This window comes from Pseudophryne corroboree, chromosome 3 (genome assembly GCF_028390025.1).
Source record: "Pseudophryne corroboree isolate aPseCor3 chromosome 3, aPseCor3.hap2, whole genome shotgun sequence".
Lineage (NCBI taxonomy): Eukaryota > Metazoa > Chordata > Amphibia > Anura > Myobatrachidae > Pseudophryne > Pseudophryne corroboree.
In genome coordinates, this window is record NC_086446.1 from 476638306 (window position 1) to 476782484 (window position 144179).

The 144179-nt window shown below is 46.3% G+C and overlaps 1 protein-coding gene and 2 long non-coding RNA genes across 4 annotated transcripts; 2 read left to right on the forward strand and 1 right to left on the reverse strand.

Moving 5' to 3' along the window:
- Positions 1–13558: 13558 nt before the first annotated feature.
- On the forward strand, positions 13559–113939 carry PSMD12 (proteasome 26S subunit, non-ATPase 12). Its single transcript, XM_063960826.1, has 11 exons — positions 13559–13817; positions 17986–18045; positions 43092–43220; positions 52467–52574; positions 73479–73583; positions 82890–83039; positions 111235–111369; positions 111532–111644; positions 111833–112007; positions 112703–112780; positions 113491–113939. The coding sequence occupies exons 1-11, from the start codon at positions 13713–13715 to the stop codon at positions 113698–113700; spliced, it is 1368 nt and encodes a 455-aa protein (XP_063816896.1). The 5' UTR covers positions 13559–13712; the 3' UTR covers positions 113701–113939.
- LOC135057918 (uncharacterized) lies at positions 57467–59732 on the reverse strand. 2 transcript variants are annotated; one of them, XR_010244461.1, is made up of 5 exons: positions 59627–59732; positions 58744–58847; positions 58276–58335; positions 57859–57954; positions 57467–57749 (listed from the first exon to the last, which is right to left on the reverse strand). It is a non-coding gene; the product is annotated as an uncharacterized LOC135057918 (long non-coding RNA). The 2 variants fall into 2 exon arrangements; XR_010244462.1 differs by lacking the exon at positions 58276–58335 and having other exon boundaries at positions 59627–59729.
- Positions 62915–65186, forward strand: LOC135057919 (uncharacterized). Its single transcript, XR_010244463.1, has 5 exons — positions 62915–63026; positions 63806–63909; positions 64318–64377; positions 64699–64794; positions 64904–65186. It is a non-coding gene; the product is annotated as an uncharacterized LOC135057919 (long non-coding RNA).
- Positions 113940–144179: the final 30240 nt, after the last annotated feature.

The following is a 144179-nucleotide window of genomic DNA, read 5'->3' on the forward strand; positions in this document are numbered from 1 at the left end:
TGAAAAATCTCAATTCCCCAATCCAAACATGAAAACGGTCAGGATTAACAAATCGGGAATATCTAACATGAAGAATTCCCCAACTCCCTAACAGATCACCTATCAATGCATACCCTCCAACTGTACCTTTTTGGCAGGTGCAGTACCTTGGGGCAGATGTATAAGAAGTGCAGAAGTGATAAGTGCAAGGTGATAACACACAAGACAATCATTACGGATTTGAAAAGTGACAGGAGCTGACTGGCTGGTGCTTTATCACCTTGCACTTATCACTGGTTTATCACTTCTTTATCCCTTCTCCGGGCTTAATACATCTGACCCATTTTCTTTATGGTCTGTACCTGCCAAAAAGGGCTTTACACAGATTTTTGACTTTCCAAATTTCCATTGAAAGTACCAGGAAGGGGGCGTGGCCACGCTCACTTTCCTAATTTGTACCTTTTTTATGTGTAAAATGTTGGAGGGTATTATTTATTTATGAACAGTTTCTTATAAAGTGCAGCAAATTCTGTTGCGCTTTACAATTGGAAATAACAATGATATAACAAAACTGGGTGATAACAAACAGTCATAGAGGTAGGAAGGCCCTGCTCGCAAGCTTACAAGCTATAGGGAAAGAGGCATGGAAACCTTTAGAATGTAAGCTCTCACGAGCAGGGCCCTTTTCCCTCATGTGCTTATTCTTTTCTTACTTTAATAATCTTCAACTGCATCAAATCCAGTAGTCTTCTGCCACCTGATACTTATTCCAGTGTCATCTGCTGATGTAACTGTTTATTTACCCTGTACTTGTCCTATACTGTCATCAACTGTAAGTTGCTGTTTTCCTGTTTTGATTATTTGTTTATGTACTCTGAAATTGGGCACTGCGGAACCCTTTTGGCGCCATATAAAGGATAATAATAATAATAATAATAATAATACTACACAAGAATAGGTGCTATCTATTGCAGAGTCGTCCACCAGATTCCAAAGGTTCTTGATGGGCTGTATGATATGGTCATACAGCAATGATGAACCGGGGTCGAGAGGAAGGCAAAGTGAAGAATGAGAAGACATGTGAGGATATGTGTGGACTGTGAAGAGTGGATGCAATTTGATAGGAAAGTTTATGAAAGTTATGTGGGCGTTTCTGGAATTTGATACGTTTGCCTGAAGATGTGAGTTTTCAGGAACGCTTGAGTTTAGTCCTACTGTGTGCAATGTTAATGCTATCTGTAAATAATGTACAAAGTGTGGTTGTGGTTTTCCATATATAATTAGTGTGTATGAAAATAAAGGTGCCGTTGTACCTTGCTATTGTGTGCTTACTGTGTGATCTCAGAACCCGATAGTGCAGGGGTGCTTTAAGAAAGGAGGAGGCCCATGTTCAGCCTCTTCCGTTCAGGCCCCCTCCTCTCTGCCGGCAGCGCTGAGAATCTGAGCACTAGTGGTCTCGAGTGAGGATGGCCAGTTCCAGTCGGGTCAGGGAATTGGGGAAACGGCCGCCTGATGTAGCCAGACCAGTCTTCTTCCAGCACTTATTACATACTTGCCTACTCTCCCGGAATGGCGGGGAGGCTCCCGAAAATCGGGTGACCCTCCCGGCCCCCTGGAAGAGCAGGCAAGTCTCCCGGAATCAGGGGTCCCCCTGCCCGTCCGCCGACTTAGTGTGTAAAGTGGGCGGTCTGGGCAGTTGATGACGCGATTCTTGCTGAATCGCGTCATCATAGCAACGCCCCCTGAAGTGTAATGCCGGGGATCGCGGCATTACAGAGCGGGGGCATGGCTTAAAGGATGTGCCGCCGAAACTCCGCCCCCGCCCCTGCTCCACCCCCGTCCCGCCTCCGGTCCACCTCCTCCCCACCTCCCCTGCCCCCTTGCTGAGCGGTTGGTTCTATATTGGAGTGGGAGAAGGGACCTTCTGACGTACCTAGGGGAGGAGACCCGTCACCAGGGGGAGGAGCTGCAGCCGAACAAGGTACCCGAAAAGTACCCTCGCGGGCTCGCTTCGCTCGCCACGCTTCGGGCACGGTGGCTCGCTCCGTTCCGCTCGCCACCTAATTACTAAAAGGTAATAGTTGGTGGTGTGGATACTAGACCAACTGTACCGCTGGCGTAGCTCCTCCCCCTTGTGCCGTGGCTCCTCCCCCTGATGGAAAAGGTCCCTTAGGCCACTTGGATCTAGCCTCTACCCTTGCTGAGCCGACCTGGCTGCTCTCTCCCGCAGAGAGCAGCCAGAATGTCGGCAAGTATGACTTATTATCATGTTCGGGATGCATCCCATCTGCCGTTATTCCAGCTGTGAGTCCCCTCGCGGGCTCGCCATGCATTGGGCCCATTGGCACATTTGCTCGCCATAGGTTCTATTCCCATTTGGTTGGTGGCGTGGACCCACCAACCGAGTGGAAAATAAGAATTTACTTACCGATAATTCTATTTCTCGTAGTCCGTAGTGGATGCTGGGAACTCCGTAAGGACCATGGGGAATAGCGGCTCCGCAGGAGACTGGGCACAAAAGTAAAAGCTTTAGGACTACCTGGTGTGCACTGGCTCCTCCCCCTATGACCCTCCTCCAAGCCTCAGTTAGGATACTGTGCCCGGACGAGCGTACATAATAAGGAAGGATATTGAATCCCGGGTAAGACTCATACCAACCACACCAATCACACCGTACAACCTGTGATCTGAACCCAGTTAACAGCATGATAACAGGGGAGCCTCTGAAAAGATGGCTCACAACAATAATAACCCGATTTTTTGTAACAATAACTATGTACAAGTATTGCAGACAATCCGCACTTGGGATGGGCGCCCAGCATCCACTACGGACTACGAGAAATAGAATTATCGGTAAGTAAATTCTTATTTTCTCTGACGTCCTAGTGGATGCTGGGAACTCCGTAAGGACCATGGGGATTATACCAAAGCTCCCAAACGGGCGGGAGAGTGCGGATGACTCTGCAGCACCGAATGAGAGAACTCCAGGTCCTCCTCAGCCAGGGTATCAAATTTGTAGAATTTAGCAAACGTGTTTGCCCCTGACCAAGTAGCTGCTCGGCAAAGTTGTAAAGCCGAGACCCCTCGGGCAGCCGCCCAAGATGAGCCCACTTTCCTTGTGGAATGGGCTTTTACAGATTTTGGCTGTGGCAGGCCTGCCACAGAATGTGCAAGCTGAATTGTACTACAAATCCAACGAGCAATAGTCTGCTTAGAAGCAGGAGCACCCAGCTTGTTGGGTGCATACAGGATAAACAGCGAGTCAGATTTTCTGACTCCAGCCGTCCTGGAAACATATATTTTCAGGGCCCTGACTACGTCCAGCAACTTGGAGTCCTCCAAGTCCCTAGTAGCCGCAGGCACCACAATAGGCTGGTTCAAGTGAAATGCTGACACCACCTTAGGGAGAAATTGAGGACGAGTCCTCAATTCTGCCCTGTCCGTATGAAAAATTAGGTAAGGGCTTTTATAGGATAAAGCCGCCAATTCTGAGACACGCCTGGCTGAAGCCAGGGCTAACAGCATTACCACCTTCCATGTGAGATATTTTAAGTCCACAGTGGAAAGTGGTTCAAACCAATGTGATTTTAGGAATCCCAAAACTAAATTGAGATCCCAAGGTGCCACTGGAGGCACAAAAGGAGGTTGTATATGCAGTACCCCCTTGACAAACGTCTGTACTTCAGGAACTGAAGCCAGTTCTTTTTGGAAGAAAATCGACAGGGCCGAAATTTGAACCTTAATGGACCCTAATTTTAGGCCCATAGACAGTCCTGTTTGCAGGAAATGCAGGAAACGACCCAGTTGAAATTCCTCTGTAGGGGCCTTCCTGGCCTCGCACCACGCAACATATTTACGCCAAATACGGTGATAATGTTGTACAGTTACATCCTTCCTGGCTTTGATCAGGGTAGGGATGACTTCATCCGGAATGCCTTTTTCCTTCAGGATCCGGCGTTCAACCGCCATGCCGTCAAACGCAGCCGCGGTAAGTCTTGGAAGAGACAGGGTCCCTGCTGGAGCAGGTCCTTTCTTAGAGGCAGAGGCCACGGGTCCTCTGTGAGCATCTCTTGAAGTTCCGGGTACCAAGTCCTTCTTGGCCAATCCGGAGCCACGAGTATAGTCCTTACTCCTCTCCTTCTTATGATCCTCAGTACCTTGGGTATGAGAGGCAGAGGAGGGAACACATACACTGACTGGTACACCCATGGTGTTACCAGAGAGTCCACAGCTATTGCCTGAGGGTCCCTTGACCTGGCGCAATACCTGTCTAGTTTTTTGTTGAGGCGGGACGCCATCATGTCCACCTTTGGTTTTTCCCAACGGTTCACAATCATGTGGAAGACTTCTGGGTGAAGTCCCCACTCCCCCGGGTGGAGGTCGTGTCTGCTGAGGAAGTCTGCTTCCCAGTTGTCCACTCCCGGAATGAACACTGCTGACAGTGCTATCACATGATTTTCTGCCCAGCGAAGAATCCTTGCAACTTCTGCCATTGCCCTCCTGCTTCTTGTGCCGCCCTGTCTGTTTACGTGGGCGACTGCCGTGATGTTGTCCGACTGGATCAGCACCGGCTGACCTTGAAGCAGAGGTCTTGCTAGGCTCAGAGCATTGTAGATGGCTCTTAGCTCCAGGATATTTATGTGAAGTGATGTCTCCAGGCTTGACCACAAGCCCTGGAAATTTCTTCCCTGTGTGACTGCTCCCCAGCCTCTCAGGCTGGCATCCGTGGTTACCAGGACCCAGTCCTGAATGCCGAATCTGCGGCCCTCTAGAAGATGAGCACTCTGCAACCACCACAGGAGAGACACTCTTGTCCTTGGAGACAAGATTATCCGTTGATGCATCTGAAGATGCGACCCGGACCATTTGTCTAGCAGATCCCACTGGAAGGTTCTTGCGTGGAATCTGCCGAATGGGATTGCTTCGTAAGAAGCCACCATTTTTCCCAGAACCCTTGTGCATTGATGCACTGAGACTTGGCCTGGTTTTAGGAGCTTTCTGACTAGTTCGGATAACTCCCTGGCTTTCTCCTCCGGGAGAAACACCTTTTTCTGGACTGTGTCCAGGATCATCCCTAGGAATAGAAGTCGTGTCGTCGGGATCAGCTGCGATTTTGGAAAATTGAGAATCCAACCGTGCTGGCGCAGCACTATCTGAGATAGTGCTACCCCGACTTCCAACTGTTCCCTGGATCTTGCCCTTATCAGGAGATCGTCCAAGTAAGGGATAACTAAAACTCCCTTCCTTCGAAGGAGTATCATCATTTCGGCCATTACCTTGGTAAAGACCCGGGGTGCCGTGGACAATCCAAACGGCAGCATCTGAAACTGATAGTGACAGTTCTGTACCACAAACCTGAGGTACCCTTGGTGAGAAGGGTAAATTGGGACGTGTAGGTAAGCATCTTTGATGTCCAGAGACACCATATAGTCCCCTTCTTCCAGGTTTGCAATCACTGCTCTGAGTGACTCCATCTTGAATTTGAACCTTTGTATGTAAGTGTTCAAGGATTTTAGGTTTAAAATTGGTCTTACCGAGCCGTCCGGCTTCGGTACCACAAATAGTGTGGAATAGTACCCCTTTCCCTGTTGTAGGAGGGGTACCTTGATTATCACCTGCTGGGAATACAGCTTGTGAATGGCTTCCAATACTGCCTCCCTGTCTGAGGGAGACGTCGGTAAAGCAGACTTTAGAAAACGGCGAGGGGGAGACGTCTCGAATTCCAATTTGTACCCCTGAGATACCACCTGAAGGATCCAGGGGTCCACTTGCGAGTGGGCCCACTGCGCACTGAACTTCTTGAGACGGGCCCCCACCGTGCCTGAGTCCGCTTGTAAAGCCCCAGCGTCATGCTGAGGACTTTGCGGAGGCGGGAGAGGGCTTTTGTTCCTGGGAACTGGCTGTTTGTTGCAGCCTTTTTCCTCTCCCTCTGCCACGGGGCAAAAATGAGGCGCCTTTTGCCCGCTTGCCCTTATGGGGCCGAAAGGACTGCGCCTGATAGTATGGCGTCTTCTTAGGTTGAGAAGCTACCTGGGGTAAAAATGTGGATTTTCCAGCAGTTGCTGTGGCTACCAGGTCTGATAGACCTACCCCAAATAACTCCTCCCCCTTTAAAGGCAATACTTCCATGTGCCTTTTAGAATCCGCATCACCTGACCACTGCCGCGTCCATAAACCTCTTCTTGCAGAAATGGACAGCGCGCTAACTCTTGATGCCAGTCGGCAAATATCCCTCTGTGCATCACGCATATATAGAAATGCATCCTTCAAATGCTCTACAGTCAATAATATACTGTCCCTATCAAGGGTATCGATATTTTCAGTCAGGGAATCCGACCACGCCAGGCCCGCACTGCACATCCAGGCTGAGGCTATTGCTCGTCGCAGTATAACACCCGTGTGAGAGTATATACATTTTAGGATATTCTCCAGCTTTCTATCGGCAGGTTCCTTAAGGGCGGCCGTATCAGGAGAGGGTAGTGCTACCTGTTTAGACAAGCGTGTGAGCGCTTTATCCACCCTTGGGGGTGTTTCCCAACGTGCCCTATCCTCTGGCGGGAAAGGGTATGATGCCAATAACCTTTTAGGAATTATCAGTTTTTTATCGGGGGAAACCCACGCCTCATCACACACTTCATTTAATTCCTCGGATACAGGAAAAACTACAGGCAGTTTTTTCTCACCAAACATAATACCCTTCTTAGTGGTACTTGTATTATCAGATATATGCAATACATTTTTCATTGCTTCAATCATGTAACGTGTGGCCCTAGTGGAAGTCACGTTTGTCTTCCACTCAGGTGTCGACTCCCCAGGGGGTGACAACTGTATAATAGGCAATTGCTCCGCTTCCATCTCATTTTCCTCCTCAAACATGTCGACACAATCGTACCGACACACCGCACACACACAGGGAATGCTCTGATAGAGGACAGGACCCCACTAGCCCTTTGGGGAGACAGAGGGAGAGTATGCCAGCACACACCAGAGCGCTATATATATACAGGAATACCACTATCAAGTGTGCTTTTCCTTATATAGCTGCTGTTTATATAAAACTGCGCCATATTAGTGCCCCCCCTCTCTTTTTTACCCTTTTCTGTAGTGCAGGACTGCAGGGGAGAGTCAGGGAGACGTCCTTCCAGTGGAGCTGAGATGGAAAATGGCGCCCGTGTGCTGAGGAGATAGGCTCCGCCCCCTTCTCGGCGGCCTTTTCTCCCGCTTTTTTGGTAATTCTGGCAGGGGTTAAAATACACCCATATAGCCCTGGGGGTTATATGTGGTGTATTTATGCCAGCCAAGGTGTTTTACATTGCTGATCAGGGCGCCCCCCCCTAGCGCCCTGCACCCTCAGTGACCGGAGTGTGAAGTGTGCCTGAGTAACAATGGCGCATAGCTGCAGTGCTGTGCGCTACCTTGTTGAAGACTGATGTCTTCTGCCGCCGATTTTTCCGGACCTTTTCTTGCTTCTGGCTCTGTAAGGGGGCCGGCGGTGCGGCTCCGGGACCGAGCTCCGAGGCTGGGCCTGTGTTCGGTCCCTCTGGAGCTAATGGTGTCCAGTAGCCTAAGAAGCCCAATCAACTCTGCACGCAGGTGAGTTCGCTTCTTCTCCCCTTAGTCCCTCGAAGCAGTGAGCCTGTTGCCAGCAGGTCTCACTGAAAATAAAAAAACCTAAACTTAAACTTTTCACTAAGAAGCTCAGGAGAGCCCCTAGTGTGCACCCTTCTCGGCCGGGCACAAAAATCTAACTGAGGCTTGGAGGAGGGTCATAGGGGGAGGAGCCAGTGCACACCAGGTAGTCCTAAAGCTTTTACTTTTGTGCCCAGTCTCCTGCGGAGCCGCTATTCCCCATGGTCCTTACGGAGTTCCCAGCATCCACTAGGACGTCAGAGAAATACCCAGTGGGTATCGGGATTCTGGGCGTCGGGATTTGACAGATGTGCAGTGTATGTTTTGTTTCCTCTTCACACCAAAGACCCAAATATAAACAAAGGGAATAATAAGAATTTACTTACCGATAATTCTATTTCTCGGAGTCCGTAGTGGATGCTGGGGTTCCTGAAAGGACCATGGGGGAATAGCGGCTCCGCAGGAGACAGGGCACAAAAAGTAAAGCTTTAGGATCAGGTGGTGTGCACTGGCTCCTCCCCCTATGACCCTCCTCCAAGCCTCAGTTAGGATACTGTGCCCGGACGAGCGTACACAATAAGGAAGGATTTTGAATCCCGGGTAAGACTCATACCAGCCACACCAATCACACTGTACAACCTGTGATCTGAACCCAGTTAACAGTATGATAACAGCGGAGCCTCTGAAAAGATGGCTCACAACAATAATAACCCGATTTTTGTAACTATGTACAAGTAATGCAGATATTCCGCACTTGGGATGGGCGCCCAGCATCCACTACGGACTCCGAGAAATAGAATTATCGGTAAGTAAATTCTTATTTTCTCTATCGTCCTAGTGGATGCTGGGGTTCCTGAAAGGACCATGGGGATTATACCAAAGCTCCCAAACGGGCGGGAGAGTGCGGATGACTCTGCAGCACCGAATGAGAGAACTCCAGGTCCTCCTTAGCCAGGGTATCAAATTTGTAGGATTTTACAAACGTGTTTGCCCCTGACTAAATAGCCGTTCGGCAAAGTTGTAAAGCCGAGACCCCTCGGGCAGCCGCCCAAGATGAGCCCACCTTCCTTGTGGAATGGGCATTTACATATTTTGGCTGTGGCAGGCCTGCCACAGAATGTGCAAGCTGAATTGTATTACACATCCAACTAGCAATAGTCTGCTTAGAAGCAAGAGCACCCAGTTTGTTGGGTGCATACAGGATAACAGCAAGTCAGTTTTCCTGACTCCAGCCGTCCTGGAACCTATACTTTCAGGGCCCTGACAACATCCAGCAACTTGGAGTCCTCCAAGTCCCTAGTAGGCGCAAGGCACCACAATAAGCTGGTTCAGGTGAAACACTGACACCACCTTAGGGAGAGAACTGGGGACGAGTCCGCAGCTCTGCCCTGTCCGAATGGACAAACAGATATGGGCTTTTTTGAGAAAAAACCCACCAATTTGACACTCGCCTGGCCCAGGCCAGGGCCAAGAGCATGGTCACTTTTCATGTGAGATGCTTCAAATCCACAGATTTGACTGGTTTTAAACCAATGTGATTTGAGGAATCCCAGAACTACGTTGAGATCCCACAGTGCCACTGGAGGCACCAAAGGGGGTTGTATATGCAATACTCCCTTGACAAACTTCTGGACTTCAGGAACTGAAGCCAATTCTTTCTGGAAGAAAATCGACAGGGCCGAAATTTGAACCTTAATGGGCCCCAATTTGAGGCCCATAGACACTCCTGTTTGCAGGAAATGCAGGAATCGACCGAGTTGAAATTTCTTCGTGGGGCCTTCCTGGCCTCACACCACGCAACATATTTTCGCCACATGTGGTGATAATGTTGTGCGGTCACCTCCTTCCTGGCTTTGACCAGGGTAGGAATGACCTCTTCCGGAATGCCTTTTTCCCTTAGGATCCGGCGTTCCACCGCCATGCCGTCAAACGCAGCTGCGGTAAGTCTTGGAACAGACATGGTACTTGCTGAAGCAAGTCCCTTCTTAGCGGCAGAGGCCATAAGTCCTCTGTGAGCATCTCTTGAAGTTCCGGGTACCAAGTCCTTCTTGGCCAATCCGGAGCCATGAGTATAGTTCTTACTCCTCTACGTCTTATAATTCTCAGTACCTTAGGTATGAGAAGCAGAGGAGGGAACACATACACCGACTGGTACACCCACGGTGTTACCAGAACGTCCACAGCTATTGCCTGAGGGTCTCTTGACCTGGCGCAATACCTGTCCCGTTTTTTGTTCAGACGGGACGCTTTTGCCATTGCCCTCCTGCTTCTTGTGCCGCCCTGTCTGTTTACGTGGGCGACTGCCGTGATGTTTTTCCCACTGGATCAATACCGGCTGACCTTGAAGCAGAGGTCTTGCTAAGCTTAGAGCATTATAAATTTACCCTTAGCTCCAGTATATTTATGTGGAGAAAAGTCTCCAGACTTGATCACACTCCCTGGAAATTTTTTCCTTGTGTGACTGCTCCCCAGCCTCTCGGGCTGGCCTCCGTGGTCACCAGCATCCAATCCTGAATGCCGAATCTGCGGCCCTCTAGAAGATGAGCACTCTGTAACCACCACAGGAGAGACACCCTTGTCCTTGGATATAGGGTTATCCGCTGATGCATCTGAAGATGCGATCCGGACCATTTGTCCAGCAGATCCCACTGAAAAGTTCTTGCGTGAAATCTGCCGAATGGAATTGCTTCGTAGGAAGCCACCATTTTTACCAGGACCCTTGTGCAATGATGCACTGACACTTTTCCTGGTTTTAGGAGGTTCTTGACTAGCTTGGATAACTCCCTGGCTTTCTCTTCCGGGAGAAACACCTTTTTCTGGACTGTGTCCAGAATCATCCCTAGGCACAGCAGACGTGTCGTCAGGATCAGCTGCGATTTTGGAATATTTAGAATCCATCCGTGCTGTTGTAGCAGTATCCGAGATAGTGCTACTCCGACCTCCAACTGTTCCCTGGACTTTGCCCTTATCAGGAGATCGTCCAAGTAAGGGGTAATTAAGACGCCTTTTCTTCGAAGAAGAATCATCATTTCGGCCATTACCTTGGTAAAGACCCGGGGTGCCGTGGACAATCCAAACGGCAGCGTCTGAAACTGACAGTGACAGTTCTATACCACGAACCTGAGGTACCCTTAGTGAGAAGGGCAAATTTGGGACATGGAGGTAAGCATCCCTGATGTCCCGGGACACTATATAGTCCCCTTCTTCCTGGTTCGTTATCACTGCTCTGAGTGACTCCATCTTGATTTGAACCTTTGTAAGTGTTCAAATTTTTTTAGATTTAGAATAGGTCTCACCTAGCCTTCTGGCTTCAGTACCACAATATAGTGTGGAATAATACCCCTTTCCTTGTTGTAGGAGGGGTAATTTGATTATCACCTGCTGGGAATACAGCTTGTGAATTTTTTCCCATACTGCCTCCTTGTCGGAGGGATACCTTGGTAAAGCAGACTTCAGGAGCCTGCGAGGGGGAAACGTTTCGACATTCCAATCTGTACCCCTGGGATACTACTTGTAGGATCCAGGGGTCCTGTACGGTCCCAGCGTCATGCTGAGAGCTTGGCAGAAGCGGTGGAAGGCTTCTGTTCCTGGGAATGGGCTGCCTGCTGCAGTCTTCTTCCCTTTCCACTATCCCTGGGCAAATATGACTCTTATAGGGACGAAAGGACTGAGGCTGAAAAGACGGTGTCTTTTTCTGCAGAGATGTGACTTAGGGTAAAAACGGTGGATTTTCCAGCAGTTGCCGTGGCCACCAGGTCCGATGGACCGACCCCAAATAACTCCTCTTCCTTTATACGGCAATACACCTTTGTGCCGTTTGGAATCTGCATCACCTGACCACTGTCGTGTCCATAAACATCTTCTGGCAGATATGGACATCGCACTTACTCTTGATGCCAGAGTGCAAATATCCCTCTGTGCATCTCGCATATATAGAAATGCATCCTTTAAATGCTCTATAGTCAATAAAATACTGTCCCTGTCAAGGGTATCAATATTTTTAGTCAGGGAATCCGACCAAGCCACCCCAGCTCTGCACATCCAGGCTGAGGCGATCGCTGGTCGCAGTATAACACCAGTATGTGTGTATATACTTTTATATGATATTTTCCAGCCTCCTGTCAGCTGGCTCCTTGAGGACGGCCCTATCTATAGACGGTACCGCCACTTGTTTTGATAAGCGTGTGAGCGCCTTATCCACCCTAAGGGGTGTTTCCCAACGCGCCCTAACTTCTGGCGGGAAAGGGTATACCGCCAATAATTTTCTATCGGGGGGAACCCACGCATCATCACACACTTCATTTAATTTATCTGATTCAGGAAAAACTACAGGTAGTTTTTTCACATCCCACATAATACCCTCTTTTGTGGTACTTGTAGTATCAGAAATATGTAACACCTCCTTCATTGCCCTTAACGTGTGGCCCTAATAAGGAATACGTTTGTTTATTCACCGTCGACACTGGATTCAGTGTCCGTGTCTGTGTCGACCGACTAAGGTAAACGGGCGTTTTAAAACCCCTGACGGTGTTTTTGAGACGTCTGGACCGGTACTAATTGTTTGTCGGCCGTCTCATGTCGTCAACCGACCTTGCAGCGTGTTGACATTATCACGTAATTCCCTAAATAAGCCATCCATTCCGGTGTCGACTCCCTAGAGAGTGACATCACCATTACAGGCAATTGCTCCGCCTCCTCACCAACATCGTCCTCATACATGTCGACACACACGTACCGACACACAGCACACACACAGGGAATGCTCTGATAGAGGACAGGACCCACTAGCCCTTTGGAGAGACAGAGGGAGAGTTTGCCAGCACACACCAAAAAACGCTATAATTATATAGGGACAACCTTATATAAGTGTTTTCCCTTATAGCATCTTTTTATATATTTCTAACGCCAAATTAGTGCCCCCCCTCTCTGTTTTAACCCTGTTTCTGTAGTGCAGTGCAGGGGAGAGCCTGGGAGCCTTCCCTCCAGCCTTTCTGTGAGGGAAAATGGCGCTGTGTGCTGAGGAGATAGGCCCCGCCCCTTTTTCGGCGGGCTCGTCTCCCGCTCTTCAACGGATTCTGGCAGGGGTTAAATATCTCCATATAGCCCCCGGAGGCTATATGTGAGGTATTTTTTGCCAAAAAATAGGTTTACATTGCCTCCCAGGGCGCCCCCCTCCCAGCGCCCTGCACCCTCAGTGACTGCCGTGTGAAGTGTGCTGAGAGCAATGGCGCACAGCTGCAGTGCTGTGCGCTACCTTAAGAAGACTGAGGAGTCTTCTGCCGCCGATTCTGGACCTTCTTCTCTTTTCAGCATCTGCAAGGGGGCCGGCGGCGAGGCTCCGGTGACCATCCAGGCTGTACCTGTGATCGTCCCTCTGGAGCTAATGTCCAGTAGCCAAAGAAGCCAATCCATCCTGCACGCAGGTGAGTTCACTTCTTCTCCCCTAAGTCCCTCGTTGCAGTGATCCTGTTGCCAGCAGGACTCACTGTAAAATAAAAAACCTAAGCTAAACTTTTCTAAGCAGCTCTTTAGGAGAGCCACCTAGATTGCACCCTTCTCGGCCGGGCACAAAAATCTAACTGAGGCTTGGAGGAGGGTCATAGGGGGAGGAGCCAGTGCACACCACCTGATCCTAAAGCTTTACTTTTTGTGCCCTGTCTCCTGCGGAGCCGCTATTCCCCCATGGTCCTTTCAGGAACCCCAGCATCCACTAGGACGATAGAGAAATGGGAATTCATCCTGTTGTTGGTATAAAGCGGACTAAGGAGTAACCATGATGACACTCCAGCCCACGGGTGGGACAGTGTCCTAATAGCGGAACTGACCGCTGTAATCGGGATCGTTAGGAGATCTCCTTAACCAGAAAATCACAGCTTCCAACATTGTCATGGTTACCGTTTCTGTCAATAAAGTTTAAAGGGAAAAAAAAACCCATAGGGAAGACGCGTGACGTAATTAAGGCTGCCTTGGCGTATGCCTGTCTCTTTGTCTTTCTACAGTGTCATCGAGGTCCTGGCAGATTTTAGGTGTCTTCGGCCCTCGCCTGCTAGTCTGCTTTCCTCGGTGCTGTCAGCTTACTGCTGGGTCTCTGCTCCGTTCCTGACATGGCTGATGACACGGAGCGATCTGATGGCCGCATCGTCAAGATGGATGTGGACTACAGCGCCACGGTGGACCAGCGGCTGCCGGAGTGCGAGAAGCTGGTGGCGGTGAGAGAGGGAGCGGGGGCTGAGTCACGCCGTCCTGGGGATGTAGGCCTCAGCCTGGAGGGAGCTTTGGAGTTCAGTCCCTTCCATGTTTGTGTGTGCGGAGAGCCCTGCTCCTGTGCAGCACACGCCGACTGGAAGCCACTGGCCCCCAACTAGCGTGTGGAACCTTTCCCTTCCCCACCTCATGGCTTCTCAGTTGGGTTTCTGGAAGCTCTGACCAGTGCCTAGCAGCCCACAATGGCAGATCACCACAGCTCTGCACATGTGTATCATTTACATAGGCTGAGCATGGTTGTCACATTATTAATTCCCATGCAATTTGGGGACCTGCTGCTTCTCCTTAGCTGCCATCCATCCCCAGGATAATACAATATTATTAGTTATTATTATTAGTTGGCAGGGCACAACGGGTCTTGTAGCTGCACAATATCTGGAGAAACACAGGTTGCCCCAGCCTGACATGTGGTTGAGCCTTTTCAGCAATGGATGTTTGCCGGTGTAAAAATGACCAGTTATGCCGGTTTTAGACATGTGACCCAGGAATTCGCTGGGTCTAGCAAGCCGGCAAACACCTGGGTCTCAGGTGGAAGAAATCCCAGGTTGATGCACGTTCACATGCAGAAACCCGGTATATAGCTGCGTTTGTGTGGGGTATTCGTGCACAAGTACATTTGTACAGAGAAGACTACTTGTATTAATTTGGTGGTTCTTGACTTCACCATCGGGTTTTCAGGATGGCTGTCTGTGAGCAGGTGGGAACTCGCCTGTGCGCGTATGCAGCCGGTGGAACACATTTCAGCTCAAAGCCTCCTGAGATGCGCGTTGTTTGGCCTAACCTGGACTTCAGATGGGCTTAACTTTGCATGGCTAAATCTAGTACTAATGGGTGCGCACACGTGGCATGTGTGCTCAACTGGGGGAGGTGGGCATTTGAATAGCTCCGGTGGGTGCCCTTTTTACGCTTAGGAACCCACAAAACAATTGAGTTGTCCCCTCTGTTGAAAGAAAGTATAATGCCCACTGTTTGTATTTGTAATATAAGTACATCAGTCTCTCAGGCATCTTTTGGATTATAAATAGTGTTCACGCTAGGCTGTTTAAGCCGCTCCCTGCCCGATTTTTAAAGGGCAAAATGTGCCCTGCCCCTTTTGTGGTGCCCTGCTAAAACAGCATGCCCGATGCTGCCGTGTGAATAGGTGCTGCATGCATGCGCATTAAATTTATTCACATTCAAGGGAGAGCTTGGGGGAAGCCCAGCTCCGCAAGTGCTGGACACACCCTAATGAGTGACGCAACGGGCTGGACATGCTCCCCACTAGTGACGTCAAGGGGGCCAGCCTACCCCCAATAGTACCGACGCCCTGCCCCTAAAATATCCTGGAGGACACACTTAAATACTTCTGTCATGTGTTTAAGTCCTATCCCACTTTTTTTTATTAAAGAGACAGAACCACACTCAAGCATATCGGTTAATAAACACCTGGGCAATGTCTTAACATTTGATTTACATATGGAAAATAGTGGTGCAAGAAAGAGCTGTTTGGCCTAACCTGGACTTTAGACAGGTGTAGCTTCGCACGGCTAAATCTAGTACTAATGGGTGTGCACATGGGGCATGTGTGTCCAAATGGGGGGAGGGCAATTGAATAGCTTCAGTGGGGGCCCTTTATGTTTGGTAACCCACAAAACAATTGAATCACCACCTCTGTTGTAAGAAAGTATAATGCCCACTTTTAGTTTTTGTAATGGAAGTACATCTATGTATATATATATATGTATATGTATATGTATATATATATATATATATATATATATATATATATATATATATATATATATATATATATATATATATATAATATTTCCAGAACAGTCCACACTCTGGCTTTATCCACATATGCTGGGGTAGCTTCCATAAATTGATAAATCGCCATGATCCATCAATTCCAATTTAAATCCAGTAAACAGGAGCACTCACCAGTCTTCAAAACAATCTTTACTTTGTTTTATATATATATATATATATATATATACACACACACACACACCAGAAATTAATGATTATTATTTATTTATACATTTTAGCCACTCTCAAATAACTCCATTTGATAACATCTATTCCATTGTGAAAAATATTTTTGAACTTCTTCACTGATGCCTTTTAGTACTTTCGCCTTTTTTTGTTTCACCTCTTCAGTAGCAGCAAAATGTTTTACTTTTAAGGTCTCTTTTGATCCGAGGAAATAAAAAATAAATAAAAAAATTGCATGGCCCAAAATCAGGTGAATACGGTGGGTGAAGCAAAGGTTTCATGTCGCTGTTGGTTAAAAATTGCTGAACACTCTGTGTGGGCTACTGTGTTGTCATGTCACCTGTTCATCACAAATTGGGACGTTTTTCCCTCAAATCGTGATGCAGCCTTTTAAAATTTTTCACATAAAAACTTTGGTTGACAGTTTGACCCTGGGGTACAATTCTGTGTGCACCATCCCTCTCGCATCAAATGATTAATGTGAATGGCCATCACAAAAATAGGCGAAAGAGTGAGTAACTCGTTTGGAAAAAATAACTAAATCACTGCAATCAAATGCTACCTTCAGCCTCAACTTCAGCAGGGATATTTGCTGAGAAGGGTTCCGCAAACATTCACCTAGCGGTGGAAACCCGTAGTGCAAGCGCCTGCCCTCTAGAATATGATTCCTTTTTCTTTTGGGTATCTCCTTGTGTGTGTTTGTGTATATACATACATAATACACCCCCTCCCCGTATATATTGTGTGTGAAATCATGCTTCTCAATTGATGGTAGGCACACACCGATTGCCATACACTATAATATAATATAGCGGTGGACATGGTTTTAATTTTATTTGCCTGCTTCTTTTATTATCGGCAGCTGGCAGTTCTAGTTTTGTTGATCACATCGACCATATTTAATTTGATTTTGTCCTTGACTACCAATTAATGGCACCGCGGCACCCAGTTTGCAGGGGATTATTTGTAGTGTTACTGTATTACAGTAGAACGATTACCATATCAGGGTATACGTAAGCTCTTTTTACTCAACTCCTAAAAAAACCTTTTAGGATCACTCCACTTTATGTGACTGAATCAGATTACCCATTCCTCTATTATATACTGAGGTTGCAAGTTGCAACCAGCTTTATCTGTGGAGCCTACTGTGTGGACTGCCACCACCACCTCAGTGTTTGTATAATCTCACTGACTTTTTAGTCTTCAGAGCAAGCAGCTTCCACAGGGAGATTTAATACCTAATAATGCCTGCTTGGAATGACCATCGGAAACCAAGTTTGGCAACCATACGTTCTGATCCGGGTGATCGTTAGGGTAGGGGAGGGTAAAAATACTTAACCCCCCGATGTAAGTAACTTCAGTGTCGGGATGCCACGGACGGTCATGTGACCGCCGGCATCCCGATAACCGGTATATCCTCCTGGTCCCCTTTGTTTCGTGATTGGTACAGCATATGCTAGATCCATAGTAGAGCTGCTTTATACATGAGTAAACTATTCATGTCCACTGTGCATGTGTACAAGCACACCATTGATGATTTAAACCAGGGGTAGGCAACGTATGGAACTATATATCCCAGCATGCCCAGCCACTTGTTTGCTGTTAGGGCATTCTAAGTCTGTGGCAGGACATGCTGGGATGTGTGGTTTCATAGCAACTGGAATGCCTCATGTTGGCTATTCTACTGGCGATGGTTAATGCTATTATATTGCATGTAAAAATGGTGGCAAACATGCATCAAAATGAAGCTGCTCGTCCAGTGGCCAGCCCTAATTCCTGGTAAATACGTTTTGCCTTTTTGTATATGTAAATAAATAAATTTGCTTCATAAATCCCTCGTTATGTATAGGCTTTAATCTTGTCAGCCACGTGTATTTAAATTTAGAATAAAATGTTTGTCCTCTTTAGAAAAAAAAAAAAAAAAAAAAAAAAAAAAAAATAATATATATATATATATATATATATATATATATATATATATATATATATATATATAAATTACATTTATTATTGCATGACTGTTTTATGTGATTTTTTTTTTTTGCTGGAAATCTATAAAATGTTAAGTGTTTGTTCAGTTCTAAATAGTTTTTCTGTATTATAAGGATAACTGATTCAATTATATGCTTTTTCCAGGAAGGTAAACTCCAGGAGGTGATTGAAATACTTCTGTCCTTGGAAAAACAGACTCGAACAGTATGTACACAAACAACCAGCTTATCTTTATTTGTTGTAGTGAAAGCCAATATAATTATGTTGCAGTGTTTGTCTGTAATGTATAGATCTACTGTGATATTGGATAAGTGATGTGCCAGAGTCTGTTTGTGTTCCTATGGATTGACCAGTGTACTTACCAGTATATAATTTTATGTATAGATTATGACGCAAGCCACCAGTAATTCATTTTCTTAGTTAAATGGTAATGGTCATTGACTTGTGTGAGCCCTTATCAAGGCATTAGCCTGTGTATGCACGTTGTTGTTTGCCAGTTTCATTTGGGTGTACCATTTGCACTAAACAAGTGCAACCAATTTGGATATTTGGTTTTGTGGTGTAATGGGCCCTACACACCTGCCGATTGCTGGACGAGGTGCCTGACGGCCGATACGGACGCCCCGGCGGCGGGGTGTGTGTGTGTGACGGGGTTGTGGAGCTTCTTCACCTGGCCCCATATCCCTGCATGCTAATATGGACGAGATTGTCCATACTGGTTTGCATGTTGAAACGAGCCAGAACCAACGATGAATGAGCGCGGGGCCTCGCATCATTGGTGCAAACACACTGAAAGATATCTCGTTCATTAATGAAATTTTGTTATCTGATTGGATGTTTTGAGTTGCACCTATAAGCTGAATATTTGTATTTATTTGCTAATTGTCTCTCAAACTTGTTTATGGTACTTGTCTACCGTGTGTACCATTTGGTTGTAGTCTGATGCTAATATTCAATTTGTCTCTAGTCCAAAATTGACCACCACTTTTGTTGCTATAAAAGGTAAAAATGCGGAGTCTTGAGGATCTCCATGTAGACTGACTAATATGCAGAGGTTTACAGACTGATTATAGCAATCCGTTTCAGTGATATCTGAAAATTGTACACATTTTATGGCGAATGCAATTGTTCCCCGCGGCTACCAAAATGGAGCAATTCAATTGTTGCTCCATCTAGACGCCCATTAGCCGCGGGGGTGACATTTCTCACAGCTACCTATGATGCGAGAAGAAAGCGTGCAGTCGGTGGTTAGGTGCCCAAATATGAGTTTAGACTGGATAAACCATTTTCTTTTTCATCCACTAGGGGTCACTGGAGTACTCTAGGGATATGGACGGTTCCATAGGAACTAGGCACTGAATAGTTAAACTTTGACTATACCTCCCCTCCATATCCCAGAGTACCTCAGTGTTTTTTTCGGTGCTCACCGAGACTAGGCTTGTGGAACTTGATCCACAATTACTTAATTTTTTGATTATTTTTTTTTTGGAATCCCTTTCCCCCTTCCAAGAAGGCGAGGGTCTGGAATAGTGAAAGCTGCTGAAGTAGCTGTGGGTGTCGGACCTCTCTAGAAGAGCTCCCTCACTACCACGTGCAGGACTCCTGCAGTAAAAGGCTGACAGTGCTTACAGAGAAGCCCCGTCATTGCCCTCACCACAGGGTCCAGGTATGTTGAACGGGGCGGTCAGTTCACGCTGCCGCCCCGCTGTGTGGGATACTGTGTGTGTATGTGGCCGCTGGCCGCTGTCTTCAGCCGCCCGCCGCCGCTTCTAGCGCCGCTGTTTATGCTGTGTCCCCCGCCGCTCTGAGCCGCGCCGGCCACGTTTATTTATGCATAGGCCGCTCCACGGCTCTATGCAGCGCGCTCCCCGGCCCTCGATGCGGCTTCCGGCTCTCTCTCCACCATAGCCCGGCTCCGTGTATAGAGACGGTACACGGAGCACGGGGGGGGGGGGGCACACAAATGAGAGTTTTTAAAAGGCAGGCTCCATAGCCTAGTGAGTAACTTTGCTGCCACGGTGATGTTCCCTGCACACACAAATGTCAGGGTCACTGGATAAAATCTCATGTTCCACTCTTGTTGATAAAAGAAGTATGTTTCTAGAATACAGCAGCGCTGCATATGTGTTACAATAGGCTATTAAGTCTTTGTTAAACAGGATACATGTTATATGTGCAGGTTTGAACATAGTATGTTTATTAAATCTGCTTACATAATTATAAATCTGCACTTTTAACCATGCTTCCTGTTGTTTTTCCTGTTGTATTTCCAGAATTTCCTGTATTACATCTCTCCTCCATTGAAGGCGCAGGGGTGTTAAGGGGAATTTGGGATGAGGTATTACTGGCGTGCACTGCACTTCGCCAGATATATATTTATAGAGACACCTTAGTGCTATTTACTGAGTCGCGCAAGTTGTATTTTGTATTGTCTGTCTGCATAATGAGTAAGACACCAGCAAAGACTAAAAAGCAGTTTTCCTACCATGTCTGTAACAGTGTATTACATGGATCTACACTCGCTTACTATTATTTTTATCACAACTGTTTATAATGATATTATCCCAAAGACTGCAAATTTGAATCATGGCTGTGGTCAGCCAAATACTGGCTTTGTTCACTGTTGTAAAGTAAGATGTGTTATACAATTGGTCAGCACATGGTGATTATAAAACAGTATCTGTGGAGCACTACAAGCATTGTGAGTTCAGGCTCACCTGCAGCAGCTTTGCTTAATTCACTTAGCCACACCACAATTGGATACGCCCGATCTCATCTGATCTTAGAAGCTAAGCAGTGTTGGGCCTGGTTAGCCACCTGGGAATACAAGGTGCTGTAGTTATTTTTAAATCTACAGCCACACCACACTGGATTCGGGACCCATTAACTAAGCTGCGGTTAAGCAGCAGATTTCTCAGGTTTTTAAGCCTGTGAGTGGTCACATTTAGTTTCAGACTTCTAAGAATTATTATACCTCTGAATCAGGATATATCGGGATATGTATATGGGTATATAATATATATGTGTATGTATGCATATATGAAATGTGTGTGTGTGTGTGTATGTATGTATATGTGTGTATATATATATATTTATTTATTTTTAAGGTCTGAGTATGTGTGAATATACATTGGTGTGTGTGTGTGTGTATATATGTATATATATATATATATATATATATATATATATATATATATATATATATATATGTATGTATGTATGTAGAACAATAGAGGATAGCGCCTAGGTAAATTCAGTAAGACCCCCTAAAGCAGAGGAATATAATGACTATATAGTCAGACCTAACACTCCTCACAGGTACGTAAGTGGCAGCTTTTAAACAATATAAAGATAAATATAAAAAAATGAAGTATAAAAAGCGCCTAATAGTGTTGGTGAATCACTCTTCGTGAAAAATTGTGATAATAAAACAGACAAAGTATAAAAACTTAGCTGCGGATATTTCTGGTAGATGACTCTTAGAAACCGGACATGTAAAGGAGAGATAAAATTGACATAGTGTGTACTGTTTTTAAATTTCCACAGGTGTTTAAAAAGCAGTTTATAGGAACTGTGCAGGTTCCAAATTTATAGTATAAAACTGTTAGTTAAAAACAATAGTTTAATAAACACACTCCTGCCATACATGCAGGTTAACAAACATAGATAAAACAGCACAAAAGTTTTAAGGACATATATAGCAGCTGATTTCAATTCTAAAATGCAGGTATTAATCGTACAATATTCAGAAGTATAGCAGGCTTATCTGTCCACATATATAGTTTTTGGATTAAATTTCATCCGTAAATGCAAGTATCAAACGTACAAGATAAAAGGTAAAAACATGGCTTATCTGTCCACGTTAAGCGTTGCGTTCCAACACATCGCTCAATACTGTCTTAACACTTGTTTTCTCCACTATAAATATATATATATGTTCCATTTATATAATCCTCGCTATCTATAGATTAAAAACGATATATATTTAAATTCTTATACTCCACTAAAATCCGGAAGGATACACAGGAAGTGAGGTCATTTCCTTACATGTGACCACATGTTTTAGTATAAAAATCCCAGGACTCCCACAGTATGTCATCCCCTTGAAGAAGTCCTCACACTAGGACGAAACGCGTTGGGACAGGGACTGGATGCTCATCCCTTTGACTTCCCATTCGTGGACAGATAAGCCATGTTTTTACCTTTTATCTTGTACGTTTGATACTTGCATTTACGGATGAAATTTAATCCAAAAACTATATATGTGGACAGATAAGCCTGCTATACTTCTGAATATTGTACGATTAATACCTGCATTTTAGAATTGAAATCAGCTGCTATATATGTCCTTAAAACTTTTGTGCTGTTTTATCTATGTTTGTTAACCTGCATGTATGGCAGGAGTGTGTTTATTAAACTATTGTTTTTAACTAACATAGTTTTATACTATAAATTTGGAACCTGCACAGTTCCTATAAACTGCTTTTTAAACACCTGTGGAAATTTAAAAACAGTACACACTATGTCAATTTTATCTCTCCTTTACATGTCCGGTTTCTAAGAGTCATCTACCAGAAATATCCGCAGCTAAGTTTTTATACTTTGTCTGTTTTATTATCACAATTTTTCACGAAGAGTGATTCACCAACACTATTAGGCGCTTTTTATACTTCATTTTTTTATATTTATCTTTATATTGTTTAAAAGCTGCCACTTACGTACCTGTGAGGAGTGTTAGGTCTGACTATATAGTCATTATATTCCTCTGCTTTAGGGGGTCTTACTGAATTTACCTAGGCGCTATCCTCTATTGTTCTACATAAATCACTTATTACTGTTTAGCTACCGGTTATTCCCTAGACCCTCCCTGCCATGTTGAAACATAGAGGCCTAGATAAAAGAAATAATCTATGGCAAAAAATCTTCAATGAAGACAACCAAACAGCCCAACAGGCGGCCTTACCAACAGATGACATAGACGAATTGTTTTGGGAAACAGAGAGATTATTAACCAAAGAAATTAAAACTTGGTGGGAAATAAAAGGACTAGAACACTATATTGCAGCCAACAGAGTTCCTAGGGGTCTCCGGATACAAAAAAACCCCACTTTTGGTATTGAAGATCAGGAATTTATATCCAGTTGGGACAAAATTCTACACGAGTGTTCTACTAATTTAATGAAATTAATTATTTCTGAAAAATCTAAGACTCTCCAGAAATTGGAAGAAGAATTACTACTGAAAGAAACACTCTTGCTACCCCATAAAGATAAAGAAATCTTCAAGGCCAATGATCTGACCCTCACTAAGAAACTTGAAAAAAATCGAAGAAGAAGTCATAAAAGGGAAGGAGAAAAAATTTCAACGAGATAAACAGGATTATCTCAACAACAGAGTAAAAAACTGGAGTAGATTTATCACCAACAGAACGGAAAAAATTCCGATTTACCAAGATCCAAGAAAGCGAGGCTGGAAAATCACACCCCGCCAACCCAGAATGAGACAAAATCTGGGAATACAGAGAACATATACACCGCAACACAAGAGACTCACTATGACCAACAGATTCACTGCCCTTCAATGACAGGATTCAAACAGTGACTCGGATTTTTTATCCCCCGATCCATATACCACCAACCCAGAGTCACAGAAAAAATCTTTTTTCCGAGAACGGTTCAAGAAACCATCACCATTAAAAAGGACCTTCGTAGAAGAAGAGGCACCCGAGGCAGCGGGCGGACAAAATGCGAAAAGAAAATACCAACAGAACTAGAAAATACGTCCAATGGAATCTTTAACCTTTCGCAACACAAACTTAACAAATCTGAAATTTCATTACTGAGCAAAGGACTAAAATTCGCACCATTAAATCAGATGAATAAGTTCAACACCTTCATAGACCTTAACAAATTTACTAGAAACCTCACATTGAAAAGACACTTTGCAAAAAAGGAAACTGACAAGAACCCCATTCCTGAATCGAAATCAGGCTTAAAAAGAAAATCAAAATACTACCCGCTGGAATCCAAAGGACACCATATCGCTATATTTCAAGACTTAGTTAAGAAAGACTTATGTGAGCAAGATCTTCCACCCATAAAACAGAATAATTTGAAGAATCATGAGAAGCAAGCCTTGAAAAACCTGAAGACCAATCCTGAAATTGTAATCAAGCAGGCTGATAAAGGAGGAGGAGTAGTCATTTTAGACAGATCAGCGTATGAGAAAGAAGCTACTCGTCTCCTAAGTGACATCAACTCCTATAAACAACTGTCTCAAGACCCCACACAACAGTACACCGAAGACCTGAGAATTTTGCTGATACATTACCTACACTGCTATGTCCTGGAGAAAGAAGAGTATCAGTTCTTGATGATAACATCCCCAATTATTCCAATTTTCTATTATCTTCCTAAGATACATAAAAATATGACAAATCCCCCGGGCAGACCAATTATTGCGGGCATTGACTCCCTAACTTCACACCTATCTGAATACATCGACCTCTTCTTGAAAAAATATGTAATTGGATTACCTTCCTACCTAAAGGACACAAACAGTGTACTGGAAACTGTGAAAAATACAACTTGGAAAGAAACATACTTATGGGTTACTATCGACGTAGAAAGCTTGGACACTTGCATTATACACGAAACTGGAATTACTGCTTGTAAAAAATTCCTGGATAGGGATACTGGTCTAACTAATGTACACAAAAAAGCCATTTGAGTCACAATTATTTTAAATTCAAAGAATCTTTTTACTTGCAAACACGCGGAACAGCCATGGGGACTATTTTTGCCCCCAGTTTCGCCAATCTCCTAATGGGCAGCTGGGAAGAAGAAAACATTTTTTCGAATAATGCATTTGCCGACCAACTGGTGATCTACAAAAGGTATATTGATGATATACTCATCATCTGGGAAGGGACAGAATCCTCGTTCCTAGACTTCTTTCAGAAGATATCCCTAAACCAATACAATCTGAAATTCACAGAAAAGCATAACAAAGATAAGATCGAATTCCTGGATCTAGTACTGTCATCAAAAGAAACAGAAATCATCACTTGCAACTTCGTGAAAAAGGTTGATACAAACAGCTACCTGCATTATAAAAGCTGTCACCAAAAAAACTGGAAGCAAAACATCCCTTATTCACAATTCCATCGGATAAAAAGAAACTGTAGCCAAAAGGAAAAGGAAGACCAGGACTGCCAACTACAGCTGTACGCCAGGAGATTTGAGGAAAGGGAATATCCGGAAGAAATTATTTCAAAAGCCCTGGAGAAAACCAGAAAAAACTCAACACAGAATGCTCAAATCAAAACTGAACAGGCTCTCCAACGGCCCTTCGTTCCTTTTGTCACAACCTATAGTTGTCATGAAACAGCCATCAAACAATCACTGAGTAAACATTGGAATATACTTATGATGGACCCTATTCTTAAAGATATTCTCCCCCCTCAACCACAGATTGTATATAGGAAAAGCAATAACCTGAAAGAAATCTTAGCACCAAGTCTACTGAAAACGACAAAACCTGCGTCGACATTGAAATGTCAAGGAAGCTATAAATGCGGCAATTGCATAATTTGCAAACTAGTCCATAGAAACAGAAAAACTTTCTCTAACAGCGACAATACACGAGAATATACCATTAAAAGTTTCATTAACTGCAACTCCACTATGGTGATTTATCTGTTGGAATGCACGTGCGGCCAGAGATATGTCGGAAAGACTAAAAGATGCTTAAAAATACGCATCCAAGAACATGTAAGAAATATAAAAAATAAAATTTCAACGCACGCGATTTATAGACATTTCCAAGAAGTACACAACTCCAACCCCGATAACCTCACCTTTAAAGGTATAGAAAACGTAACCTTGGGTGAAAGGGGCGGAGATATCCTGAATAAACTGTCACAAAGAGAAATGTTCTGGATTTTCGAGCTGAGAACTATGGCACCCCTAGGATTCAACGAGGGATTCGAAATTGCTCCTTTTCTATAAAAACCCTCACCAACTGCTCCTCCTTCTAAAAAACCCTCACTTATTTCCTTCCCCTCCTTATCATCTTACTTAATAATATATATTACACCTTTGGCACTTAATCTTCACTATCAAACAATGAATATATCATAAATATAACACGGTTTCCTTATTAGTTCCCTATTAGTCACTTTTAGCATAATCAACACTTATAAACTAAAATATTTAAATAAGGTTTTCTCTATCGTCCTAGTGGATGCTGGGGTTCCTGAAAGGACCATGGGGAATAGCGGCTCCGCAGGAGACAGGGCACAAAAAGTAAAGCTTTAGGATCAGGTGGTGTGCACTGGCTCCTCCCCCTATGACCCTCCTCCAAGCCTCAGTTAGATTTTTGTGCCCGGCCGAGAAGGGTGCAATCTAGGTGGCTCTCCTAAAGAGCTGCTTAGAAAAGTTTAGCTTAGGTTTTTTATTTTACAGTGAGTCCTGCTGGCAACAGGATCACTGCAACGAGGGACTTAGGGGAGAAGAAGTGAACTCACCTGCGTGCAGGATGGATTGGCTTCTTTGGCTACTGGACATTAGCTCCAGAGGGACGATCACAGGTACAGCCTGGATAGTCACCGGAGCCTCGCCGCCGGCCCCCTTGCAGATGCTGAAACGAGAAGAGGTCCAGAATCGGCGGCAGAAGACTCCTCAGTCTTCTTAAGGTAGCGCACAGCACTGCAGCTGTGCGCCATTTCCTCTCAGCACACTTCACACGGCAGTCACTGAGGGTGCAGGGCGCTGGGAGGGGGGCGCCCTGGGAGGCAAATGAAAACCTTTTTTGGCTAAAAATACCTCACATATAGCCTCCGGGGGCTATATGGAGATATTTAACCCCTGCCAGAATCCATTAAAGAGCGGGAGACGAGCCCGCCGAAAAAGGGGCGGGGCCTATCTCCTCAGCACACAGCGCCATTTTCCCTCACAGAAAGGCTGGAGGGAAGGCTCCCAGGCTCTCCCCTGCACTGCACTACAGAAACAGGGTTAAAACAGAGAGGGGGGGCACTAATTTGGCGTTAGAAATATATAAAAGATGCTATAAGGGAAAACACTTATATAAGGTTGTCCCTATATAATTATAGCGTTTTTGGTGTGTGCTGGCAAACTCTCCCTCTGTCTCTCCAAAGGGCTAGTGGGTCCTGTCCTCTATCAGAGCATTCCCTGTGTGTGTGCTGTGTGTCGGTACGTGTGTGTCGACGTGTATGAGGACGATGTTGGTGAGGAGGCGGAGCAATTGCCTGTAATGGTGATGTCACTCTCTAGGGAGTCGACACCGGAATGGATGGCTTATTTAGGGAATTACGTGATAATGTCAACACGCTGCAAGGTCGGTTGACGACATGAGACGGCCGACAAACAATTAGTACCGGTCCAGACGTCTCAGAAACACCGTCAGGGGTTTTAAAACGCCCGTTTACTTTAGTCGGTCGACACAGACACAGACACGGACACTGAATCCAGTGTCGACGGTGAATAAACAAACGTATTCCTTATTAGGGCCACACGTTAAGGGCAATGAAGGAGGTGTTACATATTTCTGATACTACAAGTACCACAAAAGAGGGTATTATGTGGGATGTGAAAAAACTACCGTAGTTTTTCCTGAATCAGATAAATTAAATGAAGTGTGTGATGATGCGTGGGTTCCCCCCGATAGAAAATTATGGGCGGTATACCCTTTCCCGCCAGAAGTTAGGGCGCGTTGGGAAACACCCCTTAGGGTGGATAAGGCGCTCACACGCTTACCAAAACAAGTGGCGGTACCGTCTATAGATAGGGCCGTCCTCAAGGAGCCAGCTGACAGGAGGCTGGAAAATATCATAAAAAGTATATACACACATACTGGTGTTATACTGCGACCAGCGATCGCCTCAGCCTGGATGTGCAGAGCTGGGGTGGCTTGGTCGGATTCCCTGACTAAAAATATTGATACCCTTGACAGGGACAGTATTTTATTGACTATAGAGCATTTAAAGGATGCATTTTCTATATATGCGAGATGCACAGAGGGATATTTGCACTCTGGCATCAAGAGTAAGTGCGATGTCCATATCTGCCAGAAGATGTTTATGGACACGACAGTGGTCAGGTGATGCAGATTCCAAACGGCACAAAGGTGTATTGCCGTATAAAGGAAGAGGAGTTATTTGGGGTCGGTCCATCGGACCTGGTGGCCACGGCAACTGCTGGAAAATCCACCGTTTTTACCCTAAGTCACATCTCTGCAGAAAAAGACACCGTCTTTTCAGCCTCAGTCCTTTCGTCCCTATAAGAGTCATATCTGCCCAGGGATAGAGGAAAGGGAAGAAGACTGCAGCAGGCAGCCCATTCCCAGGAACAGAAGCGTTCCACCGCTTCTGCCAAGCTCTCAGCATGACGCTGGGACCGTACAGGACCCCTGGATCCTACATGTAGTATCCCAGGGGTACAGATTGGAATGTCGAGACGTTTCCCCTTCGCAGGCTCCTGAAGTCTGGTTTACCAAGGTCTCCCTCCGACAAGGAGGCAGTATGGGAAACCATTCACAAGCTGTATTCCCAGCAGGTGATAATCAAATTACCCCTCCTACAACAAGAAAAGGGGTATTATTCCACATTATATTGTGGTACTGAAGCCAGAAGGCTAGGTGAGACCTATTCTAAATCTAAAAAAATTTGAACACTTACAAAGGTTCAAATCAAGATGGAGTCACTCAGAGCAGTGATAACGAACCAGGAAGAAGGGGACTATATAGTGTCCCGAGACATCAGGGATGCTTACCTCCATGTCCAAAATTTGCCCTTCTCACTAAGGGTACCTCAGGTTCGTGGTACAGAACTGTCACTATCAGTTTCAGACGCTGCCGTTTGGATTGTCCACGGCACCCCGGGTCTTTACCAAGGTAATGGCCGAAATGATGATTCTTCTTCGAAGAAAAGGCGTCTTAATTATCCCTTACTTGGACGATCTCCTGATAAGGGCAAAGTCCAGGGAACAGTTGGAGGTCGGAGTAGCACTATCTCGGATACTGCTACAACAGCACGGGTGGATTCTAAATATTCCAAAATCGCAGCTGATCCCGACGACAAGTCTGCTGTGCCTAGGGATGATTCTGGACACAGTCCAGAAAAAGGTGTTTCTCCCGGAAGAGAAAGCCAGGGAGTTATCCGAGCTAGTCAGGAACCTCCTAAAATCAGTGCATCATTGCACAAGGGTCCTGGTAAAGATGGTGACTTCCTACGAAGCAATTCCATTCGGCAGATTTCACGCAAGAATTTTTCAGTGGGATCTGCTGGACAAATGGTCCGGATCGCATCTTCAGATGCATCAGCGGATAACCCTATATCCAAGGACAAGGGTGTCTCTCCTGTGGTGGTTACAGAGTGCTCATCTTCTAGAGGGCCGCAGATTCGGCATTCAGGATTGGATGCTGGTGACCACGGAGGCCAGCCCGAGAGGCTGGGGAGCAGTCACACAAGGAAAAAATTTCCAGGGAGTGTGATCAAGTCTGGAGACTTTTCTCCACATAAATATACTGGAGCTAAGGGTAAATTTATAATACTCTAAGCTTAGCAAGACCTCTGCTTCAAGGTCAGCCGGTATTGATCCAGTGGGAAAAACATCACGGCAGTCGCCCACGTAAATAGACAGGGCGGCACAAGAAGCAGGAGGGCAATGGCAAAAACTGCAAGAACTTTTCGCTGGGCGGAAAATCATGTGATAGCACTGTCAGCAGTGTTTCATTCCGGGAATGGAAACTGGGAAGCAGACTTCCTCAGCAGGCACGACCTCCACCCGGCAGAGTGAAAACTTCATCGGGAAGTTTTCCACATGATTGTAAACCGTTGGGAAATACCAAAGGTGGACATGATGGCGTCCCGTCTGAACAAAAAACGGGACAGGTATTGCGCCAGGTTAAGAGACCCTCAGGCAATAGCTGTGGACGTTCTGGTAACACCATGGATGTACCAGTCGGTGTATGTGTTCCATCCTCTGCTTCTCATACCTAAGGTACTGAGACTTATAAGACGTAGAGGAGTAAGAACTATACTCATGGCTCCGGATTAGCCAAGAAGAACTTGGTACCCGGAACTTCAAGAGATGCTCACAGAGGACTTATGGCCTCTGCCGCTAAGAAGGGACTTGTTTCAGCAAGTACCATGTCTGTTCCAAGACTTACCGCAGCTGCGTTTGACGGCATGGCGGTGGAACGCCGGATCCTAAGGGAAAAAGGCATTCCGGAAGAGGTCATTCCTACCCTGGTCAAAGCCAGAAAGGAGGTGACCGCACAACATTATCACCACATGTGGCAAAAATATGTTGCGTGGTGTGAGGCCAGAAAGGCCCCACGAAGAAATTTCAACTCGGTCGATTCCTGCATTTCCTGCAAACAGGAGTGTCTATGGGCCTCAAATTGGGGTCCATTAAGGTTCAAATTTCGGCCCTGTCGATTTTCTTCCAGAAAGAAGTGGCTTCAGTTCCTGAAGTCCAGGAGTTTGTCAAGGGAGTATTGCATATACAACCCCCTTTTGTGCCTCCTGTGGCACTGTGGGATCTCAACGTAGTTCTGGGATTCCTCAAATCACATTGGTTTAAAACCAGTCAAATCTGTGGATTTGAAGCATCTCACATGAAAAGTGACCATGCTCTTGGCCCTGGCCTGGACCAGGCGAGTGTCAAATTGGTGTTTTTTTTTTTTTTCTCAAAAAAAGCCCATATCTGGTTGTCCATTTGGACAGGGCAGAGCTGCGGACTCGTCCCCAGTTCTCTCCCTAAGGTGGTGTCAGTGTTTCACCTGAACCAGCTTATTTTGGTGCCTTGCGCCTACTAGGGACTTGGAGGACTCCAGGTTGCTAGATGTTGTCAGGGCCCTGTAAATATAGGTTCCAGGACGGCTGGAGTCAGGAAAACTGACTTGCTGTTATCCTGTATGCACCCAACAAACTGGGTGCTCTTGCTTCTAAGCAGACTATTGCTAGTTGGATGTGTAATACAATTCAGCTTGCACATTCTGTGGCACAAGGAAGGTGGGCTTATCTTGGGCGGCTGCCCGAGGGGTCTCGGCTTTACAACTTTGCCGAGCGGTTATTTACTCAGGGGCAAACACGTTGGTAAAATCCTACAAATTTGATACCCTGGCTAAGGAGGACCTGGAGTTCTCTCATTCGGTGCTGCAGAGTCATCCGCACTCTCCCGCCCGTTTGGGAGCTTTGGTATTATCCCCATGGTCCTTTCAGGAACCCCAGCATCCACTAGGACGATAGAGAAAATAAGAATTTACTTACCGATAATTCTATTTCTCGGAGTCCGTAGTGGATGCTGGGCGCCCATCCCAAGTGCGGATTATCTGCAATACTTGTACATAGTTACAAAAATCGGGTTATTATTGTTGTGAGCCATCTTTTCAGAGGCTCCGCTGTTATCATACTGTTAACTGGGTTCAGATCACAGGTTGTACAGTGTGATTGGTGTGGCTGGTATGAGTCTTACCCGGGATTCAAAATCCTTCCTTATTGTGTACGCTCGTCCGGGCACAGTATCCTAACTGAGGCTTGGAGGAGGGTCATAGGGGGAGGAGCCAGTGCACACCACCTGATCCTAAAGCTTTACTTTTTGTGCCCTGTCTCCTGCGGAGCCGCTATTCCCCATGGTCCTTTCAGGAACCCCAGCATCCACTACGGACTCCGAGAAATAGAATTATCGGTAAGTAAATTCTTATTTTATTAAGCATCTATGAACATTTGCGTTCCAACATTTACAGATTAAATCCATTCATCAAAGATGGCCGTGCGTTCCAACAACCGGATATGATGTCGGCGGAAATGGAGTGTCCGTTTTCTGTTTACCCTCTAAGCCGGAAGTGACGTCGCGCTACAGCGGTTTATGTAAAACAACATACTACGGAACATTGAGCCATAATGAACCTCTCCTGTGTTCATATTAAAGATTGCGCCGTCTCTTCCGTCCTCTATGACTTGAACCGAACATTACCGCTAACGGAAATGACGCGATGCGTTCCACGGCGAGAACCGGAAGTGACGTTTTTGCGTTCCAACACATCGCTCAATACTGTCTTAACACTTGTTTTCTCCACTATAAATAGATATATATGTTCCATTTATATAATCCTCGCTATCTATAGATTAAAAACGATATATATTTAAATTCTTATACTCCACTAAAATCCGGAAGGATACACAGGAAGTGAGGTCACTTCCTTACATGTGACCACATGTTTTAGTATAAAAATCCCAGGACTCCCACAGTATGTCATCCCCTTGAAGAAGTCCTCACACTAGGACGAAACGCGTTGGGACAGGGACTGGATGCTCATCCCTTTGACTTCCCATTCGTGGACAGATAAGCCATGTTTTTACCTTTTATCTTGTACGTTTGATACTTGCATTTACGGATGAAATTTAATCCAAAAACTATATATGTGGACAGATAAGCCTGCTATACTTCTGAATATTGTACGATTAATACCTGCATTTTAGAATTGAAATCAGCTGCTATATATGTCCTTAAAACTTTTGTGCTGTTTTATCTATGTTTGTTAACCTGCATGTATGGCAGGAGTGTGTTTATTAAACTATTGTTTTTAACTAACATAGTTTTATACTATAAATTTGGAACCTGCACAGTTCCTATAAACTGCTTTTTAAACACCTGTGGAAATTTAAAAACAGTACACACTATGTCAATTTTATCTCTCCTTTACATGTCCGGTTTCTAAGAGTCATCTACCAGAAATATCCGCAGCTAAGTTTTTATACTTTGTCTGTTTTATTATCACAATTTTTCACGAAGAGTGATTCACCAACACTATTAGGCGCTTTTTATACTTCATTTTTTTATATATATATATATATATATATATATATATATATATATATATATATATATATATATATATATATATATATTATATAATATATTTCTCTGACGTCCTAAGTGGATGCTGGGGACTCCGTAAGGACCATGGGGAATAGCGGCTCCGCAGGAGACAGGGCACAAAAGTAATAGCTTTAGGATCAGGTGGTGTGCACTGGCTCCTCCCCCTATGACCCTCCTCCAAGCCTCAGTTAGGTTTTTGTGCCCGGCCGAGAAGGGTGCAATCTAGGTGGCTCTCCTAAAGAGCTGCTTAGAGTAAAAGTTTTGTTAGGTTTTTTATTTTCAGTGAGTCCTGCTGGCAACAGGCTCACTGCAACGAGGGACTTAGGGGAGAAGAAGTGAACTCACCTGCGTGCAGGATGGATTGGCTTCTTAGGCTACTGGACACTAGCTCCAGAGGGACGATCACAGGTACAGCCTGGATGGGTCACCGGAGCCGCGCCGCCGACCCCCTTGCAGATGCTGAAGAGAGAAGAGGTCCAGAAATCGGCGGCTGAAGACTTCCCAGTCTTCTTAAGGTAGCGCACAGCACTGCAGCTGTGCGCCATTGCTCTCAGCACACTTCACACCAACGGTCACTGAGGGTGCAGGGCGCTGGGGGGGGCGCCCTGGGCAGCAATGAAAGTACCTATGCTGGCTAAATATACATCACATATAGCCTCTGGGGCTATATGGATGTATTTAAACCCTGCCAGGTTGTCAGAAAAACGGGAGAAGAAGCCCGCCGAAAAGGGGGCGGGGCCTATTCTCCTCAGCACACAGCGCCATTTTCCCTCACAGAACTGCTGGTGGGAAGGCTCCCAGGCTCTCCCCTGCACTGCACTACAGAAACAGGGTTAAAACAGAGAGGGGGGGCATTTTTGTGGCGATATTATTACATATTAAGATGCTATAAGGGAAAACACTTATATAAGGTTGTCCCTGTAAAATTATAGCGTTTTGGTGTGTGCTGGCAAACTCTCCCTCTGTCTCCCCAAAGGGCTAGTGGGGTCCTGTCCTCTATCAGAGCATTCCCTGTGTGTGTGCTGTGTGTCGGTACGTGTGTGTCGACATGTATGAGGACGATGTTGGTGAGGAGGCGGAGCAATTGCCTGTAATGGTGATGTCACTCTCTAGGGAGTCGACACCGGAATGGATGGCTTATTTAGGGAATTACGTGATAATGTCAACACGCTGCAAGGTCGGTTGACGACATGAGACGGCCGGCAAACCAATTAGTACCTGTCCAGGCGTCTCAAACACCGTCAGGGGCTTTAAAACGCCCATTACCTCAGTCGGTCGACACAGACACGGACACTGACTCCAGTGTCGACGGTGAAGAAACAAACGTATTTTCCTTTAGGGCCACACGTTACATGTTAAGGGCAATGAAGGAGGTGTTACATATTTCTGATACTACAAGTACCACAAAAAAGGGTATTATGTGGGGTGTGAAAAAACTACCTGTAGTTTTTCCTGAATCAGATAAATTAAATGAAGTGTGTGATGATGCGTGGGTTTCCCCCGATAGAAAATTATTGGCGTTATACCCTTTTCCGCCAGAAGTTAGGGCGCGTTGGGAAACACCCCCTAGGGTGGATAAGGCGCTCACATGCTTATCAAAAAAAGTGGCGTTACCGTCTCCAGATACGGCCGCCCTCAAGGAGCCAGCTAATAGGAGGCTGGAAAATATCCTAAAAAGTATATACACACATACTGGTGTTATACTGCGACCAGCGATCGCCTCAGCCTGGATGTGCAGCGCTGGGGTGGCTTGGTCGGATTCCCTGACTGAAAATATTGATACCCTTGACAGGGACAGTATTTTATTGACTATAGAGCATTTAAAGGATGCATTACTATATATGAGAGATGCACAGAGGGATATTTGCACTCTGGCATCAAGAGTAAGTGCGATGTCCATGTCTGCCAGAAGATGTTTATGGACACGACAGTGGTCCGGTGATGCAGATTCCAAACGGCACATGGAAGTATTGCCGTATAAAGAAAAAGACACCGTCTTTCAGCCTCAGTCCTTTCGTCCCCATAAGGGCAAGGGGGCAAAAGGCCAGTCATATCTGCCCAGGGGTAGAGGAAAGGGAAGAAGACTGCAGCAGGCAGCCCCTTCCCAGGAACAGAAGCCCTCCACCGCTTCTGCCAAGTCCTCAGCATGACGCTGGGGCCGTACAAGCGGACTCAGGTGCGGTGGGGGGTCGTCTCAAGAGTTTCAGCGCGCAGTGGGCTCATTTGCAAGTGGACCCCTGGATCCTACAAGTAGTATCCCAGGGGTACAGATTGGAAATTCGAGACGTCTCCCCCTCGCAGGTTCCTGAAGTCTGCTTTACCAACGTCTCCCTCCGACAGGGTGGCAGTATTGGAAACAATTCACAAGCTGTATTCCCAGCAGGTGATAATCAAAGTACCCCTCCTACACCAAGGAAAGGGGTATTATTCCACACTATTTGTGGTACTGAAGCCAGACGGCTCGGTGAGATCTATTCTAAATCTGAAATCTTTGAACACTTAATACAAAGGTTCAAATCAAGATGGAGTCACTCAGAGCAGTGATAGCGAACCAGGAAGAAGGGGACTATATGGTGTCCCTGGACATCAAGGATGCTTACCTCCATGTCCCAAATTGCCCTTCTCACCAAGGGTACCTCAGGTTCGTGGTACAGAACTGTCACTATCAGTTTCAGACGCTGCCGGGTCTTTACCAAGGTAATGGCCGAAATGATGATTCTTCTTCAAAGAAAAGGCGTCTTAATTATCCCTTACTTGGACGATCTCCTGATAAGGGCAAGGTCCAGAGAACAGTTGGAGGTCGGAGTAGCACTATCTCAAGTAGTTCTACGACAGCACGGATGGATTCTAAATATTCCAAAATCGCAGCTGATTCCGACGACACGTCTGCTGTTCCTAGGGATGATTCTGGACACAGTCCAGAAAAAGGTGTTTCTCCCGGAGGAGAAAGCCAGGGAGTTATCCGAGCTAGTTAGGAACCTCCTAGAACCAGGCCAAGTGTCAGTGCATCAATGCACAAGAGTCCTGGGAAAAATGGTGGGAAAAAATTCTTACGAAGCGATTCCATTCGGCAGATTTCACACAAGAATTTTTCAGTGGGATCTGCTGGACGAATGGTCCGGATCGCATCTTCAGATGCATCAGCGGATAATCCTGTCTCCAAGGACAAGGGTGTCTCTTCTGTGGTGGCTGCAGAGTGCTCATCTACTAGAGGGCAGCAGATTCGGCATTCAGGACTGGGTCCTGGTGACCACGGATGCCAGCCTGAGAGGCTGGGGAGCAGTCACACAGGGAAGAAATTTCCAAGGAGTGTGGTCAAGTCTGGAGACTTCTCTCCACATAAATATACTGGAGCTAAGGGCAAGTTACAATGCTCTGAGCCTAGGAAGACCTCTGCTTCAAAGTCAACTGGTGCTGATCCAGTCGGACAACATCACGGCAGTCGCCCACGTAAACAGACAGGGCGGCACAAGAAGCAGGAGGGCAATGGCAGCAAGGATTCTTCGCTGGGCGAAAAATCATGTGATAACACTGTCAGCGGTGTTCATTCCGGGAGTGGACAACTGGGAAGCAGACTTCCTCAGCAGGAACGACCTCCACCCGGGAGAGTGGGGACTTCATCTGGAAGTCTTCCACATGATTGTGAACCGTTGGGAAAGACCAAAGGTGGACATGATGGCGTCCCGTCTGAACAAAAAACTGGACAGGTATTGCGCCAGGTCAAGAGACCCTCAGGCAATAGCTGGGACGCTCTGGTAACACCGTGGGTGTACCAGTCGGTGTATGTGTTCCCTCCTCTGCCTCTCATACCCAAGGTACTGAGAATTATAAGACGGAGAGGAGTAAGAACTATACTCGTGGCTCCGGATTGGCCAAGAAGGACTTGGTACCCGGAACTTCAAGAGATACTAAGAAGGGACTTGCTTCAGCAAGGATCATGTCTGTTCCAAGACTTACCGCGGCTGCGTTTGACGGCATGGCGGTTGAACGCCGGATCCTAAGGGAAAAAGGCATTCCGGAAGAGGTCATCCCTACCCTGGTCAGAGCCAGGAAGGAGGTGACCGCACAACATTATCACCGCATTTGGCGAAAATATGTTGCATGGTGTGAGGCCAGGAAGGCCCCCACGGAGGAATTTCAGCTCGGTCGATTCCTGCATTTCCTGCAAACAGGAGTGTCTATGGGCCTCAAATTGGGGTCCATTAAGGTTCAAATTTCGGCCCTGTCGATTTTCTTCCAGAAAGAATTGGCTTCAGTTCCTGAAGTCCAGAAGTTTGTCAAGGGAGTACTGCATATACAACCCCTTTTTGTGCCTCCAGTGGCACTGTGGGATCTCAACGTAGTTCTGGGATTCCTCAAATCACATTGGTTTAAACCGCTCAAATCTGTGGATTTGAAATATCTCACATGGAAAGTGACCATGCTGTTGGCCCTGGCCTCGGCCAGGCGAGTGTCAGAATTGGCGGCTTTGTCTCACAAAAGCCCATATCTGATTGTCCATTCGGACAGGGCAGAGCTGCGGACTCGTCCCCAGTTTCTCCCTAAGGTGGTGTCAGCGTTTCACCTGAACCAGCTTATTGTGGTACCTGCGGCTACTAGGGACTTGGAGGACTCCAAGTTGCTAGATGTTGTCAGGGCCCTGAAAATATGTTTCCAGGACGGCTGGAGTCGGGAAAACTGACTTGCTGTTATCCTGTATGCACCCAACAAACGGGGTGCTCTTGCTTCTAAGCAGACGATTGCTAGTTGGATGTGTAGTACAATTCAGCTTGCACATTCTGTGGCAGGCCTGCCACAGCCAAAATATGTAAATGCCCATTCCACAAGGAAGGTGGGCTCATCTTGGGCGGCTGCCCGAGGGGTCTCGGCTTTACAACTTTGCCGAGCTGCTACTTGGTCAGGGGCAAACACGTTTGCAAAATTCTACAAATTTGATACCCTGGCTGAGGAGGACCTGGAGTTCTCTCATTCGGTGCTGCAGAGTCATCCGCACTCTCCCGCCCGTTTGGGAGCTTTGGTATAATCCCCATGGTCCTTACGGAGTCCCCAGCATCCACTTAGGACGTCAGAGAAAATAAGAATTTACTTACCGATAATTCTATTTCTCGTAGTCCGTAGTGGATGCTGGGCGCCCATCCCAAGTGCGGATTGTCTGCAATACTTGTACATAGTTATTGTTACAAAAATCGGGTTATTATTGTTGTGAGCCATCTTTTCAGAGGCTCCGCTGTTATCATGCTGTTAACTGGGTTCAGATCACAGGTTGTACAGTGTGATTGGTGTGGCTGGTATGAGTCTTACCCGGGATTCAAAATCCTTCCTTATTGTGTACGCTCGTCCGGGCACAGTATCCTAACTGAGGCTTGGAGGAGGGTCATAGGGGGAGGAGCCAGTGCACACCACCTGATCCTAAAGCTTTTACTTTTGTGCCCTGTCTCCTGCGGAGCCGCTATTCCCCATGGTCCTTACGGAGTCCCCAGCATCCACTACGGACTACGAGAAATAGAATTATCGGTAAGTAAATTCTTATTATATATATAATATGCTGACATTAAAAATCTATTTTGCAATAAGCAAGACTACAGTGGTGCAGTTGGTCGGCACACAGTGCTTATTTAGCAGTATCTGTTGAGCACTGCAAACATTGTGAGTTCAGGCCTCACCTTCCCAGATCACCAGTGGCCTAATGGATAGGACACTGCCCTCCTAAACCAGGGATTGTGGGTTCAGGTACCATCTGGATTGCAAGTCACTACAACAACCATTTCATCACCAGAGTTGATGTTTAAACAGCAGCTTTTGCTTATTATTTTTACAGGTGGCTCTGTAGCCAAGTGGTTAGGCTTCCCGCCCACAGTGAACATTGTGATTGCATGGACACTGGTTCAGATCCTGGTTTAACAGGTGTAATATATAGATATAATAAAAAAAACAAAAAAACATGGTAGGACACCATTTTTAACGTTACTTTCTGGGTCTTTGCTGGAGGTTGCTGCCCTACACCACTCAGCTTCTGGGGGAGCGGGGGGTTGTTAGGAATTTAATTTATTAATTGTTTTTGACAGCATGTCTCTACAGGAAGATTCACTATTGCTGGAAACCACATGCACTATAATGCAGGTTTATACACAGATTACTTCCGTGGTGTACTTACTGGTCGGGGTACATGATCCCTAAGTCTAATGCATAATCAAACAAGCAGCTTCGCTGCAGAGTTGGTCACACAGTGTATCGGACAAATTCGACTGCGCAGACAGACCCTTACCGGTCCTCTTTGGGGGGAATGCGGGCGCATGTACTGCCTGAGAGGAAAAAAATTTACTGTTTCAGCTAGATTGTTGCGGTCGATTCGCCGCGAGCCCTCATAGCACCAGGCCAGTACGTCAGGTTCTCAGCGAAGGCTGAACAATTTCCAATGAGAGACAATAGCAATTATTGGACGTTTAACTACCTATCGGAGTGTACCCTACACAGCAGTAGGGCTGTTGCTTAGCCCTGCTTTGGTAAGGGTTTGAGGTAACAAGGCTGTAGTGGCAGGGCGCTCCAGTTCAGGTTTGCCCTAAATAAAGACCACCTTACACTTCTTGCTGCCTACAGCTTCTGTGAAGTTGGCAGTTGGTTCTTGCGTCTCAGCTTCGCTAGTGGTGCACAACGTCCACTTTGGCTTCGTTCCAAACGAGAATAGATCGCAGACCGAGTGGGGGGGGAAATCTGATTTCCTACCATTGTCTACGCAAATTCCTGAATGATTCCGTCTCAACGATTTCAATTCCTAGGTATGATTCTCGATACGGTAAATCAAAGAATTTACCTACCCAAACAGAAGTACAGGTCATTCGTCATCTGGTACAATTAGTGCTCAAGCCTCGCACAGTCTCGGTTCATTTGTACATTCGCTTATTAGACACAATGGTGGCAGCTTTTGAAGCGCTTCAGTTCGGAAGACTTCACTCACGTCCTTTTTAACTGGATGTGCTCGCAATGGTTGGCTGTGGCCTAACGAGTACAGTGTCTGCCTGCAATGCATGCCAAAAACAATGGTCGGGCTCGCTTCTGCAGATTCACCGCAGGGTGAGGTGGTCTCCAAGGGCCAGGGTGTCTCTACTCTGGTGGCTCAAAGTACAGAATCTAACCGCAGGGAAACGGTTCGGCGCCTGGAATTGGATAATTCTCACGGCGGACGCGAGTCTCAGAAGTTGGGGAGCTGTAGTTCAAAATTTTCAGCTTCAGGGTCTCTGGGCGGATCACGAAAGATTGCTGTCTATAAATGTCCTGGAACTCCGGGCAATTTACAATGCGCTACGACAAGCAGTGCACATGCTGCAGGCTCAGGCTGTTCAGGTGCAGTCAGACAATGCGACGGTGGTCGCATACATCAACAAACAAGGAGGAACGAAAAGCCGCATGGCAATGCGGGAAGTAGCTCGAGTCCTCAATTGGGCAGAGGTGATTTTGTCGTCCGTATTCATTTCGGGAGTGGACAACTGGGAGGCGGATTATCTCAGCTGCCGGGATTTTTATCCAGGATGTGTATTAAATCCAGAAGTGTTTCACATGCTGGTCCAGAAGTAGGGTTACCCGCAAGTGGACCTGATGGCATCTCGCCACAATTATCAAACGCCCCAGTACGTGTCCAGAACGAGAGATCCAAAGGCAGTGGCGGTGGATGCTCTCACAATCAAGTGGCCATACAGTCTCGTGTATCTGTTTCCACCGTTTTCCGCTGCTCCCACTGTTGCTAAAACGGATCAAAAGAGAGTCCGTCACAGTCATACTAGTGGCGCCTCATTGGCCTCGGAGAGCTTGGTTTTCGGATCTCCGCGGTCTACTCACGGACGTTCCTTGGCCGCTCCCACTGCGTCCGGACCTGTTACAACAGGGTCCGTTCTTTTTCTCCGATTTAGCGCGGCTGCGTTTGACGGAGTGGCTGTTGAGACAGCCCTCTTAAAAGGAGATGGCATTCCAGAATAGGTTATACCAACCATGTTACGAGCTAGGAAGCTGGTTACGGCAGCTCATTATTACAGAATTTTGGCGTGCCTATATAGGTTGGTGTGAAGTTCGGAAGTTTCCGACATCATCTATCAAGTTATCCTGTCTTTTGTTATGTCTACAGATGGGGTTAGATGGAGGTCGGCGTTTATCCACACTAAAGGTGCAGATATCTGCGTTGTCAATTTATTTTCAAAGAAGATTGGCTCTATTGCCGTCGGTACACACCTTTATGCAGGGTGTCTTCAAAGTACAGCCTCCATTTCACTCCACTTACTGCGCCATGGGACTTGAATCTGGGTTTAGATTTCTTATAGTCTTTTTGTTTCGAACCCTTACAACAAGTGGATATTAAGTTTCTCACTTGGGAAACAATTTCTCTCCTAGCCTTAGCTTCGGCAGGGCGGGTTTCAGTTTTGAGTGCCTTGTCATGCAAGCCACCGTATTTAGTGTTTCATAATGACAGAACGGAATTTTAGACGAATCCTGCTTTCCTGCCAAAAGTAGGGTCCTCTTTTCGCATCAATCATCCAATAGTAGTTCCTGTATTAACAGGAGATTCTGGAATTTTGGTTGTGGTACGCGCATTACGAGTTTATGTATTCCGAACGTCTACAGTTCCTAAGACGGATACGTTGTTATTCTCTATGATGCGGCCAAGATAGGTTGGCCACCTTCTAAGCAGACCTTATCCAGATTTATAAAACTGACCATACGTCAGGCTTACCTTCATGTTAGATTACAGCCGCCTACATCAGTAACAGCTCATTCCACACGTTCTCCGGGAATGTCATGGGCAGCTGGTCGTGGAGTTCTACGACACAGCTTTGCAGTGCGGCTACATGGTCTTCAGTGCACATGTTTGTGCGCTTTTACAGGTTTGATATTTTTGCGGCATCAGCATCTAGCTTTGGTAGTCTAGTGTTACAGGTGCCAAACAGCTCTCCCGCCCAGGGGGGAAACTTTGGTACGTCCCTAGAGTACTCCAGTGACCCCTAGTGGATGAAAAAGAAAATAGGATTTTGGTACTCACCAGGTAAATCCTTTTCTTTGAATCCATAGGGGGCACTGGACGCCCACCCAGAGCAGTTGTTTACCTGGTTGTGGTAAGTGCAGGGAATTTTATGGTAACACACTCTTACCGACTGTTTCAAATTAGAAATTCTATCGGGTTGGTGTCAACTGTTAGTTGTCAGTTTCGTTTTGTGTCAACTTTATTGTTGTCCGTTTTTGGTTATATGTATTTCTCCATTGTCAACCTCTATAGCTCCAGTTCGGCTCAGTTAAAAACACTGAGGTACTCTGGGATATGGAGGGGAGGTATAGTCAAAGTTTAACTATTCAGTGCCTAGTTCCTGTGGAACCGTCCATATCCCTAGAGTACTCCAGTGCCCCCTATGGATTCAAAGAAAAGGATTTACCTGGTAAGTACCAAAATCCTATTATTTGCACTAAACCTTTTCTATTTGGGCAAGATCAGCGTAATACAAAACAAAAGACCAATTGCATTGAAATGCCTTATCTCCCAACACTTTAGATGGGAGATCGGACAAGCAAAAACAATTGAATCGCCCCTTTTGTGTTATGCAAACCACTGCACTTTTGACATCATATGGTGAAAGAAATTGCCTTCCTTTTGTGCTCCACTGTCTGACACATAACTGGTAGATTCTCTGACCATGTATTAATGACTGTACACAAGCTGGGGGGTTGGGTATGGGTGACCTGCGTTTGGGATCCTGCCGGTCACCATACTGACGCCGGGATCCCGGGGGTTAGAATGCCGGCGGGCGGGGGCGGGAGGCGAGCGCAACAAAGCACCTTGCGGGCTCGCCATGCAGCGGTCTCTGTGGCAAGCTGCACTCTCCACAGGTTCCATACCCACTCTATATTCAATTAAAACCGGATCCGTTCCGACATGATTTTGTCGGAATGGATCCAACAGAACCTATTCAATGCAGACATCTCTCGTTCCTGACCTCTCAATCCGTCTTTAAAAAAAAGTCTGATTGAGATGAGGATGCTGAGGGTGAGCAGGGGGTAGACGGGGGTGAGCAGCAGCTTAACCGGAGGGTGGGGCACGTCCGCCAGACCTCACGGCACCGTCCACCCGACTCCAGCAAGTGGGACCTCGCTTGCTGGAGCCGGGAGGATGCTGCCGTGAGGTCTGGCGGCGGTTCCCCATCCTCCGGCTACGCCGCTATATCCGCTGCTCACCGCCGTCTCCCCGCTGCTCTCCTCAGCACCCTCATCTCAATCCGACTTTTTTTAAAGTCTTGATTTTATATTTTTTAAAAGGTTTATTTTATTTTTTTTGTGTGCAGCTCATGCAATTGATCTTTTCTCCCACAGGCTTCTGACATGTTGTCAACGTCGCGTATTTTGGTGGCCATAGTGAAAATGTGCTATGAAGCCAAAGAGTGGGACCTGCTGAATGAAAATGTTATGCTGCTTTCCAAGAGGAGAAGTCAACTTAAACAGGTAAGTGATCTGTGCCATTTGTTTAGGAGGCATTCCTAATAACTATAATAGAGTCTCCTTAATGGATCAGTTGCTGCTGCTCTTCTCTGTAGGATAAAGAGCTGCTATTGTTTATAAGGCATGTATGATAATTTGGTGTTCCATAATAGATCTTTTGTCTTTGAATGTTGAGAATAAAATGTCCGGTTCTACGGCAAGCGACTATCATCCATTTGTGCTGATCTCTGGGGAGATGTGCAGTCCCTTTGCGCCTACCTCCCTAGTGTGGGTTTTACATGGCAAGACCAGCAGAATGAATCCTACAACCATGTTCTGGGAATTGCAGTCGCTCTTTCTTCCCACATGCCCCCTCATCTAGAGGGAAGTAGTAGTGCGATGTAGGGATAATTAGCTTTTTTTTTTTTTTAGCATTTTCTGCTCTTCCTGTCTCTAGTTGGGTTTTGTGCAACTCCACATTCTCCAGAGTTGTGCAACTGTAGCCGTTCTGTCCTTCTTCCTTTTTTATTTTTTGGTCTACTCCAAATTGCTTTGTGACTTGTCTAGGGTGAATGTCCGGTGTACAGCATTTGAGAACAGGACCAAAGGGTGAGCTTGCCTGCAAAATACCGGTACATCCAGCAAAATGACAGAGCCAGCCTATTGCAGAGCTCACCCAGCTCAGCACATGGGCTTACAGGGATCCCATAAATGGATCCCTCCATAGGAGTTATGATATCCATGTGCCTCCCCCTGGTCCCTTTTGGCCTGCATGTGACGGCCTGACTTGACCTCAGGTGCTAACACACCATTTTTTAAACACTAGCTTTCAGTGACCGGAATCAACGAACCACCTAAGGAGGATGATTCACAGCTGGCCACCATTTATTTGAACACTGGATACCTTACTGGGATAACATTTGAATGAAAATTGAGATCTCTGGATTATACCATGGGGTCGATCTCCCTTAGGTACAGTTTACCTTCTGCATGGGTTAATAAGGCTGGGGTGAGGTGGTCAGACCAAATCCGGTCTACTTACGCTTGTGGGGCATATTAGTGAAGCCTGAGTTTGAGGCAAGTTGACAAAGATCTGGAACTCATTAAGGCTAGAATATCAGTGACAGAATGCTTTGCACTTTGTCAGCTTCCGAATAATGCAGACAAAGTTCATGTTCTGGAGATGTCCAATTTGATCATGTACTGGATAAGATGACAATTTTCTAGGCTACATTGGGTGAGTCCTTTTATAACTGTATGCCACTAGATATAAGGATCCTAGATTTCATCAATTTTATCCCTGTAGGAAGTTGTAGAAAAGTGTGAAATCAGACCTCTGGCACTACTGTGATGGAGCCGGTCTTCTCTTTTGTTACGTATGGTTTGATTCCACCACTGATGCCTTGGAGAGAGTCATTGTAAGCCGAGAATTCATCATAGACCTCCTGAAGTTCCTGCTCAGTATATTATACCACTACAGACACCTTAGTGAGTGTCACTGTAAGCTTTTGATTCTTCATAGTCCTACTGAAGTCCCTGCCCAGGCCCCTTTTCATCACTAGTGAACAGGAGTGTTTTGCTTTGATGAAAGCCATTCAGGGCCAAATGTAATAAGAGTGTGAGTTTCAGAATGTGAGAGCTTTGGTAAGGTTTTTCAGGTTTTTTTTAAAGTGGCAATCATTTACACTGCAAAACCAGGTTGACCTTGCTGTGTAAATAATTACCACTTTAAAAAAAACTGCAAAACCTTACCAAATCGCACTTTCTGAAACTCTCACTGTATTACATTTGGCCCTCAGTCTTCATATGGTACAAAAACAAGACCGTTCCGTTCAACTTATTCTGAAAATTAAATCCCTAAAGGTACTATTAAAGGCTGACAGGTTCAAGATGGAGTCCTTGAGAATGGTTATCAATAGCATGGATTGGGACGAGTTCATGGCGTTCTTGAAAAGCAGATTTACATATTCCAAACTTAGAGAAAAACCAGTGCTGCCTCATATGTGCTGTTCAGGTCTGTCATTTTAAGTAGTTATAGCAATGTGACCAGGTCTAATTGCTGAGAGTGTTTACAGAAATCATGATAATGCACTTTTCAAATCCATGAGGGTGACAGCTCTCCTTACCTAACAATCTACCTATCAAGGCAAACTCTCCAGCTTTGCTGTACCCTTTTTCTGGAGACAGCCTGGATATTGGATTCATTCATTTCCTTCCATGTGTATGTTCTTCCTGGGACTTCTGTGAGACACCTGTTAGCATAGGACAGTCCTTACCGGAGGATAAATCTGGTCTACGGATGACTGTTCTTGGCCATCAAGTTCCAAACTGACAATGCCACTGCTGTGGCTTGCATAACTCACCAAGAGTGTACCAAGAATACCTTGGCAATGAAAGAGACACACAATGAATTGTGTGGAGTAAAACCTCAAAGCCATTTTCAGCTGTTTTTCACCTTTTGGAGTGAAAAACAGGGAAACTGGCTTCCTCAGCAGGTAAGCCCTTCGCCTGGAGGAAGGTATACATTCAGGATCCCAGCAGCTGTAATAATGACACCGGAATCCCGACAGCAGTCAGAATACAGAAAACGGCATCCCGAAGAGATCAGGATCCCGACGACGAAATCCTGATGCCGACTGTCAGGATTTCGTCGTCTGGATCCTGATAGTCGGCATCCCGAAGGTAAGTATAAACTGCCAGGATAGGTATAGGCTGGGGAGGGGGGGGTGTAGGTGTAGGCACACTCTGGGGGGTGGGGGTGTTAGGCTGCAGGGTGGGGAGGATAGGGTTAGGCTGCACAGAGGGGGCAATAGGGTTAGGCACTAAAGGGTGAGGGTTAGGTTAACTGCGAACATCTATTTCAACTGTGCATATTTTACGCAGCATGTGTAACAATTGTTTGGCTTTTGTTTCACAAATACAATTTTTTTATTTCTCTAACGTCCTAGTGGATGCTGGGAACTCCGAAAGGACCATGGGGAATAGCGGGCTCCGAAGGAGGCTGGGCACTCTAGAAAGATTTAGGACTACCTGGTGTGCACTGGCTCCTCCCACTATGACCCTCCTCCAAGCCTCAGTTAGATTTTGTGCCCGGCCGAGGTTGGATGCACACTAGGGGCTCTCCTGAGCTCTTAGAAGAAAGATAGTCTTAGGTTTATTATTTTCAGTGAGACCTGCTGGCAACAGGCTCACTGCAGCGAGGGACTAAGGGGAGAAGAAGCGAACTCGCCTGCTTGCAGCCGGATTGGGCTTCTTAGGCTACTGGACACCATTAGCTCCAGAGGGATCGACCGCAGGCCCAGCCTTGATGTTCGGTCCCGGAGCCGCGCCGCCATCCCCCTTACAGAGCCAGAAGCAAGAAGATGGTCCGGAAAATCGGCGGCATGAAGACATCAGTCTTCACCAAGGTAGCGCACAGCACTGCAGCTGTGCGCCATTGCTCCTCTCACACTTCACACTCCGGTCACTGAGGGTGCAGGGCGCTGGGGGGGGGGGCGCCCTGAGGCAGCAATAAAAACACCTTGGCTGGCAAAAATACCTCAATATATAGCCCCAGGGGCTATATATGAGGTAAATACCCCTGCCAGAATCCAGAAAAAAGCGGGAGAATAGACCGCGGAAAAGGGGCGGAGCTATCTCCCTCAGCACACTGGGCGCCATTTTTCCCTCACAGTTCCGCTGGAAGGAAGCTCCCTGGCTCTCCCCTGCAGACTACTCTACAGAAAAGGGTAAAAAAGAGAGAGGGGGGGCATTTAATTTGGCGCAGTATATAGTTTATATTAAAAAGCAGCTATAAGGGACATAACTCAGTTAGTCCCTGCCTTATATAGCGCTCTGGTGTGTGCTGGCATACTCTCACTCTGTCCCCCCAAAGGGCTTTTGTGGGTCCTGTCCTCTATATTGAGCATTCCCTGTGTGTGTGGAGTGTCGGTACGGCTGTGTCGACATGTTGGATGAGGATAATGAGGTGGAGGCGGAGCAGATGCCTTTAGAAGGGATGTCACCCCCTGGGGGGCAGACACCTGAGTGGATGTGCTTATGGAAAGAAATGAGGGCACGTATAGACTCATTACATAAGAAATTTGACGACATGCCGACTGCGGGACAGCCGAGTTCTCAGCTCGTGCCTGTCCAGGTGTCTCAAAAGTCATCAGGGGCTCTGAAACGCCCGCTATCTCAGATGGCACAAGTAGATGTCGACACGGATACTGACACCAGTGTCGACGACGAGGAGTCAAATTTAATGCCCATTAAGGCCATTCACTGCATGATTGAGGCAATGAAAGAGGTGTTAAATATCTCTGATTTACATCCAGGTACCACAAAAAAGGGTATTATGTTTGGGGAGAAAAAACTACCTGTAGTTTTTCCCCCGTCAGATGAATTAAATAAATTGTGTGAAGAAGCGTGGGCTTCCCCTGATAAGAAACTGGTAATTCCTAAGAAGGTACTAATGGCGTTCCCTTTCCCGCCAGAGGATAGGTTACGTTGGGAAACACCTCCTACAGTGGATAAAGCGCTCACACGTTTGTCTAAATAGGTGGCACTACCGTCTCAGGATACGGCCGCCCTTAAGGAACCTGCTGATAGAAAGCAGGAGGCGATCCTGAAGTCTGTATATACACACTCAGGCATTATACTTAGACCAGCTATTGCGTCAGCATGGATGTGCAGTGCTGCCGCTGCGTGGTCGGATAAACTGTCAGAAAATATTGACACGATTCTGCTAACAATTGACCATATCAAAGACTCAGTCTTATATATGAGAGATGCACAGAGGGAAGTCTGCCGGCTGGCATCTAAAATAAGTGCATTGTCCATCTCTGCTAGGAGATGCTTATGGACTCGCCAGTGGACTGGAGATGCAGATTCCAAAAGGCACATGGAAGTTTTGCCTTATAAGGGGGAGGAATTATTTGGGGATGGTCTCTCCGACCTAGTTTCCACAGCAACGTCTGGGAAGTCAGCATTTTTACCCCATGTCCCCTCACAGCCTAAGAAGGCGCCATTTTATCAGGTTCAGTCCTTTCGGACCCAGAAAAACAAGCGGGGAAAAGGAGGGTCTTTTCTCTCTAGAGGCAGAGGTAGGGGAAAAAGGCTGCAACAAACAGCAGGTTCCCAGGAGCAAAAGTCCTCCCCCGCTTCCTCTTCCAAGTCCGCCGCATGACGGTGGGGCTCCACAGGCGGAGCCAGGTACGGTGGGGGCCCGCCTCATGAAATTCAGCGATCAGTGGGCTCGCTCACAGGTGGATCCCTGGATCCTTCAAATAGTATCTCAGGGGTACAAGCTGGAATTCGAGGCGGCTCCACCCCACCGGTTCCTAAAATCTGCATTGCCGATTGCTCCCTCAGACAGGGAGGCGGTGCTAGCAGCGATTCACAAGCTGTATTCCCAGCAGGTGATAATCAAGGTACCCCTACTTCAACAAGGCCGGGGTTACTATTCCACACTATTTGTGGTGCCGAAACCGGACGGTTCGGTGAGACCCATTTTAAATTTGAAATCCTTGAACACATACATAAAAAAATTCAAGTTCAAGATGGAATTACTCAGGGCGGTTATTGCAAGCCTGGAGGAGGGGGATTACATGGTATCCCTGGACATCAAGGATGCTTACCTGCATGTCCCCATTTACCATCCTCACCAGGAGTACCTCAGATTTGTGGTACAGGATTGCCATTACCAATTCCAGACGCTGCCGTTTGGACTCTCCACGGCACCGAGGATATTTACCAAGGTTATGGCGGAAATGATGATTCTCCTTCGAAAAAAGGGAGTTTTAATTATCCCATACTTGGACGATCTCCTAATAAAGGCACGATCCAAGGAACAGTTGTTAGTGGGAGTAGCACTATCTCAGGAAGTGCTGCGCCAGCACGGCTGGATTCTGAATATCCCAAAGTCACAGCTGGTCCCGACGACACGTCTAATGTTCCTGGGAATGATTCTGGACACAGTCCAGAAAAAAGTGTTTCTCCCGGAGGAGAAAGCCAGGGAGTTGTCTTCTCTAGTCAGAGACCTCCTAAAACCAAAACAGGTATTGGTGCATCACTGCACGCGGGTCCTGGGAAAGATGGTAGCTTCTTACGAAGCAATTCCATTCGGCAGGTTCCATGCCAGGATTTTTCAGTGGGACCTGTTGGACAAGTGGTCCGGATCGCATCTTCAGATGCATCGCTTGATAACCCTGTCCCCAAGAACCAGGGTGTCTCTTCTGTGGTGGCTGCAGAGTGCTCATCTTTTGGAGGGCCGCAGATTCGGCATACAGGACTGGGTCCTGGTGACCACGGATGCCAGCCTACGAGGCTGGGGGGCAGTCACAAAGGGAAGAAACTTCCAAGGACTATGGTCAAGTCAGGAGACTTCCCTTCACATAAATATTCTGGAACTAAGGGCCATTTACAATGCCCTAAGTCGAGCAAAATCCCTGCTCCTACACCAGCCGGTGCTGATCCAGTCAGACAACATCACGGCAGTCGCCCATGTGAATCGACAGGGCGGCACAAGAAGCAGGATGGCAATGGCAGAAGCCACAAGGATTCTCCGATGGGCGGAAAATCATGTACTAGCACTGTCAGCAGTGTTCATCCCGGGAGTGGACAACTGGGAAGCAGACTTTCTCAGCAGGCACGACCTCCACCTGGGAGAGTGGGGACTTCATCCAGAAGTCTTCCAAATGATTGTAAATCAGTGGGGTCGTCCACAGGTGGACATGATGGCGTCCCGCCTAAACAAAAAACGAGAGGTATTGCGCCAGGTCAAGAGACCCTGAGGCGATAGCTGTGGACGCTCTAGTGACACCGTGGGTGTACCAGTCAGTTTGTGTTCCCTCCTCTACCTCTCATACCAAAGGTATTGAGAATAATAAGAAAGCGAGGTGTAAACACAATTCTCGTGGTTCCGGATTGGCCAAGAAGAGCGTGGTACCCGGAACTTCAAGAGATGATCTCAGAGGACCCGTGGTCTCTGCCGCTCAGACAAGACCTGTTACAGCAGGGGCCCTGTCTGTTCCAAGACTTAACGCGGCTGCGTTTGACGGCATGGCGGTTGAACGCCGGATCCTGAAGGAAAAGGGCATTCCGGAGGAAGTCATTCCTACGCTTATTAAAGCTAGAAAAGAGGTTACAGCAAATCATCACCGCATATGGCGGAAGTATGTTGCATGGTGTGAGGCCGAAAAGGCCCCAACAGTGGAATTTCAACTAGGTCGATTTCTGCATTTCCTGCAAGCAGGAGTTAATATGGGCCTAAAACTAGGCTCCATTAAAGTACAGATCTCGGCTCTGTCGATTTTCTTTCAAAAAGAACTAGCTTCAGTACCTGAAGTTCAGACATTTGTGAAGGGAGTGCTGCATATTCAGCCCCCATTTGTGCCTCCTGTGGCACCTTGGGATCTCAACGTGATGTTGAGTTTCTTAAAATCACATTGGTTTGAGCCACTAAAAACCGTGGATCTGAAATATCTCACGTGGAAAGTGGTCATGTTATTGGCTTTGGCTTCAGCCAGGCGTGTGTCAGAATTGGCAGCTTTATCATGTAAAAGCCCTTATCTGATTTTCCATATGGATAGGGCAGAATTGAGGACTCGTCCCCAATTTCTCTCAAAGGTGGTGTCAGCGTTTCACCTGAACCAGCCTATTGTGGTGCCTGCGGCTACTAGGGACTTGGAGGACTCCAAGTTGCTAGACGTTGTCAGGGCCCTGAAAATATATGTTTCCAGGACGGCTGGAGTCAGAAAATCTGACTCGCTGTTTATCCTGTATGCACCCAACAAGCTGGGTGCTCCTGCTTCTAAGCAGACTATTGCTCGCTGTATTTGTAGTACAATTCAGCTTGCTCATTCTGTGGCAGGCCTGCCACAGCCAAAATCTGTAAATGCCCATTCCACTAGGAAGGTGGGCTCATCTTGGGCGGCTGCCCGGGGGGTCTCGGCTTTACAACTTTGCCGAGCAGCTACGTGGTCAGGCGGGAACACGTTTGCAAAATTCTACAAATTTGATACCCTGGCTGAGGAGGACCTGGAGTTCTCTCATTCGGTGCTGCAGAGTCATCCGCACTCTCCCGCCCGTTTGGGAGCTTTGGTATAATCCCCATGGTCCTTTCGGAGTTCCCAGCATCCACTAGGACGTTAGAGAAAATAAGAATTTACTCACCGGTAATTCTATTTCTCGTAGTCCGTAGTGGATGCTGGGCGCCCATCCCAAGTGCGGTTTATCTGCAATACTTGTACATAGTTATTGTTAACTAAATCGGGTTATTGTTGAGCCATCTGTTGAGAGGCTCAGTTGTTTCATACTGTTAACTGGGATTCATATCACGAGTTGTACGGTGTGATTGGTGTGGCTGGTATGAGTCTTACCCGGGATTCAAAATCCTTCCTTATTGTGTACGCTCGTCCGGGCACAGTGTCCTAACTGAGGCTTGGAGGAGGGTCATAGTGGGAGGAGCCAGTGCACACCAGGTAGTCCTAAATCTTTCTAGAGTGCCCAGCCTCCTTCGGAGCCCGCTATTCCCCATGGTCCTTTCGGAGTTCCCAGCATCCACTACGGACTACGAGAAATAGAATTACCGGTGAGTAAATTCTTATTTTTTTTTATATAAATTTGGCTGATATGTTTTTAACATTGTTCAGGCCCTCTGTTCACATCCAAGGGCAGAGGTTATTTTCTACCTAAATAAGTAATGAGTTAAGATTCCCCAATTAGGTGGTATAAATTTATGTTGCTATGGGCTATTACGCATAATTGGTACTGCTTATATCACTCGCATATGTCTTCTGACCTTTATATTTGTGACATTGGACTAAATATTGTTTGTGATTTATGACCTGCATTTAGCTGGATTATATTACATAATCTGTACATTAATCTGGGACCATAAATTATATATGCTATATAACCCCTTGTCTCTGTATATTAATCTGGGACCATAAATTATATATGCTATATAACAGTACGTTTGTTTAGTAATAGGATAGTGTTACAGATACCGGAGGATTCCATATGCTTAATAGACCAACTCATTTCACAATGTTGTAAACTCTGACTAAAGAACCCCACAACAGTTGCCTCATTTTCTTGTGTTGTTGAGCACATTTTTCCTATACTCACCATAGCACCTAACAACAAAGTTTGAAGATTTAATATAATCTGATTCATGGATGCATTTTCATTCTATATTTGTTGTAGTTCCAAAATTTATTTTTGTAACGAAGTGATGTTCAAGTTTTCGGTTTCTATGACCTATTCATGTTTTTGTGTTTGGCACAGGCCGTGGCTAAGATGGTCCAGCAAACCTGTAAATACGTTGAGGAGATAACAGACCTTCCAATCAAACTGCGATTAATCGACACGTTGCGGACGGTTACAGAAGGAAAGGTGAGAATTAGGACAAGTGTATGTCCGTTCTTCATTGTAGTTTCTTATGTTTCATGGAATTTTTTCTTTTTTCTTTTACACTATAGTTGTGTTTGTATTTTGGCACTGATTTCTCTAACGTCCTAGTGGATGCTGGGGACTCCGTCAGGACCATGGGGAATAGCGGCTCCGCAGGAGACGGGCACAAAAAGTAAGCTTTTAGGATCACATGGTGTGTACTGGCTCCTCCCCCTATGACCCTCCTCCAAGCCTCAGTTAGGTTTTTGTGCCCGTCCGAGCAGGGTGCAATCTAGGTCGCTCTCTTAAAGAGTTGCTTAGAAAAAGTTTTTAGGTTCTTTATTTTCAGTGAGTCCTGCTGGCAACAGGCTCACTGCTACGAGGGACTTAGGGGAGAGAAGTGAACTCACCTGCGTGCAGGATGGATTGGCTTCTTAGGCTACTGGACACCATTAGCTCCAGAGGGAGTCGGAACACAGGTCTCGCCCTGGGGTTCGTCCCGGAGCCGCGCCGCCGACCCCCCTTGCAGATGCTGAAAATTGAAGAGGTCCGGAACCAGGCGGCAGAAGACTTTCAGTCTTCATCAGGTAGCGCACAGCACTGCAGCTGTGCGCCATTGTTGTCAGCACACTTCACACAGCGGTCACGGAGGGTGCAGGGCGCGGGGGGGGGCGCCCTGGGCAGCAATGTATAATACCTGTATGGCGAAAAATACATCACATATAGCCCTTGAGGCTATATGGATGTATTTAACCCCTGCCAGACATCACAAACTCCGGAGAAGAAGCCAGCCGAAAAGGGGGCGGGGCCTATTCTCCTCAGCACACAGCGCCATTTTCCCTTACAGAAATGCTGGTGGGAAGGCTCCCATGCTCTCCCCTGCACTGCACTACAGAAACAGGGTTAAAAACAGAGAGGGGGGGCACTGATTTGGCGATATGAATATATAGTAAATGCTATAAGGGAGGAACACTTATATAAAGGTTGTCCCTGTATAATTATAGCGTTTTGGTGTGTGCTGGCAAACTCTCCCTCTGTCTCCCCAAAGGGCTAGTGGGTCCTGTCCTCTATCAGAGCATTCCCTATGTGTGTGCTGTATGTCGGTACGTGTGTGTCGACATGTATGAGTAAAATGTTGGTGAGGAGGCGGAGCAAATTGCCTGTAATGGTGATGTCACTCTCTAGGGAGTCGACACCGGAATGGATGGCTTATTTATGGAATTACGTGATAATGTCAACACGCTGCAAGCCGGTTGACGACATGAGACGGCCGGCGATCAAATTAGTACCTGTCCAGGCGTCTCAAACACCGTCAGGGGCTGTAAAACGCCCATTTACCTCAGTCGGTCGACACAGACCCAGACACTGATTTCAGTGTCGACGGTGAAAAAACAAACGTATTTTCCTTTAGGGCCACACGTTAAGGGCAATGAAGGAGGTGTTACATATTTCTGATACTACAAGTACCACAAAAAAGGGTATTATGTGGGATGTGAAAAAACTACCTGTAGTTTTTCCTGAATCAGATAAATTAAATGAAGTGTGTGATGATGCGTGGGTTTCCCCCGATAGAAAATTATTGGCGGTATACCCTTTCCCGCCAGAAGTTAGGGCGCGTTGGGAAACACCCCTTAGGGTGGATAAGGCGCTCACATGCTTATCAGAACAAGTGGCGGTACCATCTACAGATAGGGCCGTACTTAAGGAGCCAGCTGATAGGAGGCTGGAAAATATCCTAAAAAGTATACACACACATGCTGGTGTTATACTGCGACCAGCGATCGCCTCAGCCTGGATGTGCAGAGCTGAGGTGGCTTGGTCGGATTCCCTGACTAAAAATATTGATACCCTTGACAGGGACAGTATTTTATTGACTATAGAGCATTTAAAGGATGCATTTCTATATATGCGAGATGCGCAGAGGGATATTTGCACTCTGGCATCAAGAGTAAATGCGATGTCCATATCTGCAAGAAGATGTTTATGGACACGACAGTGGTCAGGTGATGCAGATTCCAAACGGCACAAAGATGTATTGCCGTATAAAGGGGAGGAGTTATTTGGGGTCGGTCCATGGGACCTGGTGGCCACGGCAACTGCTGGAAAATCCACCGTTTTTTACCCTAAGTCACATCTCTGCAGAAAAAGACACCGTCTTTTCAGCCTCAGTCCTTTCGTCCCTATAAGAGTCATATCTGCCCAGGGATAGAGGAAAGGGAAGAAGACTGCAGCAGGCAGCCCATTCCCAGGAACAGAAGCCCTCCACCGCTTCTACCAAGTTCTCAGCATGACGCTAGGACCGTACAGGACCCCTGGATCCTACAAGTAGTATCCAAGGGGTACAGATTGGAATGTCGAGACGTTTCCCCCTCGCAGGTTCCTGTAGTCTGCTGTACCAATGTCTCCCTCCGACAGGGAGGCAGTATTGAAAACAATTCACAAGCTGTATTCCCAGCAGGTGATAATAAAATTACCCCTCCTACAACAGGGAAAGGGGTATTATTCCACACTATATTGTGGTACTGAAGCCAGAAGGCTAGGTGAGACCTATTCTAAATCTGAAATATTTGAACACTTACAAAGGTTCAAATCCAGATGGAGTCACTCAGAGCAGTGATAGCGAACCGGGAAGAAGGGGACTATATGGTGTCCCGGGACATCAGGGATGCTTACCTCCATGTCCCAAAATTTGCCTTTCTCACCAAGGGTATCTCAGGTTCGTGGTACAGAACTGTCACTATCCGTTTCAGACGATGCCGTTGGATTGTCCAAGGCACCCCGGGTCCTTACCAAGGTAATGACCGAAATGAGGATTCGTCTTCAAAGAAAATGGACGACCTCCTGATAAGAACAAGGTCCAGAGAACAGTTGGAGGTCGGAGTAGCACTATCTCAAGTAGTTCTACGACAACACGGGTGGATTCTAAATATTCCAAAGCCGCAGTTGTTCCGACGACACGTCTGCTGGTCCTAGGGATGATTCTGGACACAGTCCAGAAAAAGGTGTTTCTCCCAGAGGAGAAAGCCAGGGAGTTATCCGAGCTAATCGGGATCCTCCTAAAACCAGGAAAAGTGTCAGTGCATCATTGCACAAGAGTCCTGGTAAAAATGGTGGCTTATTACGAAGCGATTCCATTCGGCAGATTTCACGCAAGAACTCTTCAGTGGGATCTGCTGGACAAATGGTCCGGATCGCATCTTCAGATGCATCAGCGGATAACCCTATATCCAAGGACAAGGGTGTCTCTCCTGTGGTGATTACAGAGTGCTCATCTTCTAGAGGGCCGTAGATTCGGCATTCAGGATTGGATGCTGGTGACCACGGAGGCCAGCCTGAGAGGCTGGGGAGCAGTCACACAGGGAAAAAATTTCCAGGGAGTGTGATCAAGTCTGGAGAATTCTCTCCACATAAATATACTGGAGCTAAGAGCAAATTTATAATGCTCTAAACTTAGCAAGACCTCTGCTTCAAGGTCAGCCGGTATTGATCCAGTGGGATAACATCACGGCAGTCGCCCACGTAAACAGAAAGGGCGGCACAAGAAGCAGGAGGGCAGTGGCAAAACTGCAAGGATTTTTCGCTAGGCGGAAAATCATGTGATAGCACTGTCAGCAGTGTTCATTCCGGGAGTGGACGACTGGGAAGCAGACTTCCTCAGCAGGCACGACCTCCACCCGGGAGAGTGGGAACTTCATAGGGAAGTTTTCCGCATGATTGTGAACCGTTGGGAAAGACCAAAGGTGGACATGATGGCATCCCGCCCGAACAAAAAACGGGACAGGTATTGCGCCAGGTCACGAGACCTTCAGGTGATAGCTGTGGATGTCCTGGTAACACCGTGGGTGTAACAGTCGGTGTATGTGTTCCCTCCTCTGCTTCTCATAACCAAGGTATTGAGAATTATAAGACGTAGAGGAGTAAGAACTATACTCGTGGCTCCGGATTGGCCAAGAGGGACTTGGTACCCGGAACTTCAAGAGATGCTCATAGAGGACTAATGCCCTCAGGAGCTAAGAAGGGACTTGCTTCAGCAAGTACCATGTCTGTTCCAAGACTTACCGCGGCTGCGTTTGACGGCATGGCGGTTGAACGCCGGATTCTAAGGAAAAAAGGCATTCCGGAAGAGGTCATACCTACCCTGGTCAAAGCCAGGAAGGAGGTGACCGCACAACGTTATCACCACATGTGGTGAAAATATGTTGCGTGGGTGAGGCCAGGAAGGCCCCACGAAGAAATTTCAACTAGGTCGATTTCTGCACTTCCTGAAAACAGGAGTGTCTATGAGCCTCAAATTGGGGTCCATTAAGGTTCAAGTTTCGGCCCTGTAGATTTTCTTCCAGAAAGAATTGGCTTCAGTTCCTGAAGTCCAGACATTTGTCAAGGGAGTATTGCATATACAGCCCCTTTTGTGCCTCCAGTGGCACCGTGGGATCTCAAAGTAGTGTTGGGATTCCTCAAATCATATTGGTTTGAACCGCTCAAATCTGTGGATTTGAAATATCTCACATGGAAAGTGACCATGCTGTTGGCCCTGGCCTCGGCCAGGCGATTGTCAGAATTGGCGGCTTTGTCTTACAAAAGCCCATATTTGATTTTCCATTCGGACGGGGCAGAACTGGGACTCGTCCCCAGTTTCTCCCTAAGGTGGTGTCAGCGTTTCACCTGAAACAACCTATTGTGGTGCCTGCGGCTACTAGGGACTTGGAGGACTCCAAGTTGCTAGACGTTGTCGGGGCCCTGAAAAAAAAAATATATATATATATATCACAAAACAAAAAATCAACCCTAATATCTTGCGCTATACCTCTAGTCTCAAACCAACAAGAAATACCCTCTGTCAGATAAGGTATTAAAAGTAGATTACAAATAGAAATGGATTCTCGTGGGAGCCAATGTGCCTTTTGTATGACAATAATTAAAAGTTTTTATTGTACAGAAACAAACGATATTTATCCTAAGCGTTCGTTATTGACACAACCTTCTAAAAATTCATATAAAACAATATTACAATCTTATACATAAATTACAGTTGGATGTGAGGATTTTACAGCCAGGTGATCAGTCAGAACTCGAAATGGATGTATCTCCAACCAGATGTTTGTGATAAGGACTTTGTTAACCAGACGTTGCAAAACCCAACGCGTTTCGTCCGTTAGGACTTCATCAGGGGTTTGGAATCTGGATAGTTACAAATGGAAATATATAAATCATATAGTCTTCATTAATAAGACATATTATTATCCAGGTAAGTATTCCATTGAAATCTATTGTGGATTAACATACATACCAGTTCTTATAGTAGGAGTGATTACCATTGATTAGAAAGGTTTAGAATATCCAATGATTACATCCAATCACATATTCAATTCGATAAATATAATATCTGAAACATTATCGTTATAATAATCAATAAACATTATCCTTATACAAATGATAAAAGGAAGAGGGAGGGAGAGTCAAAAGAAGAGAAAAGGGAGGGAAAGTCGAAAGAATATTATGAATGTCAATATAAATCAAATAGCTCCGTATTTATCCACATAATCAACATCAATTCAGCTGATGGAAATGATACAAAGGGCAGGGTCTACAAGTATCAGAAACCACCAATAGTTATAGAACACTCCAATTAAAGTCCACATAAAACTTCAAATTCACAATATACACACAATTATATCCACATTACAACTCATTGTACAATACATACCTAGATAGACTTCAAAAAAATATATATAAATTTGGTTGAAATTAGATGATGTTACGTTCCCTAAAAGGGATAAAGATAAAATAGTTTTTTGTCACTCAAATGATTGTTAATAGGAAATGTTCCTGTAACATCCTGTTTACCATTAAAATAACATAGATGCTACCAACAAATCAGAGAAGATATAACAACTTCCTCAATTGATTATAAGAAACCATGCTGATGTCAGTATTTAATGTAAGGTATTTAAGGTGATTCAAATAGAAGAACTTTTTTATCCAAAACTAATTAATAAATGATGTCTTTAATCTAACATGCAATGGGGAGTGGTATATTCAATCAATCATTAGAGAGCCAATTAAGTTCACAGCTGTAATTTATAACCAGCAAGAAGAACTTTTTAACATCTGAAATACTAATCTTAACATCATATGGTATTTAATATTTGCACTAAATTAGTCTGGTTCTTACCTATTTTCAATCAAGAATGGTGGAACCTTATAGTCTACCTCTGTTTATACATGTCACCAAACAGAGAACTTAGGAAAATTTCAAATCCTGAACGAAACTATTCCCTGTGGACAAGTAAATCTAAATCAGTATATTACAATCATACTAAAATTAAGTAGTTACTCTTAAATTAAGGAATCCATTCATCTAATAAATTTTCAAAAAGACCATCCAATAACTAAGTTCCAAATATACAATTATAATACTCAAACTTACTTTTTACAGGAACAAGTGCAACCTCACTGAATCCCAACTACAGAATGAGAGGCAATATAAGGACATCCCTTTATAGCTCCCTTGATATTACATCACTTCCTGCTGGCTGATTAATTAATTTATTATTAGTTAGTGATGTGTTAGGACCTCATAGTACTATGTGGAATGCCATTCTTACTGGTTACCTAACAGATCCCCTAAATGATGTCTTTAATCTAACATGCAATGGGGAGTGGTATATTCAATCAATCATTAGAGAGCCAATTAAGTTCACAGCTGTAATTAATAACCAGCAAGAAGAACTTTTTAACATCTGAAATACTTAACCTCATATGGTATTCAATGATTGCACTAAATTAGTCTGGTTTTTACCTATTTTCAATCAAGAATGGTGGAACCTTATAGTCTACCTCTGTTTATACATGTCACCAAAAAGAGGACTTAGGAAAAATTTCAAATCCTGAATGATACTATTCCCTGTGGACAAGTAAAACTAAATTCGTATATTACAATCATATTAAAATTAAGTAGTTACTCTTCAATTAAGGAATCCATTCATCTAATACATTTTCAAAAAGACCATCCAATAACTAAGTTCCAAAAATACCAATATAGTACTCAAACTTACTTTTTACAGGAACAAGTGCAACCTCATTGAATACCAACTACAGAATGAGAGGCAATATAGGGGCATCCCTTTATAGCTCCCTTGATATTACATCACTTCCTGCTGGCTGATTAATTAATTTATTATTAGTTAGTAATGTGTTAAGACCTCATGGTACTATGTGGAATGCCATTCTTACTGGTTAACTAACATCAATTCTGCTTCCTGACATTATAAAAAATAAGAGGGGACAAAATCTGAACGCTACATGCGTTCCACTCTCACGTGCGTGTCAACGCACCGCACTTCCGGTTCCGGCGGAAGTACGCACCGCGTGCGTGTCACAGTCATGCACTTCCGGCGGATGTACATCACATGCGAGTCACGATCGCTGTTTGCGTGCCATGGTCCCGTAGTTCGATGGAGATGTGTCAGCGGATGTTAAATTTTGTGGTTAGCTTTAGGGATTCTTTCTGTGATGAATAAAGATTAAACAAAAATTCTTTATAAGGTCTACTATTAAAGAGTTCTTTGGTCATTAAAGTCAAACTCTTTTTTCACAGTTAGAATTGTAACATTAATATTGAATTCTAAATAGTAATAAAGTGCTGTTATCTCATCAATTAAATAAAGGTATTAATAGTGCTATTTATTAAATAAGTGTTAATCAATATAAGTGACCAATTTGTGATAAATAATATTAATTATAAACTATTTGATAAAAAAAAATATACTTAAAGTGACTTATTGCAATAATAACTAATAGTATTGATACGACATGTTTCAAATTTAAAGTTTAGTGTTTAATTGTCTGGTTCAAATTACACCGACAATATTAATATAACCAACATCAACATGATTTCCCATTTACAGAAAGATTCACCACATATTACATTTCATAAGAGTTATATATTGATAGACCATGAACATACTATATATACTTAAATCATCCCTAAGTTGTATATTCCTTTTATCAAACTTAAACTAAAAAAAAAACTATAAACATAGGGGGAGGGGGGGGGGGACTGTAAGATGGCCGGACTAATAATAGGAATGGTTAAATACTATTCACTTCTCTTTTATTATGAAGACTATTATAGGAAAGACACAATATCAATATCTTCGTTTAAGCCACCAGGAGTGAGAGTGTTCAAAGAGTAGATCCAAAATGTCTCCTGTTTGGATAAAGTTAGATCTCTACTTTTTCCTCTAGGATCTGATGGAATGTATTCAAGAATGGTAAAGGAGAAATTCTCCTTAGTCACAACTGAATTGTGTTTATCCATAAAGTGTCTGGGGAGACTATGGGACGTCAGTTTGTTTTTCACGTTCCTCATATGTTCTTGTACTCTGATTTTAATCATTCTCTTAGTTTTGCCTATATACGATAGGCCACAGCTGCAAGTGATCCGATAGATAACATATTCAGTGTTACAGTTCACAAGGTGTCCTAATTTGTACCATTTCCCTGTTTCCATTTTAATATTAATGGATTTACGTTCCATAAATTTACAACAGATACACTTTGAACATGGATAACAACCCTTTGTAGGTATAATGGAGTCTGGACAGCTTCTGTGTTGTACTAAGTCAGATAGTCTACTTGGTGCTATTATACTTTTCAGATTGGTGGATTTCTGGAAGACCAGATTAGGTTTATTTGGAAGCGTAGTTAAGACCTTTTATTACACAATTTAACCGTGAAAATCATTCAATTAGAAAAATTCTGGAACGCCATTGGGGTTTACTTTTGAAGGACCCAATTTTGGGCCCTACGCTTCCAAATAAACCTAATCTGGTCTTCCAGAAATCCACCAATCTGAAAAGTATAATAGCACCAAGTAGACTATCTGACTTAGTACAACACAGAAGCTGTCCAGACTCCATTATACCTACAAAGGGTTGTTATCCATGTTCAAAGTGTATCTGTTGTAAATTTATGGAACGTAAATCCATTAATATTAAAATGGAAACAGGGAAATGGTACAAATTAGGACACCTTGTGAACTGTAACACTGAATATGTTATCTATCGGATCACTTGCAGCTGTGGCCTATCGTATATAGGCAAAACTAAGAGAATGATTAAAATCAGAGTACAAGAACATATGAGGAACGTGAAAAACAAACTGACGTCCCATAGTCTCCCCAGACACTTTATGGATAAACACAATTCAGTTGTGACTAAGGAGAATTTCTCCTTTACCATTCTTGAATACATTCCATCAGATCCTAGAGGAAAAAGTAGAGATCTAACTTTATCCAAACAGGAGACATTTTGGATCTACTCTTTGAACACTCTCACTCCTGGTGGCTTAAACGAAGATATTGATATTGTGTCTTTCCTATAATAGTCTTCATAATAAAAGAGAAGTGAATAGTATTTAACCATTCCTATTATTAGTCCGGCCATCTTACAGTCCCCCCCCCCTCCCCCTATGTTTATAGTTTTTTTTTTAGTTTAAGTTTGATAAAAGGAATATACAACTTAGGGATGATTTAAGTATATATAGTATGTTCATGGTCTATCAATATATAACTCTTATGAAATGTAATATGTGGTGAATCTTTCTGTAAATGGGAAATCATGTTGATGTTGGTTATATTAATATTGTCGGTGTAATTTGAACCAGACAATTAAACACTAAACTTTAAATTTGAAACATGTCGTATCAATACTATTAGTTATTATTGCAATAAGTCACTTTAAGTATATTTTTTTTATCAAATAGTTTATAATTAATATTATTTATCACAAATTGGTCACTTATATTGATTAACACTTATTTAATAAATAGCACTATTAATACCTTTATTTAATTGATGAGATAACAGCACTTTATTACTATTTAGAATTCAATATTAATGTTACAATTCTAACTGTGAAAAAAGAGTTTGACTTTAATGACCAAAGAACTCTTTAATAGTAGACCTTATAAAGAATTTTTGTTTAATCTTTATTCATCACAGAAAGAATCCCTAAAGCTAACCACAAAATTTAACATCCGCTGACACATCTCCATCGAACTACGGGACCATGGCACGCAAACAGCGATCGTGACTCGCATGTGATGTACATCCGCCGGAAGTGCATGACTGTGACACGCACGCGGTGCGTACTTCCGCCGGAACCGGAAGTGCGGTGCGTTGACACGCACGTGAGAGTGGAACGCATGTAGCGTTCAGATTTTGTCCCCTCTTATTTTTTATAATGTCAGGAAGCAGAATTGATGTTAGTTAACCAGTAAGAATGGCATTCCACATAGTACCATGAGGTCTTAACACATTACTAACTAATAATAAATTAATTAATCAGCCAGCAGGAAGTGATGTAATATCAAGGGAGCTATAAAGGGATGCCCCTATATTGCCTCTCATTCTGTAGTTGGTATTCAATGAGGTTGCACTTGTTCCTGTAAAAAGTAAGTTTGAGTACTATATTGGTATTTTTGGAACTTAGTTATTGGATGGTCTTTTTGAAAATGTATTAGATGAATGGATTCCTTAATTGAAGAGTAACTACTTAATTTTAATATGATTGTAATATACTAATTTAGTTTTACTTGTCCACAGGGAATAGTATCATTCAGGATTTGAAATTTTTCCTAAGTCCTCTTTTTGGTGACATGTATAAACAGAGGTAGACTATAAGGTTCCACCATTCTTGATTGAAAATAGGTAAAAACCAGACTAATTTAGTGCAATCATTGAATACCATATGAGGTTAAGTATTTCAGATGTTAAAAAGTTCTTCTTGCTGGTTATTAATTACAGCTGTGAACTTAATTGGCTCTCTAATGATTGATTGAATATACCACTCCCCATTGCATGTTAGATTAAAGACATAATTTAGGGGATCTGTTAGGTAACCAGTAAGAATGGCATTCCACATAGTACTATGAGGTCCTAACACATCACTAACTAATAATAAATTAATTAATCAGCCAGCAGGAAGTGATGTAATATCAAGGGAGCTATAAAGGGATGTCCTTATATTGCCTCTCATTCTGTAGTTGGGATTCAGTGAGGTTGCACTTGTTCCTGTAAAAAGTAAGTTTGAGTATTATAATTGTATATTTGGAACTTAGTTATTGGATGGTCTTTTTGAAAATTTATTAGATGAATGGATTCCTTAATTTAAGAGTAACTACTTAATTTTAGTATGATTGTAATATACTGATTTAGATTTACTTGTCCACAGGGAATAGTTTCGTTCAGGATTTGAAATTTTCCTAAGTTCTCTGTTTGGTGACATGTATAAACAGAGGTAGACTATAAGGTTCCACCATTCTTGATTGAAAATAGGTAAGAACCAGACTAATTTAGTGCAAATATTAATTACCATATGATGTTAAGATTAGTATTTCAGATGTTAAAAAGTTCTTCTTGCTGGTTATAAATTACAGCTGTGAACTTAATTGGCTCTCTAATGATTGATTGAATATACCACTCCCCATTGCATGTTAGATTAAAGACATCATTTATTAATTAGTTTTGGATAAAAAAGTTCTTCTATTTGAATCACCTTAAATACCTTACATTAAATACTGACATCAGCATGGTTTCTTATAATCAATTGAGGAAGTTGTTATATCTTCTCTGATTTGTTGGTAGCATCTATGTTATTTTAATGGTAAACAGGATGTTACAGGAACATTTCCTATTAACAATCATTTGAGTGACAAAAAACTATTTTATCTTTATCCCTTTTAGGGAACGTAACATCATCTAATTTCAACCAAATTTATATATATTTTTTTGAAGTCTATCTAGGTATGTATTGTACAATGAGTTGTAATGTGGATATAATTGTGTGTATATTGTGAATTTGAAGTTTTATGTGGACTTTAATTGGAGTGTTCTATAACTATTGGTGGTTTCTGATACTTGTAGACCCTGCCCTTTGTATCATTTCCATCAGCTGAATTGATGTTGATTATGTGGATAAATACGGAGCTATTTGATTTATATTGACATTCATAATATTCTTTCGACTTTCCCTCCCTTTTCTCTTCTTTTGACTCTCCCTCCCTCTTCCTTTTATCATTTGTATAAGGATAATGTTTATTGATTATTATAACGATAATGTTTCAGATATTATATTTATCGAATTGAATATGTGATTGGATGTAATCATTGGATATTCTAAACCTTTCTAATCAATGGTAATCACTCCTACTATAAGAACTGGTATGTATGTTAATCCACAATAGATTTCAATGGAATACTTACCTGGATAATAATATGTCTTATTAATGAAGACTATATGATTTATATATTTCCATTTGTAACTATCCAGATTCCAAACCCCTGATGAAGTCCTAACGGACGAAACGCGTTGGGTTTTGCAACGTCTGGTTAACAAAGTCCTTATCACAAACATCTGGTTGGAGATACATCCATTTCGAGTTCTGACTGATCACCTGGCTGTAAAATCCTCACATCCAACTGTAATTTATGTATAAGATTGTAATATTGTTTTATATGAATTTTTAGAAGGTTGTGTCAATAACGAACGCTTAGGATAAATATCGTTTGTTTCTGTACAATAAAAACTTTTAATTATTGTCATACAAAAGGCACATTGGCTCCCACGAGAATCCATTTCTATTTGTGATATATATATATATATATATATATATATATATATATATATATATATATATATATATATATATATATATATATATATATATATATATATATATATATATATAATTCCAGGACGGCTGGAGTCAGAAAGTCTGACTTGCTGTTTATATTGTATGCACCCAAAAAGCTGGGTGCTCCTGCTTCTAAGCAGACTATTGCTCGTTGGATTTGTAGTACAATTCAACTTGCACATTCTGTGGCAGGCCTGCCACAGCCAAAATCTGTAAATGCCCATTCCACAAGGAAGGTGGGCTCATCTTGGGCGGCTGCCCGAGGGGTCTCGGCTTTACAACTTTGCCGAGCAGCTACGTGGTCAGGCGGGAACACGTTTGTAAAATTCTACAAATTTGATACCCTGGCTGAGGAGGACCTGGAGTTCTCTCATTCGGTGCTGCAGAGTCATCCGCACTCTCCCGCCCGTTTGGGAGCTTTGGTATAATCCCCATGGTCCTGACGGAGTCCCCAGCATCCACTAGGACGTTAGAGAAAATAAGATTTTACTTACCGATAAATCTATTTCTCATAGTCCGTAGTGGATGCTGGGCGCCCATCCCAAGTGCGGATTGTCTGCATTACTTGTACATAATTATTGTTACAAAAATCGGGTTATTATTGTTGTAGGCCATCTTTTCAGAGGCTCCTTCGTTGTTATCATACTGTTAACTGGGTTCAAATCACAGGTTGTACGGTGTGATTGGTGTGGCTGGTATGAGTCTTACCCGGGATTCAAGATCCTTCCTTATTGTGTACGCTCGTCCGGGCACAGTACCTAACTGAGGCTTGGAGGAGGGTCATAGGGGGAGGAGCCAGTACACACCATGTGATCCTAAAAGCTTACTTTTTGTGCCCTGTCTCCTGCGGAGCCGCTATTCCCCATGGTCCTGACGGAGTCCCCAGCATCCACTACGGACTATGAGAAATAGATTTATCGGTAAGTAAAATCTTATTTTTACTGCTATGTACTGCAGTGTTTCACTGGTGTTTGGCCAATATCTTTGTGGTTCTCTATAAGCAAGTTATTTCATTTATTATGCACCTTTGTTAAAATTTTGTCCGATATTAAACTGAATCCTAAAAAGTATGAGGACCCGATACAAATGTTAGCAATATTGTATGTTTTTTCGGTGTCGTTTTTTCTCCTTATTGTCTTTTAACCCAGCCTTCTGAAACTAATGGTGCCCATAAACTAGTGCTGAACTGCCAAAGTGATTACCATGATCGCATGGTAATCACGCGATGGGCACGTCACCGCCGAGTGGGAGCGGTCTCCATCTGCTCCCGACGGGTGCCCATCGCAGTGCGATATATAGCATGGGTTTTTAAAAACACATGCAATCGCACTGCGATTCGATAAATATTAAGTGCAGCACATACTATCTTGAAACGTGAGATTCGACTGGCATGCCCGCACATCGCGTCGAAAGATGCCTAAAATGTGCATACAATCCTTCGATTTCTCTCACCGATGCGGTCGAAATCGAAGGTTGGCACCGATTATCTCACAAGTGTTTGGGCACCATTATTTCTCTGACGTCCTAGTGGATGCTGGGAACTCCGAAAGGACCATGGGGAATAGCGGCTCCGCAGGAGACTGGGCACAACTAAAGAAAGCTTTTAGGTCACCTGGTGTGCACTGGCTCCTCCCACTATGACCCTCCTCCAAGCCTCAGTTAGATTTTGTGCCCGGCCGAGGTTGGATGCACACTAGGGGCTCTCCTGAGCTTCTAAAAAGAAAGTATATAATTAGGTTTTTTATTTTACAGTGAGACCTGCTGGCAACAGGCTCACTGCAGCGAGGGACTAAGGGGAGAAGAAGCGAACCTACCTGCTTGCAGCTAGCTTGGGCTTCTTAGGCTACTGGACACCATTAGCTCCAGAGGGATCGACCGCATGGAACTGGCCTTGGTGTTCGGTCCCGGAGCCGCGCCGCCGTCCCCCTTACAGAGCCAGAAGCAAGAAGAGGTCCGGAAAATCGGCGGCAGAAGACATCAGTCTTCACCAAGGTAGCGCACAGCACTGCAGCTGTGCGCCATTGCTCCTCATACACACTTCACACTCCGGTCACTGAGGGTGCAGGGCGCTAGGGGGGGGCGCCCCGAGCAGCAATAAAAACACCTTGGCTGGCAAAAATACCACAATATATAGCCCCAGAGGCTATATATGTGATAATTACCCCTGCCAGAATCCATAAAAAAGCGGGAGAAAAGTCCGCGAAAAAGGGGCGGAGCTATCTCCTTCAGCACACTGGCGCCATTTCTCCCTCACAGCTCCGCTGGAAGGAAGCTCCCTGGCTCTCTCCTGCAGTCTACACTACAGAAAAGGGTAAAAAAGAGAGGGGGGGCACTAAATTTAGGCGCAGTATATATAACCGCAGCTATAGGGGACATAATTCAGTTAGTCCCTGCATTATATAGCGCTCTGGTGTGTGCTGGCATACTCTCACTCTGTCTGCCCATAGGGCTTTTGTGGGTCCTGTCCTCTGTTAGAGCATTCCCTGTGTGTGTGCGGTGTGTCGGTACGGCTGTGTCGACATGTTTGATGAGGATAATGATGTGGAGGCGGAGCAGATGCCTATAGAAGGGATGTCACCCCCTGCGGGGCAGACACCTGAGTGGATGGACTTATGGAAGGAATTGCGTGCACGTGTCGACTCCTTACACAAAAAATTTGATGACATGCCAAATGCGGGACAGCCGGCTTCTCAGCTCGTGCCTGTCCAGGCGTCTCAAAGGCCATCGGGGGCTCTAAAACGCCCGCTACCTCAGATGGCAGACGCGGATGTCGACACGGATACTGACACCAGTGTCGACGACGATGAGTCTAGTCTAATGTCCACTAAGGCCATTCGTTGCATGATTGAAGCAATGAAAGAGGTGTTACAAATTTCTGATATAAACCCAGGTACCACTAAAAAGGGTATTATGTTTGGGGAGAAAAAACTACCCGTAGTTTTTCCCCCATCAGAATAATTAAATGAAGTGTGTGAAGAAGCGTGGGCTTTCCCTGATAAAAGATTGGTAATCTCTAAGAAGTTACTAATGGCGTTCCCTTTCCCGCCAGAGGATAGGTCACGTTGGGAGACACCCCCTAGGGTGGATAAAGCGCTCACACGTTTGTCTAAAAAGGTGGCACTACCGTCTCCGGATACGGCCGCCCTCAAGGAACCTGCTGATAGAAAGCAGGAGGCGATCCTGAAGTCTGTATATACACACTCAGGCATTATACTTAGACCAGCTATTGCGTCAGCATGGATGTGCAGTGCTGCCGCTGCGTGGTCAGATTCCCTGTCAGAAAATATTGACACCCTAGACAGGGACACTATTCTGCTAACCGTAGAGCATATAAAAGACTCAGTCTTATACATGAGAGATGCACAGAGGGAGATCTGCCGGCTGGCATCTAAAATAAGTGCATTGTCCATTTCTGCTAGGAGAGGCTTATGGACTCGCCAGTGGACAGGGGATGCAGATTCAAAAAGGCACATGGAAGTTTTGCCTTATAAGGGTGAGGAGTTATTTGGGGATGGTCTCTCGGACCTAGTTTCCACAGCAACTGCTGGGTAGTCAGCATTTTTACCACATGTTCCCTCACAGCCTAAAAAGGCGCCGTTTTATCAGGTACAGTCCTTTCGGACTCAGAAAAACAGGTGTGGAAAAGGCGGGTCCTTTCTGTCCAGAGGCAGAGGTAGGGGAAAAAGGCTGCAACAAACAGCAGGTTCCCAGGAGCAAAAGTTCTCCCCCGCTTCTTCCAAGTCCGCCGCATGACGGTGGGGCTCCACAGGCGGAGCCAGGTACGGTGGGGGGCCGCCTCAAAAATTTCAGCGATCAGTGGGCTCGCTCACAGGTGGATCCCTGGATCCTGCAAATAGTATCTCAAGGGTACAAACTGGAATTCGAGGCGTCTCCACCCCACCGGTTCCTAAAATCTGCCTTGCCGATTACTCCTTCAGACAGGGAGGCTGTGCTAGCGGCAATTCACAAGCTGTATTCCCAGCAGGTGATAATCAAGGTGCCCCTACTTCAACAAGGACGGGGTTACTATTCCACACTGTTTGTGGTACCGAAACTGGACGGTTCGGTGAGACCCATTTTAAATTTGAAATCCTTGAACACATACATAATAAAATTCAAGTTCAAGATGGAATCGCTCAGGGCGGTTATTGCAAGCCTGGACGAGGGGGATTACATGATATCCCTGGACATCAAGGATGCTTACCTGCATGTCCCCATTTACTATCCTCACCAGGAGTACCTCAGATTTGTGGTACAGGATTGCCATTACCAATTCCAGACGCTGCCGTTTGGACTCTCCACGGCACCGAGGGTGTTTACCAAGGTAATGGCGGAAATGATGATACTCCTTCGAAGAAAGGGAGTTTTAATTATCCCGTACTTGGACGATCTCCTAATAAAGGCGAGGTCCAAGGAGCAGTTGTTGGTGGGAGTAGCACTATCTCAGGAGGTGCTACACCAGCACGGTTGGATTCTGAATATTCCAAAATCACAGCTGGTTCCGACGACACGTCTACTGTTCCTGGGTATGATTCTGGATACAGTCCAGAAAAAAGTGTTTCTCCCGGAGGAGAAAGCCAAGGAGCTGTCATCTCTAGTCAGAGACCTCCTGAAACCAAAACAGGTATCGGTGCATCACTGCACGCGGGTCCTGGGAAAGATGGTGGCTTCTTACGAAGCAATTCCTTTCGGCAGGTTCCATGCCAGAATCTTTCAGTGGGACCTGTTGGACCAATGGTCCGGATCGCATCTTCAGATGCATCGCCTAATAACCCTGTCTCCAAGAACCAGGGTGTCTCTGCTGTGGTGGCTGCAGAGTGCTCATCTTCTAGAGGGCCGCAGATTCGGCATACAGGACTGGGTCCTGGTGACCACGGATGCCAGCCTTCGAGGCTGGGGGGCAGTCACACAGGGAAGAAACTTCCAAGGACTATGGTCGAGTCAGGAGACTTCCCTACACATAAATATTCTGGAACTAAGGGCCATTTACAATGCCCTAAGTCAGGCAAAATCCCTGCTTCTACACCAGCCGGTACTGATCCAGTCAGACAACATCACGGCAGTCGCCCATGTAAATCGACAGGGCGGCACAAGAAGCAGGATGGCAATGGCAGAAGCCACAAGGATTCTCCGATGGGCGGAAAATCACGTACTAGCACTGTCAGCAGTGTTCATTCCGGGAGTGGATTTCTCAGCAGGCACGACCTCCACCCGGGAGAGTGGGGACTTCATCCAGAAGTCTTCACGCTGATTGTAAATCGATGGGAACGGCCACAGGTGGACATGATGGCGTCCCGCCTAAACAAAAAACTATAGAGATATTGCGCCAGGTCAAGGGACCCTCAGGCGATAGCTGTGGACGCTCTAGTGACACCGTGGGTGTACCAGTCAGTTTATGTGTTCCCTCCTCTGCCTCTCATACCAAGGGTACTGAGAATAATAAGAAAACGAGGAGTAAGAACAATACTCGTGGTTCCGGATTGGCCAAGACGAGCGTGGTACCCGGAACTTCAAGAGATGATCTCAGAGGACCCATGGCCTCTGCCGCTCAGACAGGACCTGCTGCAGCAGGGGCCCTGTCTGTTCCAAGACTTACCGCGGCTGCGTTTGACGGCATGGCGGTTGAACGCCGGATCCTGAAGGAAAAGGGCATTCCGGAGGTAGTCATTCCTACGCTGATTAAGGCTAGGAAAGAGGTGACCGAAAAACATCATCACCACATATGGCGAAAATATGTTGCTTGGTGGGAGGCCAGGAAGGCCCCAATGGAGGATTTTCAACTGGGTCGATTTATGCACTTCCTACAGTTAGGAGTGACTATGGGCCTAAAATTGGTTTCCATTAAGGTCCAGATCTCGGCTCTGTACATTTTCTTCCAAAAAGAACTGGCTTCACTGCCTGAAGTTCAGACTTTTGTTAAGGGAGTGCTGCATATTCAGCCTCGTTTGTGCCTCCAGTGGCACCGTGGGATCTCAACGTGGTGTTGGATTCCCTGAAGTCGCATTAGTTTGAGCCACTTAAATCCGTAGAGCTAAAATACCTCACATGGAAAGTGGTCATGCTGTTGGCCTTGGCGTCGGCCAGGCGTGTATCAGAATTGGCGGCTTTGTCATGCAAAAGCCCTTATCTGAATTTTCATATGGATAGGGCGGAATTGAGGACTCATTCCCAATTCCTTCCTAAGGTGGTATCAGCTTTTCATGTGAACCAACCTATTGTGGAGCCGGCGGCTACTTGGGTCTTGGAGGATTCCAAGTTACTGGACGTAGTCAGGGCCCTGAAAATATGTTTCCAGGACGGCTGAAGTCAGGAAAACTGACTCGCTAATTATCCTGTATGCACCCGACAAGTTGGGTGCTCCTGCTTCTAAGCAGACTATTGCTCGCTGGATCTGTAGCACGATTCAACTTGCACATTCTGCGGCTGGACTGCCGCACCCTAAATCTGTAAAAGCCCATTCCACGAGGAAAGTGGGCTCTTCTTGGGCGGCTGCCCGAGGGGTCTCTGCTTTACAACTTTGCCGAGCTGCTACTTGGTCGGGTTCAAACACTTGCAAGAGTCTACAAGTTTGATACCCTGGCTGAGGAGGACCTTGAGTTTGCTCATTCGGTGCTGCAGAGTCATCCGCACTCTCCCGCCCGTTTGGGAGTTTTGGTATAATCCCCATGGTCCTTACGGAGTTCCCAGCATCCACTAGGACGTCAGAGAAAATAAGATTTTACTCACTGGTAAATCTATTTCTCGTAGTCCGTAGTGGATGCTGGGCGCCCATCCCAAGTGCGGATTGTCTGCAATACTTGTATATAGTTATTGCCTAACTAAAGGGTTATTGTTATGAGCCATCTGTAGTGAGGCTCAGTTATATTTCATACTGTTAACTGGGTATAATATCACGAGTTATACGGTGTGATTGGTGTGGCTGGTATGAGTCTTAGGGGCCCTACACACTGGCCGACCCGCCGCCGAGCTGCCCGACGGCGGAGACGGCCGACGAGCGAGCGAGCCGGCGGCGGGGGGGGGGCAGTGACGGGGGGAGTGAAGTTTCTTCACTTCCCCCGTCACGCGGCTCCATAGAACTGCAGGCAAATATGGACGAGATCGTCCATATTGGCCTGCATGCACTGCCGACGGGGGACCAGCGATGAACGAGCGCGGGACCGCGCATCGTTCATCGCTGGAGCCTCCACACTGAAAGATATGAACGAGTTCTCGTTCATTTATGAACGAGATCGTTCATATCTTTCAAAAAATCGGCCAGTGTGTAGGGCCTATTACCCGGGATTCAAAATCCTTTTCCTTTTGTGTCAGCTTCTTCCAGGCTCAGTATCCTAACTGAGGTCTGGAGGAGGGTCATAGTGGGAGGAGCCAGTGCACTCCAGGTAGTCCTAAAGCTTTCTTTAGTTGTGCCCAGTCTCCTGCAGAGCCGCTATTCCCCATGGTCCTTACGGAGTTCCCAGCATCCACTACGGACTACGAGAAATAGATTTACCGGTGAGTAAAATCTTATTTTTATGTAGCTAAAGCCTGTCGTTTTGGGTGCGACATGTGCAAAATGCTTGTGCGAGCAAACAGTTGAATTGTGACTGTTGTTTAGGCGTCTAAACAGGAAAATTAGACACCCAAAACAATTGAATTGGCCCCATTGTGTCCAAGCATAAGTGTAGTTTTTTTTGTATATTTCCAGTTACAGTGTAGACCAGTCGTTCCAAAACTTGTTCATAAAGTACTTCCAACGGTTCATGTTTTCCAGGTCACCTAGCAGTTGAACAGGCGTATTCATTACTCACTGACGCCTAATAAAAGACCCACAGGTGGAGCAAATTATTTAACTTGCAATCCTGGAAAACATGAACTGTTGGGGGTACTTTAGGACCGGGTTTGGGAACCACTGGTGTAGACGATCAGTTGTAGATGCTGTCATAGCTACAGATGGAGCCGCGCTCATCTGATGCAGCTCCATCGCAAACGTGCATGCGCGGCTAGGTGATAGAAAGTCGCATTGCAGTGAATGGGGCTTCCCAGATTCTATGCTAAGTGCGCCAAGGTGGGCGCGCCCCGCCACAGACTGAGCCACGTTTAGAGTGGCTCCATCTGTATGATGCTGAAGTTTCTGCGAGTGCCGGCTATTTTATCTAGTCTAGAGTCCACTGGTGATGGGTTCTGTCTCTGGTTGGATTCTGTGCATTGATCTCATTATTCTGTTTCTTTCAGATATATGTAGAAATCGAACGTGCTCGTCTCACAAATACCCTGGCTGGCATTAAGGAACAGAGTGGGGATGTGAATGAGGCAGCCTCCATCTTACAGGAACTTCAGGTAATTATGACATGTGGTGGTGATGCTCTGAAACTGAGCGAGTGGGGTTCAAAGCAAAGTGTAGATCCCCACAAATTTTTTATAATACGTTTGTTGTCTGAAACTAAATGCTGGTGACAAATTCAAGCAGGTACTCATGCAGCGATGGTATGAAGATATTCTGCCTGCGCGTCATATCCATCTGCGGATGCATACATTTAGAACCAGTGTATGCGCATTGTAATCTGTAGCGCAGGGCTTCTCACCTGCAGTCCTCGAGTATCCTATGCACAGGTCATCTTTTGTGGATTATTTTTTCTTTTTAAGTCCTGCATGGGTGAGTTGAAAAATTTAGCTTGTTCAGTAGTTTCCCCACCTGCTTTCACATACAGAAATCCTGAAAACATGACCTGTTTGAGGGTCTCGAACGCCTGCTGTAGAGTGCTGCAAAGCATGCTTAGAGCCTCTCACCATCACACTTACATTAGGGTGAGTTTTGAGAGTTTAGCATAGCAGCTACTCACCACCCATCCCGGAAAGTTAAGAGCAGGGAGTATAAACTAAAATAATAGCTCACTGTACAGATTCTTTTGCTACCACTGTTTAGCTAGATGGAGGGGAGATATATCGCCTTTCTAAAGCGGGGAATCTAATAGACAGGAAAAAACAGACACCCAACCAACTTTTCAATCATTTGAATTCCCCCCAGTAAACGCTTTCCAGGTCACCCGGCAGGTGCACTGTGTCTCACCAGCTGTCACATTTTAAAAATCCACAAGTGATCTGGAAAACATGAACTTTGTGGGGTCCTGAGGACCGAATTTGAGAACCTGTGCTCTGAAGGAATCAAGTGGGGAAGTTGCCCATAGCAACATAATCAGCTTCTAGCTATAACTTATATAGCACCTTCTATAATATAACAGAAGTGAATTGTTTTCTATGAACATCCTTTTCTCTTTCGAAGGTTTGACACATTTTCCCCATAGTCCTGCCACCCATATGTAAAGCCACACACCTCATAATGAGCCCAGCACTGCTATGTTATAAGTGCTCCCGCTCTGCAATGGGCTTTATCAATTCATTATATATTAGACAATGAATTCAGATTGCTTTGTGATTGCTGTAACTGCAAATATGTGCATTTACGGCCTGATTCAGAGATGGACGCAGTGTCAATGGTGGAAACAAGCAAACAGTGTTCTAAATCTGCATATGCGCCTGAGCCGCACTGCGCATATGTCTTGATGATTACCACTGCTGGTTGCAAAACTAAATTGGACGCAGAGTGAATGTATATTGAGGGAGCGTTCCTGGGAGATAACAGGGTGGCTAGCCAGACTGGGGTGTATGACAACCAGCGACTTTTTCCTAAGACACAGTTGCACTTGCACCGGCGGCCATGTTCCGATGGACATTCTGAGCAACCATAGAGCTACTCTGATGAGCATTCCATGGTACTTCTTTGTACGCAAGGGTCTGATTAGAGACTTAACCGGTGGGTGTCTCCAGGGGAAGCTCATTGCTTGTGGCATTAGCATAAATTCGCATTTGCAGTGCACAAAAATAGACAAACAGTGGCAGTTGCTCAATCATTCCTGGAGTTAATTATATATCAGGTGCTAGAAAGTGGGAGGGGTCACAAACAAATAGCAGACAGAGAGGGCGTTGCTTTTCCCCCCCTAGTATCCCCCAGCACACTAAAATTTACCTGTAACCATATCTGAACCTATCTGGTAATAGAATTTCATAGAAATTGGTTGCATGCATTTGCAAAGACCTGTTTAGCTATTGGCCACGTCAAGGCTTCTCCGATAGCAGTACTAACACTACATAATGGCAGTGCCCACATAGAGCCATGTGATAAAGGCTCATACTAAAATGCATCCAGACAGAGAGCTAACTTATGCACAAAAATACACAGCTGTATTAGCGCAGACCTCTGAATCGGGCCCTTAGTGGTTATTTACGAACAACGTTAATGACCCAACAGAATGGAGACCAATGGACGTTTCACACTTAATGGCTCTTGTAATACAGGGCCGTTAATTGTCAGTATTTGTCCAGTGAAAGCAGTGGTGGTTGCTTCACATTTCTAGGCTACAGGCAGTGGAGTACCACACACCACTCCTTTATTTCCTATATAAAGTAAGATGATTTTTTGGTACTCATCATTAAACCCGTTTCTCTAACATCAATAAGGGATACTGGGGACACCTAGCACGATGGGGTATAGATGGGGTCCAAAGGAGACGGTGCACTTGAAATTCTTCAAATGGGGTGTGCTGGCTCCTCCCCTGTATGCCCCCTCCCACAGCCCAGTTTAGAAAAATGTGTCCTCAGGATAGGATGCTCCAGAAGATATTTTTTTTTTTTTTTTTTTTTCAGTTTAATTTAAAACTTTATTTTTTTCAGGTAGGCTGTTGGGCAACAGCCTACCTGCACCGAAGGACAGCACCTCCTGGAGGCGCTGAGTCGGATCCCGCTGACAGGACAACGGCCCTGAGGGTTAGTGTACCACAGGCATTGTGCTCTGCTGCACCCCCCCAGACCAGACTCTCTCTGGGGTGAACTCAGAGCGATCTACAGTGCTCTGCTGCAGGCCTCTCCCCTGCTTCAAGACAAGGCCATTCAAGTTTAGTCTGACAACGCCACGGCAGTGTCGTACATCAATCGACAGGAAGGAACAAAGAGCAGAGCTTGCATACGAGTGGTATACAACCTGCTCACTGGGTGGAAAGGAATGCAAGGGCGGTATCGGCCGTATTCATTTCCGGGAGTAGACAACTGGCAGGCGGACTTCCTAAGTCGACACGACCTACACCCAGGAGAGTGGGGTCTCCATCTGCAGGTATTTCGACAAATAACAGATCTGTGGGGCTGTCTGCAGATCGATCAAATGGCCTCCCGACTCAACAAAAATCTTCGGCGCTGTTGTTCCAGAACAAGGGACCCTCAGGCAGCGGCAGTGGGCGAGAAGGGAGGGTGTTCATGCAATTCAGATTTGGCCTCGAAGAGTTTGGTATGCAGACCTTCTCGCCATGGCAGTAGAAGACCCCTGGCCTCCGCAAATGCGGGAGGATCTTATTCAGCAAGGGGCGATCATCTACCCGTGCTTTGTTTAGCGGCATGGCGGTTGAACGGAACATTCTAACTGAGAAGGGTATTCCGGACAAGGTTATTGCAACCATGATTCAAGCCAGGAAGGCAGTCACGTTCACGTCGAAGCATTATCATATCTGCAAACTATATGTCTCCTGGTGTGAGAGCTGAAGGTATCCTGCTGCGGATTTCAACCTGGGGCGTTTTCTGCGTTTCTTACAGGCTGGAGTGGATATGGGCCTACAGTTAGGCTCCATAAAGGTCCAGATCTCTGCTTTGTCCATTTTTTTTCAGAGAAAATTGGCTGCGTTGGCTGAAGTCCAGACTATCTTGCAGCATGTCCTTCACATACAGCCTCCTTTTGTACCACCCACGGCACCTTGGGATCTGAACATGGTTTTGGCTTTTCTGCAATCCTCTTGGTTTGAACCATTGATGTCTGTAGAAAACAAGTACTTTACGTGGAAGACTGTTATGCTATTGGCATTAGCTTCGGCTAGGTGAGTTTCGGAACTTGGAGCTTTATCCTGCAAGAGTCCCTACTTGGTCTTTCATGAGGACAGAGCAGAGCTCGGGACTAGTCAGCAGTTTCTACCAAAGGTGGTTTCTGCGTTCCACCTGAGTCAGCCTATTGTGGTTCATGCGGCTTCGGCCACTTTCTCGAATCCTAAATCCTTGGATGTGGTGCGTGCCCTGAAGATTTATGTCAAGAGGACAGCTGCTGTCCGAAAATCGTAATGCCTTTTTGTGCTGTTTGATACTCAAAAGAATGGTTGCCCTGCTTCAAAGCAGTCGATTGCTCGTTGGATTAGGCTTTCTATTCAACAAGCCTATACTTCAGCAGCCTTGTCTGTTCCATGGTCTATCAAGGCCCGCATTGCTAGGTCTGTGGGGGTTCCTCCTGGGCGGCTTCCCGTGGAATCTCTGCTTTGCAACTATGCCGGGTCGCTACCTGGTCAGGGACAAACACGTGTGTCAAGTTCTATAGGTTTGATACCCTGGCTTAGGGATGACCATCGATAATTCCAAATCGATGGTTTTTCACCAGTATCTAATACTTTCGCCATCGATGGCACATCATGAGATAGTGTTCCGCCATCAATGGTGGGGTGTGGGGCTGATGGCGAGGGAATTTTGCTGTGCCTGGAGTCAGGGGTAGATAGATGCTTCCTTGGCCAGATATACTTCTCCTCCTGGCTCCACTCATTACTGGCTAGTGCTGCCGGGATACAGTAACTGAGGGGGAAGGGAAGGCAGAGCAGCTGCATAGTCCGCACGTCGCCAGCCCCGCCACCGCCCTCCATCTCCCCGTCCTCCTTCTCTCCGCCCACTGTGTATCACTCAGTGGGAGACTGTGCATCCAGCCGCCGGGGGAGCAACGCCACGCATGCGCAGAGGTAATTATTGCTCGCAGAGATGTTCTCCAGCAAAGCCTCTTCTGCGCATGCGTGACTATTCGATACCAGGAACCATTGATGGTAGATGTTAGCATATTTTATAACCATCGATAGTTCCAGATAATTGCACCATTGATGGCAACCATTATTAGGGGATATACCGATGCCCATCCCTACCCTGGCTAAAGAGGATGTCCAGTTTGGACATTCGGTCCTGCAGGCGTCAGCACGTTCCCACCTGTTCTGGAAGCTTTGGGACGTCCCCATTGTACTAAGTGTCCCCAGTATCCCTTATGGATGTTAGAGAAAATAGGTTTTTAATTACCTACTGGCAAATCCTTTTCTCATAGTCCAAAAGGGATACTGGGCGCCCGCCTCTGTGCTTTAACTTTTCCTGCAGGTTTTGTTCTTGTGTGATAGTTGTTTGGATCAGCTGTTCTATTTAGCTAGATGTTGCTGGTTTTGTTCTTGTTCTGTTGTGTGCTGGTTCGTTAGTTTCACCACTCGTTGTCTTGTCATGTTTCCTCCGCTCAATTATGTCCAACTCCTTCGGGCACAGTTTTCTTAGACTGGGCTGTGGGAGGGGGCTTAGAGGGGAGGAGCCAGCACAACATGTTTGAAGAATTTGTAGTGCACCGGCTCCTTTGGAGCTAATCTGTACCCCATCGTACGGAGTGTCCCCAGTATCCCTTATGGACTACGAGAAACTGATTTACCGGTAGGTAATGAAAATCCTATTTTCTCCAAATCCACCTGTAAAATAGGTGCTACCATGGGGTTGGAGAGTTTAATCAGGAGTTGGCACAGCAGCTAATTTGTTAGCAGTTGGGCAAAACCATGTGGGGCAGATATAACATGTGCAGAGAGAGTTAGATTTGGGTGGGGTGTATTCAAACTGAAATCTAAATTGCAGTGCAAAAATAAAGCAGCCAGTATTTACCCTGCACAGAAATGAAATAACCCACCCAAATCTAACTCTCTCTGCAAATGTTATATCTGCCCCCCCTGCAGTGCACATGGTTTTGCCCAATTGCTAACAAACTTGCTGCTGCGATCAACTCCGAATTACTCCCAAAGTTATTAAAAATATTGTAATAAATGACCTTCAGGCTGTGTGTATAAGGTGTATATGAAACATAAATGATTTGTGTGTATGTACACACACTTTGTTTAATGCACAAAGTTATTAAAAATATTGGCTAAAATGACATTCAGGCTGTGTGTATAAGGTGTATATGAAACATAAATGCATTCTGTGCTTAGATTTAGGTACCATCACCATGATATCTCCTTATGGTATGCAATTATTCCAAAATACGGAAAAATCCGATATCCAAAATACTTCTGGTCCCAAGCATTTTGGATAAGGGATACTCAACCTGTACTGTAATGCACATGCACATGCACATGGACATATTACTGGTACTCCTGCTGCAAACAAAAGGGACCAGTTGGAAGACCCAAAGCACAGAGACTACTCTGTCACGGGTGCAATGTGCATGCTGCTGGCATAAGGGTATTTCCTAGGAATGGGACCAGGATTATACAGTACTGCTATCGCTGCTCTGTGGACCCATATAAGGGACCAGTTCTGAGACATAAGCTGCAGAACTAAAAAGTTTAGTTTGCTGTTGCCAGTTCCATGTACTAATCAAGCCTTCTAAAATGTGGAAAAGTGCGTCATATCAACCATTCAGCTCCTACAGGGGGAATGTAAGTGTGTGTGAGAGAATGAAAAAGTGATAGATTTTGGGAGAGTTCCCCTGGGTTTTTTTTTTTTTTAAGGTGGCAATCATTTACATGGCAAAATCAACCTGGTTTAAATGATTGCCACGTAACTCTCCCCCCCCCCCCCCCCCAAAAAAAAAAAAAACAACAACAACAACAAATAAACAAAAAACTGAACTCTCCCAATTCCCACTACGCATCAATTTACAGACTCTATAAATGCTGCATCCAGCACATTAGAGTAGAGAGTGTGCATCTAAAAAGTGCTGCACAGCACTGCCCACATTTCTGGTATAGCCATAGCTGACCTTGGTCTGTTCATAAGCAATGCAAAGACAGCAAGTGGAAAGTGTCTGCTGTAACTCCGGATAAGTCTGAGCTCTCTCTAGCAGTACTCCATAGTTACTGAATACTGCTAGAGAGAGAATGCAGACTTATCTGTACACATTCTTGTCTGTACGGTCATATTTCAGAACTCGTATTACAGTCTATGGCTTAACCACTCTCAGGAGACAGTGTCTTGATTGACTTCAGGAGCTAAGCAGGGTGTTACCTGGCTTAGTAATCAGGTGGGAGATATCCTCCAATATACAGCTTGAATAGGTTGAATCCAAATTCGACATAAAAAAGTTGGAAAGTTCAGTTTTTCCGACGTTTAAAAAAATCCGAACATAATTGAATAGACCCAATAGGCAGTAAGCTATCTAGAAGTCTAGCTTTTGTCCCATGGGGAGGACAATAAAAGTAGTTTCCCTACCAGTTGTCAGTGGCGTGTATCTGTCTTCTGTGTTCGGGGGACATTAGATATCTTCCCCTTCTGTGGTTCAGGTTAAGAATATTTCATGAGGAGTTAGGTCTTAGACCTCTTGAGACCTTTGCCTGGATAGTTTCTATACAGGGATCTCCCCAAAGAAACTGTTATCGTATTGACTCTCTAAATATCATTCAGTCTCTTTCAGAACTGATGTTCAGGTCCTGGGAGAATGTAGTGTACAGCTTGGTCTGAGCATATACCTTCCCCTTGAGACAGAGTTGGTATGTCTACATGATAGCAGTTTTCTGCATGTTGGATGATGGAGAAAAGAAAACGAGTTCAAATACTGTAAACTGATGTAAAATTAAACAAATCTAAAGTCAAAGGCAGGGCCGGACTGCCCATCTGGCAGAAGGGACGATGGGCTGGCGGGCCGGTCCTGTCATTCAGAAAGCCGGGAAGGCTCCGGCTCTCTGTTGTAGACTCTCCCCCACCCCTCTGCCCATCTCCATAGAAATTGGGGCGTGCCACGAGTCCATGCTCCCTTGACTTGTGGCACGTCCCCGTCACTAGTGCGCGCACGTGCTTTCCGGCCGCGTGCGCACTTGCACAGTTCCGAATTTGGACCCCAGTCCATCCCTGGTCAAATGAAATAAAATGCAGTAAAATTAAATGGCTGCTCCTACACAGAAGCACACAGTCCATGAGGCGCTTGGTTTAAACTGGGGATAAACTACTGAGAGAGGGCTGCAAAGCAGAGAACTTTGTTTAATTATTAACTCCTAAATGCCCAACTCCTGAGCAGACTCTACTCCCTTGGTAGAAGAGTCTCCCAGATTGGATGAAGGAGAATTTAGGTTACAGTCCCTTATGAATAAGCTTTGTGCAATGCCTGGTACCTGACACCTGGTGGATATATTCTCTCATTTGATCTATGGTCCAAGGTGGAAACTAAGGGGCATATTTAATAACGTGTGTGTTTTTAGAAGTAGGGATGTTGCCCCATAGCAACCAATCAGATTCTCCTTATTTATCTAGCACCTTCTTGAAGAAAATAACTAGAATTTGGTTGCTAAGGGCAACATCCCCACTTCTAAAAATTTGCACTTTAGTAGTGGTCGTAAATATACCCCTTTGTGCAGTGGTTCCCAAACTCTAAGGCAGGAATAGCCAACCTGTGGCTCTCCAGCTGTTGTGAAACTACACACCCCCAGCATGCCCTGCCACAGTTTTGCTATTAATGTTAAAACTGTAGCAGGGCATGCTGGGATGTGTAGTTTCACAACAACTGGAGAGCCACAGGTTGGCCAGGCCTGCTCTAGGGTATCAGAATCTTTTTTTCAATGTCACCCCTAGGCCAACAGTTTCTTATTGAGAAAGAAAATGAAATGAAGTAAATTGTGTTTATATGTCATCCTTGGGTTCAATTGTGTGGTGAGGGACAAAATTTGCTTATATTTGTCCACGTTTTTTATGAATAGCAGTCACCAGCACTGGTTTTGCCTATTCCATTGACCATAACTAATTGGATTTGGTCCTCCTGGACGACCAATCCAATGCATCCCTGCAGGTGTTCCGAGGCACACAGTTTGAGAGCCACTGCCGTAGTGTCTTGTGTCTAATTCCTATATTGTTGCATGTAATATTTAGCTTGCACTCTTGTAATGTCTGCTGCATGTTTTCTGGATGCTTTGTTGGATGACAGTGAAAATGTTTCCAATGTGAAACTAGATGCAGGTTGAGTATCCCATATCCAAATATTCCGAAATACGGAATATTCTGAAATACGGATTTTTTGGAGTGAGAGTGAAATAGTGAAACCTTTGTTTTCTGATGGCTCAGTGTACACAAACTTTGTTTAATACAGAAAGATATTAAAAATATTGTATTAAATGACCTTCAGGCTGTGTGTATAAGGTGTATATGAAACATAAATGAATTGTGTGAATGTACACACTTTGTTTAATGCACAAAATTATTAAAAATATTGGCTAAAATTACCTTCAGGCTGTGTGTACAAGGTGTATATGATACATAGATTCATTCTGTGCTTAGACTTGGGTCCCATCGCCATGATATCTCATTATGGGATGCAATTATTCCAAAATACGGAAAAATCCGATATCCAAAATACTTCTGGTCCCAAGCATTTTGGATAAGGGATACTCAACCTGTACTTCTAATTGATTTTAGCAAGTGAAGAACAATGCCATGACATTTAGAACTGTTAGCTCTCTGTTCATTATATGTAATCCAGCTGTGTGATTTTGGGTGGAGATATGCTATGTAATGCCTGCTGTGTGATTTCAGGTGGAGACGTTCCATGTAATGCCTGCTCTGTGATTTCAGGTGGAGACATATGGCTCAATGGAGAAGAAGGAGAAAGTAGAATTTATTTTGGAGCAAATGCGCCTCTGCTTGGCTGTTAAAGATTACATTCGCACCCAAATCATAAGCAAGAAAATTAACACTAAATTTTTCCAAGATGAGAACACGGAGGTAAATAAATTCTTTCGATGTGATGAACCTACTGGTATTTATATTCCTTACATTATTCAAATACTGCAGTGTGTAGCGCAAGGTAAATATTGTATACAGCTAATGATGATGGTGCTCCTAATAAGCCATCTAAGAGATGCCACATAAATGGTGAAGATGTAGGTGGTTGATAAAAATTTTTAAGGCATATCTGTTATATCCCTATATGTCTTGAAATGTAGCTGATACTTGACCCCTAAGGAAGGATTGGACATCTGTGTTATGGAGCCTCAAATCTATCTATTGAGGAAGCATTTTTGCACTTGGGCAAATTGTGTTCCTTTGGGTTGTGGTAGCTGACATAGTTAGTAGGAGGGAGCATACTAGCTCACATTTCTCTAACGTCCTAGTGGATGCTGGGGACTCCGTAAGGACCATGGGGAATAGACGGGCTCCGCAGGAGACAGGGCACTTTAAGAAAGAATTTGGATACTGGTGTGCTCTGGCTCCTCCCTCTATGTCCCTCCTCCAGACCTCAGTTTGAATCTGTGCCCGGACGAGCTGGGTGCTACTTAGTGAGCTCTCCTGAGCTTGCTAAAAAGAAAGTATTTTGTTAGGTTTTTTATTTTCAGAGAGATCTGCTGGCAACAGGCTCTCTGCTACGTGGGACTGAGGGGAGAGAAGCAGCCCTACTCACTGAAGATAGGTCCTGCTTCTTAGGCTACTGGACACCATTAGCTCCAGAGGGATCGTACACAGGATCGCACCCTTGGTTGTCCGATCCCGGAGCCGCGCCGCCGTCCTCCTCGCAAAGCCAGAAGACAGAAGCCGGTGACAGAAGCAAGAAGACTTCGAAATCGGCGGCAGAAGACTCCAGTCTTCATATGAGGTAGCGCACAGCACTGCAGCTGTGCGCCATTGCTCCCACACTAAACCCACATACTCCGGTCACTGTAGGGTGCAGGGGGGGGCGCCCTGGGCAGCAATTAGAGACCTCTTGGCAAAAGTGGGCATATATACAGTTGGGCACTGTATATATGCATGGGCCCCCGCCATATTTTTACACAGAAACGCTGGACAGAAGCCCGCCGCTGAGGGGGCGGGGCTTCTTCCTCAGCACTCACCAGCGCCATTTTCTCTCCACAGTTCCGCTGAGAGGAAGCTCCCCAGGCTCTCCCCTGCAGAATCACGGTAGAAGAGGGTTAAAAGAGAGGGGGGGGCACATAAATTTGGCACAAAAACAATATATACAGCAGCTACTGGGTTAACACTAAGTTACTGTGTGACTCCTGGGACATATAGCGCTGGGGTGTGTGCTGGCATTCTCTCTCTCTCTCTCTCTGTCTCTCCAAAAGGCCTTGTGGGGGAACTGTCTTCAAATAGAGCATCCCCTGTGTGTGTGGTGTGTCGGTACGCTTGTGTCGACATGTTTGACGAGGAAGGCTATGTGGAAGCAGAGCGGGAGCAAATGAATGTGGGGTCGCCGCCGACGGCGCCGACACCCGATTGGATATGTGGAAGGTTTTAAATGATAATGTTACTTCCTTGCATAAAAGGGTTGGATAAAGCTGAAGCCTTGGGACAGCCGGGGTCTCAGCCTATGCCTGATCCTGTGTCGCAGAGGCCGTCAGGGTCTCAGAAGCGCCCACTATCCCAAATTGTTGACACAGATATCGACACGGATTCTGACTCCAGTGTCGATGGCGATGATGCAAAGTTACAGCCTAAAATGGCTAAAGCCATCAGTTACATGATTATAGCAATGAAATATGTGTTGCACATCACAGAGGAAACCCCAGTCCCTGACAAGAGGGTTTATATGTATGGGGAAAAAAAGGCAAGAGGTGACCTTTCCCCCTTCACATGAGTTAAATGAGTTGTGTGAAAAAGGCTTGGGAATCTCTAGATAGAAAACTGCAGATTTCCAAACGGATGCTTATGGTGTATCCTTTCCCGCCAACGGACAGGTTACACTGGGAATCCTCCCCTAGGGTAGACAAAGCTTTAACACGCTTATCCAAGAGGGTAGCCCTGCCGTCACAGGATACGGCCACCCTAAAAGATGCTGCGGATAGAAAGCAGGAGGGTATCCTGAAGTCCATTTATACACATTCAGGTACCTTACTAAGGCCGGCGATTGCGTCGGCCTGGATGTGTAGTGCTGAAGCAGCATGGACAGATACCTTATCTGAGGAACTTGATACCTTGGACAAGGATACTATATTACTGACCCTGGGGCATATAAAAGACGCTGTCCTATATGTGAGAGATGCTCAAAGAGACATTAGCCTACTGGGCTCTAGAATAAATGCAATGTCGATTTCTGCCAGAAGGGTCCTGTGGACTCGGCAATGGACAGGCGATGCCGAATCAAAAAGGCACATGGAGGTTTTACCTTACAAGGGTGAGGAATTTATGGGGACGGTCTCTCGGACCTGGTCTCCACAGCTACGGCTGGAAAGTCAAATTTTTTGCCATATGTTCCCTCACAACCTAAGAAAGCACCGTATTACCAAATGCAGTCCTTTCGATCACAAAAAGGCAAGAAAGTCCGAGGTGCGTCCTTTCTTGCCAGAGGCAGGGGTAGAGGAAAGAAGCTGCACAATACAGCTAGTTCCCAGGAACAGAAGTCCTCCCCGGCTTCCACTAAATCCACCGCATGACGCTGGGGCTCCACAGGCGGAGCTGGGCCCGGTGGGGGCGCGTCTCCGAAATTTCAGCCACGAGTGGGTTCACTCCCAGGTGGATCCCTGGGCTATAGAGATTGTGTCTCAGGGATACAAGCTGGAATTCGAAGAGATGCCCCCTCACCGTTACCTCAAATCGGCCCTGCCAGCTTCCCCCTTAGAGAGGGAAATAGTGTTAGCCGCAATTCACAAATTGTATCTTCAGCAGGTGGTGGTAAAGGTTCCCCTCCTTCAAAAGGGAAGGGGTTACTATTCGACTATGTTTGTGGTACCGAAACCGGACGGTTCGGTCAGACCCATATTGAATTTAAAATCCCTGAACATATACCTGAAAAGGTTCAAGTTCAAGATGGAATCGCTCAGAGCGGTCATCGCAAGCCTGGAAGGGGGGGGATTTTATGGTGTCTCTGGACATAAAGGATACTTACCTTCATGTCCCCATTTATCCACCTCATCAGGCGTACCTCAGATTTGTGGTACAGGATTGTCATTACCAATTCCAGACGTTGCCGTTTGGTCTCTCCATGGCACCGAGAATATTTACCAAGGTAATGGCGGAAATGATGGTGCTCCTGCGACGGCAAGGAGTCACAATTATCCCATACTTGGACGATCTCCTCATAAAGGTGAGGTCCAGAGAGCAGTTGCTGATCAGCGTGGCACGCTCTCGGGAAGTGTTAAAACAGCACGGCTGGATTCTAAATATTCCAAAGTCGCAGTTGATTCCTACGACTCGTCTGCCCTTCCTGGGCATGATTCTCGACACAGGCCAGAAGAGGGTTTATCTCCCGATGGAGAAGGCTCAGGAGCTCATGACACTGGTCAGAGACCTATTAAAACCAAAACAGGTGTCTGTGCATCACTGCACGCGAGTCTTGGGAAAGATGGTGGCATCATACGAGGCCATACCTTTCGGCAGGTTCCATGCGAGGACCTTTCAATGGGATCTGTTGGACAAGTGGTCTGGATCACATCTACAAATGCATCGGCTGATCACCCTATCCCCCAGGGCCAGGGTGTCTCTCCTGTAGTGGCTGCAGAGTGCTCACCTTCTCGAGGGCCGCAGATTCGGCATTCAGGACTGGGTTCTGGTGACCACGGACGCAAGCCTCCGAGGGTGGGGAGCAGTCACACAGGGAAGAAATTTCCAAGGTCTGTGGTCAAGTCAGGAGACTTGCCTTCACATCAACATCCTGGAACTAAGGGCAATATACAACGCCCTACGTCAAGCGGAGACCCTGCTTCGCGACCGACCGGTGCTGATTCAGTCAGACAACATCACTGCAGTGGCTCATGTAAACCGCCAAGGCGGCACAAGGAGCAGGGTGGCGATGGCGGAAGCCACCAGAATTCTTCGCTGGGCGGAGAATCACGTAAGTGCATTGTCAGCAGTGTTCATTCCGGGAGTGGACAACTGGGAAGCAGACTTCCTCAGCAGGCACGACCTCCACCCGGGAGGTATTGCGCCAGGTCAAGAGACCCTCAGGCGATAGCTGTAGACGCACTAGTGACACCGTGGGTGTTCCAGTCGGTCTATGTATTTCTTCCTCTCATACCCAAGGTGCTGAGAATCATAAGAAGAGGAGGAGGAGTGAGAACAATACTCCATTGTTCCGGATTGGCCAAGAAGGACTTGGTATCCAGAGCTGCAAGAAATGCTCACAGGGGACCCATGGCCTCTGCCTCTAAGACAGGACTTGTTGCAACAGGGGCCCTGTCTGTTTCAAGACTTACCGCGGCTGCATTTGACGGCATGGCGGTTGAACGCCGGATCCTAGCAGAAAAAGGCATTCCGGATGAGGTTATTCCTACGCTGATAAAGGCTAGGAAGGATGTGACTGCTAAACCTTATCACCGTATATGGCGAAAATATGTTGCTTGGTGTGAGGCCAGGAATGTCCCTACGGAGGAATTCCAGCTGGGCCGTTTCCTTCACTTCCTACAGTCGGGAGTGACTTTGGGCCTAAAATTGGGTTCCATTAAGGTCCAGATTTCGGCCCTATCCATTTTCCTTCAAAAAGAACTGGCTTCTCTTCCTGAAGTTCAGACGTTTGTAAAGGGAGTGCTGCATATTCAGCCCCCTTTTGTGCCTCCAGTGGCACCTTGGGATCTTAACGTGGTGTTGAGTTTCCTGAAGTCACACTGGTTTGAGCCACTTAAAACCGTGGAGTTAAAATTTCTAACGTGGAAGGTGGTCATGCTTATTAGCCTTGGCTTCAGCTAGGCGTGTCAGAATTAGCGGCTTTGTCACATAAAAGCCCCTATCTGGTTTTCCATATGGACAGGGCGGAATTGCGGACCCGTCCGCAATTTCTGCCAAAAGTGGTGTCATCTTTTCATATGAACTAACCTATTGTGGTGCCTGTGGCTACTCGTGACTTGGAGGATTCCGAGTTACTAGATGTGGTCAGGGCTTTGAAGGTTTATGTAGCCAGAACGGCTAGAGTCAGGAAAACTGAGTCGCTGTTTATCCTGTATGCACCCAACAAGCTGGGTGCTCCTGCTTCAAAGCAAACTATTGCTCGATGGATCTGTAACACGATTCAGCAGGCTCATTCTGCGGCTGGATTGCCGCTGCCAAAATCAGTAAAAGCCCATTCCACAAGGAAGGTGGGCTCTTCTTGGGCGGCTGCCCGAGGGGTCTCGGCATTACAGCTTTGCCGAGCAGCTACTTGGTCGGGTTCAAACACTTTTGCAAAGTTCTACAAGTTTGATACCCTGGCTGAGGAGGACCTTGTGTTTGCTCATTCGGTGCTGCAGAGTCATCCGCACTCTCCCGCCCGTTTGGGAGCTTTGGTATAATCCCCATGGTCCTTACGGAGTCCCCAGCATCCACTAGGACGTTAGAGAAAATAAGATTTTACTTACCGGTAAATCTATTTCTCGTAGTCCGTAGTGGATGCTGGGCGCCCGTCCCAAGTGCGGACTTTTTCTGCAATGCTTGTATATAGTTATTGCTTACATAAGGGTTATGTTATAGTTGCATCAGGGTTGATCTGATGCTCTATTGTTGTTCATACTGTTAACTGGGTAAGTTTATCACGAGTTATACGGTGTGATTGGTGTGGCTGGTATGAGTCTTGCCCTGGATTCCAAAATTCTTTCCTTGTACTGTCAGCTCTTCCGGGCACAGTTTCTTTAACTGAGGTCTGGAGGAGGGACATAGAGGGAGGAGCCAAAGCACACCAGTATCCAAATTCTTTCTTAAAGTGCCCTGTCTCCTGCGGAGCCAGTCTATTCCCCATGGTCCTTACGGAGTCCCCAGCATCCACTACGGACTACGAGAAATAGATTTACCGGTAAGTAAAATCTTATTTTAAATATATAGGGCGATATTCAGATATACCACTCCCAATCTCCTTTCTAAAGTGATCCCCGTTATTGCTCTTATCACGTCCATATTAATCAGGTTTAGCTGCGTAAAGGGTTGGGTGTCCTCGCTAGCCCTGGGATAGCGAGCTGAAATGATTATACCATGCCAGTTAGCAGAAACAAAATGGGTGTGGAAGGGGTGAAAAGAATTGAATACTGTCCATAGTGTTTAAATAAAGCTGAGTATTTGTTTGCTACATTAGGCAATATTTCTGCAGCTGGGTACACTGTATTCCACACGGAATAACATTGGGGGTGTAGAGTTGGATCATGATCCGAGACACCAACAGGTTAAAGCTTTGGCTGTTCCCTGGATGCACTGCACCGCCTCCTCTATAGCCCCGCCTCCAAGCACTGGAGCTCAGTTTGTAAGTTGGTGCCTGCAGTGCAGGTCACTATCGGGGGGCTGCGCTAGGCAGTCCTAATAAGAACTTTTTAAGAAGAAAAAAAGACTTCAAGGGCTGCAGCACAGGCACTAGATGCTGTGTATGTCATGCTGACATTCTGTTCTGCGGCTCCATCACCTCCCCCAGCGGCGCTGCATACTCCCGCACCCTGGTTGCCGGGTACTTGCAGCGGAGGCGCTGCGATCATCTGGCACACATCACCACTGCTGTTTTCCTGAATCGCGTGGCCGCACTTCAGGGAGGTGGGAGCCACCAAAATCGCGATCCGGTCACTGTGGCCATGCAGGGTCCCCACTATATCCACCAGGGCAGGGAGCACAGGTCGGATTTACTAAAATCCGTTTATTATAGGCTCCATAGTACCTGGTGGTGAATTCCAGCAGAGGGGATAAGGCGCTGACCTGTAGCCCCTCCCCCAGCTCCAGGCGCCATCTACAGCAGGTGTTCCCGCCCTGGAGCTGCATCTCTCTCTCTCTCAGCGTTTGGGCGCCATTTCACAGAGCTGCACTGATCCTGGGACTGCTGGGCATTGTCTCCTCTGTAAAGCCGCCTGTCTCATCAGCGCTGTGCATTTATAGGACACTTAAGTATTCTATATGTCATTTAGACAGCGTTAGTTAAGAACAAGTGCACTACTATATGAATATTTAGTGCAAGTATTCTGTAATATACATCCAGTGTTTACTGTGTATTGTTATATCTGTATACATACATAGCTATATGTAGTATTACTAGTCCAAAACAGTTTTATTGGTTATATGTAATAATTTCTGCATTGTACCTGTGATTGTGTGCGCCTATAGCTGCTGTTTGGATTCTATTCTGTGTATCACACATATTGTTATCATTATATTCTGTACCCTGGGGTTCTAAGTGCGTCAAGGTCTCATATACCATAGTGTTCCACAGGATATACTGTTTTTTGTAATTTTCACTGTGTTTAAGTCACCTCATACAACTTAAATCCTCTGTTTGTGCTCTGCAATTGCAGTCACATATCTTAGGGTTTTTTTGTCAGGTATTGTGTTTGTCTGGCTATATTGTACTGATACGCCCTAAGGCTACATTTCCAATAATGTCTGCTACACAGGGCGGGAAATCCGCAGACACTCCTGCATCAGGCAGTGCTGGCGCCACGGATTTACCTGAGGAAAAGATTTCTGCTGAGGGTTCAGGTACTGGGTGTTCTGCACCCACTACTCAGCCCGCAGCACCTGTGGCAAATCAGGATCCACCTTGGGCTGCATTTTCAAATATGCGGACTACGCTTGTAACACGACTTACGCCCCCTGTGGGACCTCCTGTGCCATTACAGCCACATATTGTCCCTGTAGTTAATCCACTGTGGGTGGATACTCTATCCATAAAAAAAAATCTAATCTTCGCCCTACTGGGACCAAAGGGATATCTAAGCGGGCCATTTCTTCCTCACAATCCAGTAATATTTCGGATGATTCTTCTGATTCAGATGGGGAATATACTGATCCATCAGATGCCGATACTGCTGCTCCTGATGAAGATTCTACAACACAGGTTGATGTTCCTGACCTAGTGGAGGCTATCAAGCTGATTCTTCAGATTGATGAAGAGATTGAACCTCCTGATACGTCTAAGAAACCTGATAAGTTCAAACGTCAGAAGGTTACTAAATTAGTCTTACCACATTCTGACCATTTAATTGACATACGTCAGGAACCCTGGTCTTCTCCAGGAAAATGTTTTTCCCTGTCTAAAAAGATGCTAGCTCGTTATCCTATGCGGAGTTGAGTAACAAGTGGGAAACACCGTTACCAGTGGACTCGCATGTAGACCGTCTTGTGGTGTCATCTACTCTGCCTGTCACCACCGTCATCTCTTTGAAGGAACCGACGGATAAGCGTGTGGAGGGTTGCTTGAAGTCTATTTACACTCTTACAGGTGCTGTACATAGACCCACTATAGCAGCATGGGTTCAAGCAATTGAGGAAGAGCTATCTCTGAATTTTTCTGACACTGCCAGACAATATCTGTCATATATTACCACAGCCTCCCACTATATTTAGGAGGCGGCCTTGGATGCAGGCATTATGGAGGCCAAGGCATCTACTACGTCTATCCTGGCTCGCCGGATTCTGTGGTTACGGTCCTGGTCGGTGAACCTGGACTCTAAGAAGACCTTGGAGGTGCTCCCTTTTAAGGGAGATAAACTGCTTGGAGATGATCTGAACAAGATTGTGACCGACTCAGTGTCGGCCAAGACTGCGTTTTTCTCAAGTACTAATCCTTTGGTTCCGAAGGCCAAGAGTACTACTTTTTGTTCCTTTCGACCTCCAGGTAAAGCAAAGGGTCAGGCGTACCCGAGACAAGCTCACACTTCCAAATCCTCTAAGCCCAAACCTAAACGTTCTTGGCCGCCCGTCAGCCTGCTTCCAAATCGGACAAGCCTGCTGCATGACGGGGCGGGCCTCTCCCTGGGGGACCCCAGGGTGAGAGGCCAACTTTTGCAGTTCGCCCGGGTATGGTTAAAGACCACTTCGGACACCTGGGTGCAGGAAATGGTCTCACGGGTACGTGATCTCTTTCAAGAGACTTCCCCCTTCGCCAGTTTTGCTCAACGGTTACCTCTTCGGATCTGTTAAAAGCGCAAACTCTACATTTGGTTGTTCAATCCATCCTGGATACAGGAGTGATAGTGCCGGTGCCTCTGTCTCAAAGAGGCAGGGGATACTATTCGATGCTGTTTCTAGTTCCGAAGCAGAATGTATCCTCCCGGCCTATACTCCACCTCAAATCTTTGAACAAATTTGTGAGCGTGTCCAAATTCCGTATGGAAACTCTGCGCTCTATTGTACTGGTTTTGGAACCCAAGGACTATATGGTATCCCTGGACATACAGGATGCTTACCTACACATACCTATTGCAATATCTTCGGTTTGCTATTGGCAACCTTCATTATCCGTTCCAAGCCTTGCCTTTCGGACTGACCACGGCTCCTCGGATCTTTACCAAGGTCATGGTGGTCATGACGGCCCTTCTCCGTCGTCAGGGTATCGGGATCCTGCCGTATCTGGACGACTTGTTGATCTTAGCGACCTCCCCAGAGGTTCTCCTCCGTCATCTGGAACGGATGGTCCAATTCCTACAAGCCCACGGGTGGCTCATCAACTGGAAGAAAACCTCACTGGTCCCTGCTCAGAGCATGGTGCACCTGGGGGCATTACTGGACACACACAACCAACGTTTGTTCTGGTCTCCAGAGAAGGTCCTGAAACTTCAGGACAGAATCGGATGCTTCCCCTCTCACCAAAGAGTGTCGATACACTCGGCGATGCAAGTATTAGGCCTCATGGTGTCTGCTTTCGACATGGTAGAGTACGCTAAATTTCATTCCCGCCCTCTGCAGAGGTAATCCTTTCCAAGTGGGACGGCCTGCCTCCGGAGTAAAGGAAATCATTTGTCACTGAGTTTCATGGCTATAAGACTAACAATTGAGCAGGGGTCATCCCTTCTGGATCTCCAACTGGGTCTTCCTAACGACGGATGCCAGTTTGCAGGGTTGCGAAGCGGCGTGCACTCTCCAGGGTCTGTGGACCAGGGAGGAATCTCTCCTCCCGATAAACATTTTGGAATTGCGAAACAAGCAAGCAGGCCCAGACGCGCTTTCACAGCTGCCAGAAGGGATTGTCAGTCCCAATAGAAAATTGTGAAAAGAAAATATGAACTGGAGCTACGTGTTTCTCCAATAATAAAAACTGTGGATAGATTTCAATAAAATAACATGTAATTTATTAACTAAACATCACATACTAAAAACAAGAATGAATTCCAATGTAAACATATAGTTTAGGGCATTGATGGAGCTTGAAAATAATTGGTAATGGCTGCTAATAAGTGTCCACAAAGGATCCCGGACTGAGAGAATATGTAGAGTTCCCTGGGGAGAAGGAATACAAACAACTGGTGTTACCCGTGACGATGGAGACTTCCAGAGGTTTTGAATTGCCATCAAGCAGGCTGTGCTATTTGTAGAACACTGGGTCTCTCCAATCGGTGCTGTACAGGAGAAGTCCCACAGAGAAAATTCCAAGGTAACTTTTTAAAAGTCCATATCTGGATCCGTTTGAAGAACAGGACACTGGTGAGGTAGCAGCATCAACACTTAACGGGTTTCCCTAGGCTCGGTCACCTAGCTTCATCAGAAGTAAAGCTCAATCTGAATGTGGGATCTATTTAAACCCCATTTGATGACCTGATGCCCAGCAGGTGTGATGAAAATACCATTCAATTATCCACAGTTGTAATAAAAACACAAATTCAATATAATCTATCTACTTAAAATGTATACAGGAGTTAGTAGGAGGCAAACCCACAGTAAAAAAGATATTCATTTTATATATATATATATATATATATATATATATATATATATATATATATATATATATATATATATATATATATATATATATATATATATATATATACATACAGAATAACAATGAGACATGATTTTGAAATAAAGGAGGTCAAAGGCCAGTGCAGTCACATGACTCGCCACCAGATACATCATCTAGAGTGGGATTTATATTATTTATTTATTATTCACTAATATTCCCCCCCCCCCCCCCCTCCCCATTTACGGGGGCATAATACCTCCGCAGCCCACATTACTCACAGAGGTGCCCCTGATCAGAAGTGGGGGGACAGGCAGATCGAAGGGACTCCGTGGAGCATCAGACGCTCCTTCCGGGTCACGTGACAGGCGGGGGCCAATAGCAGTTTCCCGTCAGAGGCGCCCTGGTTGCTAGGCAACCCTGGCGCGCACAAATGCGGTGCGTGATGGCGTTATTCCCCCGTCACGTGACCGGGAGCCCGAAGTGCTGCAGTTACATAGAAAAGTGTGTTTATTCCCACTCGTGGGCAAATCAATACGCACTAAAAATCACACTATATGGTTTAATATAATAGAACCCATATACACATTATCACTAAGACGCTTTAAACACTAAAAATCAGACAATCAACAGATGTTGTTAGACAGCCACAGGAACCGGGACTGTACTTAGTGCAAATCTTAATAGGAGTTCATGGTAGATCCTAGCACCCAGGCCCCTCACAGGGGCAATGAAATACTTATTAATTAACCCCACCATACTATATATGCCCTCCTCCTATACTGGATAGTCAGGATGGGGATCAGTTTGTATTTAACTAATATACGATAAAAGTATAGCATGTCTTATAATGACACAAATAACAGTGAAGAGTAAACAAAGGAATTTACATGCAGATGATGATTAATAAACCTAATAAACATTCAAAACCCATCTGGCATTAGTCCCACCGCCACCAATGGGTGGCTGCGCAGCCATGGAGGAACTCCAGCTGGCAGGAGTTGCCTGAACACTCGGATGACCACCGAGTGACCGATAACCCTAGACGTGCTGACAGTGAGATCCACTGTCCCGTCACGGGTAAACGTGGAAGCCTCCAGGGCCACGCATACCACACACAGGTGACACGGAGTTGTCACCTGTACCAACTGGGTGCGGGGGGAGGGGTCATTAGTAGGAGCTGGTTATGCAGGGAGATCAGACAAACATTTATAGGACCCTTTTCAATGGTTATAAACCCCCATGGTGAATTCCCTTGTCTCATTGAGACTCCTCAAAGTTTTATACCACTACATTCAATTCCATTGTCTCATTTAGACCGGTGGGATGTACTGAGTTGAACTGGAGCATCCAGTAGATTTTCTCTTACATAATAGTGAAAATCTATCCCCCCCCCCTTACAGTTGGGGCCACATGTTCCAGTGCCAGGACAGAGACACAACCAGGATCTTTTTGATGTGTGGAATAAAAATGACAGGACACGCTATGTTGTAGGAAGCCTATTTCTTTTGTGTTCCATGAACCTAGTGCGTAATTTTCTAGTGGTTCGAACCACGTAGTATAAATGGCAACTACACCAAAGGAGGTAAATGACATATGAGGAATCGCAATTCATGAATGATTTAATAGAATGAACATCTAATTTATTTGGTAACTCTATCGACACTGTTTTCCTAGGTGTATGTAGACAAACTTGCCATTTTCTCTGACGTCCTAGTGGATGCTGGGACTCCGTCAGGACCATGGGGAATAGCGGCTCCGCAGGAGACAGGGCACAAAATTTAAAAGTTTGACAACTAGGTGGTGTGTACTGGCTCCTCCCCCTATGACCCTCCTCCAAGCCTCAGTTAGGTTTTTGTGCCCGTCCGAGCAGGGTGCAATCTAGGTGGCTCTCCTAAAGAGCTGCTTAGAAAAAGTTTGTTAGGTTTTTTATTTTCAGTGAGTCCTGCTGGCAACAGGCTCACTGCAACGAGGGACTTAGGGGAGAAGAAGTGAACTCACCTGCGTGCAGGATGGATTTGCTTCTTAGGCTACTGGACACTAGCTCCAGAGGGACGATCACAGGTACAGCCTGGATGGGTCACCGGAGCCGCGCCGCCGACCCCCTTGCAGATGCCGAATAGAGAAGAGGTCCAGAAACCGGCGGCAGAAGACGTCTCAGTCTTCATGAGGTAGCGCACAGCTGCAGTGCTGTGCGCTACCTCATTGCTCTCCGCACACTTCACACCAGCGGTCACTGAGGGTGCAGGGCGCTGGGGGGGGCGCCCTGGGCAGCAATGTAATATACCTATTCTGGCTAAAATATATCACATATAGCCCCTGGGGCTATATGGATGTATTTAACCCCTGCCAGGTTCCAAAAAAACCGGGAGAAGAAGCCCGCCGAAAAGGGGGCGGGGCCTATTCTCCTCAGCACACAGCGCCATTTTCCTGCCCAGCTCCGCTGCGAGGAAGGCTCCCAGGACTCTCCCCTGCACTGCACTACAGAAACAGGGTAAAAACAGAGAGGGGGGGCACTTATTGGCGATATTTATAATATTTGAGCTGCTATAAAGGGAACACACTTATTAAGGTTGTCCCTATATATATATTTATAGCGCTTGGGTGTGTGCTGGCAAACTCTCCCTCTGTCTCCCCAAAGGGCTAGTGGGGTCCTGTCTTCTATCAGAGCATTCCCTGTGTGTCTGCTGTGTGTCGGTACGTGTGTGTCGACATGTATGAGGACGATGTTGGCGTGGAGGCGGAGCAATTGCCTGTAATGGTGATGTCACCCCCTAGGGAGTCGACACCAGAATGGATGGCTTTGTTTATGGAATTACGGGATAGTGTCAGCACGCTACAAAAGTCGGTTGACGACATGAGACAGCCGGCAAACCAGTTAGTACCTGTCCAGGCGTCTCAGACACCGTCAGGGGCTGTAAAACGCCCTTTACCTCAGTCGGTCGACCCAGACACTGACACTGAATCCAGTGTCGACGGTGAAGAAACAAACGTATTTTCCAGTAGGGCCACACGTTATATGAAGGAGGCTTTGCATATCTCTGATACTGCAAGTACCACAAAAAGGGGTATTATGTGGGGTGTGAAAAAACTACCGATAGTTTTTCCTGAATCAGAGGAACTGAATGAAGTGTGTGATGAAGCGTGGGTTACCCCAGATAGAAAACTGCTAATTTCAAAGAAGTTATTGGCATTATACCCTTTCCCGCCAGAGGTTAGGGCGCGCTGGGAAACACCTCCTAGGGTGGATAAGGCGCTCACACGCTTATCAAAGCAAGTGGCGTTACCGTCTCCTGATACGGCCGCCCTCAAGGATCCAGCTGATAGGAGGCTGGAGAATACATTAAAAAGTATATACACACATACGGGTGTTATACTGAGACCAGCAATCGCCTCAGCCTGGATGTGCAGTGCTGGCGTGGCTTGGTCGGAGTCACTGTCTGAAAATATTGATACCCTGGATAGGGACAGTATTTTACTGACTATAGAGCAGTTAAAGGATGCATTTCTTTATATGCGAGATGCACAGAGAGATATTTGCACTCTGGCATCAAGAGTAAGTGCGATGTCCATATCTGCCAGAAGAAGTTTATGGACGCGCCAGTGGTCAGGTGATGCGGATTCCAAACGACATATGGAAGTATTGCCGTATAAGGGGGAGGAATTATTTGGGGTCGGTCTATCGGATCTGGTGGCCACGGCAACGGCCGGAAAATCCACCTTTTTACCCCAGGTCACCTCCCAGCAGAAAAAGCTGCAGGCTTTTCAGCCGCAGTCCTTTCGTTCCTATAAGAACAAACGAGCAAAAGGACATTCCTATTTGCCCCGAGGCAAAGGAAAGGGTAAGAGACTGCAACAAGCAGCTCCTTCCCAGGAGCAGAAGCCCTCCCCGGCTTCTACAAAGGCGTCAGCATGACGCTGGGACCTTACAAGCAGACTCAGGGGCGGTGGGGGGTCGCCTCAAACATTTCAGCGCACAGTGGGCTCACTCGCAGGTGGACCCCTGGATCCTGCAGGTAGTATCTCAGGGTTACAGGTTGGAATTCGAGAAGTCCCCTCCTCGCCGTTTCCTAAAGTCTGCTTTGCCAACGTCTCCCTCCGACAGGGCGACGGTATTGGAGGCCATTCACAAGCTGTATTCTCAGCAGGTGATAGTCAAGGTACCCCTCCTACAACAGGGACAGGGGTATTACTCCACGCTATTTGTGGTACCGAAGCCGGACGGCTTGGTAAGACCGATTCTAAACAGAGAACAGCTGGAGGTCGGAGTAGCACTAACCCAAGTAGTGCTCCAACAACACGGGTGGATTCTGAATTTTCCAAAATCCCAACTGATCCCGACGACACGTCTGTTGTTCCTAGGGATGATTCTGGACACTGTTCAGAAAAAGGTATTTCTTCCGGAGGAGAAAGCCAGGGAGTTATCCGATCTAGTCAGGAACCTCCTAAAACCAGGAAAAGTATCTGTGCATCAATGCACAAGAGTCCTGGGAAAAATGGTAGCTTCTTACGAAGCGATTCCATTCGGCAGATTCCATGCACGAACTTTTCAGTGGGATCTGCTGGACAAATGGTCCGGATCGCATCTGCAGATGCATCAGCGGATAAAATTGTCCACAAGGACAAGAGTGTCTCTGCTATGGTGGTTGCAGAGTGCTCATCTGTTAGAGGGCCGCAGATTCGGCATACAGAACTGGGTCCTAGTGACCACGGATGCCAGCCTGAGAGGCTGGGGAGCGGTCACACAGGGAAGAAACTTCCAGGGCGTGTGGTCAAGCCTGGAGACGTCTCTTCACATAAATATACTGGAGCTAAGAGCAATCTACAATGCTCTAAGCCTGGCAAAACCTCTGCTTCAGGGTCAGCCGGTGTTGATTCAGTCGGACAACATCACGGCAGTCGCCCACGTAAACAGACAGGGCGGCACAAGAAGCAGGAGGGCAATGGCAGAAGCTGCAAGGATTCTCCGCTGGGCAGAAAATCATGTGTTAGCACTGTGTTCATCCCGGGAGTGGACAACTGGGAAGCAGACTTCCTCAGCAGACACGATCTGCACCCGGGAGAGTGGGGACTTCATCCAGAAGTCTTCCACATGATTGTGGTCCATTGGGAAAGACCAATGGTGGACATGATGGCGTCCCGCCTCAACAAAAAACTGGACAGGTATTGCGCCAGGTCAAGAGACCCTCAGGCAATAGCTGTAGACGCTCTGGTAACACCATGGGTGTACCAGTCAGTGTATGTGTTTCCTCCTCTGCCTCTCATACCAAAAGTACTGAGAATTATACGGCAAAGGGGAGTAAGAACGATACTCGTGGCTCCAGATTGGCCAAGAAGAACTTGGTACCCGGAACTTCAGGAGATGCTCACGGAAGATCCGTGGCCTCTACCTCTAAGACGGGACCTGCTTCAGCAGGGACCGTGTCTATTCCAAGACTTACCGTGGCTGCGTTTGACGGCATGGCGGTTGAACGCCGAATCCTAAGGGAAAAAGGCATTCCGGAAGAGGTCATCCCTACCCTGGTAAAAGCCAGGAAGGAGGTGACTGCACAACATTATCACCGCATTTGGAGAAAATATGTTGCGTGGTGTGAGGCCAGGAAGGCCCCGACGGAGGAATTTCAACTGGGTCGATTCCTACATTTCCTGCAAACAGGATTGTCTATGGGCCTCAAATTAGGGTCCATTAAGGTTCAAATTTCGGCCCTGTCGATTTTCTTCCAGAAAGAATTGGTTTCAGTTCCTGAAGTCCAGACTTTTGTAAAAGGAGTACTACATATACAGCCCCCGGTTGTGCCCCCAGTGGCACCGTGGGATCTTAATGTAGTTTTGGATTTTCTCAAATCCCATTGGTTTGAGCCACTCAAATCGGTGGATTTAAAATATCTTACATGGAAAGTAACCATGCTACTGGCCCTGGCTTCAGCCAGGAGAGTGTCAGAATTGGCGGCTTTATCGTATAAAAGCCCATATCTGATTTTCCATTCGGACAGGGCAGAACTGCGGACGCGTCCTCACTTTCTGCCTAAGGTGGGTTCAGCGTTTCACCTGAACCAGCCTATTGTGGTGCCTGCGGCTACTAGCGATTTGGAGGATTCCAAGTTGCTGGACGTTGTCAGAGCATTGAAAATATATATTTCAAGGACGGCTGGAATCAGAAAATCTGACTCGCTGTTTATACTGTATGCACCCAACAAGCTGGGTGCTCCTGCTTCTAAGCAGACGATTGCTCTTTGGATTTGTAGCACAATTCAACTTGCACATTCTGTGGCAGGCCTGCCACAGCCTAAATCTGTCAAGGCCCATTCCACAAGGAAGGTGGGCTCATCTTGGGCGGCTGCCCGAGGGGTCTCGGCATTACAACTCTGCCGAGCAGCTACGTGGTCAGGGGAGAACACGTTTGTAAAATTCTACAAATTTGATACCCTGGCTAAGGAGGACCTGGAGTTCTCTCATTCGGTGCTGCAGAGTCATCCGCACTCTCCCGCCCGTTTGGGAGCTTTGGTATAATCCCCATGGTCCTGACGGAGTCCCAGCATCCACTAGGACGTCAGAGAAAATAAGATTTTACTTACCGATAAATCTATTTCTCGTAGTCCGTAGTGGATGCTGGGCACCCATCCCAAGTGCGGATTGTCTGCAATACTTGTACATAGTTATTGTTACAAAAAAAATCGGGTTGTTATTGTTGTGAGCCGTCTGTTCAGAGGCTCCTACGTTTGTCATACTGTTAACTGGGTTCAGATCACAAGTTGTACGGTGTGATTGGTGTGGCTGGTATGAGTCTTACCCGGGATTCAAAATCCTTCCTTATTGTGTACGCTCGTCCGGGCACAGTATCCTAACTGAGGCTTGGAGGAGGGTCATAGGGGGAGGAGCCAGTACACACCACCTAGTGGTCAAACTTTTTTAAATTTTGTGCCCTGTCTCCTGCGGAGCCGCTATTCCCCATGGTCCTGACGGAGTCCCAGCATCCACTACGGACTACGAGAAATAGATTTATCGGTAAGTAAAATCTTATTTATTCTTGCCACAGTGGAAGAAGCCTAGTGGCTTATTTGTCAGCCACTCGGATCCTAATTTTTGTTTACTGTTAGTATTTTCATTCTCTACTTTTTTCAAAAGGCTGGGAGCTAAAAGTTTTTAAAGACTTATTTTTTCTATAGATTTGTGGAGCCTGGGGGAGTGTTTCCACCAGGATTCGATCCTGTTTCAGCATTTTTAAATTTCTATTTATTATGCTACGGATCTGACCCGCACACCTATTGAATTTACATATAAAAGCAAAACTCTTATCCTTATTAGCAACATGTTCATCTTTCTTGGAGTGATATTGTAGAAGGCGATCTCTATCTATTTTGGAATTGCGGGCAGTGTTCAATGCGTTGACACTGGCCCTGCCTTTCGTACAGAACATGCCTGTTCAAGTACAATCGGACAACGTCACCACGGTGACGTACATAAATCATCAAGGCTGCACTCGAAGCCGCATGGCAATGATGGAAGTGTCTTCGATGGGTGGAGCGACAGCTGTCAGCAATATCGGCAGTGTTCATTCTGAGGGTCCTAAACTGGGAAGCGGACTTCCTCAGTCGTTAGGTTGTACACGCCGGATAGTGGAGTCTTCATCCGGAGATCTTCCAACTCCTAGTGGACAAGTGGGGTCTACCTTTATGTAGACCTGATGGCATCTCAACACAATCACAAGGTTCCAGTCTTCGGAGCAAGGACAAGGGATCCTCAAGCAGCGTTTGTGGACGCACTGTCAATTCCATGGAACTTTCGGCTGCCATACGTGTTCCCCCTCCCCAGTGTCACTTCTGCCCAGGGTACTACGGATGTTCAAACATGGAGGAGGAATGCTGCTCCTAGTTGCTCCAGCATGGCCCAGACGGCATTGGTTCTTAGACCTGCAGGGTCTCTCGATTGAGCGTCCTCTTCTACTTCCTCAACACCCAGACCTCCTCGTTCAAGGCCCTTGTATTTACTAGGACCTGGCAAGACTGGCTTTGACGGCATGGCTCTTGAAGCTTCACTCCTGAGGGCCAAAGGATTTTCTGAGGCGGTTATTCAAACTATGTTGAAGGCCCGCAAACCGGCTTCTGCACGGATTTATTATAGGGTCTGGAATTCTTACTTCACATGGTGTGCAGCTAAGAATTACAATGCATACAAGTTTAGTACTTCCAGACTTCTGGCGTTTTTGCAACAAGGCCTGGATTTAGGACTCTCCTGGCCTCCCACAAGGTTCATATTTCTGCCTTGTCGGTGTGGTTTCAGCGAAAAATTGTATCTATTCCTGACATTCATACATTCACTCAGGGCGTATTATGGATTCAGCCTCCCTATGTCCCTCCTGTGGCTCCATAGGATCTATCTGTTCTTAACGCCCTTCAAGAGTCTCCATTTGAACCTCTTGAGTCTGTGGATCTTAAATGCCTTATGCTTAAGGTCATTTTTCTGTTGGCTATTGCCTCTGCTAGGAGGGTGTCAGACTTAGGCGCTTTGTCCTGTCGTCCACCCTTTCCGATTTTTTTTATTTTTTTATTAATTTTTTTACCGTGACCGGGCAGTTCTTAGAACTCGCCCTGTTTATCTACCTAAGGTAATGTCTTCTTTCCATCTTAACCAAGAGATTGTGGTTCCGGCCTTCATCTCTCCTGATTTGTCCTCCGAAGAGTGGTCTTTGGATGTGGTACGGGCTCTCCGTATATATGTAGAAAGGACTGCTTCTATCAGGAGATCAGTCTTTTTGTACATTTTGGTTTTCACAAACCTGGCTGGCCTGCGAATAAGCAGACCTTGGTCAGATGGATTAGAATGGTGATTGCACAAGCTTATGCGTAGGCTGGACTCCCAGTTCCTGCTGCTATCAAGGCCCATACTACTCTGTCTGTTGGACCTTCTTGGGTGGCCTGCCGTGGCTCGTTCGCTGAAAGATTGTGCAAGGCGGCTATGTGGTCCTCCGTGAAAACGTTCATCAGGTCCTATGCCTTTGATACTTCTGCCTCCCAGGATGCTTCCTTTGGACGCCGGGTTCTTGTGCCCGCTACATTGCGTCTCCTCCCATGAGGAGCTGCTTTAGGACATCCCTGATGTTATTCCCTGTGGAATACCAGTGTACCCCGCTGCGGAAAAGGAGATTTTATTGTAAGACTTACCATTGTTAAATCTCTTTCTGCGAGGTACCCTGGATTCCACAGGTCGCCCACCCTGACGCACTTCGCTTCGTTGGGTTTGTATGGCATTAGCCGCTAGTCCCTTCTCCTGTTGTGAGAATGTGGTTCTGTGTGACTAACATCTACCGTCTTTTACCTGCTACTGCATTGGATTGGTTAGCGAAACTGAGCTTCAGTGCCTGGAGGCGGGGTTATAGAGGAGACGGTGCAGTGCATCCTGGGATCAGTCAAAGCTTTAGCCTGTTTGTGCCTCGGATCAAGATCCAACTCTACACCCCCGATGTTATTCCCTGTGGAATCCAGTGTACCTCGCAGAAAGATTTAACAACGGTCTTACCATAAATCTCCTTTTTCCTGCATGCAAAGATAATGCACCCCTTGCAGTGCAGCATGGCTTGTCCAAGTGCAAATTTGCACCCTTTAGCTGTATGTGCCTTGGCCTTACCGGCTGGTCTACATGTTTCCTCCGATTCCATTGCTCCCACGGGTGCTCAAGCGAATCAGAAATCAAGGAGTCCAGGCAATTCTGAGTGTCCTGGATTGGCCTCGGAGGGCGTGGTACGTGGATCTTCTGGACATGTCCGTCGAAGACTCTTGGCCTCTGCCAGTAAGAAGAGATCTTATTCAACAAGGACCGTTCGTCTACCCAGACTTACAGCAACTTCGTTTGAGGGCATGGAGATTGAGCGGAACATCCTAGCTCACATGGCCTTTCCAAAAAGGTTATTGCTACCATGGTTCAGGCCAGGAAGCCTGTGACGTCAAAACACTATCCTATCTGGAGAAGATATGTCTCTTGGTGCGAGGAACTCCTGCAGAGTTCCACTTGGGATGCTTCTTGCATTTCCTGCAGGCTGGTATGGATAAGGGCTTGCATCTGGGTTCCATTACGGTCCAGATTTCGTCTCTCTCCATTTTCTTCCAGAGAAAATTGGCACTGTTGCCAGAAGTTCAGACCTTCTTGGAAGGAGTACTCCACAACCTCATTTTGTGCTGCCTACGGCACCCTGGGATTGAATGTGGTGTTGGAATTTCTACAGTCCTCCTGGTTTGAGCCTCTGATGACGGTAGAAGAAAAGTACCTCGCGTAGAAGACTTGATGTTACTGGCCCTGGCTTCTGGTCGATGTGTCTCAGAATTGGGGGCCTTATCGTGTAAGAGCCCATGCTTGGTCTTATACGTGGGCAGAGCGGAGCTCAGGAATAGGCAGCAGTTCCTGCCGAAGGTTGTCTCTGCGTTTCATCTGAATCAACCTATTGTGGTTCCGTCCAGTTCTGACACTTCTGCTCCTGCGGAGACATTGGATGCTGTGCGAGCCTTGAAGATCTATGTCAAGCGAACGGCTCGGATCAGAAAGACTGGTCCCTTGTTCGTGCTCTATGATGCGCAGAAAAAGGGTTGTCCTGCTTCAAAACAGTTCATTGCTCGTTGGCTTAGGCTTACTATCCAACAGGCCTATGTGTCGGCAGCCTTACCTGTTCCTAGGTCTCTGAAGGCCCACTCTGCAAGATCAGTGTGCTCTTCCTGGGCGGTTGCCTGTGGAGTCTCGGCCTTGCAACTATGCCGAGCTGCTACCTGGTCGGGGAAGAACACCTTTGTGAAGTTCTAAAAGTTTGATACCCTGGCCAAAGAGGATACCCAGTTTGGGCAGGCGGTGCTGCAAAAGTCTCTGCATACCCACTGAAGAAATGTAAAGTGCATCGGCTCCTTTGGACTCCGTCTATACCCCATCGTACTAAGTCTCCCCAATAGCCCTTATGGACTACGAGAAAAGTATTTACCGGTAGGTAATTAATTAAAATCCTATTTTCTAGCACAAGGACATACATTCTTCTCATGAGGTGCACAATTACAAACTTGATGCCTCACCCTTGTGTAAAGAAAAATAAATAAATATATAGATAGATATATATATATAGATATATCTATATATATATATATATATCTATCTATATATATCTATCTCTATCTATCTCTCTATCTCTAATAGAGAGAGATATAAATATATATATATATATATATATATATATATATATATATATATATATATATAGAGAGAGAGATAGAGATAGAGATAGAGATAGAGATATAGATATAGATATATATAGATATAGATATAGATATATATATATATAGATATATATATATATATATATATATATATATATATATATATATATATATATATATATATATATATATAGAGAAATATATATATATATATATATATATATATATATATATCGTCCTAAGTGGATGCTGGGGTTCCTGAAAGGACCATGGGGAATAGCGGCTCCGCAGGAGACAGGGCACAAAAAAGTAAAGCTTTTACCAGATCAGGTGGTGTGCACTGGCTCCTCCCCCCATGACCCTCCTCCAGACTCCAGTTAGATTTTGTGCCCGAACGAGAAGGGTGCAATCTAGGTGGCTCTCCTAAAGAGCTGCTTAGAGAAAGTTTAGCTTAGGTTTTTTACTTTACAGTGAGTCCTGCTGGCAACAGGATCACTGCAACGAGGGACTTAGGGGAGAAGTAGTGAACTCACCTGCGTGCAGAGTGGATTTGCTGCTTGGCTACTGGACACTAGCTCCAGAGGGACGATCACAGGTACAGCCTGGATGGTCACCGGAGCCGCGCCGCCGGCCCCCTTGCAGACGCTGAAGAGAGAAGAGGTCCAAAATCGGCGGCTGAAGACTCCTGAGTCTTCATAAAGGTAGCGCACAGCACTGCAGCTGTGCGCCATTTTCCTCTCAGCACACTTCACACAACAGTCACTGAGGGTGCAGAGCGCTGGGGGGGGCGCTCTGAGAGGCAAATAAAAACCTTATTAGAGGCAAAAAATACCTCACATATAGCCCACAGAGGCTATATGGAGATATTTAACCCCTGCCTAACTTCAAAAATAGCGGGAGACGAGCCCGCCGAAAAAGGGGCGGGGCCTATCTCCTCAGCACACAGCGCCATTTTCTCTCACAGAAAAGCTGGAGAGAAGGCTCCCAGGCTCTCCCCTGCACTGCACTACAGAAACAGGGTTAAAACAGAGAGGGGGGGCACTGATTTTGGCGATATTGTATATATATAAAAGATGCTATAAGGGAGAAACACTTATATAAGGTTGTCCCTATATAATTATAGCGTTTTTGGTGTGTGCTGGCAGACTCTCCCTCTGTCTCCCCAAAGGGCTAGTGGGTCCTGTCCTCTGTCAGAGCATTCCCGGTGTGTGTGCTGTGTGTCGGTACGTGTGTGTCGACATGTATGAGGACGATGTTGGTGAGGAGGCGGAGAAATTGCCTGTAATGGTGATGTCACTCTCTAGGGAGTCGACACCGGAATGGATGGCTTATTTAGAGAATTACGTGAGAATGTCAACACGCTGCAAGGTCGGTTGACGACATGAGACGGCCGACAATCTATTAGGACCGGTCCAGGCGTCTCAGAAACACCGTCAGGGGTTTTTAAAAAACGCCCATTTACCTCAGTCGGTCGACACAGACACAGACACAGACACGGACACTGAATACAGTGTCGACGGTGAATAAACAAACGTATTTCTCATTAGGGCCACACGTTAAGGGCAATGAAGGAGGTGTTACGTGTTTCTGATACTACAAGTACCACAAGAAAGGGTATTATGTGGGAGTGAAAAAACTACCTGTAGTTTTTCCTGAATCAGATAAAATAAAATGAAGTGTGTGATGATGCGTAGGGTTACCCCGATAGCAAATATTGGCGTTATACCCTTTCCCGCCAGAAATTAGGGTACGTTGGGAAACACCCCTTAGGGTGATAAGGCGCTCACACGCTTATCAAGTGGCGTTACCGTCTCCAGATACGGCCGCCCTCAAGGAGCCAGCTGATAGGAAGCTGGAAAAATATCCTAAAAAGTATATACACACATACGGTGGTTATACTGCGACCAGCGATCGCCATCAGCCTGGAGATGCAGTGCTGGGTTGGCTTGGTCGGATTCCCTGACTGAAAATATTTTATTCATGTACAGCATTTAATAGGATGCATTCTATATATATGTATGTGAGATGCACAGAGGGATATTTGCTCTCTGGCATCAAGATAAGTGCGTTGTCCATATCTCCCAGAAGATGTCAGGGACACGACAGTGGTCAGGTGATACAGATCCCATACGGCAGATGGAAGTATTGCTGTATAAAGGGAAGGAGTTATTTGGGGGTCGGTCCATCGGACCTGGGGACCACAGCAACAGCTGGGAAATCCAACCTTTTTTACCCCAAGTTACATCTCAGCTAAAAAAGACACCGTCTTTTCAGCCTCAATCTTTCCTTTCCCATGAGGGCATGCAGGCAAAAGGCCAGTCATATCTGCCCAGACATAGAGGTAAGGGAAGTAGACTGCAGCAGGCAGCCCTTTCCCAGGAAAAGAAGCCCTCCACCGCGTCTGCCAAGTCCTCAGCATGACGCTGGGGCCGTGCAAGCGGACTCAAGGTGGGGGGGTAGTCTCAAGAGTCTCAGGGCGCAGTGGGATCATTCGCAAGTTGACCCCTAGATCGTACGAGTATTATCCCAGGGGTAAAGATTGGAGAGTCGAGACATCTTCTCCTCGCAGGTTCCTGAAGTCTGCTTTACCAACGGCTCCCTCCGACAGGGAGGCAGCATTGGAAACAATTCACAAGCTGTATATCCAGCAGGTGATAATCAAAGTACCCCTCCTACGACAAGGAAAAGGGTATTATTTTTCCACACTATATTGTGGTACTGAAGCCAGACGGCTTGGTGACACATAGTCTAAATCTAAAATGTTTTGAACACTTACATAAAAGGTTCAAATCGAGATAAAGTCACTCAGAGCAGTGATAGCGAACCGGAAAAAAGGGGACTATATGGTGTCCCTGGACATCAAGGATTACCTCCATGTCCAAATTTTGTCCTTCTCATCAAGGGTACCTCTGGTTCGTGGTACAGAACTGTCAATATCAGTTTCAGACGATGCCGTTTGAATTATCCACGGCACCCCGGGCCTTTTTACCAAGGTAATGGCCGAAAAGATGTTTCTTCAAAGAAAAAAGGCATCTAAATTATCCCTTACTTGCACGACCTAAAAAGGGCAAGTTCCAGAGAACAGTTGGAGGTCGGAAGAGCACTATCTAAAGTAGTTCTTCGACGGCACGACTGGATTCTAAATATTCCAAGAATCGCAGCTGTTTTCCGACGATACGTCTGCTGTTCCTAGGGATGATTCTGGACACGGTTCAGAAAAAGGTTTTTCTTCCCGAGGAAAAAGCCAAGGAGTTATCCGACCTGTCAGGAACCTCCTAAAACCAGGAAAGGTGTCTGTACATCAATGCACAAGAGTCCTGGGAAAAATGGTGGCTTTTTACGAAGCAATTCCATTCGGCAGATTCCATGCAAGAATTTTCCAAAGGGATCTGTTGGACAAATGGTCAGGGTCGCATCCTCAGATGCACCTGCGAATAACCCTGTCGCCAAGGACAAGGGTATATCTTCTGTGGTGGTTGCAAAAGGCTCATCTATTGGAGGGCCGCAGATTCGGCATACAGGATTTGATCCTGGTGACCACGGACGCCAGCCTGAGAGGTTGGGGAGCAGTCACACAAGGAAGAAACTTCCAGGGGGTATGGACGAACCTGGAAAAGTCTCTTCACATAAACATTCTGGTACTAAGAGCAATCTAAAATGCTCTAAGCCAGGCGGAACCACTCCTGCAAGGAAAACCGGTGTTGATTCAGTCGGACAACATCACGGCGGTCGCCCATGTAAACAGACAGGGCGGCACAAGAAGCAGGAGTGCAATGGCAGAAGCTACCAAGATTCTTCGCTGGGCGGAGAATCACGTAATAGCACTGTCAGCAGTGTTCTTCCCGGGCGTGGACAACTGGGAAGCAGACTTCCTCAGCAGACACGATATTCACCCGGGAGAGGGGGGTCTTCATCCAGAAGTCTTCCACATGCTAGTAAACTGTTGGGAAAGACCAATGGTAGACATGATGGCGTCTCGCCTCAACAAGAAACTGGACAAGTATTGCGCCAGGTCAAGAGATCCACAGGCAATAGCTGTGGACGCACTGGTAACACCTTGGGTGTACAAATCAGTATATGTGTTTCCTCCTCTGCCTCTCATACCAAAGGTATTGAAGATTATACGGTGAGGAGGAGTAAGAACAATACTAGTGGCTCCGGATTGGCCAAGAAGGACTTGGTACCCGGAACTTCAAGAGTTGGTCACGGACGACCCGTGCCCTCTACTTCTGAGAAGGGACCTGCTACAACAGGGTCCCTGTCTCTTTCAAGACTTACCGCGGCTGCGTTTGACGGCATGGCGGTTGAACGCCAGATCCTAAAAGGGAAAGGCATTCCAGAAGAAGTCATTCCTACCTTGATTAAGGCAAGGAAGGAAGTCACCGCGAAACATTATCACCGCATTTGGCGAAAATATGTCGCGTGGTGCGAGGATCGGAGTGTTCCGACGGAGGAATTTCAACTGGGTCGTTTCCTACATTTCCTACAATCAGGATTGTCTATGGGTCTCAAATTGAGATCTATTAAGGTTCAAATTTCGGCCCTGTCAATATTCTTCCAAAAAGAATTGGCCTCAGTTCCTGAGGTACAGACTTTTGTTAAAGGAGTACTGCATATACAGCCTCCTGTGGTGCCTCCGGTGGCACCGTGGGATCTAAATGTAGTTTTAGATTTCCTCAAATCCCATTGGTTTGAACCATTGAAAAAGGTGGATTTTAAATATCTCACATGGAAAGTGACTATGTTACTGGCCCTGGCTTCCGCCAGGAGAGTATCTGAATTGGCGGCTTTATCTTATAAAAGCCCTTATCTAATCTTCCATTCGGATAGGGCAGAACTGAGGACTCGTCCGCATTTTCTCCCTAAGGTGGTATCAGCGTTTCACCTGAACCAACCTATTGTGGTGCCTGCGGCCACTGGCGACTTGGAGGACTCCAAGTTGTTGGACGTTGTCAGAGCCTTAAAAATATACATTTCAAGGACGGCTGAAGTCAGAAAATCTGACTCGCTGTTGATACTATATGCACCCAACAAGTTGGGTGCCCCTGCTTCTAAGCAGACGATTGCTCGTTGGATTTGTAACACAATTCAACTTGCTCATTCTGTGGCAGGCCTGCCACAGCCTAAATCTGTTAAGGCCCATTCCACAAGGAAGGTGGGCTCATCTTGGGCGGCTGCCCGAGGGGTCTCGGCATTACAATTCTGCCGAGCAGCTACGTGGTCGGGGGAAAACACGTTTGTAAAATTCTACAAATTTGATACCCTGGCAAAAGAGGACTTGGAATTCTCTCATTCGGTGCTGCAGAGTCATCCGCACTCTCCCGCCCGTTTGGGAGCTTTGGTATAATCCCCATGGTCCTTTCAGGAACCCCAGCATCCACTTAGGACGATAGAGAAAATAAGAATTTACTTACCGATAATTCTATTTCTCGGAGTCCGTAGTGGATGCTGGGCGCCCATCCCAAGTGCGGATTATCTGCAATACTGTACATAGTTATTGTTAACAAATTCGGGTTATATTGTTAAGGAGCCATCTTTAAGAGGCTCTTTCTGTTATCATACTGTTAACTGGGTTTAGATCACAAGTTGTACGGTGTGATTGGTGTGGCTGGTATGAGTCTTACCCGGGATTCAAATTGCCTCCCTTATTGTGTACGCTCGTCCGGGCACAGTACCTAACTGGAGTCTGGAGGAGGGTCATGGGGGGAGGAGCCAGTGCACACCACCTGATCTGGTAAAAGCTTTACTTTTTTGTGCCCTGTCTCCTGCGGAGCCGCTATTCCCCATGGTCCTTTCAGGAACCCCAGCATCCACTACGGACTCCGAGAAATAGAATTATCGGTAAGTAAATTCTTATTATATATAGCACTCCAGAGTTCTAAATATATTGAATGGCCCAAACTTAGTGCTCTTGAGACCCTGATTAATAGATGAATCGCTGTAAAGATTAATGGTCGAGTTTAGTAAAGTTATACAGACAGGTATTAGCATAGTCTTTACACAAAGCAGATGGACGACAACAAGTGTGGAGTCTGAGGGTGGTGTGAAGTGTTTCTGTGCTGAACTTAGAAATAGCTGAGTTGGTGACACCTTGTCTTCAAGTTATACAGCATCTGCCTGGTAATGAGTGATGAGATTACAGGCCAGGCTGCTTGATTAATCCTGTTTCCCAAATATTTCCCTCCAGAAGATGAAGTTGAAGTATTATAACCTCATGATTCAGCTGGATCAACATGAAGGCTCCTACCTGTCCATATGCAAACACTACCGGGCTATCTATGACACCCCCTGCATTCAGGCCGAGAGCGACAAGTGGCAACAGGTACAATTTTCTCTGCGCAAGCTTTTCTGTAAGTCAGAGGTTCTAAAGCTGTCAGTTGTGTTAGTCTATACACATTCATATTTTTTTATTATTATTATTATTATTAGAACAAGATTTGGTTCATAGGATGAGCTATCTGATAATTTTGTTTCCTACCACCAGGCTCTGAAAAGCGTTGTATTATACGTTATTTTATCCCCATACGATAATGAACAGTCTGACCTGGTCCACAGGATAAGTACTGACAAGAAGCTGGAAGATATCCCCAAATATAAGTAAGTGTGATTTATTTGTGCACCTCTTAACCCTTTCCCTGCTGCATGATTACCATAGAATGGTCAATGAATAAGAACCTATTACTGTATAGATGACCTAAGTTGTGTACATCTTGAGCTGTGCATATGGCAGTCATATGGTTTTGGTTCTAAATTTTGAATGTCGCGTGTGTGTATGTGTTTTGCAGAGATCTGCTGAAACTTTTTACCACAATGGAGTTGATGCGGTGGAGCACGCTGGTGGATGAGTATGGCAAGGAACTAAGAGAGGGCTCCCTGGACAGTGTGGCTACAGATGTCTTCAGCTGCAATGAGGAGGGAGAGAAACACTGGAAAGATCTAAAGAACAGAGTAGTGGAGCATGTATGTCCTACCTATTGTGGGTCTTCCAAAATGCAGCTAGACAAATCCCAGCACTCCAGTAGCTGCCACACCTGAAGTGTGTTATGAGCGTTCCAAAAATGTGTGTCCACCTAGATCAGGATTTAGTATACTCTGGCTTATCAGCTGTTGTGAGACTGCATATCCCAGCATGTCTTATGGTCTCATACAGAGTAGTATGTAATTTGTCAACACCCTGTTTCAATAGAGATATTTTTTACACACCTGCTCACAGTACTGTGAGCAAATCGGCACAAATTATTAGACATTGTAACCTAGAAGACCAGCTAGTTATTGATCTGAAGGAAGTTTGCTAAAAGATTAGATTGTGATGATGGTTAACCTATAGCCTGTCAGTCTTTATGAACACGTCATGGACATTCAGTATTTATTCCGATCTGATTTATTAATTGCTCAGACCTGGGGTCTGGGAATGTCTGTGCCATTTCTTTGCCCCCTCTTCTGCCTAACTTGTTTATATCTTCCTGCTGACCGCCGGCAGCCGGCATAACATACACAACCCCTATGTTACTGCAACAGCTTTATTAAAGCCTTTTTAGGGTTTTACCTGTTAAGGCCACTCTTATTACAAATACAGTAATAAAGTCACTCCTGTGTGGTGGAAAGGTATTGCTTTTTGTCCAACAAAGGTTCTTAGTGTGCATATGTCTTCACAGAATATAAGAATTATGGCAAAATATTACACACGGATTACAATGAAGAGAATGGCTCAATTACTGGATCTCTCCATTGATGTAAGTAACCTGAGATTGTGTATTGAAACAAAGTGGTCTGCAGTGATGAGCCCATTATGAACAAGCTGCAAGTGGATCATATTCTGTATGAGTCCTTGTCGGACTCCTGTGTAAATATACAGTATAATGTACTGTATAAAATGAGTCGCTTCAGAAAATATATATTTTTTTTTAGGGTGTGGTTATTGTATTGTTCCTTAACGTGGAGGATATGTTAATTGTGTGGGCCTTTATGTATTTTGTATAATAGCAATTAACTGATGTATATAAATATTTAAGGACACAGATTATTTTAATTAATTTTGGTAAAATGATTGTCAAACTCTTAGGGGAAATTCAATTGTCATCCCAGAGCCATTCAATTAAAACTTACTGCCCTGCGTGTTTAACCCCCAGAGGGTGCACTTAACAAAGCTTTCCTCGCAGTCTTTGGACCTGCAAGGAAAATTCACCCTCTAGTTTACCACACAGGGAGAATGCAGAAAAATGTAACATCTCCGGGCATTAAACATGTGTAACTATATACTATTTCTGTGTCCGTCCGTCCCCGCCATTCATTACTTATATTGAACCCGTGTTTTTTTGTTTTTTGTTTTTTTAAATTGATTAGTATAGTGGTGCACTAATGTATTGAGGGAAACAGAAATGAACACGATGAATTATCTAAAATGGCTTTTTTCAGTTAACTGACATTTTGCTCCTATTTTCAGGAGTCTGAGGAATTTCTCTCTAATTTAGTCGTGAACAAGACCATTTATGCAAAGGTGGACAGGCTGGCTGGCATAATCAACTTCCAGAGGCCGAAAGATCCCAATGACCTCCTTAATGACTGGTCCCAGAAATTAAACTCTCTAATGGCGTTAGTCAATAAAACAACACATCTTATAGCCAAAGAGGAGATGATCCACAATCTGCAGTGAAATGGCAATACCATACCATTACTGGAATAAACTACTGGTGGGCAAGGTGCCAGCTTGTAATGTGTTATAGGCAATGGGCACCATCGGGCTCAATCCTACGCTTTTCCAGTGTATAAAATTATGTTTTTTTTAATGTCACTTTGTATGTCTTGAGACAGAGGAATTAAGGAATAATGCATTTTCTTTTTTTTTTTCTTTCTTTTGTTTATTCTTAATAATAAAATATACATGTACTGTCATCTCTGTAAGCATTACTGATATTGTATGTTTATTCCATTCTTGTTGTTATTTCCTTTAACTAAAGGGGGGTTTTTTGTTCCCAAGTTTACCTCCTGTTGAATCCCTATTTTACAGATGTGAGTCTTTATAGATTTAAAGTGCTCAGTCATTCTTTTGACCTTTCAAAAACATAATTGTAATGTGAAGAAGAATCCAAATATTTATGATGGAATTCATACAATATACAGTCTGTCATGGGATGCTGGCTGTCAGCATCCCAACAGCGGCATACCGGCAGCGAGTCCCCTCTCGGGCTTGCTGCTTAGGGCACACATGTTATAGTACCACTCCGGTGGTGGCGTGGACCCACCACTCAAGTGGAAATACGGGGAGGTGGTCAGGATTCTGACTGCCGGCATTTAGCCACTGACAGGATCCCCACAGACTGTATGTTAACCGAATACCGATTTCTCCTGCAGATTCACAGGATAAACATTGGGATATGAGGTAGCGACAGCAGATTGGCACCAAACGATCAAAGCTATTGGCCTCCCAGAATGCAACGGGCCTGTCCCTATATCCCAGCCTGCTGGCTCAGGCAAATACAGTTTTTTCTAATGCTCAAGGCAGGAGCATCATAGAGATCCCTAATCAGGCGAGAAGAACACGCATGCACACCCTTCCGTACAAAAAGGAAGAGGTTAGTGAGTGAAAGGATCCTCAAATCGGTTGCGTCAGGGTTGGATCCCTGTGGATCCTGTGGATTTAGGAGAAATAGAGTTATCAACAGTAAGTCTACCATAATGATTATTTCTCTGGCTGGGTCCACAGGATAACATTGGGATATTGTCGAGCGACAGCGAAAATGGCACCAACACGGTCACAAGCTTTCTGGCCTCCCAGGATGCATTGGGGCCTCCACTATATAGTCCCGCCCACTGACTCAGTCAGATCAGTTTTTTGCTTGGTGTGGCAGGAAGCCGCATGGTCACAGGGCTGCTGAGAAAGCAGCCTCAAGTTTTCATTACTTTATTTTTATAGACTTACTGTTTTGGTTTGAGCGACTTCTCTTAGCGTCTTAAACGCATATTAGACAGAGTCGCTCCAACAACTCCCCACCGGGTCGCAACAACGCTTACCTTCGCAGTACAGTGCTGTCTCGACGGGCGTCTGTGTCGGATGTTCTAGCAGGTCCAGCAGACGTTACCAGGCTGTGGCCGGAGCATGGGGAAGCGGTGAGTCTATGGACTTCCTCTTACTAGAGGGGTCAGGACACAGCTACACTGATTTGGTGGAGACTACAAGCAGTGTGTTGATGCGCCGAACATCTCGAGTGTGACAGCGCTACGCTCTGGGGATCATAGGCGCCAGGACTAGGTGAGGCCGCGATCCTGGGAGTTAACGGGGTTTCAGACGCTCTCCTGGCCGTCCCTCCTCCGAGTTCATGGCCAGTTCCCGCGTGTCTCTCGTTTCATGAACTGAATGACCTCACTTCCGGCTCAGACGCTACCACGAGGGTACTCGGTCGCAGCTTAGACGCTGCGGTTGTGTACACTGGATATAAACCCGCCCAGACCGAGTCGCAGGCCTTTAGCGTCTGCATGCACGTGGAGTCGCTCAGCGTCCGTGTCCGTTGGTGAGCGTCCGTGTCCGTTATCAGTTACCAAGAGCGGCAGTGTACACCAGTAGCGTCTGAATCCACTCAGCGTCTTACGAGCGTCTTTGCTTGGATATGGAAGTGTGGTGAGTCTCCCTGTATCCCGCTCTCTGGAGGCAGGGTATACAGTACTAAAAAATTCCTTCTACTTAGTGTGCATTGTCAATTTTTAGTACCTATTGCATATGAGACCTGTATATTACTGTGTTTTCTGCATGTTATGTTGAAAAAGAACCAGTTTAACAGAAGTACAGTTTTCCTACTTATGTATAAGTTATTATGGAGGTTGTATTCTCATATGACAATGTCTAATGCTTTAACATGTGACTGACTGCTAGTATGTGTGCTGACTTTTCTGTGTAATGTCAGTCCTGTTCTGACCCTCAAAACAGGTGCACTGTGGTCAGATTGATTTCACCTCTATATACTGATTATAGGGTGTTTTTCAGTCACAAAATTGTGTAGTCAATATCAGAAAAAATGTCTGTGAGCGGCAAAAGTGATGAGGAGAATTTGTCATGCACTCCCATAGCCCTAACATGCTTATCTTGTAAGTCAGGGGTAATTGATATGATTCAATTGGTCACTTATGAGGGTTTGTGTGCAAACTGTTTCGCTTTTCAGCGAAGTAAAAAACAGGAGTTGGTTCAACCTCCAGTAGAGCCACCATGGAATATGTTCGCAAAGACTCTGTCTTCAATAGCGGACAGGTTAGCTCCAGTAGCACCACCTCAAGGGTTAGGTTACACTATGAACCCATACATGCAGCTCCCTACCTATGGTTTGGTACCAGTAGCTTCTACAAGCAACCAAGGGGCAGGTAAGACTAGGACAGATACGTCTGTATGGCAGACTACACAAGAGGATACATCGGATGATGATGCGGAAACAATAGATTCAACTCCGTATGATGATCAGTCACAGAGCTTTTAGTTCAGATGATGTAGCTGAACTCATTAAGGCAGTAAAGGCTGTGTTTTCTCTGGAAGAACCAGCCAAGACAGCATTAAAAGCAAAAGCACCTGTATTCAAACGAACAAAGTCAGTGAAAGCTGAATTTCCAGCGTCAGAGGAGTTGACTGAAATGATGGATGAGTCTTGGGCAGCGCCCGGTAAAAAGTATAAGATTCCTAGGAGATGGGATTCTTATTATCCATTTCCTGCTGGAGATTGTTCGAAGAGAGAAGTTCCTCCAAAAGTAGATGCACATGTTCTGCGACTCGTGCATAAATCTGCTTTGCCACTGTCATCTACCTCTTTGAATGATGTCACAGACAGGAGGGTAGAGAGCCTATTGAAAAATATTTTTTCTCTTGTGGGTGCAGTGGTAAGACCTGCTATGGCTTCGGCCTGGGTAGCAAAGGCAATGGGCGAATGGATAGAGGAACTAGAGAATGACATCCCCTCTCCTACTAGGGAGCAAGAGGATCGTCTTTGCCGTTTAAGACAATCTGCCCAGTATTTAGAAGAAGCAGCCATTGATGTAGGCACTGTTGCTTCTAAAGCTTCAGCCCTGGCAGTAGTCTCTCGCAGAGCAGTCTGGCTACGGACCTGGAAGGCAGATGCGGAGTCCAAGAAGGAATTGGAAGCATTGCCTTTCGTGGGTAATATATTATTTGGAAAACCTTTATCGGATATCCTAGAGTCAGAGGCTGAATCGAAGAAGGTCAGATTTCCGGCTACCTATAACCCTAAGTCCAAGGGTTTAAAATTTCGCTCATTTCGCTGGCAAAGCAAAGCGAAAGGTAAAGAGGACCCTAAACAACCCCAGTTTAAAAGGGGTAGGAAGCAGTGGGCTAGCAAAAAGCCAGCTTCCAAACCTGAACAGAAACCCTCAGCCTGAAGAGACGGGCCTCCGCCTGGAGGATTCCAGGGTTGGGGGCTGACTCCTGCAATTTGCACACACATAGCAACAGTCAACAACAGATGCCTGGGTGCAGAAGGTAGTATCTCAGGGGTATGGGTTCCCATTCAGGAGGCAGCCTCTTCAAAGTTTTTTTTGCACCAGCCCGTCTCGTATAGAGTCGAAGGCCAATGCACTGCAAGAAGCAGTCCAAAGATTACTGCAGTCAGGTGTGATTGTCCCAGTACCTCCATCACAAAAGGGACAGGGGTATTACTCCAATCTGTTTCTGATCCAGAAACCAAATGGGTCATATCGACCAATTCTAAATCTGAAGATGGTGAACAATTACATATGGATCCCGAAGTTCCACATGGAGACGTTACGCTCCATAAGGTTGGCTATGGAACCGGGAGACTATATGGTATCTCTGGATGTACGGGATGCTTACCTACATGTGCCTATAGCACTATCACATCAGTGTTACCTCAGGTTTGCCATCCTCAAGGAACACTTCCAGTTCCAAGCTCTGCCCTTCGGGCTAGCTACAGCACCCAGGGTGTTTACCAAGATTATGGTGGTTATGGCAGCTTGTCTGCGCAAACAAGGGATAAGAATATTCCCATACCTAGACGACCTATTAATCTTAGCACAGTCGCAAGATTTACTGTTGAGCCATCTCCAACAGACAATAGTTTGTTTACAGAGACACGGGTGGCTCATAAATTGGGAGAAGTCGTCCCTGAATCCGTCACAGCGGATGGTTCATTTGGGAGCCATATTGGATTCAGACCTACAGAGAGTTCTCTTACCAGAGAAGAAAATAGTCACGGTGCAGGTCATGGCTCAGGAAGCGTTGCAAGCCCAGACAATGTCAGTACATGCAGCAATGCGACTGTTGGGTCTGATGGTATCAACCTTCGACATGGTGGAATATGCGCAATTCCACTCCAGACCATTGCAGCATCTCATTTTGACCAAATGGAATGGAAATCATCAAACAATAAAAAAACAGATGATAAAGATTCCAGTAAATGTAAAAAGGTCTCTAGCATGGTGGCTACAGACAGACCATTTAAACAAGTGGAGACCCTTTTGGATAAAAGAGTGGCAAGTCCTGACGACAGATGCCAGCCTGCAAGGCTGGCGGGCGGTACTCGGAAGCCTATGGTTCCAGGGAAAATGGACCGCAAGGGAAAGTCGCCTGCCGATAAATCTGTTAGAAATAAGAGCCATTTACTTGGCCCTAGTTCAGGCAAAGGACAATCTACAAGGATGACCAGTCCAGATCCGCTCAGACAATGCGACGGCAGTAGCATACCTCAATCATCAAGGAGGAACTCACAGCAAGAGTCTGATGGAGGAAGTAACTTCCATTCTAAAATGGGCGGAACTCCATCTCCCGGCATTGTCAGCAGTATTTGTCCCGGGTGTACTAAATTGGGAAGCGGCAAGGGACCCAGGAGCGGTCCTGGTAGACGCACTGTCAGTGGAATGGAGGTTTCAGCTGGCATATCTGTTCCCTCCAATATCTCTGTTACCCAGAGTAGTGAGAAAGATAAAACAGGCAAAAGGAGCAATCATTCTAATAGCTCCAGCTTGGCCAAGAAGGCATTGGTACACAGATCTGTTGAGAATGTCCATGGAAGCACCGATACTGCTCCCTCAACGTCCAGATCTGTTAATGCAGGGTCCTTGTCACAGTCATCTGGATCGCCTGTCATTGACGGCGTGGCTGTTGAAACCTCTATCTTAGAGGCTAAAGGATTTTCAAAGCAAGTAATCCAAACCATGCTTAGAGCAAGAAAGCCGCCTTCGGCCCGTGTATATCATAGAATATGGCAAGCCTATATTCATTGGTGTTCTGGAAAAAATTACAACCCGAGATCTTTTAAAGTAGCTAGAATTTTGGATTTCCTGCAGGCAGGATTGGATAAAGGGTTGAAGGTTGCTTCCTTGAGGGTGCAAGTCTCAGCGTTGACTGTATGGTTTCAGCAGAAGATTGCTGACCTACAGGATGTACGTACATTTTTCCAAGGAGTAGTACATATTCAACCTCCATTTGTTCCTCCTGCAGCTCCCTGGGATTTGAATTTAGTTCTTAAATTTCTCCAGGGTCCTTTGTTTGAACTGCTTGAGAGAGCGGATCTTAAGTGGTTAACGGTTAAAGTTCTTTTTTTACTGGCAATGGCGTCAGCCAGAAGAGTGTCAGATTTAGGAGCATTATCATGTAAGTCTCCTTTCCTAAGTTTTTTTCCAGACAGAGCAGTTCTCAGAACGAGATCTAGTTATCTTCCAAAGGTGGTGTCAAAGTTTCACCTGAATGAAGAGATTGTAGTCCCAGCTTTTCAGGTATCGGGACTATCTGCGGGAGAAGCGTTACTGGACGTGGTCCGGGCTTTAAAAAACTACATAGATCGTACTAGTGCCATCAGGAAAACAGATTCCCTCTTCATCCTCTACGGATTCCATAGGAGAGGTTGGCCTGCTAGTAAACAGACGCTGGCGAGATGGCTCCGAATGCTAATATCTGAAGCTTATTCTCATGCAGATCTCCCTATTCCAGCTAATGTCTCTGCACACTCTACGTGTAAGGTAGGTCCTTCTTGGGCAGCACAACAGGGTGCATCAGCAGAACAGATATGTAGGGCAGCCACATGGTCTTCCAGAAACATATTCATCAGACATTATGCCTTGGATACTTTTGCCTCTCATGACGCAGACTTCGGTCGAAAGGTCCTCCTGTGCAATCAGGAGCGTCCCCACCACTAAAATGGCTTTGGGAATCCCAATGTTATCCTGTGAATAATCCTGTGGACCCAGCCAGAGAAATAAACGTTATGGTAAGAACTTACCGTTGATAACGTGATTTCTCTTATGTCCACAGGGATCCCACCCTGACGCATCTGATTTGAGGATCTAGACAAACACTAAAAACCTCTTCCTTCTTGTATGGAAGGGTGTGCATGTGTGTTCTTATCGCCTGTACAGGTCTCTACTTAATGTTCCGGCCTAAAATCGCTGTGGAAAGAACTGATCTGACTGAGTCAGTGGGCGGGACTATATAGTGGAGGCCCCAATGCATCCTGGGAGGCCAGAAAGCTCGTGACCGTGTTGGTGCCATTTTCGCTGTCGCTCGACAATATCCCAATGTTATCCTGTGAATACCTGTGGACATAAGAGAAATCACGTTATCAACGGTAAGTTCTTACCATAACGTTTATTTCTCTTACGTCCTAGAGGATGCTGGGGACTCTGTTAGGACCATGGGGTATAGACGGGCTCCGCAGGAGACATGGGCACTATAAAGAACTTTTAGTATGGGTGTGCACTGGCTCCTCCCTCTATGCCCCTCCTCCAGACCTCAGTTAGATTTTGTGCCCAGAGGAGACTGGGTGCATTACAGGGAGCTCTCCAGAGTTTCTCTGAAAAAGAATTTTGTTAGGTTTTTTATTTTCAGGGAGCACTGCTGGCAACAGGCTCCCTGCATCGTGGGACTGAGGAGAGAGAAGCAGACTTACTTAAATGATAGGCTCTGCTTCTTAGGCTACTGGACACCATTAGCTCCAGAGGGAGTTGGAACACAGGTCTCACCCCGCCGTTCGTCCCAGAGCCGCGCCGCCGTCCTCCTCGCAGAGCCGGAAGATAGAAGCCGCGTGAGTATAAGAAGAAAAGAAGACTTCAAGGCGGCAGAAGACTTCAGGTCTTCACTGAGGTAAGCGCCATTGCTCCCACACGCTACACACACAGAACGGGCACTGATGGGTGCAGGGAGCAGGGGGGGCGCCCTGGGCAGCAATAAACCTCTGGTCTGGCAAAAAAGGGTACATTAGTCTACAGAGGCAGTAAATGAAGAGATCCCCCGCCATTTTTTGAATATTGAAGCGGGACCGAAGTCCCGCCGCTGGAGGGGGCGGAGCTTGATCCCTCAGCACTAACAGCGCCATTTCTCTATCGTCCTAGTGGATGCTGGGGTTCCTGAAAGGACCATGGGGAATAGCGGCTCCGCAGGAGACAGGGCACAAAAAGTAAAGCTTTAGGATCAGGTGGTGTGCACTGGCTCCTCCCCCTATGACCCTCCTCCAAGCCTCAGTTAGATTTTTGTGCCCGGCCGAGAAGGGTGCAATCTAGGTGGCTCTCCTAAAGAGCTGCTTAGAAAAGTTTAGCTTAGGTTTTTTATTTTACAGTGAGTCCTGCTGGCAACAGGATCACTGCAACGAGGGACTTAGGGGAGAAGAAGTGAACTCACCTGCGTGCAGGATGGATTGGCTTCTTGGCTACTGGACATTAGCTCCAGAGGGACGATCACAGGTACAGCCTGGATGGTCACCGGAGCCTCGCCGCCGGCCCCCTTGCAGATGCTGAAACGAGAAGAGGTCCAGAATCGGCGGCAGAAGACTCCTCAGTCTTCTTAAGGTAGCGCACAGCACTGCAGCTGTGCGCCATTTTCCTCTCAGCACACTTCACACGGCAGTCACTGAGGGTGCAGGGCGCTGGGAGGGGGGCGCCCTGGGAGGCAAATGAAAACCTTTTTTGGCTAAAAATACCTCACATATAGCCTCCGGGGGCTATATGGAGATATTTAACCCCTGCCAGAATCCGTTAAGAGCGGGAGACGAGGCCGCCGAAAAAGGGGCGGGGCCTATCTCCTCAGCACACAGCGCCATTTTCCCTCACAGAAAGGCTGGAGGGAAGGCTCCCAGGCTCTCCCCTGCACTGCACTACAGAAACAGGGTTAAAACAGAGAGGGGGGGCACTAATTTGGCGTTAGAAATATATAAAAAAGATGCTATAAGGGAAAACACTTATATAAGGTTGTCCCTATATAATTATAGCGTTTTTGGTGTGTGCTGGCAAACTCTCCCTCTGTCTCTCCAAAGGGCTAGTAGGTCCTGTCCTCTATCAGAGCATTCCCTGTGTGTGTGCTGTGTGTCGGTACGTGTGTGTCGACATGTATGAGGACGATGTTGGTGAGGAGGCGGAGCAATTGCCTGTAATGGTGATGTCACTCTCTAGGGAGTCGACACCGGAATGGATGGCTTATTTAGGGAATTACGTGATAATGTCAACACGCGCCAAGGTCGGTTGACGACATGAGACGGCCGACAAACAATTAGTACCGGTCCAGACGTCTCAAAAACACCGTCAGGGGTTTTAAAACGCCCGTTTACTTTAGTCGGTCGACACAGACACAGACAGGGACACTGAATCCAGTGTCGACGGTGAATAAACAAACGTATTCCTTATTAGGGCCACACGTTAAGGGCAATGAAGGAGGTGTTACATATTTCTGATACTACAAGTACCACAAAAGAGGGTATTATGTGGGATGTGAAAAAACTACCGTAGTTTTTCCTGAATCAGATAAATTAAATGAAGTGTGTGATGATGCGTGGGTTCCCCCCGATAGAAAATATGGGCGGTATACCCTTTCCCGCCAGAAGTTAGGGCGCGTTGGGAAACACCCCTTAGGGTGGATAAGGCGCTCACACGCTTATCAGAACAAGTGGCGGTACCGTCTATAGATAGGGCCGTCCTCAAGGAGCCAGCTGAGAGGCTGGAAAAATATCATAAAAAGTATATACAGGTTGAGTATCCCTTATCCAAAATGCTTGGGACCAGAAGTATTTTGGATATCGGATTTTTCCGTATTTTGGAATAATTGCATACCATAATGAGATATCATGGTGATGGGACCTAAATCTAAGCACAGAATGTATTTATGTTACATATACACCTTGGCCCTCATTCCGAGTTGTTCGGTCGCAAGGCGAATTTAGCAGAGTTACACACGCTAAGCCGCCGCCTACTGGGAGGGAATCTTAGCTTCTTAAAATTGCGACCGATGTATTCGCAATAATGCGATTACTAACTACTTAGCAGTTTCAGAGTAGCTCCAGACTTACTCTGCCTGTGCGATCATTTCAGTGCTTGTCGTTCCTGGTTGACGTCACAAACACACCCAGCGTTCGCCCAGGCACTCCCACCGTTTCTCCGGCCACTCCTGCGTTTTTCCCGGAAACGGTAGCGTTTTCAGCCACACGCCCCTGAAACGCCGTGTTTCCGCCCAGTAACACCCATTTCCTGTCAATCACATTACGTTCGCCGGAGCGAAGAAAAAGCCGTGAGTAAAAATACTTTCTTCATAGTAAAGTTACTTGGCGCAGTCGCAGTGCGAACATTGCGCATGCGTACTAAGCGGATTTTCACTGCGATGCGATGAAAAATACCGAGCGAACAACTCGGAATGAGGGCCCTTATACACAGAGCCTGAAGGTAATTGTAACTAATATTTTTTATAACTTTGTGCATTAAACAAAGTGTGCGTACATTCACACAATTCATTTATGTTCCATATACACCTTATACACAAAGCCTGAAGGTCATTAAATACAATATTTTTAATAACTTTGTGTATTAAACATAGTTTGTGTACATTGAGCCATCAAAAAACAAAGGTTTCACTATCTCACTCTCACACAAAAAAGTCCGTAATTCGGAATATTCCGTATTTCGGAATATTTGGATATGGGATACTCAACCTGTACACACATACTGGTGTTATACTGCGACCAGCGATCGCCTCAGCCTGGATGTGCAGAGCTGGGGTGGCTTGGTCGGATTCCCTGACTAAAAATATTGATACCCTTGACAGGGACAGTATTTTATTGACTATAGAGCATTTAAAGGATGTATTTCTATATATGCGAGATGCACAGAGGGATATTTGCACTCTGGCATCTAGAGTAAGTGCGATGTCCATATCTGCCAGAAGATGTTTATGGACACGACAGTGGTCAGGTGATGCAGATTCCAAACGGCACAAAGGTGTATTGCCGTATAAAGGAAGAGGAGTTATTTGGGGTCGGTCCATCGGACCTGGTGGCCACGGCAACTGCTGGAAAATCCACCGTTTTTACCCTAAGTCACATCTCTGCAGAAAAAGACACCGTCTTTTCAGCTTCAGTCCTTTCGTCCCTATAAGAGTCATATCTGCCCAGGGATAGAGGAAAGGGAAGAAGACTGCAGCAGGCAGCCCATTCCCAGGAACAGAAGCGTTCCACCGCTTCTGACAAGCTCTCAGCATGACGCTGAGACCGTACAGGACCCCTGGATCCTACAAGTAGTATCCCAGGGGTACAGTTTGGAATGTCGAGACGTTTCCCCTGCGCAGGCTCCTGAAGTCTGCTTTACCAAGGTCTCCCTCCGACAAGGAGGCAGTATGGGAAAAAAATTCACGAGCTGTATTCCCAGCAGGTGATAATTAAATTACCCCTCCTACAACAAGAAAAGGGGTATTATTCCACACTATATTGTGGTACTGAAGCCAGAAGGCTAGGTGAGACCTATTCTAAATCTAAAAAAATTTGAACACTTACAAAGGTTCAAATCAAGATGGAGTCACTCAGAGCAGTGATAACGAACCGGGCCATGTCCCAAATTTGCCCTTATCACTAAGGGTACCTCAGGTTCGTGGTACAGAACTGTCACTATCAGTTTCAGACGCTGCCGTTTGGATTGTCTACGGCACCCCGGGTCTTTACCAAGGTAATGGCCGAAATGATGGTTCTTCTTCGAAGAAAAGGCGTCTTAATTATCCCTTACTTGGACGATCTCCTGATAAGGGCAAAGTCCAGGGAACAGTTGGAGGTCGGAGTAGCACTATCTCGGATACTGTTACAACAGCAGGGGTGGATTCTAAATATTCCAAAATCGCAGCTGATCCCGACAACAAGTCTCCTGTGCTTAGGGATGATTCTGGACACAGCCCAGAAAAAGGTGTTTCTCCCGGAAGAGAAAGCCAGGGAGTTATCCGAGCTAGTCAGGAACCTCCTAAAATCAGTGCATCATTGCACAAGGGCCATGGTAAAAAAATGGTGACTTCCTTCGAAGCAATTCCAGTCGGCAGATTTCATGCAAGAACTTTTCAGTGGGATCTGCTGGACAAATGGTCCGGATCGCATCTTCAGATGCATCAGCGGATAACCCTATATCCAAGGACAAGGGTGTCTCTCCTGTGGTGGTTACAGAGTGCTCATCTTCTAGAGGGCCGCAGATTCGGCATTCAGTTTTGGATGTTGGTGACCACGGAGGCCAGCCCGAGAGGCTGGGGAGCAGTCACACAAGGAAAAAATTTCCAGGGAGTGTGATCAAGTCTGGAGATTTTTCTCCACATAAATATAGCTAAAGGTAAATTTATAATGCTCTAAGCTTAGCAAGACCTCTGCTTCAAGGTCAGCCGGTATTGATCCAGTGGGATAAAACATCACGGCAGTCGCCCACGTAAATAGACAGGGCGGCACAAGAAGCAGGAGGGCAGTGGCAAAAACTGCAAGGACTTTTCGCTGGGCGGAAAATCATGTGATAGCACTGTCAGCAGTGTTTCATTCCGGGAATGGAAACTGGGAAGCAGACTTCCTCAGTAGGCACGACCTCCACCCGGCAGAGTGGGAACTTCATGGGGAAGTTTTCCACATAATTGTAAACCGTTGGGAATTACCAAAGGTGGACATGATGGCGTCCCGTCTGAACAAAAAACGGGACAGGTATTGCGCCAGGTTAAGAGACCCTCAGGCAATAGCTGTGGACGTTCTGGTAACACCGTGGGTGTACCAGTCGGTGTATGTGTTCCATCCTCTGCTTTTCATACCTAAGGTACTGAGAATTATAAGACGTAGAGGAGTAAGAACTATACTCATGGCTCCGGATTGGCCAAGAAGGACTTGGTACCCGGAACTTCAAGAGATGCTCACAGAGGACTTATGGCCTCTGCCGCTAAGAAGGGACTTGTTTCAGCAAGTACCATGTCTGCTCCAAGACTTACCGCAGCTGCGTTTGACGGCATGGCGGTGGAACGCCGGATCCTAAGGGAAAAGGCATTCAGGAAGAGGTCATTCCTACCCTGGTCAAAGCCAGAAAGGAGGTGACTGCACAACATTATCACCACATGTGGCGAAAATATGTTGCGTGGTGTGAGGCCAGGAAGGCCCCACGAAGAAATTTCAACTCGGTCGATTCCTGCATTTCTTGCAAACAGGAGTGTCTATGGGCCTCAAATTGGGGTCCATTAAGGTTCAAATTTCGGCCCTGTCGATTTTTCTTCCAGAAAGAATTGGCTTCAGTTCCTGAAGTCCAGAAGTTTGTCAAGGGAGTATTGCATATACAACCCCCTTTTGTGCCTCCAGTGGCACTGTGGGATCTCAACGTAGTTCTGGGATTCCTCAAAACACATTGGTTTAAAACCAGTCAAATCTGTGGATTTGAAGCATCTCACATGAAAAGTGAACATGCTCTTGGACCTGGCCTGGACCAGGCGAGTGTCAAATTGGTGGTTTTTTTCTCAAAAAAGCCCATATCTGTTTGTCCATTCGGACAGGGCAGAGCTGCGGACTCGTCCCCAGTTCTCTCCCTAAGGTGGTGTCAGTGTTTCACCTGAACCAGCTTATTGTGGTGTCTTGCGCCTACTAGGGACTTGGAGGACTCCAAGTTGCTAGATGTGGTCAGGGCCCTGAAAATATAGGTTCCAGGACGGCTGGAGTCAGGAAAACTGACTTGCTGTTATCCTGTATGCACCCAACAAACTGGGTGCTCTTGCTTTTAAGCAGACTTTGCTAGTTGGATGTGTAATACAATTCAGCTTGCACATTCTGTGGCAGGCCTGCCACAGCCAAAATATGTAAATGCCCATTCCACAAGGAAGGTGGGCTCATCTTGGGCGGCTGCCCGAGGGGTCTCGGCTTTACAACTTTGCCGAGCGGCTATTTAGTCAGGGGCAAACACGTTTGTAAAATCCTACAAATTTGATACCCTGGCTAAGGAGGACCTGGAGTTCTCTCATTCGGTGCTGCAGAGTCATCCGCACTCTCCCGCCCGTTTGGGAGCTTTGGTATAATCCCCATGGTCCTTTCAGGAACCCCAGCATCCACTAGGACGATAGAGAAAATAAGAATTTACTTACCGATAATTCTATTTCTCGGAGTCCGTAGTGGATGCTGGGCGCCCATCCCAAGTGCGGATTATCTGCATTACTTGTACATAGTTACAAAAATCGGGTTATTATTGTTGTGAGCCATCCTTTCAGAGGCTCCGCTGTTATCATACTGTTAACTGGGTTCAGATCACAGGTTGTACAGTGTGATTGGTGTGGCTGGTATGAGTCTTACCCGGGATTCATAAATCCTTCCTTATTGTGTACGCTCGTCCGGGCACAGTACCTAACTGAGGCTTGGAGGAGGGTCATAGGGGGAGGAGCCAGTGCACACCACCTGATCCTAAAGCTTTACTTTTTGTGCCCTGTCTCCTGCGGAGCCGCTATTCCCCATGGTCCTTTCAGGAACCCCAGCATCCACTACGGACTCCGAGAAATAGAATTATCGGTAAGTAAATTCTTATTTTTCTCCACAAAACGCTGCAGAGAAGCTGGCTCCCCGAACTCTCCCCTGCTGAACTCTGTGACAGAGGGCTGAAAAGGGGGGGGGGGGGGGGGGGGGCGGCGGCATGTTTAAGGCGCAGTGAGTGTATAACATTGATTATATATATAAAAAGCGCTATCTGGGTTTTTCCAGTGTCCGTTTGGCGCTGGGTGTGTGCTGGCCTACTCTCTCTCTGTCTCCCCAAAGGGCCTTGTTGGGGAATTGTCCCCTTATAGATATATCCCTGTGGGGGTGTTGGTACGTGCGTGTCGGCATGTCTGAAGCGGAAGGCTCGTCCAAGGAGGAGGTGGAGCAGATGTGTGGTGTGTCTCCGACGGCAACGCCGACTCATGATTGGATGGACATGTGGCATATGTTAAATGCAGGTGTGGCCTCATTACATAAAAGACTGGACAAAGCAGAGTCCAGGGAGAAAGCAGGAAGTCAATCCACGGATTGGACTGGGTCACAGGGCCCTTCTGGGTCTCAAAAAGTCCCCTATCCCAAATAGTGGACACTGGTACAGACACGGATTCTGACTCCAGTGTCGACTACGATGATGCAAAATTACACCCAAGGGTGGCAAAAAGTATTCAGTGTATGATTATTGCAATAAAATGTTTTGCATATCACTGATGACCCCTCTGTCCCTGATACGTGAGTGCGCATGTATAAGGAAAAGAAGCCTGAGGTAACCTTTCCCGCATCTCATGAGCTTAACGAGTTATTTGAAAAAGCTTGGGAAACTCCAGATAAAAAACTGCAGATTCCCAAAAGGGTTCTTATGGCGTATCCTTTCCCTGCACAGGACAGGTTACGTTGGGAATCCTCTCCCAGGGTGGACAAGGCTTTAACGCGCCTGTCCAAGAAGGTGGCGCTGCCGTCTCCGGACACGGCAGCCCTCAAGGATCCTGCTGATCGCAGACAGGAGACTACTTTAAAGTCTATTTATGTGCATACGGGTGCTTTGCTCAGACCGGCAATAGCATCGGCATGGGTATGTAGCGCAGTTGCAGCATGGACAGATACCTTGTCAGCTGACCTTGATACCCTAGACAGGGATACCATTTTATTAACCTTTGCCCACATTAAAGACGCAGTCTTATATATGAGGGACGCACAAATAGACGTTGGGCTGCTGGGTTCCAGAGCCAATGCCATGGCTATTTCTGCGAGATGAGCTCTATGGACCCGCCAATGGACGGGTGATGCAGACTCGAAGAAGCATATGGAGGTTTTACCTTACAAGGGTGAAGTGTTGTTTTGGGAGGGGCTCGCGGACTTGGTTGCCACAGCTACTGCGGGTAAATCTACCTTTTTACCTTTTGTTCCCCAATAGCAAAAGAAAACTCCACAGTATCAGATGCAGTCCTTTCGGTCGCATAAATCCAGAAGAGGTCGGGGCTCCTCTTTTCTTGCCAGAGGTAAGGGTAGAGGAAAGAGAACACCTGCTTCGGCTAGTTCCCAGGAGCAGAAGTCCTCCCCGGCTTCTACAAAATCCACCGCATGACGCTGGGGCTCCCCTAGGGGAGTCCGCACCAGTGGGGGCGCGCCTTCGACTTTTCAGCCAGATCTGGATTCTTTCAGACGTGGATCCTTGGGTGATGGAAATTGTTTCCCAAGGATACAAGCTGGATTTCGAAGAGGTGCCCCCTCGCCAATTTTTCAAGTCGGCCTTGCCAGCTTCACCCCCAGAGAGGGAAGTAGTGTTTGTCACTGGCCTAAACTGAGGGTGTTGTGAACTAGGGGATTCTTCCGATGGTTGGGAAGAGGAACCACTACTGAGTTGTGAAAGGGAGGGTCTGATATAAGATCTCCTCATACAGGACGCTGACAGTGGAGTTTGGTGAATTATGTAAGAGTTTTATTGAGAAAGAAAAACAACTTAAAGTCAAATGCCAAAAGAAATAAATGAAGGGAATGTCCAGATTCACTGAAGGGTTAAGTGAGAAGTACTGGGTATGCTGGTAATTGAAGAAACTGTGGGTGATGTTTAAAAGTCACTGATAGCCTGTGGAATTTATGAATGATGATTACTAGCACGGATGGTTGAAGAACTTGTGAAAGGTGACAGACGCTGATGATGTGAGAAACTGAAGTGCAGGGGTTTTAGACGCTTTGGATTTGTAGAAATTGTGAACGGAGACAGACGCTGATGATGAGAGGATTTGAAGTGCAGGGGTTTCTGACGCTGTGGATTTGTAGAACTTATGAACGGAGACTGAGACGCTGAAGAAGTGAGGAATTGAGGTGCAGGGGTTTCTGACGCTTTGGATTTGTAGAACTTGTGAACGGAGACTGTGACGCTGATGATGAGAGGATTTGAAGTGCAGAGGTTTTAGACGCTGTGGATTGGTAGAACTTGTGAACGGAGACTGAGACGCTGATGATGAGAGGATTTGAAGTGCAGGGGTTTCTGACGCTGATTCCAAGGAGCACGGATGACCGGATCGCAGAGAGATTACCGGCCGCTGAATACACTGAAGCTGGAGCGGTGAACTGGCAACTGGAAATGCCGGAGACCCCAGTGTACGACTGCAGGGATCCTTGCCGGAACAAGAGCACTGGCATCTATCTACGTCAGGGAAAGACGATACTCAGGCACTGAAGCTCTGTCCGGCGTCTGACTTTGAATCTCCCGCCAGCACTGGATTGGCGGAGCAGTCTGATGACGTCACCTGCCCCTTGTCCACGTGATGCCGGGTGTCATGGCGGTGCCCATGCCCCGGAGAACCGCCGGTAGCCGCGCCAACCAGACGCCGGAGCCCGTGGCCCACCGAAGGCAGAGGCCGCAACACCGATCAGCAGACACGCAGGGGTAAGCGCGGGGAATGCCGCCTCTGGTGTGTGACAGTGTTAGCTGCAATTCAAAAGCTGTGTCAACAGCAAGTGGTGGTCAAGGTACCCCTGGTCCAACAGGGAAAAGGGTATTATGCAACCCTGTTTGTGGTCCCGAAGCCGGATGGTTCGGTCCAACCCATTTTAAATCTAAAATCCCTAAACCTGTACTTGAAAAAGTTCAAATTCAAGATGGAATCGCTCCGAGCTGTAATATCCAGCCTGGAAGGGGGGGATTTGATGGTGTCACTGGACATAAAGGATGCAGACCTTCATGTCCCCATATACCCCCTCATCAGGAGTACCTGAGATTCGCTTTACAGGACTGTCATTACCAGTTTCAGATGTTGCCGTTTGGGCTTTCCATGGCCCCGAGGATTTTCACCAAGGTATTGGCAGAGATGATTGTGCTCCTGCACAGGCAGGGAGTCACAATTATCCCATACTTGGACGATTTCCTGATAAAGGCGAGATCGAGAGACCAGTTGCTGAAGAGCGAGTCGTTCTCCCTAAAAGTGCTGCAACAGCACGGTTGGTTTCTGAATCTGCTAAAGTCACAATTGGTTCCAACAACTCGGCTATCGGGGGTCATTCCGAGTTGTTCGCTCGTTATTTTTCTCTGACGTCCTAGTGGATGCTGGGAACTCCGTAAGGACCATGGGGAATAGCGGCTCCGCAGGAGACTGGGCACAAAAGAAAAGCTTTAGGACTACCTGGTGTGCACTGGCTCCTCCCCCTATGACCCTCCTCCAAGCCTCAGTTAGATTTTTGTGCCCGACCGAGCTGGGTGCAATCTAGGGGGCTCTCCTGAGCTTCTTAGGAAAAGTTAGTTTTAGGTTTTTTATTTTCAGTGAGACCTGCTGGCAACAGGCTCACTGCATCGAGGGAGTAAGGGGAGAAGAAGCGAACCTGCCTGCTTGCAGCCAGCTTGGGCTTCTTAGGCTACTGGACACCATTAGCTCCAGAGGGACCAAACACAGGCCCAGCCTCGGAGTCCGGTCCCAGAGTCGCGCCGCCGGCCCCCTTACAGAGCCAGAAGCAAGAAGAAGTCCGGAAAATCGGTGGTAGAAGACATCAGTCTTCACCAAGGTAGCGCACAGCACTGCAGCTGTGCGCCATTGCTCCTCATGCACACCACACGCTTCGGTCACTGATGGGTGCAGGGCGCTGGGGGGGGGGCGCCCTGAGCAGCAATATAAACACCTTGGCTGGCTAAAATACATCACATATAACCCCCAGGGCTATATGGATGTATATTAACCCCTGCCAGATTCCTGAAAAAAGCGGGAGAAAAGTCAGCCGAGAAGGGGGCGGAGCCTATCTCCTCAGCACACTGGCGCCATTTTCCCTCACAGCTCCGCTGGAAGGACGTCTCCCTGACTCTCCCCTGCAGTCCTGCACTACAGAAAAGGGTAAAACAAGAGGGGGGGGGGGGGCACTAATTAGGCGCAGTACAATATAAACAGCAGCTATAAGGGGAAAAACACTCTGTATAGTGTTATCCAAACATATATATATAGCGCTCTGGTGTGTGCTGGCATACTCTCCCTCTGTCTCCCCAAAGGGCTAGTGGGGTCCTGTCCTCTATCAGAGCATTCCCTGGGTGTGTGCTGTGTGTCGGTACGACTGTGTCGACATGTATGAGGAGGAAAATTATGTGGAGGCGGAGCAATTGCCTGTAATGGAGATGTCACCCCCTAGGGAGTCGACACCTGAGTGGATGGGCTTATGGAAGGAATTACGTGAAAGTGTCAGCTCTTTACAAAAGACGGTTGATGACATAAGACAGCCGGCTACTCAGCTTGTGCCTGTCCAGGCGTCTCAAAGACCATCAGGGGCTCTAAAACGCCCGCTACCTCAGATGGCAGATACAGACGCCGACACGGATACTGACTCCAGTGTCGACGATGAAGAGACGAATGTGACTTCCAGTAGGGCCACACGTTACATGATTGAGGCAATGAAAAATGTTTTACACATTTCTGATAGTACAAGTACCACTAAAAAGGGTATTATGTTTGGTGAGAAAAAACTACCTGTAGTTTTTCCTGCATCTGAGGAATTAAATGAAGTGTGTGATGAAGCGTGGGTTTCTCCCAATAAAAAACTGATAATTCCTAAAAAGTTATTGGCATCATACCCCTTCCCGCCAGAGGATAGGGCACGTTGGGAAACACCCCCTAGGGTGGATAAAGCGCTCACATGCTTGTCTAAACAGGTGGCACTACCGTCTCCTGATACGGCCGCTCTTAAGGAACCTGCTGACAGAAAGCAGGAGAATATCCTAAAATGTATATACACTCACACGGGTGTTATACTGCGACCAGCAATCGCCTCAGCCTGGATGTGCAGTGCTGGGGTGGCTTGGTCGGATTCCCTGACTGAAAATATTGATACCCTGGATAGGGACAGTATATTACTGACTATAGAGCATTTAAAAGATGCATTTTTATATATGCTTGATGCACAGAGGGATATTTGCCGACTGGCATCCAGAGTAAGTGCGCTGTCCATATCTGCCAGAAGAGGGTTATGGACGCGGCAGTGGTCAGGTGATGCTGATTCCAAAAGGCATATGGAAGTATTGCCTTATAAAGGGGAGGAGTTATTTGGGGTAGGTCTATCGGACCTGGTGTCCACGGCAACTGCTGGGAAATCCACATTTTTACCCCAGGTAGCCTCTCAACATAAGAAGACGCCGTATTATCAGGCGCAGTCCTTTCGGCCCCATAAGGGCAAGCGGGCAAAAGGCTCCTCATTTCTGCCCCGTGGCAGAGGGAGAGGAAAAAGGCTGCAGCAAACAGCCAGTTCCCAGGAACAGAAGCCCTCTCCCGCTTCTGCCAAGTCCTCCGCATGACGCTGGGGCTCTACAAGCGGACTCAGGCACGGTGGGGGCCCGTCTCAAGAATTTCAGCGCGCAGTGGGCTCACTCACAAGTGGACCCCTGGATCCTTCAGGTGGTATCTCAGGGGTACAAATTGGAATTCGAGACGTCTCCCCCTCGCCGTTTTCTAAAGTCTGATTACCGACGTCTCCCTCCGACAGGGAGGCGGTATTGGAAGCCATTCACAAGCTGTATTCTCAGCAGGTGATAATCAAGGTACCCCTCCTGCAACAGGGAAAGGGGTATTATTCCACGCTGTTTGTGGTACCGAAGCCGGATGGCTCGGTGAGACCTATTTTAAATCTAAAATCTTTGAACACTTACATACAGAGGTTCAAATTCAAGATGGAGTCACTCAGAGCGGTGATCGCGAACCTAGAAGAAGGGGATTATATGGTGTCTCTGGACATCAAGGATGCTTACCTCGATGTCCCAATTTACCCTTCTCACCAAGGGTACCTCAGGTTTGTGGTACAGAACTGCCACTATCAGTTTCAGACGCTGCCGTTTGGTAAAGACCCGGGGTGCCGTGGACAATCCAAAGTAATGGCCGAAATGATGATACTCCTTCGAAGGAAAGGAGTTTTAATTATCCCTTACTTGGACGATCTCCTGATAAGGGCAAGATCCAAGGAACAGTTGGTAGTCGGAGTAGCACTATCTCAAGTAGTGCTGCGGCAGCACGGTTGGATTCTCAATATCCCAAAATCGCAGCTGATCCCGACGACACGTCTTCTATTCCTAGGGATGATCCTGGACACAGTCCAGAAAAAGGTGTTTCTCCCGGAAGAGAAAGCTAGAGAGTTATCCGAGCTAGTCAGAAACCTCCTAAAACCAGGCCAAGTATCAGTGCATCAATGCACAAGGGTCCTGGGAAAAATGGTGGCTTCCTACGAAGCAATCCCATTCGGCAGATTCCACGCAAGAACATTCCAGTGGGACCTGCTGGACAAATGGTCCGGATCGCATCTTCAGATGCATCAGCGGATAACCCTGTCACCAAGGACAAGGGTGTCCCTCCTGTGGTGGTTGCAGAGTGCTCATCTTCTAGAGGGCCGCAGATTCGGCATTCAGGACTGGGTCCTGGTGACCACAGATGCCAGCCTGCGAGGCTGGGGAGCAGTCACACAGGGAAGAAACTTCCAGGGCTTGTGGTCAAGCCTGGAGACATCACTTCACATAAATATCCTGGAGTTAAGAGCCATTTACAATGCTCTAAGCCAAGCAAGACCTCTGCTTCAAGGTCAGCCGGTGCTGATCCAGTCGGACAACATCACGGCAGTCGCCCATGTAAACAGACAGGGCGGCACAAGAAGCAGGAGGGCAATGGCAGAAGCTGCAAGGATTCTTCGCTGGGCGGAAAATCATGTGATAGCACTGTCAGCAGTGTTCATTCCGGGAGTGGACAACTGGGAAGCAGTCTTCCTCAGCAGGCACGACCTCCACCCGGGAGAGTGGGGACTTCACCCAGAAGTCTTCCACATGATTGTAAACCGTTGGGAAAAACCAAAGGTGGACATGATGGCGTCCCGCCTCAACAAAAAACTGGACAGGTATTGCGCCAGGGACCCTCAAGCAATAGCTGTGGACGCTCTGGTAACACCGTGGGTGTACCAGTCAGTGTATGTGTTCCCTCCTCTGCCTCTCATACCCAAGGTGCTGAGAATTATACGGCGGGGAGAAGTAAGAACTATTCTCGTGGCTCCGGATTGGCCAAGAAGGACTTGGTACCCGGAACTTCAAGAAATGCTCACAGAGGACCCGTGGCCTCTACCTCTGAGAAGGGACCTGCTCCAGCAGGGACCCTGTCTGTTCCAAGACTTACCGCGACTGCGTTTGACGGCATGGCGGTTGAACGCCGGACCCTAAAGGAAAAAGGCATTCCAGACGAAGTCATCCCTACTTTGATAAAAGCCAGAAAGGATGTAACCCCAAAGCATTATCACCGCATCTGGCGGAAATATGTTGCGTGGTGCGAGGCCAAAAAGGCCCCGGCTGAGGAATTTCAACTGGGTCGATTCCTGCATTTCCTGCAAGCAGGAGTGTCTATGGGCCTAAAATTAGGATCCATTAAGGTCCAGATTTCGGCCCTGTCGATTTTCTTTCAGAGAGAACTGGCTTCAGTGCCTGAAGTCCAGACGTTTGTTAAGGGAGTGCTACATATACAGCCTCCTTTTGTGCCTCCAGTGGCACCCTGGGATCTGAATGTTGTTTTGGGTTTCCTAAAATCACATTGGTTTGAACCACTCAACACTGTGGACTTAAAATATCTCACATGGAAAGTGGTCATGCTGTTGGCCCTGGCTTCAGCCAGGCGTGTGTCAGAATTGGCGGCTTTATCCTGTAAAAGCCCTTACCTGATTTTTCAGACGGACAAGGCAGAATTGAGGACTCGTCCTCAATTTCTCCCAAAGGTGGTTTCAGCGTTTCATCTGAACCAGCCTATTGTGGTACCTGCGGCTACTAAGGACTTGGAGGACTCCAAGTTGCTGGACGTTGTCAGGGCCCTGAAAATGGGTTCACTACGGCTGGCCGGCGGTCGGGCTCCCGGCGACCAGCATCCCGGCGCCGGGAGCCCGACCGCCGGCTTACCGACAGCATGGCGAGCGCAAATGAGCCCCTTGCGGGCTCGCTGCGCTCGCCACGCTACGGGCACGGTGGCGCGCTACGCGCGCCACACTATTTTATTCTCCCTCTATGGGGGTCGTGGACCCCCACGAGGGAAAATAAGTGTCGGTATGCCGGCTGTCGGGCTCCCGGCGCCGGTATACTGAGCGCCGGGAGCCCGACCGCCGGCATACAGAAGACCACCCCCTGAAAATATATGTTTCCAGGACGGCTGGAGTCAGAAAATCTGACTCGCTATTTATCCTGTACGCACCCAACAAGCTGGGTGCTCCTGCTTCTAAGCAGACTATTGCTCGCTGGATTTGTAGTACAATTCAGCTTGCGCATTCTGTGGCAGGCCTGCCACAGCCAAAATCTGTAAAAGCCCACTCCACAAGGAAGGTGGGCTCATCTTGGGCGGCTGCCCGAGGGGTCTCGGCTTTACAACTTTGCCGAGCTGCTACTTGGTCAGGGTCAAATACTTTTGTGAAATTTTACAAATTTGACACTCTGGCTGAGGAGGACCTGGAGTTTTCTCACTCGGTGCTGCAGAGTCATCCGCACTCTCCCGCCCGTTTGGGAGCTTTGGTATAATCCCCATGGTCCTTACGGAGTTCCCAGCATCCACTAGGACGTCAGAGAAAATAAGAATTTACTTACCGATAATTCTATTTCTCGTAGTCCGTAGTGGATGCTGGGCGCCCATCCCAAGTGTGGATTATCTGCAATACTTGTACATAGTTATTGTTAACAAATCGGGTTATTGTTGTTGTGAGCCATCTATCCAGAGGCTCCTCTGTTATCATGCTGTTAACTGGGTTCATATCACAAGTTGTACGGTGTGATTGGTGTGGCTGGTATGAGTCTTACCCGGGATTCAAAATCCTTCCTTATTGTGTACGCTCGTCCGGGCACAGTATCCTAACTGAGGCTTGGAGGAGGGTCATAGGGGGAGGAGCCAGTGCACACCAGGTAGTCCTAAAGCTTTTCTTTTGTGCCCTGTCTCCTGCGGAGCCGCTATTCCCCGTGATCCTTACGGAGTTCCCAGCATCCACTACGGACTACGAGAAATAGAATTATCGGTAAGTAAATTCTTATTTTTTCTCGCAACGGAGCGATTAGTCGCTAATGCGCATGCGCAATGTCCGCAGTGCGACTGCGCCAAGTAAATTTGCTATGCAGTTAGGTATTTTACTCACGGCATTACAAGGTTTTTTTCTTCGTTCTGGTGATCGTAATGTGATTGACAGGAAGTGGGTGTTTCTGGGCGGAAACTGGCCGTTTTATGGGTGTGTGTGAAAAAACGCTACCGTTTCTGGGAAAAACGCGGGAGTGGCTGGAGAAACGGAGGAGTGTCTGGGCGAACGCTGGGTGTGTTTGTGACGTCAAACCAGGAACGAAACTGACTAAACTGATCGCAGATGCCGAGTAAGTTTGGAGCTACTCAGAAACTGCTAAGAAGTGTCTATTCACAATTCTGCTAATCTTTCGTTCGCAATTTTACTATGCTAAGATTCACTCCCAGTAGGCGGCGGCTTAGCGTGTGCAAAGCTGCTAAAAGCAGCTTGCGAGCGAACAACTCGGAATGACCACCATCATTCCTAGGCATGATTCTGGACACGGAACAAAACGGGGTTTTTCTCCCATTGGAAAAATCCCAGGATCTCCAGAACATGGTCAGAGACCTGCTAAAACTAAAAAGAGTGTCTGTTCATCAATGCACTCGAGTTCTGGGGAAAATGGGGGCAGCCTACGAGGCCATCCCCTTCGGCAGGTTTCATGCGAGGACTTTTCAGTGGGACCTTCTGGACAAGTGGTCCGGGTCCCATCTACAAATACATCAGAAAATAACAGTGTCCCCCAGGGCCAGGGTGTCTCTCCTGTGGTGGCTGCAGAGTGCTCACCTTCTAGAGAGTCGCAGATTCGGCATTCAAGACTGGGTTCTGGTGACCACGGACGCAAGCCTCCGAGGATTGGGAGCAGTCACACAAGGAAGAAATTTTCAGGGACTATGGTCAAGCCATGAGGCTTGTCTACACATCAACATACTGGAATTGAGGGCTATATACAACGGCCTACGAATAGCGGAGAATCTTCTTCGCGACCTACCGGTTCTGATTCAATTAGACAACGTCTTAGCCGTGGCTCATGTAAACCGCCAAGGCGGGACAAGGAGCAGAGTGGCGATGGGGAAAGCCGCCAGGATTCTTCGCTGGGCGGAAAATCACGTAAGCGCTCTGTCAGCTGTCTTCATTCCGGGAGTGGACAACTGGGAAGCAGACTTCCTCAGCAGACACGATCTCCATCCGGAAGAGTGGGGACTTCATCAAGAAGTTTTTGCAGAGATAACAAGTCTTTGGGGAATTCCTCAAATAGACATGATGGCGTCACGCCTCAACAAAAAGCTTCGGAGGTATTGTGCCAGGTCTCTGGACCCTCAGGTAGTAGCAGTAGACGCCCTGGCGACACCATGGGTGTTTCAGTTGGTCTATGTATTTCCCCCTCTTCCTCTCATCTCAAAAATATTGAGGATCATAAGACAAAGAAGAGTGCGGACAATACTCATTGTCCCAGATTGGCCTCGAAGGGCCTGGTACTCAGATCTTCAGGAAATGCTCACAGAAGATCCGTGGCCTCTGCCTCTCAGGGAGGACCTGTTACAGCAGGGGCCCTGCGTGTTCCAAGGTTCCGGTATGAATGGTCGACCATGTTATGGTCGACAGTCACTAGGTCGACCACTATTGGTCGACATTGACATGGTCGACATGGACACATGGTCGACACATGAAAATGGTCGACACATGAAAAGGTCGACATGAGTTGTTGTTTTTTTTGTCGTTTTTTGCGTAAAGTGACTGGGAATCCCAATTAGTGCACCGCGTCCCCTCACATGGCTAGCCATGCTTCGGGCATGGTGCCTTCGCTCCGCTGCCGCTTCGCTCGGCACAGATTACCGTTCCAATCGTAGTCCACGTGGTTCGTAAAGTATGGAAAAGTTCCCCAAAAGAAAAAAAAGTAAAAAAAACTCATGTCGACCTTTTCATGTGGCGACCATTTTCATGTGTCGACCATGTGTCCATGTCGACCATGTCAATGTCGACCAATAGTGGTCGACCTAATGACTGTCGACCATAACATGGTCGACCATGTGAACGGATACTGTGTTCCAAGACTTACCGCGGTTACGTTTGACGGCATGGCGGTTGAACACCGAATCCTAGCTGGGAACGGTATTCCGGAGGAAGTTATCCCTATTCTGATAAAGGCTAGGAAGGAGGTGACGGCAAAGCATTATCACTGTATCTGGAGAAAGTATGTATCTTGGTGTGAAGCCAAGAATGCTCCTACGGAAGATTTCCATCTGGGCCTGTTTCTCCCATTTCTACAGACAGGAGTGGATATGGGCCTGAAGTTAGGGCCGAAATCTGTACCTTAATGGAGCTTATCTATATTCTTTCAGAGGGAATTGGCTTCTCTCCCAGAAGTCCAGACGTTTGAGAAGGGAGTGCTGCACATCCAGCCCCCCTTTGTGCCCCCAGTGGCACCGTGGGACCTTAACGTGGTGTTAAGTTTCCTGAAATCTCACTGGTTTGAACCTCTTCAAACAGTGGAATTAAAATTTCTCACGTGGAAAGTGGTCATGTTATTGGCATCTGCAAGGCGGGTGTCCGAATTGGCGGCCTTGTCCCACAAGAGCCCCTATTTGATTTTCCATGTGGATAGAGCAGAGTTGAGGACACGTACTCAATTTTTGCCTAAGGTGGTTTCTTCATTTCATATGAACCAACCTATTGTGGTGCCTGTGGCTACAGGGGACTGGGAGGACTCCAAGTCCCTGGATGTAGTCAGGGCCTTAAAGATTTATGTAGCCAGGACGGCTAGGGTTAGAAAAACAGAGGCTCTGTTTGTCCTGTATGCAGCCAACAAGGTTGGCGCTCCTACTTCTAAGCAGACTATTGCTCGCTGGATCTGTAACACGATTCAGCAGGCTCGTTCTACGGCAGGATTGCCGTTACCAAATTCTGTAAAGGCCCATTCCACTAGGAAGGTGGGCTCTTCTTGGGCGGCTGCGGCTTCTTGGGCGGCATTACAGCTATGCCGAGCAGCTACTTGGTCGGGTTCAAACACTTTTGCTAAATTCTACAAGTTTGATACCCTGGCTGATGAGGACCTTGCGTTTGCTCAGTCGGTGCTGCAGAGTCATCCGCACTCTCCTGCCCGGTTGGGAGCTTTTGTATAATCCCCATGGTCCTTACGGAGTCCCCAGCATCCTCTAGGACGTAAGAGAAAATAATATTTTAAACCTACCGGTAAATCTTTTTCTCCTAGTCCGTAGAGGATGCTGGGCGCCCGTCCCAGTGCGTACTGCATCTGCAAGACTTGTATATAGTTGTTGCTTTCATAAGGGTTATGTTACAGTTGGAATCGGTCTTTGACTGATACTGGTTTTTGTTCATACTGTTAACTGGTTGCGTGTATTCCAGGTTATATGGTATGATTGGTGTGGGCTGGTATGAATCTTGCCCTTAGATTAACAAAATCCTTTCCTCATATTGTCCATCTCCTCTAGGCACAGTTCTCTAACTGAGGTCTGGAGGAGAGGCATAGAGGGAGGAGCCAGTGCACACCCATACTAAAAGTTCTTTATAGTGCCCATGTCTCCTGCGGAGCCCGTCTATACCCCATGGTCCTTACGGAGTCCGCAGCATCCTCTACGGACTAGGAGAAAAAGATTTACCGGTAGGTTTAAAATCTTATTTTCTCCTGCAGGGTCCACAGGGTAACATTGGGATGTCCCAAAGCAATTTAGTGGTGGGGAAGCTCCTGAATGGACAGGAGAATCCTTCGCCCGAATTCAGCATCCTGAAAGGCAAAGGTATCAAAGGCATAATGTCTAATGAATATGTTAATAGAAGACCATGTGGCTGCCTTACATAACTGTTCTGCTGAAGCACCACTTTGTGCTACCCATGACGGACCTACCTTACGAGTAGAGTGAGCAGAGATAATTAGCTGGAACAGGGAGATCAGCTTGAGAATATGTTCTGAAATAGTCATTCGAAGCCACCTCGCCAGTGTCTGCTTATCAGCAGGCCATCCTCTCTTGTGTAATCCATAGACAATGAAGAGTGTGTCTGCTTTTCTGATGGCACTGGTACGATCCACGTAGATCCTTAAAGCACGGACTACATCCAACGATGCATCTCCCTCAGAAAGATCCGGCCCTTGGAAGGCCGGGGCTACATATTCTTCATTAAGGTGGAATTTAGACACCACCTTAGGAAGATACCCAGGTTTGGTCCTGAGAACCGCTCTATCTGGATAAAAAATCAGAAAAGGAGGGCAACATAACAATGCCACTAAATTCTGAAACTCCTTCTAGATGAAGCAATAGCCAGTAGAAGGAGAACTTTAGCTATCAACTGTTTAAGATCCACTCGTTTTAGTGGTTCAAATGGGGCAACTTGAAGGGCCTTTAGGACTAAACTTAAGTCCCAAAGCACTGTAGGAGGAACAAAAGGAGGTTGAATGTGCAGCATTCCCTGGGGAAAAAAAGTGTGCACATCCTTTAGGTTAGCAATTTTCTTTTGGGAACCATACAGTCAATGCTGACACTTGGACTCTCAAGGAAGCCACCCTTAGACCTTTGTCCATTCCTGCCTGAAGGAATTCTAGGACTCTGGAAACTCTGAAAGACCTAGGGTCAAGTTTCTGGTCACTGCGCCATTCAATATAGGCTTGCCATATTCGGTGATAAATGAGAGCTGAGGATGGTTACCTCGCTCTGAGCATTGTTTGAATTAACTGTTGTAAGAATCCTCTTGCTTTCAGGATGGAAGTCTCAAGAGCCACGCCGTCAAAGACAGTCGATCCAGGTGCTTGTAATAGCAAGGACCCTGAGACAGTAGATCTGGACTTTGAGGGAGTAGGAATGGAACATCCATCGACGGCCTCTGGAGATCTGTGTATCAATGTCTTCTGGGCCAAGCCGGAGCTATTATTATCACGGCGCCCCTTCCTTGTTCGCCTCTCGCATTACCCTGGGTAACTGGGTGATTGGTGGAAACACAGACCAGATGAAATTCCCATCTCACTGATGGAGCATCCACAAAGATTGCTTTGGGATCCTTTTTTCTTGACCCGTATGCGGGAACTTTGTTGTTCTGACGGGACGCCATGAGATCGAACTTTGGTAACCCCCCATCTGTCTACCAGAACTTGGAAGACATTGGGGTGTAAAGCCCATTCGTTTGCATGAATGGCGTGTCGGCTGATAAAATCCGCTTCCCAGTTTAGGACTCCAGGTATGAACACTGCGGACAAGGCTGAATGATGAAATTCTGCTCACTTTAACGTGTGACTTCACCTCTTTCGTTGCGTTTGGCTGCGAGTTCCTCCCTGATGGTTGAGGTATGCTACTACCGTTGCATTGTCTGAGCGGATTTGGACTGGTTTCCCCTGAATGATGTCCTTTGCCTGAATAAGGGCCATATATATGGTCAGAAGTTTCAATATATTTATTGGCAGGCAACTTTCTTCCTTGGTCAACTGCCCCTGGAAGCAACTCCTTCCTGCCACCGCTTCACAGTCCTGAAGGCTGGCATCCGTTGTCAGAATTTCCCAATCTGATATCCAAGAGGGTCTCCCTTTGTCCAGATAGGATGTCTGTATCCACCAGGCTAATGACTCCTTACTTGTAGAGGAAGGACCATAGTCTTCATTTTAATTGTCTGATGAAAACCATTCCGTTTGGAAAGTATCAGACGTTGCAGATGTCTCGAGTGGAACTGAGCATACTCCACCATGTCGAATGTCGACACCATCAACCCCATCACACGCATTGCTGCATAAATGGATACCTTTTGACTCTGTAGCAGCTCATTAATCCTTGACTGAATTTTGGATATTTTGTTCAGACGTAAAATTACTCTCTGAAGACCCGAATCCAACACAGCCCCCAAGTTAGTCATCCATTGTGACGGAACCAGGGATGACTTTGCCCAATTTATGAGCCAACCTTGTCTCTGCAAACAAGCTATTGTCTGTCGCAGATGACCCTGAAGCAATTCCTGAGATTTGTGCCAGGATTAATAAATTGTCGAGGTATGGAAAAATCCTTAACCCCTGTTGACAGAGATGAGATGCCATTACCACCATCATTTTGGTGAATACTCTGGGAGCTGTGGCCAGTCCAAATGGTAGGGCCTGAAACTGAAAATGTTGCTGGAGGATAGCAAACCTGAGATAGCGTTGGTGGGACAGTGCTATAGGAACATGTAGGTAAACATCCTGGATATCCAGGGATACCATAAAATCCTCCGGCCCCATAGCCAAAATAATGGATTGTAAAGTCTCCATATAAAACCGAGGCACCCAAATGTACAGTGCCTTGCTAAAGTATTCTCTCCCCGACCCCCCCGTTTGCATTTTTCATGTTTTGTTGCCTCACAACCTGGAACTAAAATGGATTGTTTTGAAGGTTTGCATCATTTTATTCACAGAACATGGCTACAACTTTTGAAGATGTTTTCTTTAAATTGTGAAGCAAACACCAAATAGGACAAAATAACAGAAAACTTCAGCGTGCATAACTATTCACCCCCCGAAAGTTGGTACTTTGTAGAGCCACCTTTTGCGCCAATTACGGCTCTAGGTCGCTTTTGGATACGTCTCTATGAGCTTGCCACTGGTATTTTTGCCCATTCCTCAAGGCAAAACTGCTCCAGCTCCTTCATGTTGTATGGTTTCCGCTTGTGAACAGCAATCTTCAAGTCTGACAACAGATTCTCAATTGGATTGAGATCTGGGCTTTGACTTGGCCATTCCAACACATTTTAAATGTTTCCCCTTAAACCACTCGAGTGTTGCTTTAGCAGTATGCTTTGGGTCATTTGTCCTGCTGAAAGGTAAACCTCCGTCCCAGTCTCAAATCACAGGCAGACTGAAACAGGTTATGCCAAAGAATGTCCATGTTTCTCTTACGTCCTAGAGGATGCTGGGGTCCACAATAGTACCATG

Bases quoted from the DNA above. Each gene is read 5' to 3' on its own strand.
- PSMD12 (XM_063960826.1), top strand. From the start codon at position 13,713: ATGGCTGATGACACGGAGCGATCTGATGGCCGCATCGTCAAGATGGAT. The intron at 111,370-111,531 runs GTACAATTTTCT...TCCTACCACCAG, and splicing joins AGAGCGACAAGTGGCAACAG to GCTCTGAAAAGCGTTGTATT. The intron at 111,645-111,832 runs GTAAGTGTGATT...TGTGTTTTGCAG, and splicing joins GAAGATATCCCCAAATATAA to AGATCTGCTGAAACTTTTTA.